The sequence below is a fragment of the Spea bombifrons genome, chromosome 3 (assembly GCF_027358695.1).
Source record: "Spea bombifrons isolate aSpeBom1 chromosome 3, aSpeBom1.2.pri, whole genome shotgun sequence".
NCBI lineage: Eukaryota > Metazoa > Chordata > Amphibia > Anura > Pelobatidae > Spea > Spea bombifrons.
In genome coordinates this window covers 122,172,876-122,310,748 of record NC_071089.1, presented here as the reverse complement: position 1 = coordinate 122,310,748, position 137,873 = coordinate 122,172,876, and the positions used below count along the sequence as shown (strand labels likewise).

The following is a 137,873-nucleotide window of genomic DNA, read 5'->3' as shown; positions in this document are numbered from 1 at the left end:
TGTTTACTGGTCTGGGTGGTGGCCGCTCTGTGTGTTTACTGGTCTGGGTGGTGGCCGCTCTGTGTGTTTACTGGTCTGGGTGGTGGCCGCTCTGTGTGTTTACTGGTCTGGGTGGTGGCCGCTCTGTGTGTTTACTGGTCTGGGTGGTGGCCGCTCTGTGTGTTTACTGGTCTGGGTGGTGGCCGCTCTGTGTGTTTACTGGTCTGGGTGTTGGCCGGTCTGGGTGTTTACTGGTCTGGGTGGTGGCCGCTCTGTGTGTTTACTGGTTTGGGTGGTGGCCGCTCTGTGTGTTTACTGGTCTGGGTGGTGGCCGCTCTGTGTGTTTACTGGTCTGGGTGGTGGGCGGTCTGTGTGTTTACTGGTCTGGGTGGTGCCAATCATTCATTAGGAACCCCCCGTGGATTGTCTTATATGGTGAAGATCTTTACAGTCTTGGAGGAAGCGATGGTGGACCCTGGCTTCTTCCAGATCACGGAGAGCATGTACTTCACTCCGCAGAACAGCTCTTCCCGGAACTTGGTGACCGTGAGGGAGTAAACACACATGTTACTGAACGAGCTCAGGACAATAAGCATGTTGCTGAGCATCCTGGCCATGTTGACCGGGTGGTAGAAATCGTAGCGGTTTACAGGGGGGTAGGTGAACCTCTCCAGCACTTTGACAAACATCTTGGGCAGCCAGTGGACCAGAAATGAAATGGAGATCATGGCAAGAAGGGTTACGGACTTCTTCCTCCGAGCCACTTCGGGGTCATTGGCCTCCTTCCCGGCAGAGCCCCCCTTCAGGCCCTGCCGGCGCTTGGTGGTAATATTGATGTGCCACACCGTCAGGCCGTTGGTCAGAACCAGCGACACCAACGGAAAGACGATCCACACCGTGGTCTGAATGTGGTCGTACGCCGATAAGAACGGGATGGTGCTCAGGTTTCGATGGAGGGAACAGATGTGGAAAATGGTTCCGTCGGGCTGAGTGGTACGAACCGGCACATACATCCAGAACGTTGGCATCGCCACCAGAAAGGCTCCCACGTAGATGCTAACAATGATCCATCGGGTGACCGAGGGCTTACAGTACCTCAGCTTCAGCTTCATGCAACAGACTATGACGTATCGGTCGAAGGTGAAAGCCACGGTCAGCCATATGAGGGCGTAGACGCTGGTGAAGTAGATCCAGTTACTGACGCCACAGGATGGTTCCGGCCACCACAGGGTGATGTCCACGTAGAAATAGAAGATGTCACGGAAGACGGTGACCACCAGAATGAGGAGGAAGTTGGCTGCAGCCAGGGAAACCAGGTAGTAAACGATGGACTTGGACATGTCCAGGTTTCCCTTCCAGAGGACGAGCATGGTGACGATACTGGCTGCCGGGAGACAGAAAAAGAAAAGTCGTTCAACGACCCGCCATCTGCTCCACTCACTCGTGGCCCCTACACCTCCCACCGCCAACAACGGGGACCTCGGCAGTCTCCTCAATGAAAATTACAATAAAAACTGCCTACTTTTAGAATAATCGTCCGTGTCGCTTTGCGTGTCGCGTGGAGGGGACGGGGTAAAGGATTTAGGGCATGGAGGGGACGGGGTAAAGGATTTAGGGCATGGAGGGGACGGGGTCATTTAATACATGTAGCTGTTTGAAGGTACGATGCGTCCCCAGGGGCCAAACAGAATAATCTTGTAATTTTGCGCATCATTAACCTTAGAAAAGGGTAATTGTTTATAATAGCCCCAAAGGCACTGCTGTGAGGAGATAACCTCCAAAGGAATTCTGCCTCTTATTGCCCCGGAGAATTCAGCCTTTCATAGAAACCCAGAACCTGCTAGGAGATCGGCCCCATCCGGCCCCCGTCTAGTCTCCCGTTTCTCCTGCTGTAAAGACTCAAACCTTAATCAATCGTTGGTCTCGTCTTAGATTCAGGAGCCGTATGTCTATCCCATGCATGTTTAATACCCTCACTGTATTACGCTCTAACACTTCTGCTGGGAAACTGTTCCACTTATCCACCACCTTCTCAGTAAAGTAAAACTCTCTTCCATTCCATCTCAGTCTCTGACGCTCTAGTGTTAGATTCCGGTCTCTTGTTGTAACTTTTCTCCTCCTTTGAAATAAATTCCCTCCTGTCATTTATTAAACCCCCTTTATGTAACCACGGTAACGCACAGTACAGGGGCTTAGGGCCCAGTAACGCACAGTATAGGGGCTTAGGGCTCAGTAACGCACAGTATAGGGGCTTAGGGCTCCTGGTAAAGCACAGTATAAGGGCTGAGGGCCCCGGTAACGCACAGTATAGAGGCTTAGGGCCCTGGTAACACACAGTATAGGGGCTGAGGGCCCTGGTATCGCCCAGTATAGGGGCTTAGAGCTTTATAAATGGGGGTATGATAATGAGCTTTATAGATGGGGGTATGATAATGAGCTTTATAGATAGGGGTATGATAATGAGCTTTATAGATGGGGGTATGATACTGAGCTTTATAGATGGGGGGTATGATAATGAGCTTTATAGATGGGGTATGATAATGAGCTTTATAGATGGGGGTATGATAATGAGCTTTATAGATGGGGGTATGATAATGAGCTTTATAGATGGGGGTATGATAATGAGCTTTATAGATGGGGGTATGATAATGAGCTTTATAGATGGGGTATGATAATGAGCTTTATAGATGGGGGTATGATAATGAGCTTTATAGATGGGGTATGATAATGAGCTTTATAGATGGGGGTATGATAATGAGCTTTATAGATGGGGTATGATAATGAGCTTTATAGATGGGGGTATGATAATGAGCTTTATAGATGGGGGTATGATAATGAGCTTTATAGATGGGGGTATGATAATGAGCTTTATAGATGGGTATGATAATGAGCTTTATAGATGGGGGTATGATAATGAGCTTTATAGATGGGGGTATGATAATGAGCTTTATAGATGGGGGTATGATAATGAGCTTTATAGATGGGGGTATGATACTGAGCTTTATAGATGGGGGTATGATAATGAGCTTTATAGATGGGGGTATGATAATGAGCTTTATAGATGGGGGTATGATAATGAGCTTTATAGATGGGGGTATGATACTGAGCTTTATAGATAGGGTATGATAATGAGCTTTATAGATGGGGGTATGATAATGAGCTTTATAGATGGGGGTATGATACTGAGCTTTATAGATGGGGGTATGATAATAAGCTTTATAGATGGGGGTATGATACTGAGCTTTATAGATGGGGGTATGATAATGAGCTTTATAGATGGGGTATGATAATGAGCTTTATAGATGGGGGTATGATACTGAGCTTTATAGATGGGGGGTATGATACTGAGCTTTATAGATGGGGTATGATACTGAGCTTTATAGATGGGGTATGATACTGAGCTTTATAGATGGGGGTATGATAATGAGCTTTATAGATGGGGGTATGATAATGAGCTTTATAGATGGGGTATGATAATGAGCTTTATAGATGGGGTATGATAATGAGCTTTATAGATGGGGGTATGATAATGAGCTTTATAAATGGGGTATGATATTGAGCTTTATAGATGGGGGTATGATAATGAGCTTTATAGATGGGGGTATGATAATGAGCTTTATAGATGGGGTATGATAATGAGCTTTATAGATGGGGGTATGATACTGAGCTTTATAGATGGGGGGTATGATAATGAGCTTTATAGATGGGGGGTATGATAATGAGCTTTATAGATGGGGGTATGATACTGAGCTTTATAGATGGGGGTATGATAATGAGCTTTATAGATGGGGGTATGATAATGAGCTTTATAGATAGGGGTATGATACTGGGCTTTATAGATGGGGGTATGATACTGAGCTTTATAGATGGGGGTATGATAATGAGCTTTATAGATAGGGGTATGATACTGGGCTTTATAGATGGGGGTATGATACTGGGCTTTATAGATGGGGTATGATAATGAGCTTTATAGATGGGGGTATGATAATGAGCTTTATAGATGGGGTATGATACTGAGCTTTATAGATGGGGTATGATATTGAGCTTTATAGATGGGGGTATGATAATGAGCTTTATAGATGGGGGTATGATAATGAGCTTTATAGATGGGGGTATGATACTGAGCTTTATAGATGGGGGTATGATACTGAGCTTTATAGATGGGGGTATGATACTGAGCTTTATAGATGGGGTATGATAATGAGCTTTATAGATGGGGGTATGATACTGAGCTTTATAGATGGGGGTATGATACTGAGCTTTATAGATGGGGTATGATACTGAGCTTTATAGATGGGGTATGATAATGAGCTTTATAGATGGGGTATGATAATGAGCTTTATAGATGGGGGTATGATAATGAGCTTTATAGATGGGGGTATGATACTGAGCTTTATAGATGGGGGTATGATAATGAGCTTTATAGATGGGGGTATGATACTGAGCTTTATAGATGGGGGTATGATACTGAGCTTTATAGATGGGGGTATGATACTGAGCTTTATAGATGGGGGTATGATACTGAGCTTTATAGATGGGGGTATGATACTGAGCTTTATAGATGGGGTATGATACTGAGCTTTATAGATGGGGTATGATAATGAGCTTTATAGATGGGGTATGATAATGAGCTTTATAGATGGGGGTATGATACTGAGCTTTATAGATGGGGGTATGATACTGGGCTTTATAGATGGGGTATGATAATGAGCTTTATAGATGGGGGTATGATAATGAGCTTTATAGATGGGGGGTATGATAATGAGCTTTATAGATGGGGTATGATACTGAGCTTTATAGATGGGGGTATGATAATGAGCTTTATAGATGGGGGGTATGATAATGAGCTTTATATATGGGGGTATGATAATGAGCTTTATAGATGGGGGTATGATACTGAGCTTTATAGATGGGGGTATGATACTGGGCTTTATAGATGGGGTATGATAATGAGCTTTATAGATGGGGGTATGATACTGAGCTTTATAGATGGGGGTATGATACTGAGCTTTATAGATGGGGTATGATACTGAGCTTTATAGATGGGGTATGATACTGAGCTTTATAGATGGGGGTATGATACTGAGCTTTATAGATGGGGGTATGATAATGAGCTTTATAGATGGGGGTATGATAATGAGCTTTATAGATGGGGGTATGATACTGAGCTTTATAGATGGGGGTATGATACTGAGCTTTATAGATGGGGGTATGATACTGAGCTTTATAGATGGGGGTATGATACTGAGCTTTATAGATGGGGGTATGATACTGAGCTTTATAGATGCGGGTATGATACTGAGCTTTATAGATGGGGGTATGATAATGAGCTTTATAGATGGGGGTATGATAGTGGGCTTTATAGATGGGGGTATGATACTGAGCTTTATAGATGGGGGTATGATAATGAGCTTTATAGATGGGGTATGATAATGAGCTTTATAGATGGGGGTATGATACTGGGCTTTATAGATGGGGGGTATGATAATGAGCTTTATAGATGGGGGTATGATAATGAGCTTTATAGATGGGGTATGATAATGAGCTTTATAGATGGGGTATGATACTGAGCTTTATAGATGGGGGTATGATAATGAGCTTTATAGATGGGGTATGATAATGAGCTTTATAGATGGGGGTATGATAATGAGCTTTATAGATGGGGGTATGATAATGAGCTTTATAGATGGGGGTATGATACTGAGCTTTATAGATGGGGGTATGATAATGAGCTTTATAAATGGGGTATGATAATGAGCTTTATAGATGGGGGTATGATAATGAGCTTTATAGATGGGGGTATGATACTGGGCTTTATAGATAGGGGTATGATACTGAGCTTTATAGATGGGGGTATGATACTGAGCTTTATAGATGGGGGTATGATACTGGGCTTTATAGATGGGGGTATGATAATGAGCTTTATAGATGGGGATATGATAATGAGCTTTATAGATGGGGGTATGATAATGAGCTTTATAGATGGGGGTATGATACTGAGCTTTATAGATAGGGGTATGATAATGAGCTTTATAGATGGGGTATGATAATGAGCTTTATAGATGGGGGTATGATAATGAGCTTTATAGATGGGGGTATGATAGTGAGCTTTATAGATGGGGGTATGATAGTGAGCTTTATAGATGGGGGTATGATAGTGGGCTTTATAGATGGGGGTATGATAATGAGCTTTATAGATGGGGTATGATACTGAGCTTTATAGATGGGGTATGATAATGAGCTTTATAGATGGGGTATGATAATGAGCTTTATAGATGGGGGTATGATAATGAGCTTTATAGATGGGGGTATGATACTGAGCTTTATAGATGGGGGTATGATACTGAGCTTTATAGATGGGGTATGATAATGAGCTTTATAGATGGGGTATGATAATGAGCTTTATAGATGGGGGTATGATAATGAGCTTTATAGATGGGGTATGATACTGAGCTTTATAGATGGGGTATGATACTGAGCTTTATAGATGGGGGTATGATACTGAGCTTTATAGATGGGGTATGATACTGAGCTTTATAGATAGGGGTATGATAATGAGCTTTATAGATGGGGGTATGATAATGAGCTTTATAGATGGGGGTATGATAATGAGCTTTATAGATGGGGTATGATAATGAGCTTTATAGATGGGGGGTATGATAATGAGCTTTATAGATGGGGGTATGATAATGAGCTTTATAGATGGGGGTATGATACTGAGCTTTATAGATGGGGTATGATAATGAGCTTTATAGATGGGGTATGATAATGAGCTTTATAGATGGGGGTATGATAATGAGCTTTATAGATGGGGGTATGATACTGAGCTTTATAGATGGGGGTATGATAATGAGCTTTATAGATGGGGGTATGATACTGAGCTTTATAGATGGGGGTATGATACTGAGCTTTATAGATGGGGTATGATAATGAGCTTTATAGATGGGGTATGATAATGAGCTTTATAGATGGGGGTATGATAATGAGCTTTATAGATGGGGTATGATACTGAGCTTTATAGATGGGGGTATGATACTGAGCTTTATAGATGGGGGTATGATACTGAGCTTTATAGATGGGGGTATGATACTGGGCTTTATAGATGGGGTATGATAATGAGCTTTATAGATGGGGGTATGATAATGAGCTTTATAGATGGGGGGTATGATAATGAGCTTTATAGATGGGGTATGATACTGAGCTTTATAGATGGGGGTATGATACTGAGCTTTATAGATGGGGGTATGATAATGAGCTTTATAGATGGGGTATGATACTGAGCTTTATAGATGGGGTATGATACTGAGCTTTATAGATGGGGGTATGATACTGAGCTTTATAGATGGGGGTATGATAATGAGCTTTATAGATGGGGGTATGATAATGAGCTTTATAGATGGGGGTATGATACTGAGCTTTATAGATGGGGGTATGATACTGAGCTTTATAGATGGGGGTATGATACTGAGCTTTATAGATGGGGGTATGATACTGAGCTTTATAGATGGGGGTATGATAATGAGCTTTATAGATGGGGTATGATAATGAGCTTTATAGATGGGGTATGATAATGAGCTTTATAGATGGGGGTATGATAATGAGCTTTATAGATGGGGGTATGATACTGAGCTTTATAGATGGGGGTATGATAATGAGCTTTATAGATGGGGGTATGATACTGAGCTTTATAGATAGGGGTATGATAATGAGCTTTATAGATGGGGGTATGATACTGAGCTTTATAGATGGGGGTATGATACTGAGCTTTATAGATGGGGGTATGATAATGAGCTTTATAGATGGGGTATGATAATGAGCTTTATAGATGGGGGTATGATACTGAGCTTTATAGATGGGGTATGATACTGAGCTTTATAGATGGGGGTATGATACTGAGCTTTATAGATGGGGTATGATAATGAGCTTTATAGATGGGGGTATGATACTGAGCTTTATAGATGGGGGTATGATACTGAGCTTTATAGATGGGGTATGATAATGAGCTTTATAGATAGGGGTATGATAATGAGCTTTATAGATGGGGGTATGATAATGAGCTTTATAGATGGGGGTATGATAATGAGCTTTATAGATGGGGGTATGATAATGAGCTTTATAGATGGGGGTATGATACTGGGCTTTATAGATAGGGGTATGATAATGAGCTTTATAGATGGGGTATGATAATGAGCTTTATAGATGGGGTATGATAATGAGCTTTATAGATGGGGGTATGATACTGAGCTTTATAGATGGGGGGTATGATACTGAGCTTTATAGATGGGGGTATGATACTGAGCTTTATAGATAGGGGTATGATAATGAGCTTTATAGATGGGGGTATGATACTGAGCTTTATAGATGGGGGTATGATAATGAGCTTTATAGATGGGGGTATGATAATTAGCTTTATAGATGGGGGGTATGATACTGAGCTTTATAGATGGGGGTATGATAATGAGCTTTATAGATGGGGGTATGATAATGAGCTTTATAGATGGGGTATGATAATGAGCTTTATAGATGGGGGTATGATACTGAGCTTTATAGATGGGGGTATGATAATGAGCTTTATAGATGGGGGTATGATAATGAGCTTTATAGATGAGGGTATGATACTAAGCTTTATAGATAGGGGTATGATACTGAGCTTTATAGATGGGGGTATGATAATGAGCTTTATAGATGGGGTATGATAATGAGCTTTATAGATGGGGGTATGATAATGAGCTTTATAGATGGGGTATGATAGTGGGCTTTATAGATGGGGGTATGATAATGAGCTTTATAGATGGGGTATGATAATGAGCTTTATAGATGGGGGTATGATAATGAGCTTTATAGATAGGGGTATGATAATGAGCTTTATAGATGGGGGTATGATACTGAGCTTTATAGATAGGGGTATGATAATGAGCTTTATAGATGGGGGTATGATACTGAGCTTTATAGATAGGGGTATGATAATGAGCTTTATAGATGGGGGTATGATACTGAGCTTTATAGATGGGGGGTATGATAATTAGCTTTATAGATGGGGGGTATGATAATGAGCTTTATAGATGGGGGTATGATACTGAGCTTTATAGATGGGGGTATGATACTGAGCTTTATAGATGGGGGTATGATAATGAGCTTTATAGATGGGGGTATGATAGTGGGCTTTATAGATGGGGGTATGATACTGAGCTTTATAGATGGGGGTATGATACTGAGCTTTATAGATGGGGGTATGATACTGAGCTTTATAGATGGGGGTATGATAATGAGCTTTATAGATGGGGTATGATAATGAGCTTTATAGATGGGGTATGATACTGAGCTTTATAGATGGGGGTATGATAATGAGCTTTATAGATGGGGGTATGATAATGAGCTTTATAGATGGGGTATGATAATGAGCTTTATAGATGGGGGGTATGATAATGAGCTTTATAGATGGGGGTATGATACTGAGCTTTATAGATGGGGTATGATAATGAGCTTTATAGATGGGGTATGATAATGAGCTTTATAGATGGGGTATGATAATGAGCTTTATAGATGGGGGTATGATACTGAGCTTTATAGATGGGGGTATGATACTGAGCTTTATAGATGGGGGTATGATAATGAGCTTTATAGATGGGGTATGATAATGAGCTTTATAGATGGGGGTATGATAATGAGCTTTATAGATGGGGGTATGATAATAAGCTTTATAGATGGGGTATGATAATGAGCTTTATAGATGGGGGTATGATAGTGAGCTTTATAGATGGGGGTATGATACTGAGCTTTATAGATGGGGTATGATAATGAGCTTTATAGATGGGGGTATGATACTGGGCTTTATAGATGGGGGTATGATAATGAGCTTTATAGATGGGGGTATGATAATGAGCTTTATAGATGGGGTATGATAATGAGCTTTATAGATGGGGGTATGATACTGAGCTTTATAGATGGGGGTATGATACTGGGCTTTATAGATGGGGGGTATGATAATGAGCTTTATAGATGGGGGTATGATAATGAGCTTTATAGATGGGGGTATGATACTGAGCTTTATAGATGGGGGTATGATAATGAGCTTTATAGATGGGGTATGATAATGAGCTTTATAGATGGGGGGTATGATACTGAGCTTTATAGATGGGGGTATGATACTGAGCTTTATAGATGGGGGTATGATAATGAGCTTTATAGATGGGGTATGATACTGAGCTTTATAGATGGGGGTATGATAATGAGCTTTATAGATAGGGGTATGATAATGAGCTTTATAGATGGGGGTATGATACTGAGCTTTATAGGTGGGGGTATGATACTGAGCTTTATAGATGGGGTATGATACTGGGCTTTATAGATGGGGGTATGATAATGAGCTTTATAGATGGGGTATGATACTGAGCTTTATAGATGGGGGTATGATAATGAGCTTTATAGATAGGGGTATGATAATGAGCTTTATAGATGGGGTATGATATTGAGCTTTATAGATGGGGTATGATAATGAGCTTTATAGATGGGGGTATGATAATGAGCTTTATAGATGGGGGCATGATAATGAGCTTTATAGATGGGGGTATGATAATGAGCTTTATAGATGGGGGTATGATAATGAACTTTATAGATGGGGTATGATACTGAGCTTTATAGATGGGGGTATGATAATGAGCTTTATAGATAGGGGTATGATACTGAGCTTTATAGATGGGGGTATGATAATGAGCTTTATAGATGGGGGTATGATAATGAGCTTTATAGATGGGGTATGATAATGAGCTTTATAGATGGGGTATGATACTGAGCTTTATAGATGGGGTATGATACTGAGCTTTATAGATGGGGGTATGATAATGAGCTTTATAGATGGGGTATGATAATGAGCTTTATAGATGGGGTATGATAATGAGCTTTATAGATGGGGGTATGATACTGAGCTTTATAGATGGGGGTATGATACTGGGCTTTATAGATGGGGGTATGATAATGAGCTTTATAGATGGGGGTATGATACTGAGCTTTATAGATGGGGTATGATAATGAGCTTTATAGATGGGGGTATGATACTGAGCTTTATAGATGGGGTATGATAATGAGCTTTATAGATGGGGTATGATAATGAGCTTTATAGATGGGGGTATGATAATGAGCTTTATAGATGGGGTATGATATTGAGCTTTATAGATGGGGGTATGATACTGAGCTTTATAGATGGGGGTATGATACTGGGCTTTATAGATGGGGTATGATAATGAGCTTTATAGATGGGGGTATGATACTGGGCTTTATAGATGGGGGTATGATACTGGGCTTTATAGATGGGGGTATGATAATGAGCTTTATAGATGGGGTATGATAATGAGCTTTATAGATGGGGGTATGATAATGAGCTTTATAGATGGGGGTATGATAATGAGCTTTATAGATGGGGGGTATGATACTGGGCTTTATAGATGGGGGTATGATAATGAGCTTTATAGATGGGGTATGATAATGAGCTTTATAGATGGGGGTATGATAATGAGCTTTATAGATGGGGGTATGATAATGAGCTTTATAGATGGGGGGTATGATACTGGGCTTTATAGATGGGGGTATGATAATGAGCTTTATAGATGGGGGTATGATAATGAGCTTTATAGATGGGGTATGATAATGAGCTTTATAGATGGGGGTATGATACTGAGCTTTATAGATGGGGGTATGATAATGAGCTTTATAGATGGGGGTATGATAGTGGGCTTTATAGATGGGGGTATGATAATGAGCTTTATAGATGGGGGTATGATAGTGGGCTTTATAGATGGGGGTATGATAATGAGCTTTATAGATGGGGGTATCGTACTGGGCTTTATAGATGGGGGTATGATGGGGATCTGCCTCCATGCGGAGGGGGCTGGTGTTATTACCCCAAACGCTTCCACAACCCAGGGGCCACAGAGACTCACCTGGAAGCCCAAACACAGACATGATTGGGTAGAAGAGGCGCTGCATAGTACGAATCCACGGCTCTTCCATCATCTTGTACAGAGTATTCTCTACAACACGTTGTCACACTGCACTCCGTCACACTACACTCCGTCACACTGCACTCCGTCACACTGCGCTCCGTCACACTACGCTCCGTCACACTGCGCCTTGTCACACTACACTCCGTCACACTGCACTCCGTCACACTGCGCTCCGTCACACTACGCTCCGTCACACTGCGCTTTGTCACACTGCGCTCTGTCACACTACACTGCGCTCCGTCACACTACACTCCGTCACACTGCGCTCTGTCACACTACACTGCGCTCCGTCACACTACACTCCGTCACACTGCGCTCTGTCACATTACACTGCGCTCCGTCACACTACACTCTGTCACACTGCGCTTTGTCACACTACACTCCGTCACACTGCGCTCTGTCACACTACTCGGCGCTCCGTCACAAGACTCTGCACTCTGTCACACTGCGCTCTGTCACACTGCGCTTTATCACACTACACTCCGTCACACTGCGATTTGTCACACTACTCGGCGCTCCGTCACACTACACTGCGCTCCCTCACAAGACGCTGTGCCCTATCACACTGCGCTCTGTCACACTGCGCTTTATCACACTACACTCCGTCACACTGCGCTTTGTCACACTACACAGCACTCCGTCACACTGCGCTCTGTCACAAGACACTGTGCTCCGTCACACTGTACTCCGTCACACTACACTGCGCTCCGTCATACTGTACTCCGCCACACTATGCTCTGTCACACTGAGCTCCGTCACAAGACACTGCGCTCTGTCACACTGCACCCCTGCTGTCTCCCCGTACGTAATACTGGAATAAATATGATCCCCGCGCTGCGTCCGCCTCTCATAGAATGAAGATGAACTTCTGCCTCCGTCTAACTTAACGTCATTTTTATTATGGGATTCTTCGCTCTCTCTATGCTTCCCGCACTGAATATAGTTTTGTCTGTCTCTTTAGTTAAGCCCTTGACTGGCGGACCCTGTATTTGACTGTTGGACCCTGTATTTGGCTGGTGGACCCCCTGTTTGGCTGGCGGACCCGCTGGTTGGCTGGTGGACCCCTGCTCGGCCGGCTCACGCTCTCCTAATGGCTGGGTCTCTCCACTGAAGCCGGTCTCGTGGTTTTGTCGATGTTCGGGGTGTCTCGTGGGAGACAGTTTATCCAAACAGCTCTGAGCTTTGGGGAGACTGAAATGTCTTCACAGGGAGCCCTGGAACGTCCCGCGGGGGTCGCTGGCAGGGATCGCACGTCATTCTCGCGCAGGTCTTTGCAGAGCTTGGGCCCCGGCGGTCAGCCAATCCTTTATTCTCACCAGGGAGGTCGAGACCAACTCCTCGTCTTCATGGATGTCACAGCGTTACCTAGATCTGAACTCGTTATATCCCCCACCCCAGAACCTGAATTCTCTATCATCCTCGACTCAAACCTCTCCTTCATCCCTCACACTCAGTCCCTCGCCGGATCCGGCCGCTTATCTCTCACTCGGGAAGCTAAAAAAGCCAGCTTCATCCCCTTATTACCCCCGCCTGGGCTATTGTAACTCTTCCGGTTGGTGTTGCTCTGTCTCTCCTCTGTCTCTATCCAAACTGCTGCCGCTTGGCTTATCTTCCTTACAAGCTGCTCTCCTTCTGCCTCCCCTCTCTATAAAGCCCCCACTGCCTCCCTAATACCCCCAGGGCAGTGTAATCAGGGGCAGTATCACGGGGGCTTTATCTGTTAGTAGAAGAATGTAAATGCAATTCTGAGGTTATTAGGGAGGCAGTGGGGGCTTTACAGAGCAGCCGGTGTCACGGTGAGACCAGCACAGCGCCCCCTGCTGATTAATGCCCCTAGCAGCTGCCTCGTCCCCCCCAGGTTCACTCACCGTGCTTTGAATTGATCTGACAGCAGCCCCCCAGGGGTCTCGTCACGAGGAGAGCTGCTGTGGCTAATACTTGTGTGACATGATTAGAGGAATCCGTGTCCGTTGGGGCCGGTCGTTAGCGATCCAGCAGCTGGATTGTTTAGGGAGCAGTCATTTTATAATATCACTGAGCCTCGTAATAGCTCCTGCGGGGCGGAATTACAGTTACACCAGCTGCAGACCTCACCTGCCCTCCAGGAGCATACATCGGATCCATATCTTGTGGAACGTGCCTCCCGTGGGGTACCCCTCAACAGGTCAGGGGGGTACGATATTTCCTTAATTCCATTTAGTGAAGATCCAGGGCTCGGGGGGGGGGTATTTGGGTTAAGAATCTGTTGCTGGGGTCCTTGGACCCACCAAGTTCACTTCTAAAACACTGTCGGGAAAAATATAACTGTCCCTGGAGAGAATTGCCAACTGCACCTTCTCTCTGGAGTCTTCTCAGCCGCTGGGGAGATGACAGGGTGGCGGGGCCCTTCCATCCAGGGTTGGGGACCTGAGCCAGCTGCCCAGCATTTCTGGGGACCTCAGGTGGCAACCCCAGTCTCATCCGCCTGTATGGGATACATGTCCCCCACTGCTGGTTTTGGAGGGCAGAGGGCAGCTGCACTCTGACCCAGAAAAAGATGTTCTATGGGGTTTACGGGACCCCCAGTGCTGGTAGATAGGGGCCTCTCTCCTGTTGCCAGTATTTTGGCTGGGGTGGTCTGAGCGGGCACTGCGGGAGCGTCATGGCCAGACTCAGAAACAAGGGGGAAGGGTGGGCAGAGACCAGTGGCACCACTACCACAGTCTCTGGGGCTGCCTGATTGGACCTTACAAGGTTACTGTGGTCCGGCTCGGGAGACAGGGAAGGCAGCAGGCAGAGCCCAGGGGCACCCTGATGGCAACTCTTCTGCTGGGTGGGCGCTTGTGGAGACCGCAGTCCCATCCACTACACCCAGAAAACTTTCCTTTCACTGGGAAGGAAAGCCCATTGCATGCCCTCCCGAACCAATTAATGAAATGCACAATCTCTGGATCCGGTTGTGGTGTTCAGTCACATACAGTAGCTCCGGTGTTGGATCTGGATTAGCTGCTCAGTATCCCTGTGACTCAGGGGTGGAGACCGCAGTCCCATCCACCTCTCCTGGATCAACATCCTCAGATGACCACTCCATAAAATCCATGGTCACTGGCATACTGTAGAACGCGGTCAAACAACTCTTCATATGCCTGCCACCAATGTCATGGAGCTCTATAGTCCGACCGACTACCTCTGCTGCCTTGTGCTCCTTTAGCCTGGTACAACACACTTTTCCCGGTTCCCCAGTCACTCGCCGAGACTCAGTGTCGGGTAAAAACCAAAACGAAGACTGATTTATTTCTCACACACGGGACTGGATTTCTCACACACATTGGGGTACAAACCGCCCCCTTAATCTGCTTCCCAGAGACAACAGGGATTAACAATAAAATAGGGGTCCCAACCGCCACTATCTATTACTGGTCCAAATCAGTTCCAGGGATGGCCGGGGTAAATGTCTGTAGTGGTGGAACTGGGGGGAAGTCTGCGGGACGACATAATAATGCACCATGGGGTGTGGGGGGGTCTGATATTAAACTAAAACAATGGCGGTCTCTCCCTGGTGGCAGATCCTGGCTGTCTGCTGGAGATAATCCCCCCAGCCAGTGATGAGATGATACTGCTGGGGGTAGCCACAGAAGTCTCTACAAACCCAGGGCCCATCGTCAATAGGGAGGAGGCTGGCTGTCAGGGCTCTCCAGTGACCCCAGTGATGGAGGGTCCCTCACACTTACATTCACACTCACTCTCTCACAAACTCTCTACTTTCTCCGTACCCCATCTCCTTTTTCGCAGCTCCGCTTCTTCTTTCGCCTCTTCTTGTTCTTCTTCATCTGCTTCTCCCCAGTATCAGCTTCATTGACTAGGTCTCCGGAGCGCTTCATCAGAGGGGTGGAGCCTCCACACACACCCTCTTCAAATGGCGGAAAGGGGGATGGGCCTGTCCCCTTGGATGGATCCGCCCTTTTGCAGTACTCCAAGAGGCCAGAATAATGCAGACGGGTTTGCGGAGCGAGGTGCAGAAACGCTGGCAATCCGCCGGCATTATTCAGGCTATCTTGAGGAAATAAGCAAAAGGGCGGAGCCTCTCAACCGTTCTGCCAATTGGGGAGGAGAGTGTGCGCTTGGCCCCATCCTGGTTAACGGATCTGATGCGGCGGACAAAGAAAGAAGACAGAGACGCGGAGCTGCAGGAAAGGAGACAGGGATACAAAGTGGCCGGTGAAGAGCATGAGTGAGAGCGTGAAAGAGCGATTGTGAGAGAATGAGTGAGTGCGAGAGAGAGCATGGGATCAGGAATATTCTTGTGTGCGTCAGGAAAGCGGGAGAAACAACCTAATTTCAAGGAGACCTGCAAACTTTGCCCTTACCTCCAAATACCCTCCTAACTGCCCTCATCTCCTAATACCCTTCTAACTGCCCTTATATCTCTGCCCTTTCCTCCAAATACCCTCCTAACTGCCCTCTTATCAAATCTTCTCCATTAGTAGAGCATAGTAATTATAATGGGTGATGTGTTGGGCGAGGGGCAGGGTCAGGCAAGGTGTCCGAGTTGTGAAGGTCCATAGAACATCATTATATCGCCCACCGTGAGCAAAGTTGGTGCCGACCCCTGGGGCAGTCAGGGTGGGTAATAACATGCCAGGGGCAGTACAGGGTGGGTGATTCCATGCCAGGGGCAGTACAGGGTAGGTAGTGGGTGATTCTGTGCCAGGGGCAGGACAACGTGGGTGGTAGGTGATTATTTCCCAAGGGCAGTACAGGGTGGGTTGAAAGCAGTGCCGGGGCAGTACAGGGTGGTGGATTCTGTGCCAGGGGCAGTACAGGGTGGGTGGTAGGTGATTCTGTGACAGGGGCAGTACAGGGTGGGTTGATAGCAGTGCCGGGGCAATACAGGGTGGGTGGTAGGCAGTGTTCCCTCTAAGCTGTGCGCTTGTGCGCGCGCACATAGCATTTTTAGCTGGCGTTATTGTGCTGTCACGTGTTTGTCAGTATGGGTTGTCATGGGAACCAGCCGTACCACTATTTTGGGCGGTGGAGGAGGCGCTCTGGCCCGCCGGTCTTGTCTCTGTGGTAAAATTGGGAGGCGCTCTGGCCCGCCGTACTCCTCTCTGTGGTGAGAGTGGAAGGCGCTCTGGCCGCACACTCGCTGGTGCTGCCGGAAGCGGCGGTGAATTTGTGCGGCATGGCGGAGAGTGCGCAGCCCGTAACGGAGGGAGCGGAGGCTCTCTGTATGATAGTGCTGGGCATGGCCGGCTCAGGGAAAACAACGTTTGTGCAGGTGTGTGTGTGTGTGTGTGTGCGCGCGCGCGCAGCATTTGGTCACGGTTTAGTTGGGTTTCCCTAATCTGCCCCAGCCGTCTGTGTGGTAAATAATATTACGAGCCCCGGCCGTGGGGCGGCTCGGAGTAACTGCTCGGTCCTCCTTATACCGGGCGCTCAGGTCACTGCAGTCTCTTTACGCCTCGCTTTGCCCGGTTTGGCACGGATTGGTATGCGCTGGTGCCCGGCGGCTTGGAGTAACTCCTTGGTTCCTTAATAATGTGAGCGCAGGTCACTGCAGTCTCTTTATGCCTCGGTTTGCCCGGTTTTGTGCCCGGCGGCTTGGAATAACTCCTCGGTTTCCTAATACCGTGAGCAGAGGTCACTGCAGTCTCTTTATGCCACAGTTTGCCCGGTTTGGTGCCCGGCGGCTCGGAATAACTCCTCGGTTCCCTAATACCGGGAGCAGAGGTCACTGCAGTCTCTTTACGCCTCGCTTTGTCCGGTTTGGTGCCCGGCGGCTCGGTTATTCAGCTCCGTTTCTCTTTTGCTCAGAGACTCACGGCTCATCTCCACGGGAAGAACTCCCCTCCTTACGTCATCAATCTGGACCCTGCGGTGCACGAGATCCCCTTTCCAGCCAATATAGGTACGTGCGTCCCCACCGCCTGAGCGCCAGTCCTGACGCCGAGAGCTCTGCCCCTCACCCCAGTCTGTCTTATTGCAGATATACGTGACACGGTCAACTACAAGGAAGTCATGAAGCAGTATCCTTATTACCTGCTGCCACGGGGAGCGGCGTTACGCTGACGAGAACACTCTGCGGCAGACGGTGTCAGGGCAGGCAGGCGGGCAGATGGTGAGTGAGGTCGGGAAAGGCAGGCGGGCAGACATTGTGAGGTCGGGACAGGTAGGCAGGCAGGTAGATGGTGAATGAGGTCGGGACAGGCAGGCAGGGAGACGGTGAATGAGGTCGGGACAGGCGGGCAGACAGTGTGAGGTCGGGACAGGCGGGCAGACAGTGTGAGGTCGGGACAGGCGGGCAGACAGTGTGAGGTCGGGACAGGCGGGCAGACAGTGTGAGGTCGGGACAGGCAGGCAGACTGTGAGTGAGGTCGGGACAGGCAGGCAGACGGTGAGTGAGGTTGGGACAGGCAGGCGAGCAGACAGTGTGAGGTCGGTAGGCAGGCAGGTAGATGGTGAATGAGGTCGGGACAGGCAGGCAGGGAGACGGTGAATGAGGTCGGGACAGATGGGCAGGGAGACAGTGAATGAGGTCGGGACAGGCAGGCGGGCAGACAGTGTGAGGTCGGGACAGGCAGGCAGACGGTGTGTGAGGTCGGGACAGGCAGGCAGACGGTGAGTGAGGTCTGGACAGACAGGCAGGCAGACGGTGAGTGAGGTCGTGACAGGCAGGCAGGGAGACGGTGAGTGAGGTCGGGGCAGGCAGGCAGGTAGACGATGAGTGAGGTCGGGGCAGTTTATTTACTTACTGGTTCTGCTGGTTTGGGTTACTGGTGCCCCGGAGGGGGGACTTGGTTTAGCGCACCGAGCGCTTGTTGAGCTGCTTCGGGTTTCCTGAACTGATCTGCCAGATACGGACTCGGACCCAACGGCGGCATCGTGACCTCTCTCAATCTGTTTGCCACCCGCTTTGATCAGGTGAGTGCTTGCTCTCTGTGGGGTATGTCCACTCGCCATGTTATCTGCCTCACCCTTATTGGCCGAGTCTGAATGAGCCCTCCTGCCCCCGTCTGATGCCCCCGGAGCCGGCAGTGCTCTTGGTACTCTCTGATTATATAATCCCCTGCCTTACTCCGCAGGTGGTGAGGTTTGTTGAGAAGAGACAGAAGGATTGCCGGTGAGTATCCTGACAGTCGGCGCGTGCGGTCGGTGACCGCTACCAGCCGGTTAAGTCGTATTTCTTCCATCCAGGTACGTTCTGATCGACACTCCCGGACAGATTGAAGTGTTCACTTGGTCTGCGTCCGGCACCATCATCACTGAAGCTCTGGTGAGTGGCTGGGTCTGAGTGCTGGTCTAAGCCGTGCCGCTTGCTGCCGGGGAGGAGTCCCGGCGCCGCTCGTCGGCTCGTTACGTGATTGTTGAACGTTCAGCCTCTGGTCGTTTAGCGGGACTGTCTCCAAACTCCGGGAGTCTAGTCGCCCGTATCTCCTGCTGTACAGACCTTAATCAGTCGTTGGTCTCGTCTTAGATTCAGGAGCCATATGTCTATCCCATGCACTGGAGTAGTCTCTACCACTTCTGCTGGGAGGCCGCTGCACTTATCTACCACTCTATATATTCAGGAGCTATATACCCATCCCATGCCTGTTTGCATTCTGTCACGCTGTGTGTCCGGGGCCCTTGTGCTCCGTTACCTCCCTGCTGCGGGGACGGCGTGGGTGATTTAACCGTTTGTTTGCTTAATACGACTATTCTCTCTTTCTACTCTTCAGGCCTCCTCGTTCCCCTCCGTGGTGGTTTATGTGATGGACACATCTAGAAGCACCAACCCAGTTACCTTCATGTCCAACATGCTGTATGCCTGCAGGTAAGTGACGCAGGCAAGCTGCTGCTTCGCTCCTTTTTCCGGAGATGGCGCGGCCGGCGTTGATGAGTCCTTCTAATGGACGGTGCATTGGGAGCGCGCACGTGACGGGGGCTGCTACCTGCCACAAAGCAGCTGCCGGGGGAGCAGACCAGCGTAGTCTCCTCCTCAAACCGATGGTGACTCAGCGTTCTGGGCATGCGCGGCCCTTTAGTGCCCCCTTTCACAGCGCAGCAGGTTACTAATCTTTGTTCTCTCATCCTTTCAGTATAATGTACAAAACCAAGCTGCCCTTCATCATCGTCATGAACAAGGTGAGCGATCTAAGAGCCCCCCCGTCTCTTGCCTCTCGCCTTAAGAGCCCCCCCCGTCTCTTGCCTCTCGCCTTAAGAGCCCCCCCCGTCTCTTGCCTCTCGCCTTAAGAGCCCCCCCGTCTCTTGCCTCTCGCCTTAAGAGCCCCCCCGTCTCTTGCCTCTCGCCTTAAGAGCCCCCCCGTCTCTTGCCTCTCTCCTTAAGAGCCCCCCGTCTCTTGCAGACAGACATCATCGATCACAGCTTTGCCGTGGAGTGGATGCAGGACTTTGAGAGCTTTCAGGACGCTCTGAATCAGGAGACGTCGTACGTCAGTAACTTGACTCGGTCCATGAGCCTCGTGCTGGACGAGTTCTACAACACTCTGCGGGTAATGTATCCCCATAGGCGCATGCGCAAACTCCCTGTCCTCCGTCTAGTGTCACGAGTCACCCGCGTACCAGCAGATCAGACCCTACGCAGGCGTTTACGTGTCTGTTCATGGCGCTGCCTCCCGTCGTTGGTGGCCAGACCGTTGTGAGCCCCTCTGTCTCCTGCAGGTGGTTGGGGTCTCCGCCGTCACTGGAGCCGGGATGGAGGAATTCTTTCAGAAGGTGGCGGAAGCAGCTGACGAGTACGAGAGGTAAAGGGGCAGTTTGCACGGTGGTTCTTGCCCCGTTGGCGGTGTAGAATGTGGCGTGAGGGTCCAGACGGCTCCCAGTGGGTGGCTTTTCGTCTCGTTCAGAGTGTAGATGTACTGATGGGGGGGGCTGGGGGTCTCGTTACGGCTCCCGTGTAAAATATTTAATAGGTGACGGGGCGTCTGGCGACTGCTACGGGGGGCTATCTCTGGGGATTTTGCCGATACTCACCTGCCCTCTCTGCTCCTCAGGGAATACCGGCCGGAATACGAGCGTCTGCAGCGGCTGGCGGTAAGCGTGTGCGCTGTGTGATCCTGCATCGTGTCACATGTAGCCGTGTACAGCATGTTGTTTGTCATGCCAAGCTGCGTGTTATTTTAGAACTGAGATCTTTCATACTCTGTAGGAGGAGGAGAAGAAACGCGAGCAGCAGGAGCAGCTTGACAGACTGCGCAGGGACATGGGATCGGTCGCTCTGGATTCCGGACAAATCCCAGGTAATGGTGGGGAGCGGGTCCGGTCGGTGCTGCCGGTGGGTGGGGAGCGGGTCCGGTCGGTGCTGCCGGTGGGTGGGGAGCGGGTCCGGTCGGTGCTGCCGGTGAGGCGGTTGGGCCCGGCCGGTACTGGCGTCTGTGACGTGGTTGAGGAGTGGTCGCTACGGGTGAGGAGTGGGCCCGGCCGGTGGTGGTAGGGACTGTGGCCGGATAGGGGTGGATTGAGGGCTCGGTGTTATAAAGCTGTCTCATGCTCTCCGGACGCGTTACGGACCCCTCACCTCTCGTTCTCTCCAGGGTCCGACGACGCAGCCGAGGGACCCTCTGACCTGATCCTCATGCGGGGGAACATGGATGACGACGAGGCGGAGGACAGCGATACGGATGACATCGATCATTCTGGTGAGGAGTGATTTGACTCGATGGGGTGTTTTAGGGAGGGGGGGTGCACAGTTTGGGGTATTTAATGATGATTTTCGTGTAAAACCGGTCCTGAATTTCTGAACTTGAGGAAGAAGCACCCTTATATAAGCCCTGTGTTACGGGCTGCTGGTGGCCCTCCGCTGATTTATTGGTGCTGGGGGGCCACGCGGTAGTGGCCGGATGGTGTAGTATAAAGTGTGTAATCACAGGAGAACCTTTTCTGATTGGTCGCCCTTTGTGAGATCCTAAAACAACCCTCTTGGTTGGGGCGGTGATGCTGGTCATGGATACAGGATGGCTGAGGATCCCCGGGATCCGTCCAATGACCGGTCTGAGTACAACCGTGTGTCTCGTTCACCAATCACCTACCACGTATTTGCCGATTGGTAACCTATTGTTTGCTTTGTGGCAGTGGCCGAGGCACAGCTGGAGGAACCAGCCTTCCAGAACTTTCTGCAGCAGGCCCAGAGCAAGTACCGGCAGCAGAGCGGCCAGTGAGGCAGGCGGAGGAGCCCGAGCAGGGGCCGGTGTGTGAGACATTGAGTGGCTGCGATCACGCGAGGGCCGTACCTGGCACTAATTATTACGGACCCCGCTAGAACCGGGCTGAGTGGCTACCGTGTGCCCGGTAGAGCGGGTGGTTTGGACGGCGGCTGCGCCGACATCCCCTCTCGTCTGTCCTTGTCGGCCCCGGGCCAGAGACTATGCTTCATGCTGCCCCTTCCTGTCGGCCCGGCAGCGTTGGCTCTACGGCTGTGACGTACCGGTAACGGAGGATTTCTCGCGGACCCCCGCAGCGCCTGGAAGAGGTCGTTTCTCACATCTTCCTCCAGCGGTGGGTTTCAGGATCTCCTGCCATCGGTGTGGAAGGAGTAATGAATGAGTTAATGGTGCCTTTGCTTCCTTTACTGGTGGTTTTGGAGATGCCCCCTCTATATCTGTACCCCCCCCCCCGCAGCATTTGGGGTTATCCCGGGTTAAACCCGGAGCAGGTCAAGGGAATAAATTCACTGGTTTCTAGCTTTTTGTGTTCTGTCTCTCGCCCCGCGGGCGTTGGGGTTGCTCTCCTGCGGCTCGCGCGATCGTTTAATACCCAGAGGTGAGTTCTCCTTTATAAAAGACAGGCACAAGTTTTTCCTCCCCGAGGGCCCCCTGGGTTTTAGCAGAGCCAGTCAGCAGGGGCAGCGTGTCTGGGAGGGACGGATGCCGTGATGTTTGAGACGGACTGAATGGAAGAGGAGAAGTTCGGTTTTGGAGAGATTGAGTTTCAGGAAATGCGGAGACATCCCGGTAGAGACGGGCGAGGGGGGCACAGCGCGGGCGAGGGGGGCACAGCGCGGGCGAGGGGGGCACAGCGCGGGCGAGGGATCTGGGTGCCCTCATCATACAGGTTGTATTGGAAGCCAAAGGATGAGATCAGTTTGCTAAGTGAGGAAGAATAAAGGGGTCCTAGAACTGAGCCCAGGGGTCCCGCCGACGGGGGGGGGTTGTTACTGGAGACGGTAAGATCAGAGACAGATCGGGAAGCATTTGAAGGAGGAGAGGGTGGTCTGCGGTGCCGAAAGCAGCACAAAGGTCCGGTGGGATTATCATGGAGCAGGGGCCCTGGGCCCGGTGGCGAGGAGGTCGTTAGTAACTCCAGCGAGGGGCGTCTCAGCGGAGCGGAGCGGGGAGTAAGGAGATGGAGTCAAGAGGACATAAGAGAGACGGGAGGGGCTTTTCGGGATAGGAGTGATGTAAGATGCGTGAAGGAGGATGAAAAGGATCCAGTAGAGAGGGAGAGGTTGGAGATATAAGCAAGTGTATTTGAGAGAAACCGGGTACGATGAGAACGGGCCAAGGCCGGACAGGAGGAGAGAAGAACCCCCTTTTACTGGAGAGAACCGACTTAATGTAGAGGAGGAAGCGTTCAGTGGATGGGGGGGGCAGCGGGAGACAGCGAGTGGAGGGAGCGCCTGGATTTTCCACGCCTCTTACACCGTAAGATCAGGGCGGCTGGCGCTCTCACCAGATGCCCCTCTGCCGGGCAGGTTCCCATGATGTGGCTTCTTGTTGCTGAGGCATTATGGGAAAGATTAGCCGTAAACGAGACCCCCCCCCCCGAGCCTACGCCGTAAACGAGACGGCCCCCCTCGACCCTGCCCCTCAGGGCATGCGCAGTAAACGAGACTCACTGAATCTGCCCCGGCTCAAGGTGTTTAATTCAAACGTGACAGACCCTGACAGCCCACGGGGGCCACCCTGAAATAATAGAGGGTCTCCAGATCCAGAACAGTAAGAGACGGCTGTGTGCAGAGACGGGGGCTGCAGAGACAGCGCTCATTTTCTCCATTGGTCCGAGGGGCCAGGTAAGCGCTCCGTGACACGAGGGGCCGGAGGGCCGGGAGCTCCGGCAGGCGTCAGACCGGTGCAGACCGCCGCGTGTCCCGGGCGGTGGGAACGCGGAGCGGCCCACAAACTGCATTATTGGCTCTTCACCTTCCTGCGCTGAGTGACCCACAGAAGGCCGGCGAGGGAGAGACTCACCGCGCCGAGAATCCCGCAGAACATGAGCAGCGGAAACTCACCCTGCGGGGGACGGCACGCGTTACAAACGAGAGAGTGTGAGAGAGAGAGACGCCCTGCGGGGGACGGCACGCGTTACAAACGAGAGAGAGTGAGAGAGAGACGCCCTGCGGGGGACGGCACGCGTTACAAACGAGAGAGGAGAGAGAGAGAGAGAGAGAGACACGCCCCGCCACCGAGAGAGAGAAAGACGCTGGCAGAAAGAGATGCCCGAGAGTGAGCCGCCCGCCACCAGCAGAGAGTGAGAAAGTTGCCTCCGAGAGAGAGACGCCCCGGCAGAGAGAGAGAGACGCCCCGGCAGAGAGAGAGAGACGCCCCGGCAGAGAGAGAGAGACGCCCCCGAGAGAGAGAGTGAGACGCCCAGAGAGAAAGACACCCCGCCACCTTCAGAGAGTGAGAGAGACGCCCCGCCAGACAATTGCCCTCACTCAGCCTTGAGTATCAGCCGTCGGGATGCACTCACCTCCCGCAGACACTTGTATCCGTGGAATCCCGGCGCACAGACGCACCGCGTGTAGCCGGGGCCGTCGGGAGCGCAGAGAGAGCTCTCCGGACACAGCAAAGCTGGAGAAGAGACGGACAGCGTCATCCCGCCGGCACAGACATTAACGGCCCTCAGCGCTGGCCCCGGGGGCCCCATCCCGGACACCTGCCCCATAAGGACCAACACAGAACTAAGGATTCCCATCACATGGGGGGCAGACAGAGGGCCCTGTTTTGTGACCCCTAGATTGCCAGCTCTGGGGGTTCTGCCGCTCACCGAAGGCCCCCGAGCCGTTACAGGCGCTCTTCTGGTCCTGGCAGACCCTGGAATCCACGCCGGCCGTCACCGTCTCCCACACGTCGTTCCCTCCCGGGCAGCTGAGGTTTAGCGGCAGCGCTCTGAGAGAGAGACGGGGTATTAACAAAAGGCTAGCCGGGGGCAAATGAAACAAGGGTTAAAGGGCAGCCGATACTCACATATAGCGCAGGTCTGCGAGACCCCGGAACAACTCCTGAGACAGATCCAGCAGGGGATTCTGGGAGATATCCCTGGGAGAGCGGGAAAGTCACAGGTTTACACGGCGGGGTAATACCGGCGGGTGGCGGGGGGTTGGGTTCACTGCTACCCCAGCCGGGTCGGAGGGTTGGGTTCACTGCCACCCCTGCCGGGGGGGGGGTCCCTGCTACCCCAGCTATTCCCCCCACAAGCCGAACTCACTTACATCACCACGATGGAGTCGGAGAGGTTGAGCGCAGGGTCCAGGTGGCCCAGGGAGCAGTTCCACAGGTCCAGACTGGAGAATAAGAGATAAAGGGTTAAATTGACTGACAGCCCCAAACGCCGCCCAGCATTCCTGGCCCCGCCCCACATACCCTATAATGACTTCGCTGTCACCCGCCTGGCTGACGCAGCATCTCCCCCGTATCCTCGCTCCCCGCTCCCCACAAAGACGCAGCACTTCGGACGAATTCCTCAGATCACCGGGGCAAGACGAGCAAATCTGGGGAGAAATAATCAGTGGGGTGTCTGACGCTACGTAATTATCCCACGCCAGATCCCCCCGCCCCCCCGTATCATTCACCGGATCCCACCTCCCCCCTAAATCATCCTCTCACACCGGATCCCACCTCCCCGTATCATCCTCTCACACCGGATCCCTCCTCCCCGTATCATCCTCTCACACCGGATCCCTCCCCCCCGTATCATCCTCTCACACCGGATCCCACCGCCCCGTATCATCCTCTCACACCGGATCCCTCCTCCCCGTATCATCCTCTCACACCGGATCCCTCCCCCCGTATCATCCTCTCACACCGGATCCCACCGCCCCGTATCATCCTCTCACACCGGATCCCTCCTCCTCGTATCATCCTCTCACACCGTATCCCACCGCCCCGTATCATCCTCTCACACCGGATTCCACCGCCCCGTATCATCCTCTCACACCGGATCCCACAGCCCCCGTATCATCCTCTCACACCGGATCCCACAGCCCCGTATCATCCTCTCACACCGGATCCCTCCTCCTCGTATCATCCTCTCACACCGGATCCCTCCTCCTCGTATCATCCTCTCACACCGTATCCCACCGCCCCGTATCATCCTCTCACACCGGATTCCACCGCCCCGTATCATCCTCTCACACCGGATCCCACAGCCCCGTATCATCCTCTCACACTGGATTCCACCGCCCCCCTATCATCCTCTCACACCGGATCCCTCCTCCCCGTATCATCCTCTCACACCGGATCCCACAGCCCCGTATCATCCTCTCACATCGGATCCCACAGCCCCGTATCATCCTCTCACACCGGATCCCTCCTCCCCGTATCATCCTCTCACACCGGATCCCTCCTCCTCGTATCATCCTCTCACACCGGATCCCTCCTCCCCGTATCATCCTCTCACACCGGATCCCTCCTCCTCGTATCATCCTCTCACACCGGATTCCACCGCCCCCTATCATCCTCTCACACCGGATCCCTCCTCCCCGTATCATCCTCTCACACCGGATCCCTCCTCCCCGTATCATCCTCTCACACCGGATCCCTCCTCCTCGTATCATCCTCTCACACCGGATCCCTCCTCCCCGTATCATCCTCTCACACCGGATCCCTCCTCCCCGTATCATCCTCTCACACCGGATCCCACAGCCCCGTATCATCCTCTCACATCGGATCCCACAGCCCCGTATCATCCTCTCACACCGGATCCCTCCTCCCCGTATCATCCTCTCACACCGGATCCCTCCTCCTCGTATCATCCTCTCACACCGGATCCCTCCTCCCCGTATCATCCTCTCACACCGGATCCCTCCTCCTCGTATCATCCTCTCACACCGGATTCCACCGCCCCCTATCATCCTCTCACACCGGATCCCTCCTCCTCGTATCATCCTCTCACACCGGATCCCTCCTCCCCGTATCATCCTCTCACACCGGATCCCTCCTCCTCGTATCATCCTCTCACACCGGATCCCACAGCCCCGTATCATCCTCTCACACCGGATCCCTCCTCCCCGTATCATCCTCTCACACCGGATCCCTCCTCCCCGTATCATCCTCTCACACCGGATCCCTCCTCCTCGTATCATCCTCTCACACCGGATCCCTCCTCCCCGTATCATCCTCTCACACCGGATCCCTCCTCCTCGTATCATCCTCTCACACCGGATCCCTCCTCCCCGTATCATCCTCTCACACCGGATCCCTCCTCCTCGTATCATCCTCTCACACCGGATCCCACCGCCCCCCTATCATCCTCTCACACCGGATTCCACCGCCCCCTATCATCCTCTCACACCGGATCCCACCGCCCCCCTATCATCCTCTCACTATCTATCCGTGTTAACCCGTTACAGCCCACCCGTAACACTATTACCTGCCCCTGGACCCACGCAGCCCCGAGGAAGACGCTCAGACACAGGGTCACTGACACAGCCGCCATCATTCCGCGCGCGTCATGTGACCTGAGATTATGTCACGTGATGTTTTGTCATGTGATCATCCAACCGAGGGCTTCCATGGCTCCGCCCCTTCGTGCCGGTGAATCCGGGCTCCGTTTGACGCTCGTGGCCGCGATCCCTGACTGTCCGGGGCGGGTGCCGTGAACCCGGTACCGGGAGGACTGGAGTGCAGCACGAGCATTAACCCCTTCCCCGCCGCATTGGGATTTGTGGCTTCAAATGATTCCACTGTAACAGCGCTACATAAAGGAGTGTCACGTGACTTTTATCATCAGTTCGCCGCCTCCTGAGCGGGGTAACAGATCGGGGTACAGGGGTAACTGGGGTCAGCTTTAGGGTATCTGGGTGCCCCCCAACAGCCGCGAATGGGGGGGGCACTTAACCCTTTAAGGGGCTGTTGGCGTCGCCCGTGTTCTCGGTTACTGACCCTGCACCGGTTATAGATTGTTCTTCAGAAACCGTTATTTTTAACGAACCCTCTAATTTACTGTAAAAAAAGTATGAAATATGCTGACAAATTGGAAAAAAAAAAAAAACACTTTTTCTCACTTTTATCTGAAAAATAATGTATTCCTCTACAGAAGCTGCTGAAAACCCTGCGAAATCCGTCCGAATATCTGCCCCGGGCCCAGAAATAGCCAAACTTTATGTGTTTTTCTGCACGTTGTGGGGCAATAATTGCAAGTCGCGCATTTCTATTTGAAAACCATTGTTTTTTCCAAATCTGGTCGTTCTGCCCCGTGTGCTATTTGGGACGCCTCTGATCTACCCCTCAAACCATATATTTATAAAAAAAATAGACACCCTGGGGTATTTGAAATGCTTTTATTTTAACCCTTTCCATGCCAGGATTTTTGGAAAGATACGTTACATTTTTTGATCACCTCATGGAGAGACCCTCTTGGAAACGCGGTTATTTTTTTAAAGGTTGCCGCCATCTTGAGAGAGGCAAAATCCGTTCTCGGTGTTACTAAATACCTCGACTTTGCCTTCAGTCAGGGGTTAAACCGCATGAGTTATGAGTCAGGGTGATCCCGGGGCAAACAAGATGCCAAAATTCTCTATTTCCCGGGGATTTAGTTCCAAAAACATAATTAACCCACAGTCTGAAAAACCGTCACTAATACCCGGCCAGGGGCCGCTCTCCGCCTGTCACTAATACCCGGCCAGGGGCCGCTCTCTGTCAGTAATACCCGGCCAGGGGCCGCTCTCTGTCAGTAATACCCGGCCAGGGGCCGCTCTCCGCCTGTCACTAATACCCGGCCAGGGGCCGCTCTCTGTCAGTAATACCCGGCCAGGGGCCGCTCTCCGCCTGTCACTAATACCCGGCCAGGGGCCGCTCTCTGTCAGTAATACCCGGCCAGGGGCCGCTCTCCGCCTGTCACTAATACCCGGCCAGGGGCCGCTCTCTGTCAGTAATACCCGGCCAGGGGCCGCTCTTTGTCAGTAATACCCGGCCAGGGGCCGGTCTCCGCCTGTCACTAATACCCGGCCAGGGGCCGCTCTCTGTCAGTAATACCCGGCCAGGGGCCGCTCTCCGCCTGTCACTAATACCCGGCCAGGGGCCGCTCTCCGCCTGTCAGTAATACCCGGCCAGGGGCCGCTCTCTGTCAGTAATACCCGGCCAGGGGCCGCTCTCTGTCGCTAATACCCGGCCAGGGGCCGCTCTCTGTCAGTAATACCCAGCCAGGGGCCGCTCTCTGTCAGTAATACCTGGCCAGGGGCCGCTCTCTGTCGCTAATACCCGGCCAGGGGCCGCTCTCTGTCAGTAATACCCGGCCAGGGGCCGCTCCCTGTCGCTAATACCCGGCCAGGGGCCGCTCTCTGTCAGTAATACCTGGCCAGGGGCCGCTCTCTGTCGCTAATACCCGGCCAGGGGCCGCTCTCTGTCAGTAATACCTGGCCAGGGGCCGCTCTCTGTCGCTAATACCCGGCCAGGGGCCGCTCTCTGTCAGTAATACCTGGCCAGGGGCCGCTCTCTGTCGCTAATACCCGGCCAGGGGCCGCTCTCTGTCAGTAATACCCGGCCAGGGGCCGCTCTCCGCCTGTCACTAATACCCGGCTGAGGTGGCCGGGGCCGCTCTCTGACTGTCAGTAATACCCGGCTGGGGAGGATGGAGCCGGGGCCGCTCTCTGGCTGTCAGTAATACCCGGCTGGGGAGGATGGAGCTGGGGCCGCTCTCTGTCAGTAATACCCGGCTGGGGAGGATGGAGCCGGGGCCGCTCTCTGACCGTCAGTAATACCCGGCTGGGGAGGATGGAGCCGGGGCCGCTCTCTGACCGTCAGTAATACCCGGCTGGGGAGGATGGAGCCGGGGCCGCTCTCTGTCAGTAATACCTGGCTGAGGGGGTTGGGGCCGCTCTCCAAGTTTCAGTAATACCCGGCTAAGGGCTCCTCCCAACTGTCAGTAATACCCGGCTGGGGAGGATGGAGCCGGGGCCGCTCTCTGTCAGTAATACCCGGCAGAGGGGGCTGGTGCCGCTCTCTGACCGTCAGTAATACCCGGCTGAGGGCCCCTCCCAACTGTCAGTAATACCCGGCTGAGGGGGCTGGGGCCGCTTTCCAAGTTTCAGTAATACCCGGCTGAGGGCTCCTCCCAACTGTCAGTAATACCCGGTTTGGAAAGATGGAGCCGGGGGTCTGTTTTACCACTGCCGGTAATAGACCAGTTGTTAGCATGGGGCCCAGGGGCCACTCTTCTAGTTGTCATTATTGGAGCCAGGTGCTGTGGGGTCTCTCACTCCTCAGGCGGTGCGTGTTCTCAGCCACTGTTTAATCTGTAATCACAGGGAGAGCGCTGTCAGAGAGACAGAATCAGGGCTAGCGGTCTCACAGTGATCTCTCACCCCCAGTAGTGGTCTCTCACCCTCGCTGGTAGGTTGTCACACCCCAGTGGTGAAGTCTCTCATTCACTCTCACTGGTATTTTGTCTCTCACCCTCGCTGGTAGGTTGTCTCACCGCCAGTGGGGGTCTCTCACCCTCACTATTATTTTGTCTCGCCCCCAGTGGTGGTCTCTCTCACTCGCCTCGCAGGTAGGTTGTCTCACCCCCAGTGGGAGTCTCACTCACTGGCCCTCACTGGTAGGTTGTCTCACCTCCAGTGGGGGTCTCTCGCTGGTAGGTTGTCTCACCTCCAGTGGGGGTCTCTCGCTGGTAGGTTGTGTCACCCCCAGTGGGGGTCTCTCGCTGGTAGGTTGTGTCACCCCCAGTGGGGGTCTCTCGCTGGTAGGTTGTGTCACCCCCAGTGGGGGTCTCTCGCTGGTAGGTTGTGTCACCCCCAGTGGGGGGGTCTTGCTGGTAGGTTGTGTCACCCCCAGTCGGGGGGTCTCGCTGGTAGGTTGTCTCACCCATGGTTATGTAGAGCAGTTGCTGAAGCTCTTGTTGGAGTCGGAGCTCCAGAACCTCCAGTAAGATGACTCTGCGCAGGTCCTGCCGGTGAACGCCCATCCTCTGCAGATTCTCGTCCGTCAGCCTCAGAAGAGCCCGTCCTGGGGGAACAGTTACGATGTTACCCCTCTCCCAGCACGTGGTCGCACCGCGTGTCTGCTTTTCAGTGTATACCAGGAACGTACCATTGATGCTGTGGGTGAAGGCTGCCTGGACCAATCCAACTCCATCCTGCAGGGGCCCCGTATGTAGCCAGCAGCACACGTCCTGCACCGTCCACTCGCACACGGGTTTGTCCCAAACTTCCTCGTCAAGCGAGGTCTGCGGGAAGGAAACGTCAAACATAACACCGCGTCCCACCGCGCTGAGCCCACCCGGGGGCCACAGTCCCACCCACTAGGGGCTGTGAAAAGGAAGACACAGAATGGCACGGATATGAAATGACCACTCTATGGGACAGAGTAACGGAACGCGGTAACGGGACAGAGTAACGGGACGCGGTAACGGGACAGAGTAAAGGGACGCGGTAACGGGACGCGGTAACGAGACAGAGTAACGGGACGCGGTAATGGGACAGAGTAACGGGACGCGGTAACGGGACAGAGTAAGGGACACGGTAACGAGACAGAGTAAGGGACGCGGTAACGGGACAGAGTAAGGGACACGGTAACGAGACAGAGTAACGGGACGCGGTAACGGGACAGAGTAAGGGACACGGTAACGAGACAGAGTAAGGGACGCGGTAACGGGACAGAGTAAGGGACGCGGTAACGAGACAGAGTAAAGGGACGCGGTAACGGGACAGAGTAAGGGACGCGGTAACGGGACAGAGTAAGGGACACGGTAACGAGACAGAGTAAAGGGACGCGGTAACGGGACAGAGTAAGGGACGCGGTAACGGGACAGAGTAACGGGACGCGGTAACGGGACAGAGTAACGGGACGCGGTAACGGGACAGAGTAACGGGACGCGGTAACGGGACAGAGTAACGGGACGCGGTAACGGGACAGAGTAACGGGACGCGGTAACGGGACAGAGTAACGGGACGCGGTAACGGGACAGAGTAAGGGACGCGGTAACGGGACAGAGTAACGGGACGCGGTAACGGGACAGAGTAAGGGACGCGGTAACGGGACAGAGTAACGGGACGCGGTAACGGGACAGAGTAACGGGACGCGGTAACGGGACAGAGTAAGGGACGCGGTAACGGGACAGAGTAACGGGACGCGGTAACGGGACAGAGTAACGGGACGCGGTAACGGGACAGAGTAAGGGACGCGGTAACGAGACAGAGTAACGGGACGCGGTAACGAGACAGAGTAACGGGACGCGGTAACGGGACAGAGTAAGGGACGCGGTAACGAGACAGAGTAAAGGGACGCGGTAACGGGACAGAGTAACGGGACGCGGTAACGGGACAGAGTAACGGGACGCGGTAACGGGACAGAGTAACGGGACGCGGTAACGGGACGCGGTAACGGGACAGAGTAACGGGACGCGGTAACGGGACGCGGTAACGGGACGCGGTAACGGGACACAGTAACGGGACACAGTAATAGGACGTGGTAGCGGAACACAGTAATGAGACATAGTAACGAGACTCGGTAAGGGGACAGGTTGCTGTACGTTGTAGCGGGGCACGGTAACGGGTCGTGGTAGCGGGACACGTAACGGGACGTGGTAACGAGACACGGTACTAAGGCAGGTTGCGGGCACCGATCACCCAGTGATACTCAGAGGACACGGAGTCGCTAATTACAGCGAGGGCTAAAAAGATGTGGCCTTCGCTCCTAACAGACACGGGCTGGAGAGGGTTAACATGTAGAATTCCGTTACCTTATGACCCTCAGCCATGGCCACGGACTGTATTACCCCGCGGCCGGCACGCTTCTGGCTCTTCTAATGGAGATGTGTCATGAAGCCCAGGACATCGGGGTCTGTACGGGGCCGGACTCCTCCACGGTCACCACGGAAATCCCTGCCGGTATCTGCCGGGAGCCGCCAGGGGCAGCAACAACCTGTAAAATACACTCAACGTGGGCAAAAAAACAGTGGAGCCCTCCCACCAGAGCCACGGAGACTCGGTGCGTTCAAACGTGAGAAGCATCAGCTACCACGAAAACATAACGCTTAGCGTGAGCCGAGACACGCGTGGCCTGGAGTGGCCCCAAGAGATAACGCTTAACGTGAACCGAGAAACGCGTGGCCTGGAGCGACCCCAAGAGGTAATGCTTGTCAGTCTCTGGGGTGACCACGTGCCCCATGCTAATTGCCGGAGGAGTGGCCCCATCCCCTGCCATGTCCCTGAATGAAGTAAAAGTATATTACTGCCCCCTGAGCGGCCCACGTGATGAAGGAACCTGCCCCTGCTTTGGTGGCAGAGGGGCTGACAACCCTCACACCTGCCACGCCAGCCACTGAGGTGGGCCCCACAAGCTTCCATGACAGTGAGAGGGGTCCTTTAAGCACACGCCCCAACATTTCAGGTGCTCAAAGTGGGATACAGTTAATGGGCAGGGCATGGTGGGGGCGGGGTTAGAGGCGGGGATTGGTGTAGTACTATAACCTTAGGGAGCTTACCTGAGAACAGCCCCTCTTCTGTGGCAGTGTCTACAGTAGAGGTAGGGCTATCCATGGGAGGGCTTAACTGGCTGGTGGGCAGGGCTAGCCCTGGATAATATAAGGGTTAGTCGGAGTGGGTGGGGAGTGGGCGTGGCTAAACATAGCCCTGTGCTGGAGAAACAGAAGAGTGACCCGGAGACTCCCTATCCAAGGGGGGGGGGGTTGGGGCACATGGGTGATTACGGTCTATGCTGCCGTATCCACGATCCCCACTGCCCACCGGACCAGGACACCGGGGAAATCAAGACTGCCCAACAGAAAATAGGGCAGTTAGAACACAGAACGCGCCCACAGATCGGCCCCATCCGGCCCCCGGCTAGTCGCCCGTTTCTCCTGCTGTAAAGACTCAAACCTTAATCAGTCGTTGGTCTCGTCTTAGATTCAGGAGCCGTATGTCTATCCCATGCATGTTTAATCCCCTCACTGTATTACCCTCTACCACTTCTGCTGGGAGGCGGCTCCACTTAGCTACCACCCTCTCTTTTGTTGTAACTTTTCACGTTGTCCTGTCCTTCGTTACATTCCTGTGGGGGTCTCTCATCCTCTCTTATCTCGCCTCCGACTCTCTCCTCTGCCCTGTCTCTTTCTTGAATCCCCTCTGTCTCGCCTCTCCCTGTCTTTCTTATCCCCTCTCTCTTCTCACCCCATCTCTCTCTTATATCTCTTTCTCTTATCCCCTCTCTCCTCTCCCCCGTCTCTCTTACCCTCTCTCCTCTCTTATCTGTTATTGAGACGCAGTCGCACTGCTCATACATGGTGAGGTCGCGTGGAAGGAGGACACCGAGCAGGAAAGAGGGAGCGAGGGATCCGGGTCCAAATTCCAGACCGTGTGGCCCTCTCTGTCTCTCACCTTATTATCCCGGGAGATGCTTTTTGCTCGTCTTGCGCTTTAGATTGTCAGCTCTTTGGGAAGCAGCCTGTCTCTCCCCTCCTGTCTGCGCCCGGCTGCCCACACCCTCTCTCCTGCCCACGCCCCGTGTCCCAGCTCCCTGTCTGTGCCTGTCTCCTCTCCCTCCTCCCCATGGCAGGGAATATCTTGCATTCCTGGGCTGTGTGGAGCAGACGTGCCGAGACTCCCTGCGCCTCGGGGACAGCCCAGGGGTATATTCCTGCCCTTTACTCCTATTGGGGCATTAACCAGGAGTCAGGATTTGGGGTGAGTTGGGGACTGCAGCATAAATTACAGAAAAAATGTGCAACCTTTCTTACCCAGAGAGCCTAGAACCCCATCTGTTTACCCAGAGAGCCTAGAACCCCATCTGTTTACCCAGAGAGCCTAGAATTCCATCTATTTACCATGAGAGCCTATAACCCCATGTATTTACCCAGAGAGCCTAGAACCCCATCTGTTTACCCAGAGAACCTAGAACCCCATCTATTTATCCAGAGTGCCTAGAACCCCATCTGTTTACCCAGAGAGCCTATAACCCCATGTATTTACCCAGAGAGCCTAGAACCCAATCTGTTTACCCAGAGAGCCTAGAACCCCATCTGTTTACCCAGAGTGCCTAGAACCCCATCTGTTTACCCAGAGTGCCTAGAACCCCATCTGTTTACCCAGAGTGCCTAGAACCCCATATATTTACCCAGAGTGCCTAGAACTCCATCTATTTACCCAGAGAGCCGAGAACCCCATCTGTCACGGTCAGGACTACTTGCCAAGCCGTGACGGTGTGGAGGGTCACTGGCCACTTTATTAGGTACACGTTGCTAGTACCGGGTCGGACCCCCTTTTGCCCCCAGAACTGCCTTCATTCCTCGTGGCAGATTTTCTACAAGGTGCCGGAAACGTTCCTCCGAGATTTTGGTCCGCATGGACGTGATGACATCACGCGGTCGCTGGGGTCATAAAGCGATGGACACGGTCGGCTGTCACAATGTTTAACCGATGCTCAATGGGTGCCCAGGGGCCCAAAGTGTGCCAAGAAAATGCCCCCCCCGCACCATTACACCCCCACCGGCCTGACCCGCTGACACGAGGCGGGACGGATGCCGGCTTTCATGTCGTTGACTCGGCCGCCTGAACGTCGCAGCCGGAATGGAGACTCCTCAGACCCGGCAGCGTTCTACGGTCCTCCGGTGGCCGGTTTTGGCGATTCTGTGGGAATCGTAGCCTCGGTTTCCGGTTCTCGGCTGACAGGATCGGCACCCGACGGGGTCTTCTGCTGCTGGAGGTCCGCCGTGCGTTCAGAGATCGGATTCTGCAGACCTTGGGTGTAACGAGGGGTTAATTGGGTTACTGTCGCCTTTCTATCATCTCGCACCAGTCTGCCCGTTCTCTCTGACCCCAACAAGGCATTCCCGTCACACTGCCGCCCGACACTTCTGCTGGGAGGCTGTTCCACTTATCCACCACCCCCTCAGTAAAGTAAAACTCCCTTCCGTTCCGTTTCAGCCTCTGATCCTCTAGCGTAAGATTCCGCTCTCGTTCCTCCCGCGAAATAAACTCCCCCGCTGCCCCGTTATGTGTTTAACCCCTTCACGGCCGGGGTTTTTAGTACGTGGGTTTCCTTAACTTTCCATTTTCTGTGTTTGTAAAAATTAGTAATCATTTTCAGGAAAAAACCCATAAAACCGCACAAAAATAGTAACGGAGAGTGTAAGAAATCTGTAGTAAAATATAATAAATACGCGTTATCTGGGGATCTCTGTGCACGGTCGGTGCCACCCCTGCTGGTCGGCGCGTCGGCATCCCCGGATTACAGAAATCCCCCGCAGAGGTCACATCCGTCCCCCACACAGTAATGCTTCTGGCGGAAGGGGTTTGGGGGGGTAATAACTTTTACATGTAACGGGGTGCCGGGGGTAATATGGATAGACGCCCCTTTAGGGGTCCCTCGTACAGACCCGGCTATTACAGACGGGTCTGTCCACTGGGGGCCGCTCTGAGCCCATGTAGCGTATGCTGGGCGGGCCCTATTATTCAGGGGGACCTATCAGATCACAGCGTTCGCCATAAACCCAACTGCCCTGGATACCTCAGCTTGGCGGCTGTCCGTGGCAAAGCCAGCATTATCCAATCAACTTCCTATCCAGACCGGAAACCCCCCCTTTACAAAATCTGCCTTAATAAATCAACTAAACGGGGAGGAATAATCCTGGGGACAGGAAGTCGATTCGACTGCTCCAGCTCAAACCCTACGGGTGCAGACCCCGCCCCATAACAAGCCCCGCCTCTGCCTGCAGAACGCAGTCTACCCTGCCGGCTCTTGGCCCCACCTCCGACAGTACCACGTGGCCTCTCTCCTGGTTCATAGCGCAGTCATTTTGGCCCCGCCCCCGGCGGTACCACGTGTTCCATCTCAGGTCCATGTCTCGGTAATTCAGGCCCCGCCCGCGGACCCGCCCCCGGCAGTACCACGTGTTCTCCTAGCAGGTTCGGCACACACATGGCGCCGCTCGCTGTACTCCAGCTGGAGGATGGAACCAAGTTCCCCGGCCGCCTGTTCGGGGCCCCGGTGCCCGTGTCTGGGGAAGTCGGTGAGATGGAGCGGGGGGACTGCGTGTGTGTTACTGGGGAAGGATGAGCGAGAGGAGAGTGTGATGGAAGGGTGAGTGAGGAGAGTGTGATGGAAGGGTGAGTGAGTGAGGAGAGTGTGATGGAAGGGTGGGTGAGTGAGGAGAGTGTGATGGAAGTGTGAGTGAGGAGAGTGTGATGGAAGGGTGAGTGAGTGAGGAGAGTGTGATGGAAGGGTGGGTGAGTGAGGAGAGTGTGATGGAAGGGTGAGTGAGGAGAGTGTGATGGAAGGGTGAGTGAGTGAGGAGAGTGTGATGGAAGGGTGAGTGAGTGAGGAGAGTGTGATGGAAGGGTGAGTGAGTGAGGAGAGTGTGATGGAAGGGTGAGTGAGTGAGGAGAGTGTGATGGAAGGGTGAGTGAATGAGGAGAGTGTGATGGAAGGGTAAGTGAATGAGGAGAGTGTGATGGAAGGGTAAGTGAATGAGGAGAGTGTGATGGAAGGGTAAGTGAATGAGGAGAGTGTGATGGAAGGGTGGGTGAGTGAGGAGAGTGTGATGGAAGGGTGGGTGAGTGAGGAGAGTGTGATGGAAGGGTGGGTGAGTGAGGAGAGTGTGATGGAAGGGTGGGTGAGTGAGGAGAGTGTGATGGAAGGGTGGGTGAGTGAGGAGAGTGTGATGGAAGGGTGGGTGAGTGAGGAGAGTGTGATGGAAGGGTGGGTGAGTGAGGAGAGTGTGATGGAAGGGTGAGTGAGTGAGGAGAGTGTGATGGAAGGGTGAGTGAGTGAGGAGAGTGTGATGGAAGGTTGAATGAGTGAGGAGAGTGATGGAAGGGTGAGTGAGTGAGGAGAGTGTGATGGAAGGGTGAGTGAGTGAGGAGAGCGTGATGGAAGGGTGAGTGAGGAGAGCGTGATGGAAGGGTGAGTGAGGAGCGTGTGCTGGAGGTGTGAGTGAGTGAGGAGGATGTGATGGAGGGGTGAGTGAGGGAGGGAGGAGAGTGTGATGGAAGGGTGAGTGAGGGAGGAGAGTGTGATGGAAGGGTGAGTGAGGGAGGGAGGAGAGTGTGATGGAAGGGTGAGTTTTGCTCCCCCCGGTCTGAGTGCTGCCTTGTTGCCCCCCTCCCCGGTCTGAGTGCCGCCTTGTTGCCCGCAGTGTTTCAGACGGGGATGGTCGGATACCCCGAGGCCCTGACTGACCCGTCGTACAGATCGCAGATCCTGGTTCTCACCTACCCGCTGATCGGCAACTACGGCGTCCCGCCGGACCGGCTCGACCGGTTTGGACTCAGCCAGGTAGGAAGCTGCTCTGTGGCGGGGGGGCTGGGAGTGGGGGCCCCTCTCTGTACCCCTCTCTGTACCCCTCTCTATACCCCCAAGTCCTGCCACCCCTCTAACCCCACGCCGTGCCCCGCACCCCTCGGCTGCCGTGCCCCGCACCCCTCGGCTGCCGTGCCCCGCACCCCTCGGCTGCCGTGCCCCGCACCCCTCGGCTGCCGTGCCCCGCACCCCTCGGCTGCTGTGCCCCGCGTGGCGCCCCGTTATCAGACGCCGGCCTTGGAATGTCTTCTCCTGATAAGAGCTGTGCTTTCCCAGGGCCGCCGACGTAAACAGGACGCCCCCCGCGTCTGCCAGTGTGCTCTGTGTGCCCCCTGCACCGCCCCCCCGGTGTATCCCCCGCGTCCCCTCGCCCGCGGCGTGACTCCCTGTGTTTTGGCAGTGGTTCGAGTCGGATCGGATCCACGCGTCGGCCCTCATCGTGGGCGAGCTGTCGGAGAGCCCCAGTCACTGGAGCTGCGAGAGGACCTTGGACCAATGGCTGAAGCAGCACAATATCCCCGGCCTGGAAGGTACGTGGCCCTGCGCGGCCCTCGGCGTGGGCGGGACGGACTCATGGCAGCCAACGGGGGCGCTCTAGAATGAATCGGTTTAGAGACCCGGCCGGGGGAGGGGGAACCGTGGCGGGCTAACGCTTCGGCTGGTGAGAACTCCCATGATGCGCGGCTGTGCTCGGCTGTGTGTCCTGGGAGTTGTAGTCCTTTCACTCCGTGGCAGACGTGACTCTCCTCTCCGTACCGCCAGGAGTGGACACCCGGGCCCTCACCAAGAAGATCCGAGAGAAAGGGACCCTGCTGGGGAAGCTGGTCCCGGAGGGCGTGGACGAGGGCCACATCCTGTATGACGACCCGGGCAAGAGGAACCTGGTGCGGGAGGTGTCGCTGAAGGTGGGTATCCCTTTCCGGTGGCCGGGTGGGGGGAGGTGGGGGGCCGGGGGTCACCGCCGGTGATTGTCGTTACGCTGTCTCCGTAGGCGCCGCGGGTCTTTAACGCCGGCGGCTCTCTGAAGATCGCGGCTCTGGACTGCGGCCTGAAGTATAACCAGATCCGGTGTCTGTGCCGGAGGGGGGCCGCGGTGACGGTGCTGCCGTGGGACTCCCCGCTGGACCCCGCCCAGTACGACGGCCTGTTCATCAGTAACGGCCCCGGGGACCCCGTCTTCTGCCAGGAGACCGTGGACAACCTCAAACGGTTCATGGCGGGGGAGAAGCCCAAGCCGGTGTTTGGCATCTGCCTCGGCCACCAGATCCTGTCCCTCGTCATCGGGGCAAAAACATACAAGATGAAGTAAGCGGCTTCCTTGGGGGGGGGGGGGGTTAGTCTAATGTTCCCTGTATCTGCTCCGTGTGTTGGGGGAGGGGGGTATTCCAGGAATAATGTTTGTCCCTTTTTAATGACTTTTCTACCCAGATACGGGAACCGGGGCCACAATCAGCCATGCGTCCACGAGGGCACCGGGCGCTGCTTCATCACCTCTCAGAACCATGGGTACGCCGTGGACCCCGGCACTCTGCCCCCTGACTGGGCAGCTTTATTCACCAACGCCAACGATCACTCTAACGAGGGCATCGTCCACCAGTCCAAGCCGTTCTTCAGGTGAGCTTCTGCGGGCCGGTTTGTTCCTGGCGGGGGGATGGGGGCCCCGAGGAGCGGGTCTGTGGTTGGCAGCTGAAGGGTTAACGCGTGTCCCCTGTTCAGTGTGCAGTTTCACCCGGAGCACCGCGCGGGGCCCACGGACCTCGTCGGCTTGTTCGACGTTTTCTTGGACACTGTGAGGGACGTAAAAGCCGGAGCTTCAGACGGCAAAACGGGTGAGTGACGAGCACCCCCCCCCGCCTGCCGGGGCGGAAAATCCCCCCCCCACACACACACACGTTCTTACATTTCTCCCCCCTTCCAGTGAAGGAGCGTCTGACGGATCTCCTCGCGTACAGAGACTCGCCCCGCGTTGGTGACCTGGAGGCCTCCCGGCCGCGCAAGGTGCTGATCCTCGGCTCCGGCGGCCTCTCCATCGGCCAGGCCGGGGAGTTCGATTACTCGGGGTCTCAGGTAAAGCTTTATGTGTAGGCCTTGGCCAATGGCTCCACGTCGCCCTGCAGCGGGAGAAGCCACCTCTGTCCCATATCTGTCGCCCTGCAGCGGGAGGAGCGACCTATGTGTCCCATATCTGTCGCCCTGCAGCAGGAGGAGCCACCTTCATACCCCATAGCTCCCTTCTGTCGCCCTGCAGTGGGAGGAGCCACCTTCATGCCCCATAGCTCCCTTCTGTCACCCTGCAGCGGGAGGGGCCACCTCTGTGTCCCACAGCCCCCTTCTGTCACCCTGCAGTGGGAGAGACTCCACACTGTTGCCCCAGTATGACATTTGCCCCTCTGTAATGTCCCCCCCTCTCTTGTTTTTAGGCCATTAAAGCTCTGAAGGAAGAGAACATACAGACTGTGCTGATTAACCCCAACATCGCCACGGTGCAGACCTCCAAGGGTCTGGCGGACAAGGTGTATTTTCTGCCGCTGACCCACGAATACGTCACCCAGGTGAGTCTCGGCTCCGGAGCCCCCGGGGGCCGGCGCAGAATCCCGGCGCATGGAGGTAACGGCTCGGTCTCCCGCGCCAGGTGATAAAGAACGAGCGCCCGGACGGGATCCTGCTGACTTTCGGGGGCCAGACGGCCCTGAACTGCGGGGTGGAGCTGACCAAGCGGGGCGTGCTGGAGAAGTACCACGTGCGGGTGCTGGGCACGCCGGTGGAGTCTATCGAGATGACGGAGGACAGAAAGGTCTTTGTGGAGAAGATGGAGGAAATCGGGGAGCACGTGGCCCCCAGCGAGGCTGCCTTCTCTCTGGAGCAGGTAAGCGGCGGGGCTCCGTGACGGGGTAAGTTCGGCCGGCGGGGGCATCTTCCGTAATCCTCCGTGTTCTGCAGGCTCAGGCGGCCGCCGACCGGATCGGGTACCCCGTCCTCGTGCGCTCCGCGTTCGCGCTGGGCGGCCTGGGCTCCGGATTCGCCAACACCAAGGAGGAGCTGACGGCGCTGGTGTCGCAGGCCTTCGCCCACACCACGCAGGTCCTGGTGGACAAGTCTCTGAAGGGCTGGAAGGAGATCGAGTACGAGGTGGTGCGGGACGCGTACAACAACTGCGTGACGGTGAGGAGCCACGGGGAGATCCTAACGGGTGGTCCGGCGCTCTCTGCCGTCTCTCGGCCCTAACGGTCTCCGCGTGGTCCTCGTTCCAGGTGTGTAACATGGAGAACATCGACCCCCTGGGGATCCACACCGGGGAGTCCATCGTGGTGGCCCCGAGCCAGACGCTGAACGACCGCGAGTATAACCTGCTGCGCGCCACGGCCATCAAAGTCATCCAGCACCTCGGCATCGTGGGAGAATGTAATATCCAGTACGCGCTGAACCCGGAGTCCGAGCAGGTGAGTGGCAGGGGCCGCTGGGCGGCACCTCGCATAGGGCCAGCGGGGGCCAGGTCACGGTCACGTGTGGTTTGAGTGTCCGTGGTACGGATGCATTTGTGGCATTAAACTTATTTTTTCCCCCCCTCTCCCAGTATTACATCATCGAAGTGAACGCCCGCCTCTCTCGCAGTTCGGCTCTGGCCAGTAAGGCCACCGGCTACCCCCTGGCATACGTAGCGGCCAAACTGGCGCTGGGAATCCCTCTGCCTGTTCTCAGGTACTGGCTGCATGGAGAACTACTTCCTAATCAGACAAGTGGCTGCGGCCGTAGTGGCCAGGAGAAGGGGGGGTCTTTAATAGAAGATGATAATTGGGCCAAGATAGAAAGCGTTAACGTACCTCGGAGGTCTCCTTTTCAGCTCTACGTTCTATAGAAAAATTTCTGGAAGCGGTGTTGGGGATCACCCCAGGTTGGGCTGGTGTGCCCCCCACAAACTCTCGTCTCCCCCTCCACAGGAACTCTGTCACCAACTCCACCACGGCCAACTTCGAGCCCAGCCTGGATTACTGCGTGGTGAAGGTTCCACGCTGGGACCTCAGCAAGTTCCTCCGGGTCAGCACCAAAATCGGGAGCTCCATGAAGAGCGTCGGTATGTGAACCGACCGGTCCGAGTTACGAACTTTCATTGTGGCCCCCCCTGGGAGACGCGCCCCCCCCCCGGGAGATACTTACCACCGCTTTGAACTCTTGCAGGGGAGGTGATGTCGGTCGGCAGAAGCTTTGAGGAGGCCTTTCAGAAAGCCCTGCGCATGGTGGACGAGAACTGCGTTGGCTTTGACCACACGATTAGGTCGGCGTCGGATGAGGTGAGTGTCCCCCCCCCCCCCCGTGGCTGCCGTATCGGGGTTGCCCCGTAGCGCAGGGACCTGATTGGCTGTCTTCTTGCGCAGGAGCTGGAGACTCCCACCGACAAGCGTATCTTTGTACTGGCGGCCGCTCTGCGCGCCGGTTACACCATCGACCGTTTGTACGAGCTGACCAAGATCGACCGCTGGTTCCTCCACAAGATGAAGAACATCACGGACCACCTGTCCACGCTGGAGATCTACCAGCAGGATGAGACCACCATGCCACGGGACGTCCTCCTCCGGGCCAAGCAGCTGGGCTTCTCGGACAAGCAGATTGCGCAGGCTGTGCAGAGGTGAGGAGCGTGATGTAGGGGGATGAGGACGCGGCGTGGCCAATGGGCGTAGAGATGCGCGTATGGTAACACGCGTGTAAACGGGACCCTTGCATTTCCTCCCCAGCACAGAGTTGGCGGTTAGGAAGATGCGGAAGGAGTGGGACATCCGGCCCGTGGTGAAGCAGATCGATACCGTGGCGGCCGAGTGGCCTGCGCAGACCAATTACCTGTACCTGACGTATAGCGGTACCGAGCACGACTTGGACTTCCAGGAAGCGCACGTCATGGTGATCGGCTCCGGCGTCTACCGCATCGGGAGCAGCGTGGAGTTTGATTGGTGCGCCGTTGGGTGCATCCAGGAGCTGCGCAAGGTGATAGGACTGGTATATGGCAGGGGCGGGGTTTATCTGTTGGGGCGGAGCTTTGTTGATAACCCTCCCTCCGCCCTCTGCAGATGGGCTTTAAGACGATCATGGTGAACTACAACCCCGAGACGGTCAGCACGGACTACGACATGTGTGACCGCCTGTACTTTGATGAGATCTCCTTTGAGGTGAGCCGACGGACCCCTCGGGTTAGGGTGGGCCATCTGTAAGGGGCAGAGAGTTTAGGGTGTAGAGAGAGTTGCCCCAGGCGGGGGCAGCGTCTGAATTCTTGCGGCGGGTGCCGATCTAGTTGCCCCTTGGCTCCATCAGGTGGTGATGGATATCTATGAGCTGGAAAACCCTGAGGGCATCATCCTGTCGATGGGCGGGCAGCTGCCAAACAACATCGCCATGTCCCTGCACCGCCAGCAGTGCCGCGTGCTGGGCACCTCCCCCGAGGCCATCGACTCCGCCGAGAACCGCTTCAAGTTCTCCCGCATGCTGGACACCATCGGGATCAGCCAACCGCAGTGGAAGGAGCTGTCCGACATGCAGGTACCGTGTCCCCCGCCACCGCTTCCCACCCCTCTGCGCTCGCCGGTTTTAACGTCAGTCTCTCCCCACAGTCCGCGGTCCAGTTCTGTAACAAGGTCGGATACCCCTGCGTGGTGCGTCCGTCCTACGTGCTGAGCGGCGCTGCTATGAACGTGGCTTACACAGACAGCGACCTGGAGACGTTTCTTAGCAACGCCGTGGCGGTCTCCAAGGAGCACCCCGTGGTTATCTCCAAATTCATCCAGGAAGCCAAGGCAAGTGCTGCGTTTCAGCAGGTTCTCTGCGGGTGATGCGTGTATCAGGCGTGTGCTGCGTGTTCTGTGGCCCTAACGATCGGCTTCCTTCTGGGACAGGAAATAGACGTGGATGCCGTGGCATGCGATGGAGTGGTGGTTGCCGTGGCCATATGTGAGCACGTGGAGAATGCCGGGGTGCACTCGGGAGATGCGACACTCGTCACCCCACCTCAGGACATCACACCTAAAACTCTGGAGAGGATTAAGGCCATCGTCCACGCCGTGGGACTGGAGCTTCAGGTCACTGGACCCTTCAACCTGCAGCTGATTGCCAAGGTATGGAGGTGGTGGGTGTCAGCCGGGGGTCCCGCGCGTGGGACAGTTTGTGTCCTCCTGTCTGTCACGTGTTATGCATGTATACTTGGCGCGTGACTTCCACGTGGTCCCCGCACATGTCTTTCCTCCTGTGGCATCTCTGAGATCTCTCTCTCCGCAGGATGACCAGCTGAAGGTGATTGAGTGCAACGTCAGAGTATCGCGTTCCTTTCCCTTTGTCTCCAAGACGCTGGGTGTGGATTTGGTGGCTCTGGCCACGCAAGTTATAATGGGAGAGGAGGTGGAACCGATCGGACTGATGACTGGCACTGGGATAGTTGGCGTCAAGGTGAGGGCATCATAAGACACGTGGTCCCCGTTGCCTTCCACTTCCTTTGCTGTCCTCTTCTCCTGTCCACCCCAGTCTCCTCTGTCCCGGGCCCCCCCTGATGGCCTCCACTTTCCTCCCGCGTCTGCAGGTCCCTCAGTTCTCCTTCTCTCGCCTGGCTGGGGCCGACGTGGTCCTTGGCGTGGAAATGACCAGCACGGGGGAAGTGGCCTGCTTCGGGGAGAACCGATATGAGGCTTATCTAAAGGCCATGCTGAGCACCGGCTTCAAAATACCCAAGAAGAACATTCTGCTGACCATCGGGAGCTACAAGGTGAGTGTGGCCCCTCCATATTGCATGTGGCCAGGAGGGAGCGCCATGTGGAATATTATGGGATGTGTCTCTGGGTGCCACTCATGGATGCTGTGGTTCTCTTTTGCAGAATAAGAGCGAGCTCCTGCCCACGGTGCGGGCCCTGGAGAGCTTGGGCTACACGCTGTGTGCCAGCTTGGGCACCGCTGACTTCTATACGGAGCATGGCGTCAAGGTACGTGGCGGCCTTCAGTTCCTGGAGCTGGTGATCGGCCCCTGTGGGCTCTCTGGTGGTAAAGTCCTTTTACACCCCCCCCCGCAGGTTAAAGCAATGGATTGGCCCTTCGAGGAGGTGGACAGCGATGGTCCTCTGAAGGAGAAGCAGGGGAGCATCATGGACCACCTTTCCGAGAACCACTTCGACCTCGTCATCAACCTGTCCATGAGAAACTCCGGTGGACGCAGACTCTCGTCCTTTGTTACGCGTGGATACCGCACGCGCCGGCTGGCCGTGGACTACTCGGTGCCCCTCATCATCGACATCAAGTGCACCAAGCTGTTCGTGGAGGTGAGTGGGACTTTATATCTCACAATCCGGCCTTCGCGAGGATGTCCGCCACGGAAGATCAGTGTGTCTGACCTACCATTCTATCCTGATTCCTGCCGTGGCTTCAGTCCACGTTGTGACCGTCGGATGCTCATGTTTTGCAGGCTCTGCGTCAGATCGGAGCAACGCCTCCTGTCAAGACTCACGTGGACTGTATGACGTCCCAAAAACTGATCCGTCTGCCAGGTGAGCGGGGGCAATGGGCCACGTGCACACGTGGCGTCTGCTGTGTCCTTAGTGCAGTCCTTTATAAGATACGGCCACCACGCAGGGCATGTTAGAGGTCGGTTCTAGACTCCCTTGCCTAAGATGAGCTGTTATTGCTATTAAAGGCTCTGTATGGCCCCCGCTGCGTCCCGTGTGGTGGCCCCCGCTGCGTCCCGTGTGGCCCCGCTGGTAGAAACAATGCTTTTTATTGGTGTTTATTACAATTCTCACCGTCTGTAAATATCCCCCCCCAAATCAGGATTGATTGATGTCCACGTGCACTTGCGTGAGCCTGGAGCCACTCATAAGGAAGACTTCTCCTCCGGCACGGCTGCGGCTCTGGCAGGTGGCGTGACCACGGTGTGTGTCATGCCAAACACCAACCCAGCCGTCACCGACGCCGGCTCCTTCGCGCTGGCACAGAAGGTAAGCGGCTTGAAGCCACGGATTAGTGAGGTGGGAACCGTGTTACTGACGTGAGTTTGGGTGGGATTTTCCACGTGAAATGTCCTGTAGTGGACTCGGGTGGGGCGGCATCTTTAATTCCGTGTCGCTGTTCAGCTGGCAGAGGCCGGGGCTCGCTGTGACTTTGCCCTCTTCCTGGGAGCCTCCTCTGAGAATGTGGGGTCCCTCGCCGCCGTGGCCAGCTCCGCCGCGGGCCTGAAGATGTATCTGAATGACACGTACTCCCAGCTGAAGATGGACAACGTCTCCGTCTGGATGGAGGTCAGTCGTGGCTACGTGGAGCCTTGTCACCCCGCCCCCACCCCGTCCAGCGCCGCAGGCCTTGTCACCCCGTCCGGCACCGCAGGCCTTGCCAACCCCTCCACCCCGGTCGGCGCCGCAGGCCTTGCCACGTGCCCCCCCCACCCCATCGGGCGCCGCAGGCCTTGCTGTTTCCGTACAACTGTTCTGTGGCCTTTCCCTGCAGCACTTTGAGAAGTGGCCCTCACACCTACCGATTGTGGCCCACGCCGAGAAACAAACCGTGGCTGCCATCCTGATGGTGGCCCAGCTGTACCAGCGGTCGGTGCACATCTGCCACGTGGCCAAGAAGGAGGAGGTAAGTCCAGCAAGGCGCGAAGCATGGGACGCGCGGTGTAGCTGGCGGCTGATTGGCAGCTGTAATGTTGGTATTAAGCCACGGAATCCGTGTCCCGCCAGATCCTAATTATCAAGGCCGCGAAGCAGAAGGGCATCCGCGTGACGTGTGAAGTGGCCCCTCACCACCTCTTCCTCTGCCTCGATGACCTCGAGCGCATCGGTGAAACGCGTGGCCAAGTGCGCCCCATGCTGGGCACACGGGAGGACATGGAAGCGTTATGGGAAAACCTGGATACTATAGACTGCTTTGCCACGGACCACGGTAGGTGTGATGGTGGGGTGAGTGAGGAGATGAGTGTCACGCTGAGCCCGTGGAACCTTCATTCCGTTAAAGGGACGTAGCTGAAGGTGCTTCGTGTTGCTGCTCTGCACACGCGTGTTATTGGCGTGGTCTGTGTGGGAGGCTGTAATTGGGTATTAGGCTGATGGTGTGGATTCCCGTGGCTCACGTTAACACGTCATTCTGCCTGCCCGCCACGCAGCCCCTCACTCCGTGGAGGAGAAGGATGGCCCCAATGCCCCACCGGGTTACCCCGGCCTGGAGACCATGCTGCCCCTGCTCCTCACTGCCGTCAGCGAGGGCCGCCTCACCGTCGATGACATCATCAAGCGTTTGTACGAGAATCCACGCAAGATCTTCTCGCTGCCGTTGCAAGAGAACACCTACATAGAAGTGAGTTCCCCGGGGCTTGTGGCCCTTACTTACCCCAGCCCCGTATTACTGCTGCCCCGTGACACGTTCTCCCCTCTGTCCGCAGGTCGACCTGGAGCACGAGTGGGTGATACCCCCCCACATGCAGTTCACAAAGTCCAAGTGGACGCCGTTCCACGGGATGAAGGTGAAGGGGGCCGTGCGGAGAGTGGTCCTGAGAGGGGAGGTGGCGTACATCGACGGCCAGGTAATACCCCGGGTCATAAGGGGCTGCGTGCCTGGGGCAGATGGGGGGGTCATCTCTGGGAGCCAAGTTTCCTTTATTGGATACGCTGGGGGCATTGTATGAAGTGGATGCTGTCGGGGGGCAGATAGTCTCCCGAGGGGTTTCCAGCGTTGGCGTGTGGAGTGGGAGCGGCGTGGGGAACCGTGCTCCTTGGTGTACAATTTCCTCGCGTTGACCCCTCTGCCCCCCCCGTTTGCAGGTCCTGGTTCCCGCCGGCTTTGGGCAGGATGTGAGGAAGTGGGCAGCACCCGCGGCTCCCCCCGTTGTTCCACCGCCCAGCAAAGAGGTTGTGAAGGTAAGTGGCCACGTGGGCTTCCTAGACCGGAGAGAGCCACACGCCGGAAGCGCACATGTCGCTTTGTAGCGGTTTAGTGTCGGTTGCCGTGGTAATTTTTTTTTTTGTCTTGTACCCTCAGACCCCGGAGCGCCATCGCCACGTCACCGTTCAAAGCGAGACCATTCGCACCCGGGCCCCCAGCCCACGCCGAGCCGGCCCAACCGTAGATGGTCGCTTCCATCTGCCCCCCAGAGTTCACCGTTCGTCTGACCCCGGCCTGCAGGGTGAGTGATGTTTTGTGGCCGTGCCACACGCTAAGGTGGGCTTTCCAGCGGGGGCTTCCATCTTCTGCTTAAACCCTGACCGTTATGTCCTGGTCCCCAGCGCCCTGGAAGTTTCCGGCGTGGCAGTATCGTGGGGCGGCTGCGAGGAACGGTAACGCACCCGGGCATCGCTCTAATCGGGGGTGGGGGGTCTCCTGGTTGTACTGCCATCGTGGTGGCCAGTGAGCCGGAGGTGTTACCCTCGCAGGTTGCCAGCCATTTGCCATCACGTGGCGGGCACCGGGGGACCAGTCGCTGCTGGGGTAGGATCTGCTGGAAAGACAAACAGGATTTGGCGGGGGCCGCGTGGTCTGCCAGCAGCAAATCTCCCCCCGGCAGTGAACTGGTTAATTGTTTTTCCGATCTCCCGGTTTGCTGCAGGAATCAGGTTTAACGGGGCATCTCGTGGCGTTTGATTGGCTGATCAGTGATTGGTCAGTTTAATGCACGTGGCAGGAGCGACTCCAGCGCAGAGCGCGTCACACACTCTATAGTATGGAGCATGTGGCCGCCGCTGGTGATGGGAGTGATGGGAACTGTGCAGTAGGTGGGATTCCCGGGACCCCCTTATGAGTGACCCAGTAATTCTGTAGTAAGAGATCTTTGGCCGTGTGGCTGACATATACCGCCACGCAGCTCCTGCCACCGCTCCGGCCATTAATTATGTTCTTTCCGTGGCGTTGTACGTTTGCCAAGCTTGGTCAGTGGGCAGGTGATGACGAATTAATTGCCCCAGTCAGTAAAGGGGTATGTAGCCACGGGACTGGGTGCGAAACCACGGGCTGCGTGCGCTCTCGTGACCCGATGGTGGTAACTAGTTGGGGTATTAGTGGCGTTGGGCACACATTTGCCCCCTCCTGTAAGTGGTCGTCCACCGAGCTTGGCAGACGTTCAGCCCCCGGGCCACGGTGTATCCGTGTGCGTGTTGGCGTGTGGCTTATCCGTGTCTCTGCGTGATGTCCGTCACTCACCGCTCTGCATGCTTTGTGTTTGTGGCAGCAGCTGAGGAGCAGAGAGAGAAGCTTCCCCGGAGATCCACGGAACCAGGTTATTCCCTTCTTACTCCGCTTCGTACCGCACTGTTCAGTGGAACGTGGCCCACGCGGCGCGCCCCCGGGAGGGGTCAGAGAGAGAGAGCCGGGGGGGGTGCTATTATATGACGTGGCTCGATAAAGAGTTTTCTGGCAGCCGCTCTGGGGTGGGGTGGGGTGAGGCATTGAGGATGTGCCGGTGATTGGGCGGTTGGTGGGATTGACTGTGGGGAGGGAGGGGTCTGCTGGTGGTTGGGGGGGGTTCGGTGTAGTGAGGCATTGAGGATGTGCCGGTGATTGGGCGGTTGGTGGGATTGACTGTGGGGAGGGAGGGGTCTGCTGGTGGTTGGGGGGGGTTCGGTGTAGTGAGGCATTGAGGATGTGCCGGTGAATGGGCGGTTGGTGGGATTGACTGTGGGGAGGGAGGGGTCTGCTGGTGGCTGGGGGGTTTCGGTGTAGTGAGGCATTGAGGATGTGCCGGTGAATGGGCGGTTGGTGGGATTGACTGTGGGGAGGGAGGGGTCTGCTGGTGGTTGGGGGGGTTCGGTGTAGTGAGGCATTGAGGATGTGCCGGTGAATGGGCGGTTGGTGGGATTGACTGTGGGGAGGGAGGGGTCTGCTGGTGGCTGGGGGGTTTCGGTGTAGTGAGGCATTGAGGATGTGCCGGTGAATGGGCGGTTGGTGGGATTGACTGTGGGGAGGGAGTGGTCTGGTTGGGGGGCTTTTCGGTGGATATATAGGGGGTCTGCCGTTTGGCACGGTTGGGGGATTTCCGGTGGGCATATTGAGTTGGATGTTTAACAGGGGCCGCTGTGGGGTATTAAGGGGCAGTTGTGGGGGGCAGATGTCATTCTTGCTGGTTTCTGGACTTGTGTATTTAATGCCATTTTGTCCATTTACATTTCAGAACAAGCTGGCCCCGATGGTTACCCCCACCCTCCCCCCATCCCCAGGATCCTGTCCCCACAGGCCATGTCCATGCAGGGCGCCCCCCATTTGCAGACCTCCCCTCTCCTTCACCCGCTGATTGGGCAGCACGTCCTGACGGTCCGACAGTTCAGCAAAGAGCAGGTGAGTCTGCTGATGCCAGGGGTATGGGGGGGGGCACCGGGGACTCGGTGAGGGTCATACGTGTGACGTGATGCCTTCTGTTTCAGATGTCCCACCTGTTTAACGTGGCTCACACGCTGCGCATGCTGGTGCAGAAGGAGAGAAGTCTGGACATTCTGAAGGTGAGTGGAGCTTCCCGTCGGTGATGTTGTTGCCTATGCCCCGGCACTGACGCAGGTTTTTTTTCTCCCCGCAGGGAAAGGTAATGGCCTCCATGTTTTTCGAGGCCAGCACCCGGACCAGCAGCTCCTTTGCAGCCGCCATGTATCGTCTGGGAGGCTCGGTGGTCTCCTTCTCAGATTCCACCTCCTCATCCCAGAAGGGAGAATGTCTGAGTGACTCGGTGCAGACCATGAGCTGCTACGCTGACGTGCTGGTGCTGAGGCACCCGGAGCCGGGCGCTGTGGAGGTAAAGTATGTGGCCGGCTCCCGGAACTCTTCGGCAGATGTTTTGTTGCCATCTCCCCCTTGCGGAGGATCAGGCAGCGGATTCCCGTCTTTACTGCACCTTCTGAATACAAAATCTCAAGAAGAGGTCCTTCTGTAGCCGGTGGCCTCCTTTCTGTAAAGCCGGTGGCGAGCCCCGGCAGGCAGGGGTGGCATCGGTTTTCTGAACGGGGCAGGGATTGGTGTCATGTGATGTTTTGGTGGGTATTCACGTGGTTAATGGCGTGCCACGTCTAATCCGGCTCCACGTTTCCCGTCAGCTTGCGGCCAAGCGTTGCCGGAAACCCGTGATTAATGCCGGAGATGGGGTAGGAGAGCATCCCACCCAGGCGCTGCTGGACATCTTCACCATCCGAGAGGAGCTGGGAACAGTCAATGGAATGACGGTGAGCGTCCTGCGCGGCGGCGCTCGGGGTATTAATCCACGATGGCTCCATCAGGGGGCAGCCACTCCTGGCATGAGTGGCAAGAGCTCTGGTGGCCTAGGGGTCGGTGGGGAAAAGGGCCAGGCGAGCTGCTTTGGGGTACAGAACCGGGGTGGCTACCTAGAGTTCAAAGGGGACTTGTGACGGGGGGGCAAAGTGTATGTGGGGGGGGATATCTCGTGGGGCCGGTAGCCTCTGATCTGCTTCGCCTCGATCTTCCTCGTCCAGATAACGATGGTTGGAGATTTAAAGCACGGCCGGACGGTCCACTCCCTCGCCTGCCTCCTCACTCAGTACCGCGTCAACCTGCGATACGTCACCCCGCGCAGCCTGCGCATGCCCTCAAACATCATCCACTTTGTGGCTTCTAAAGGAATTAAGCAGGTGAGGAGCCGTGTCAGCCTTGGGGTATGGGGGTCCTGGCCCCCCGTTGTGTGCTAACGCGTTTCTCCCCTTCAGGAAGAGTTTGACAGTATCGAGGAGGCCCTGCCGGACACGGACGTGCTGTACGTGACCCGGATCCAGAAGGAGAGGTTCGGGTCCACAGAGGAGTACGAAAATGTGAGTGTCCGCCTCGCTTACATCCCCCCCCCCTCGCTTACACCCCCCCTCCCCTCGTTCCGCCTGGCTTACATCCCCCCACCTCTTTCTGTTAATCTTAGTGCTTCGGACAGTTTATTCTCACCCCTCACATCATGACCCGGGCCAAAAAGAAGATGGTGGTGATGCACCCCATGCCACGTGTCAACGAAATCAGGTGAGGACGTGGGGAGAAGGATGTTAACACCGTGCACACAGAGGGAGAGGTGGCCTGGGGTGGGGAGGGTAAAAAATAGTGACGGGGAGAGGGGCTGAGGTAATGTCTTTCGGGGGGCATGTTTGTGGTTCGGCTGAGGGCTTTGCAGGGGGCAATTTGTAGGAATAAATGTGGCACGGAGGACATTGGGGGTAGGGGCAGTGAGTGAGGGTGCGAATGGCTGAGGCGGTGGAGAAAGGGTGTAAATGTGGGGTATTAACGAGGGTCTCTTTCTCTAGCCTGGAAGTGGATTCGGACCCCCGCGCGGCTTACTTCCGCCAGGCTGAGAACGGCATGTACGTGCGCATGGCTCTGCTGGCCACCGTGCTGGGCAAATACTGAGTTGTGGGATTTGGAGAGACGGCGGCGTCCCCTGAGCGGCGGACCGAAGGATTCCAGCTGCCGGATCTGAACCCATCGCCTGACCTAACCGAGGGCCCGGGGGGCCGCTGCCACATGGATGTTAAGCCCACTGTGACTGGACTCATTGCCGAGGCTGAAGTGTACACAGGGTTGGGGTAAATGGGGTGGGCTATGGGGTAGGTTGTACATACGTGCGGGAATGCTGGCTTTTTAGGTCACGTATGTTGCTTTTACCAGAATCCTATGCAATCTAACGCACGGTTTGTAGATCCCTGTCCTGCTGCTGGGTGCCCGCCTCGGGGTGAGGAACGGGGCGAGGGACGGGGCGAGGAAGCGCTGCTGGGGTTTATAATGTGAAGATTCCGGGATCTGAATGCTTTTCTAAATAAAGTGAAATGCTTTTCCCAATCTCACCGCTTTTTTTTTTTTTAATGTGAGGGCCCGAGATGGCGCTCGCCCTGCGTTACCGCCGTCCTAAACCAAAGCGAAGAAGGTGATCCAAACGGCGTGAGCCGCAGTGGAGCAGAGTCCCCGATCTTTACCTCCTGAGTCCACGCTCCCTGGAGGGAGATGCGGCTCCACTCTAGCTTCAGGAGACCCCATGCACTCAGCACTCCACTCGCTCTGAAGAGAGTGAGTGAGTAAATATCACGGACAATTTACAGGTGGGAATTAAAAATTGAGGGGGGATCAGAGGTGAATACAGAGTGCTTATCAACCCGTGCAAGGTGAGGAAAAAAGTGTGCCCCTCGCACACCCCTCACAGGGCCAAATGGGGGGGGCGTTATAACCTCCCGGGCTCTCTCACCCAATTCGCATCCTTAAGACCAGAGGGCCGAGCTTTCCCTCCATCACAGCCACTCACTCGGTGTAAGCCAAAAGGCCGAGAAGCTGTGCCTGTTTCTTTTTTTTTTTGGGGGGGGGGGGTGATTGTTGGTTGAATTAATGGTCGAATTCTCCTCAGAAAGAGTTTTCCTTTATGTCACCTCTTATCTACTTCTAATAGCATGCATCATTCTGATTGGTTACTTTTCAAGCAGGTTACGCCTTCTGAGCTGCATAATTAAGAATGGCCTAGACTTGACCCTTTGCACATATATATATATATATAGAATAACATAGAGTAGGCGTGTTGGCGGGAACTCGTCCATATATCATAGACTAGACATTCCCTGCTTTCTGGTGTCTTTGTCAGCAATATTTACGCTCACACAAGCATTTTCAGTGGCCCCTGAGCGGTGGGTGGGTGAGGTGGTCCCGGCGTCTGTCATCGTGTCCCTGACGCGTGGCTTTGAAGGGAAGTTCCCTGAGGGTGCAGGTGTCAGCATGGAGTGTGCGTTTATCCCCCCCCGGGACAGGTCTCGGGTTTAATGTATCAGGGAGCTGTTCCCGAGGATAATGCCTGAATTAAAGGACTTTAATGCCTTCGGGAGAAGCTGCTCTTCGCCTGGATGTTCAGGATCTCCTCCCATTGGCTGTGGGGAAAAGGCTCTCCCATCATTGGCTGATGCCTGTAGCCGGCCGGAATGTCTCAATTCTGTTGGACAATCGATCAACGAGCAGCGCGCTGCGAGACGTCCTCTGCTGCCGAAACTTCCCTGAAGATAACCCGTTCCACTTCCCTGTCAGCGGCCCACAATACTCATTAATGTATCGCCGTCATACTCCGCGGCGCTGTACAATGTGTGTTATTATTATTTATATATCGCCGTCATACTCCGCAGCGCTGTACAATGTGTTATTATTATTTATATATCACCGTCATACTCCGTAGCGCTGTACAATGTGTTATTATTATTATTTATATATCGCCGTCATACTCCGCAGCGCTGTACAATGTGTTATTATTATTATTTATATATCGCCGTCATACTCCGCAGCGCTGTACAATGTGTGTTATTATTATTTATATATCGCCGTCATACTCCGCAGCGCTGTACAATGTGTTATTATTATTTATATATCGCTGTCATACTCCGCAGCGCTGTACAATGTGTGTTATTATTATTTATATATCGCCGTCATACTCCGCAGCGCTGTACAATGTGTTATTATTATTATTTATATATCGCAGTCATACTCCGCAGCGCTGTACAATGTGTTATTATTATTATTTATATATCGCCGTCATACTCCGCAGCGCTGTACAATGTGTGTTATTATTATTTATATATCGCCATCATACTCCACAGCGCTGTACAATGTGTTATTATTATTTATATATCGCCATCATACTCCGCAGCGCTGTACAATGTGTTATTATTATTTATATATCGCCATCATACTCCGCAGCGCTGTACAATGTGTTATTATTATCATTTATATATCGCCGTCATACTCCGCAGCGGCGCTGTACAATGTGTGTTATTATTATTTATATATCGCCGTCATACTCCGCAGCGCTGTACAATGTGTGTTATTATTATTTATATATCGCCGTCATACTCCACAGCGCTGTACAATGTGTTATTATTATTTATATATCACCGTCATACTCCGCAGCGCTGTACAATGTGTTATTATCATTTATATATCGCCGTCATACTCCGCAGCGCTGTACAATGTGTGTTATTATTATTTATATATCGCCGTCATACTCCGCAGCGCTGTACAATGTGTTATTATTATTATTTATATATCGCCGTCATACTCCGCAGCGCTGTACAATGTGTGTTATTATTATTTATATATCGCCGTCATACTCCGCAGCGCTGTACAATGTGTGTTATTATTATTATTTATATATCGCCGTCATACTCCGCAGCGCTGTACAATGTGTTATTATTATTATTTATATATCGCCGTCATACTCCGCAGCGCTGTACAATGTGTGTTATTATTTATATATCGCCGTCATACTCCGCAGCGCTGTACAATGTGTGTTATTATTATTTATATATCGCCGTCATACTCCGCAGCGCTGTACAATGTGTGTTATTATTATTATTTATATATCGCCGTCATACTCCGCAGCGCTGTACAATGTGTGTTATTATTATTATTTATATATCGCCGTCATACTCCGCAGCGCTGTACAATGTGTTATTATTATTATTTATATATCGCCGTCATACTCCGCAGCGCTGTACAATGTGTGTTATTATTATTATTTATATATCGCCGTCATACTCCGCAGCGCTGTACAATGTGTTATTATTATTATTTATATATCGCCGTCATACTCCGCAGCGCTGTACAATGTGTTGTTATTATTTATATATCGCCGTCATACTCCGCAGCGCTGTACAATGTGTTATTATTATTTATATATCACCGTCATACTCCGCAGCGCTGTACAATGTGTTATTATTATTTATATATCGCCGTCATACTCCGCAGCGCTGTACAATGTGTTGTTATTATTTATATATCGCCGTCATACTCCGCAGCGCTGTACAATGTGTGTTATTATTATTTATATATCGCCGTCATACTCCGCAGCGCTGTACAATGTGTTATTATTATTTATATATCGCCGTCATACTCCGCAGCGCTGTACAATGTGTTATTATTATTTATATATCGCTGTCATACTCCGCAGCGCTGTACAATGTGTTATTATTATTTTTTATATATCGCCGTCATACTCCGCAGCGCTGTACAATGTGTGTTATTATTATTATTTATATATCGCTGTCATACTCCGCAGCGCTGTACAATGTGTTATTATTATTATTTATATATCGCCGTCATACTCCGCAGCGCTGTACAATGTGTTATTATTATTATTTATATATCGCCGTCATACTCCGCAGCGCTGTACAATGTGTTATTATTATTATTTATATATCGCCGTCATACTCCGCAGCGCTGTACAATGTGTTATAATTATTTATATATCGCCGTCATACTCCGCAGCGCTGTACAATGTGTTGTTATTATTTATATATCGCCGTCATACTCCGCAGCGCTGTACAATGTGTGTTATTATTATTTATATATCGCCGTCATACTCCGCAGCGCTGTACAATGTGTGTTATTATTATTATTTATATATCGCCGTCATACTCCGCAGCGCTGTACAATGTGTTATTATTATTTATATATCGCCGTCATACTCCGCAGCGCTATACAATGTGTGTTATTATTTATATATCGCCATCATACTCCGCAGCGCTGTACAATGTGTTATTATTATTATTTATATATCGCCGTCATACTCCGCAGCGCTGTACAATGTGTGTTGTTATTATTTATATATCGCCGTCATACTCCGCAGCGCAGTACAATGTGAAGCTTTATTTCGATGTAACGCGGTTGGTGGGACGGCGCCGTTTTGCGGACATTGAACTCGCAGGCTCTGCTCGGTTACGCACTTTATTTATTATCACAGTATATTTAAGTATCGCACTTTACACGCCGGCTGGAAACGCGTCGGGGGGGCTTCTGACGTGGATGGCGATCAGTGGCTGGACTGTCCTCCGCCGTGGTGCCCCCCGCCGTGGTGTCTGCAGAGCATAGGCTGCAAATAAACAGACCAATCAGTGGAGCGAAATGGAGTGCTCTGATCGGATAAAAGCAGGGAAGCCGTAGCCCTGAAGAACCTGCGCGGTCAGTTATGGCTTTATTCACTAAGCATTTCCCTGCCCGACCCGCTAATAATATACAGCGATACATGAGGTGAAAGCGGATGCCGCGATCCGTCTGTCCGCTGGAGCTCACAGGAACAGACAGACGGACCTCAATTCTCTGGTAAATCTTACATAATGTGTGTGGGGACTCGGCTCGATGTGATGTGCGCTGTATTCCGGGCTCAGGGCAAATCAGCACCGGGGGGTGGGGGGCGAGGGGCAGGAGAGACCGGTACTCACCAGGCAGAGCAGGCACATGATGAGGTAAGAGAGGATGAGTGACATCATCACGAGTAGAGCGACCCCCCAGCCAGGAACACCTGGGCAAAACAGAACATTCAAAGCTGAGTGCAGCCCCCGGGGAGAGAGAAATCCCGACTGTAGCCCCCCGTCTGGGGTATGTTACTAGTTACTTGCCCCTGTAAGTGTGACGTGAGTTTGTACCCGGCCCCCGGGGCAACTTTTTCCTGATGTTCTAAAACCCATGGAGATAAAAGGACTGCCGTCGGGATCCTGAGCTGCCGGCCGAGCAGAGGGTTCTATGTGTTCACGTGAAATGCTCATACGTGTGTACAGCGTGTAATTACTGTGTTCGCAGCTAGCGGCGGCTCTGTCATCCTCTCCTGGGGGTTAGATGGATCTAGATGGGGCGCATGTCCTGCTCTTGTGCTGTGTGCTGCTCTACAGCCTATGTTGGTGCTACGCGCTCCTTACGTACCTACGGTTGTGTTCGTCTGGGCATCTGAAACAGATCAGAGGGATGTCAGGACTCCGTATAAAACATAAAAGCGGAGAGCAAAAACCTCCCGCTCCCCACCTCTCCGATTATTTGCCCCACCTGCCCTTCTCACCGCCGCCTCTCTTTGCCATCCTCTTCCCTTGGACTCCCCTAATGGTTCTTCCTCCAATGCACTTTTTGCCACCCCTTCCTCCTCTGCCCTCTTTTTTAACCCCTTCCTAGTTCCCTGCCCCCCCTTGTTATAAAGCCCCCTTTCCTCGCCCTCCTGTCACCCTTTTGCCCTATTTGCCCCTCTCACCTGCCCCCTGCAGGCTCAGGATGAGGCAGGCTGCCAGCAGCCACGGTCCGGCTTTGCTCTTGCGTGCGGTCTCCATGCTGTTTCCGTGCCTGCGCAGGTATCCGTGTTCTGGAGCGGGCTGCGAGCGGCTGGTTTATATAGTGGGGTTACGGGGTGTTTGTGGCCCTTAGTCACGGCATTCGTGGCCTCTGACACCTTCCATAAAACCCTTTTATAGTTTATGAATCCGCTCAGGGCTGGGCTAATGGAGGCGCCTCTAACGAGCATTTACAATAATTAACAAAAATAAACTTGTGACGGAGCTCATAGTCAGAGCCATAAACTGCCCCGGCGTGATGTGACCCCAGCGGCGGGGGTGCGGGGAGCCGCAGCCGGACCCCTTCTGTGATCACCGGCCTGCCTCGTTAACCTCAAACGATGTTTCACACAATGAAGGGTTTATTCCCGTAGTTAGCGCCCCCGGCAGGGGCAGGGTACAGAGGAGGAAACCAACACGGGAACGGGCAGGGTACAGAGGAGGCACCAACACGGGAACGGGCAGGGTACAGAGGGGGCAGCAACATGGGAACGGGCAGGGTACAGAGGGGGCAGCAACATGGGAATGGGCAGGGTACAGAGGAGGAAACCAACACGGGAACGGGCAGGGTACAGAGAGGGCAGCAACACGGGAACGGGCAGGGTACTGATACAGGCCCGCGGCGGTTTATAGTGATACCGAGCGCGCTGATCGCAGCCCTGCGGCGGTTTATAGTGATACTGAGCGCGCTGATCGCAGCCCTGCGGCGGTTTATAGCGATACTGAGCACATCCTTTGAAGTTGCCGGCAGAAGACCAATGAAACCATCACAGGGTCTGAGTAGAAGGTGCGTCCTGTGACATCAAAGCCACGGAACGTGTCACCAACAGCTGTTACTGCCCCAAATAACCCCAACCGGAAACACCGGCTGTGGACCCAGGGCATGCGGCTCGGGGCAACTCCTAATCACCAGATGTCACGGACCAGACACGTACAATCCATGCACAGCAGCGGATACATGCTAAACCCCCCCACCTACCCCTATCACAGCACAGACGAGATGCCCCCTGTCACAGGGCCAGGTTAACGGGAGTTGCCCCGGACCTCCTGTCTCCGGGCAGCAACAGACATTTTCGTGGGACTCTGGGTCGGGGTGTCTGGGGGCAGTTTGCACAAAGTGTTTGGTTGGGTGAGGGTGTTTCGGGGTCTTTGTTGGGGATTGGTGTGTGGTTTAGCCGGGTCATGGAGCGTCTGTGTCCTGTTTCTGATCACATGACCCGGTGATATTTTATATTGTATTTTATTTTATAACCAGCCCAGGGACTGAATGTGGCTGCAGCTCCGGCCTTCAAAGAGACAATCAGGTAACCCGGCTGAGGCTCTTAATCAGCCAGCACAGCCCTGTCGGCCCCCGCACTACAGGGGGGATAACACAGGTGGGGGAACCATCGTATCACTTACCCCCGTACCAGATCCATTGACTGTGTACTCCCTGAGCTGATGGGGTTTGGGGTTCTGGGTGTGTTGAGAAGTCTGGTAAAGGAATGTTGATTGAATTGAGGTTATATATAAAGTTCTGTGTGTTTGTAAATAAAGTTCTTGTTTTACTGTGAATGGGGGTCTGACTGATCCGTGGATAGCAGGAGCTCCGTATGAGGGACTGACCGGTGATTCCTCAGCCCTCAAACACGGGGACCCAGACTTGGGTACGGTGACCCTGTAACATCCCCCACCTACCCCAATCACAGTACAGACAAGATGCCCCCCACCTACCCCAATCACAGTACAGACAAGATGCCCCCCACCTACCCCTATTACAGTACAGACAAGATGCCCCCACCTACCCTTATCACAGGACAGGCAGTGAGATGCCCCTCTACCCACCCCAGGTTTGAAGCCAGTCCAAAAGGCTGGTTTAAGTTGCGATAATGCAGGCTCCGGGCAGGGTGATGAGTGAAGGAGTGGGGTGTGTATGTGTTAGAGTGAGCGTGTATGCATTAGAGAGAGTTTAAGTGTTGTTAGTGAGTGTGTATGTGTCAGAGTGAGTGAGTGTGTTGGAGTGGGGTGTGTATGTGTTGTTAGAGTGAGAGTGTATGTGTTAGAGAGAGTTTATGTGTTGTTAGTGAGTGTGTATGTGTTAGAGTGACTGTATGTGTCAGAGTGAGTGAGTGTGTTGGAGTGAGTGCGTATGTGTTGTTAGAGTGAGCGTGTATGCATTAGCGAGAGTTTGTGTGTTGTTAGTGAGTGTGTATGTGTTAGAGTGACTGTGTATGTGTTAGAGAAAGTATGTGTTATGTGAGTGAATGTATATGTGTTGTTAGAGTGAGTGTATGTCTTTTGTTACAGTGAGTTAGTGTATATTTGTGTTATAGTGAGTTAGTGTATATTTGTGTTGTTAGAGTGAGTTAGTGTATAGTTGTGTTGTTAGAGTGAGTTAGTGTATAGTTGTGTTGTTAGAGTGAGTTAGTGTATATTTGTGTTGTTAGAGTGAGTTAGTGTATATTTGTGTTGTTAGAGTGAGTTAGTGTATATTTGTGTTGTTAGAGTGAGTTAGTGTATAGTTGTGTTGTTAGAGTGAGTTAGTGTATATTTGTGTTGTTAGAGGGAGTGAGTGTATAGTTGTGTTGTTAGAGTGAGTTAGTGTATAGTTGTGTTGTTAGAGTGAGTTAGTGTATATTTGTGTTGTTAGAGTGAGTTAGTGTATAGTTGTGTTGTTAGAGTGAGTTAGTGTATAGTTGTGTTGTTAGAGGGAGTTAGTGTATATTTGTGTTGTTAGTGAGTTAGTGTATAGTTGTGTTGTTAGAGTGAGTTAGTGTATAGTTGTGTTGTTAGAGTGAGTTAGTGTATAGTTGTGTTGTTAGAGAGAGTTAGTGTATATTTGTGTTGTTAAAGAGTGAGTTAGTGTATATTTGTGTTGTTAGAGTGAGTTAGTGTATAGTTGTGTTGTTAGAGTGAGTTAGTGTATATTTGTGTTGTTAGAGTGAGTTAGTGTATAGTTGTGTTGTTAGAGTGAGTTAGTGTATATTTGTGTTGTTAGAGTGAGTTAGTGTATATTTGTGTTGTTAGAGTGAGTTAGTGTATAGTTGTGTTGTTAGAGTGAGTTAGTGTATATTTGTGTTGTTAGAGTGAGTTAGTGTATATTTGTGTTGTTAAAGAGTGAGTTAGTGTATATTTGTGTTGTTAGAGTGAGTTAGTGTATAGTTGTGTTAGAGTGAGTTAGTGTATATTTGTGTTGTTAGAGTGAGTTAGTGTATAGTTGTGTTGTTAGAGTGAGTTAGTGTATAGTTGTGTTGTTAGAGTGAGTTAGTGTATAGTTGTGTTGTTAGAGTGAGTTAGTGTATATTTGTGTTGTTAGAGTGAGTTAGTGTATAGTTGTGTTGTTAGAGTGAGTTAGTGTATAGTTGTGTTGTTAGAGTGAGTTAGTGTATATTTGTGTTGTTAGAGTGAGTTAGTGTATAGTTGTGTTGTTAGAGTGAGTTAGTGTATATTTGTGTTGTTAGAGTGAGTTAGTGTATAGTTGTGTTGTTAGAGTGAGTTAGTGTATATTTGTGTTGTTAGAGTGAGTTAGTGTATATTTGTGTTATTATAGTGAGTTAGTGTATATTTGTGTTGTTAGAGTGAGTTAGTGTATAGTTGTGTTGTTAGAGTGAGTTAGTGTATAGTTGTGTTGTTAGAGAGAGTTAGTGTATAGTTGTGTTGTTAGAGTGAGTTAGTGTATAGTTGTGTTGTTAGAGTGAGTTAGTGTATAGTTGTGTTGTTAGAGTGAGTTAGTGTATAGTTGTGTTGTTAGAGTGAGTTAGTGTATATTTGTGTTGTTAGTGAGTTAGTGTATATTTGTGTTGTTAGAGTGAGTTAGTGTATAGTTGTGTTGTTAGAGTGAGTTAGTGTATATTTGTGTTGTTAGAGTGAGTTAGTGTATAGTTGTGTTGTTAGAGTGAGTTAGTGTATAGTTGTGTTGTTAGAGTGAGTTAGTGTATAGTTGTGTTGTTAGAGTGAGTTAGTGTATAGTTGTGTTGTTAGAGGGAGTTAGTGTATATTTGTGTTGTTAGAGGGAGTTAGTGTATATTTGTGTTGTTAGAGTGAGTTAGTGTATATTTGTGTTGTTAGAGTGAGTTAGTGTATATTTGTGTTATTATAGTGAGTTAGTGTATATTTGTGTTATTATAGTGAGTTAGTGTATATTTGTGTTATTATAGTGAGTTAGTGTATAGTTGTGTTGTTAGAGTGAGTTAGTGTATAGTTGTGTTGTTAGAGTGAGTTAGTGTATAGTTGTGTTGTTAGAGTGAGTTAGTGTATAGTTGTGTTGTTAGAGTGAGTTAGTGTATATTTGTGTTGTTAGAGTGAGTTAGTGTATAGTTGTGTTGTTAGAGTGAGTTAGTGTATATTTGTGTTGTTAGAGTGAGTTAGTGTATAGTTGTGTTGTTAGAGTGAGTTAGTGTATATTTGTGTTATTATAGTGAGTTAGTGTATATTTGTGTTGTTAGAGTGAGTTAGTGTATAGTTGTGTTGTTAGAGTGAGTTAGTGTATAGTTGTGTTGTTAGAGTGAGTTAGTGTATAGTTGTGTTGTTAGAGTGAGTTAGTGTATAGTTGTGTTGTTAGAGTGAGTTAGTGTATATTTGTGTTGTTAGAGTGAGTTAGTGTATATTTGTGTTGTTAGAGTGAGTTAGTGTATATTTGTGTTGTTAGAGTGAGTTAGTGTATAGTTGTGTTGTTAGAGTGAGTTAGTGTATATTTGTGTTGTTAGAGTGAGTTAGTGTATAGTTGTGTTGTTAGAGTGAGTTAGTGTATAGTTGTGTTGTTAGAGTGAGTTAGTGTATAGTTGTGTTGTTAGAGTGAGTTAGTGTATAGTTGTGTTGTTAGAGTGAGTTAGTGTATATTTGTGTTGTTAGAGTGAGTTAGTGTATAGTTGTGTTGTTAGAGTGAGTTAGTGTATAGTTGTGTTGTTAGAGTGAGTTAGTGTATAGTTGTGTTGTTAGAGTGAGTTAGTGTATAGTTGTGTTGTTAGAGTGAGTTAGTGTATAGTTGTGTTGTTAGAGTGAGTTAGTGTATAGTTGTGTTGTTAGAGTGAGTTAGTGTATAGTTGTGTTGTTAGAGTGAGTTAGTGTATATTTGTGTTGTTAGAGTGAGTTAGTGTATATTTGTGTTGTTAGAGTGAGTTAGTGTATATTTGTGTTATTATAGTGAGTTAGTGTATATTTGTGTTGTTAGAGTGAGTTAGTGTATAGTTGTGTTGTTAGAGTGAGTTAGTGTATAGTTGTGTTGTTAGAGTGAGTTAGTGTATAGTTGTGTTGTTAGAGTGAGTTAGTGTATAGTTGTGTTGTTAGAGTGAGTTAGTGTATAGTTGTGTTGTTAGAGTGAGTTAGTGTATAGTTGTGTTGTTAGAGTGAGTTAGTGTATAGTTGTGTTGTTAGAGTGAGTTAGTGTATAGTTGTGTTGTTAGAGTGAGTTAGTGTATAGTTGTGTTGTTAGAGTGAGTTAGTGTATAGTTGTGTTGTTAGAGTGAGTTAGTGTATATTTGTGTTGTTAGAGTGAGTTAGTGTATAGTTGTGTTGTTAGAGTGAGTTAGTGTATAGTTGTGTTGTTAGAGTGAGTTAGTGTATAGTTGTGTTGTTAGAGTGAGTTAGTGTATAGTTGTGTTGTTAGAGTGAGTTAGTGTATAGTTGTGTTGTTAGAGTGAGTTAGTGTATATTTGTGTTGTTAGAGTGAGTTAGTGTATATTTGTGTTGTTAGAGTGAGTTAGTGTATATTTGTGTTATTATAGTGAGTTAGTGTATATTTGTGTTGTTAGAGTGAGTTAGTGTATAGTTGTGTTGTTAGAGTGAGTTAGTGTATAGTTGTGTTGTTATAGTGAGTTAGTGTATATTTGTGTTGTTAGAGTGAGTTAGTGTATATTTGTGTTGTTAGAGGGAGTGAGTGTATAGTTGTGTTGTTAGAGTGAGTTAGTGTATAGTTGTGTTGTTAGAGTGAGTTAGTGTATATTTGTGTTGTTAGAGTGAGTTAGTGTATAGTTGTGTTGTTAGAGTGAGTTAGTGTATATTTGTGTTGTTAGAGTGAGTTAGTGTATAGTTGTGTTGTTAGAGTGAGTTAGTGTATAGTTGTGTTGTTATAGTGAGTTAGTGTATATTTGTGTTGTTAGAGTGAGTTAGTGTATATTTGTGTTGTTAGAGTGAGTTAGTGTATAGTTGTGTTGTTAGAGTGAGTTAGTGTATATTTGTGTTGTTAGAGTGAGTTAGTGTATAGTTGTGTTGTTAGAGTGAGTTAGTGTATAGTTGTGTTGTTAGAGTGAGTTAGTGTATAGTTGTGTTGTTAGAGTGAGTTAGTGTATAGTTGTGTTGTTAGAGTGAGTTAGTGTATAGTTGTGTTGTTAGAGTGAGTTAGTGTATATTTGTGTTGTTAGAGTGAGTTAGTGTATATTTGTGTTGTTAGAGTGAGTTAGTGTATAGTTGTGTTGTTAGAGTGAGTTAGTGTATATTTGTGTTGTTAGAGTGAGTTAGTGTATATTTGTGTTGTTAGAGTGAGTTAGTGTATATTTGTGTTGTTAGAGTGAGTTAGTGTATATTTGTGTTGTTAGTGAGTTAGTGTATATTTGTGTTGTTAGTGAGTTAGTGTATAGTTGTGTTGTTAGAGGGAGTTAGTGTATAGTTGTGTTGTTAGAGTGAGTTAGTGTATATTTGTGTTGTTAGAGTGAGTTAGTGTATATTTGTGTTGTTAGAGTGAGTTAGTGTATAGTTGTGTTGTTAGAGTGAGTTAGTGTATAGTTGTGTTGTTAGAGTGAGTTAGTGTATAGTTGTGTTGTTAGAGTGAGTTAGTGTATAGTTGTGTTGTTAGAGTGAGTTAGTGTATAGTTGTGTTGTTAGAGTGAGTTAGTGTATATTTGTGTTGTTAGAGTGAGTTAGTGTATAGTTGTGTTGTTAGAGTGAGTTAGTGTATATTTGTGTTGTTAGAGTGAGTTAGTGTATAGTTGTGTTGTTAGAGGGAGTTAGTGTATAGTTGTGTTGTTAGAGTGAGTTAGTGTATATTTGTGTTGTTAGAGTGAGTTAGTGTATATTTGTGTTGTTAGAGTGAGTTAGTGTATATTTGTGTTGTTAGAGTGAGTTAGTGTATATTTGTGTTGTTAGAGTGAGTTAGTGTATAGTTGTGTTGTTAGAGTGAGTTAGTGTATATTTGTGTTATTATAGTGAGTTAGTGTATAGTTGTGTTGTTAGAGTGAGTTAGTGTATATTTGTGTTGTTAGAGTGAGTTAGTGTATATTTGTGTTGTTAGAGTGAGTTAGTGTATAGTTGTGTTGTTAGAGTGAGTTAGTGTATATTTGTGTTGTTAGAGTGAGTTAGTGTATATTTGTGTTGTTAGAGTGAGTTAGTGTATAGTTGTGTTGTTAGAGTGAGTTAGTGTATAGTTGTGTTGTTAGAGTGAGTTAGTGTATAGTTGTGTTGTTAGAGTGAGTTAGTGTATAGTTGTGTTGTTAGAGTGAGTTAGTGTATAGTTGTGTTGTTAGAGTGAGTTAGTGTATAGTTGTGTTGTTAGAGTGAGTTAGTGTATATTTGTGTTGTTAGAGTGAGTTAGTGTATAGTTGTGTTGTTAGAGTGAGTTAGTGTATAGTTGTGTTGTTAGAGTGAGTTAGTGTATAGTTGTGTTGTTAGAGTGAGTTAGTGTATAGTTGTGTTGTTAGAGTGAGTTAGTGTATAGTTGTGTTGTTAGAGTGAGTTAGTGTATATTTGTGTTGTTAGAGTGAGTTAGTGTATAGTTGTGTTGTTAGAGTGAGTTAGTGTATAGTTGTGTTGTTAGAGTGAGTTAGTGTATAGTTGTGTTGTTAGAGGGAGTTAGTGTATAGTTGTGTTGTTAGAGTGAGTTAGTGTATATTTGTGTTGTTAGAGTGAGTTAGTGTATATTTGTGTTGTTAGAGTGAGTTAGTGTATATTTGTGTTGTTAGAGTGAGTTAGTGTATAGTTGTGTTGTTAGAGTGAGTTAGTGTATATTTGTGTTATTATAGTGAGTTAGTGTATATTTGTGTTATTATAGTGAGTTAGTGTATAGTTGTGTTGTTAGAGTGAGTTAGTGTATAGTTGTGTTGTTATAGTGAGTTAGTGTATAGTTGTGTTGTTAGAGTGAGTTAGTGTATAGTTGTGTTGTTAGAGTGAGTTAGTGTATATTTGTGTTGTTAGTGAGTTAGTGTATATTTGTGTTGTTAGAGTGAGTTAGTGTATATTTGTGTTGTTAGTGAGTTAGTGTATAGTTGTGTTGTTAGAGTGAGTTAGTGTATAGTTGTGTTGTTAGAGTGAGTTAGTGTATATTTGTGTTGTTAGAGTGAGTTAGTGTATATTTGTGTTGTTAGAGTGAGTTAGTGTATAGTTGTGTTGTTAGAGTGAGTTAGTGTATATTTGTGTTATTATAGTGAGTTAGTGTATATTTGTGTTGTTAGAGTGAGTTAGTGTATATTTGTGTTGTTAGAGTGAGTTAGTGTATATTTGTGTTGTTAGTGAGTTAGTGTATAGTTGTGTTGTTAGAGTGAGTTAGTGTATAGTTGTGTTGTTAGAGTGAGTTAGTGTATAGTTGTGTTGTTAGAGGGAGTTAGTGTATAGTTGTGTTGTTAGAGGGAGTTAGTGTATAGTTGTGTTGTTAGAGGGAGTTAGTGTATAGTTGTGTTGTTAGAGGGAGTTAGTGTATAGTTGTGTTGTTAGAGTGAGTGTATATCTTTCGTGTGAGTGAGTGTGTCGGTGTGTAATTCGGTTTAATTATCAGTCGGTTGTCCCCGACCATCACCCCGGGACAGAGCGCTCAGCTCAATGTCCCCGGCCTCAATGGTCCGTGTAACCGGAAGTGGTCTGCCGGCTCTTGCTTTCAGGAACTACATTACCCTGTATGCTTTGCGGGTTTACCAGGGAACTTCCGGTTTGTGCCTTGTGACTTTTCTGCCTCCGAGGTGAGTTTGAGTCGAAGGGAAGCTGCAGAGTTCGCTATGTGTATTCACTCACTCACTGAGTGCCCACTGCCTGTCGCCCAACCACCCACTCACTGAGTTCCCACTGCCTAACCACCTCCCACCCACTCACTGAGTGCCCACTGCCTGTCCAGCTCCCACCCACTCACTGAGTGCCCACTGCCTGTCCACCTCCCACCCAGTCAATGAGTGCCCACTGCCTGTCCACCACCCAGTCAATGAATGCCCACTGCCTGCCCCCCCCCCACTCACTCAGTGCTCACTGGCTGTCCCCCACACATTCTGTGCCCGTGGGGTGTACTCGCCCGGCACTGAGTGACATTCTCTGCCTGCGGAGTGTGCTCGCCCGGCACTGAGTGACATTCTCTGCCCGCGGGGTGTACTCGCCCGGCACTGAGTGACATTCTCTGCCTGCGGGGTGTGCTCGCCCGGCACTGAGTGACATTCTCTGCCCGCGGGATGTACTCGCCCGGCACTGAGTGACATTCTCTGCCCGCAGGGTGTACTCGCCCGGCACTGAGTGACATTCTCTGCCCTCGTGGTGTACTCGCCCGGCACTGAGTGACATTCTCTGCCTGCGGGGTGTACTCGCCCGGCACTGAGTGACATTCTCTGCCCTCGTGGTGTACTCGCCCGGCACTGAGTGACATTCTCTGCCTGCGGGGTGTACTCCCCCGGCACTGAGTGACATTCTCTGCCTGCGGGGTGTACTCCCCCTACACTGAGTGACATTCTCTGCCTGCGGGGTGTACTCCCCCTGCACTGAGTGACATTCTCTGCCTGCGGGGTGTACTCCCCCGGCACTGAGTGACATTCTCTGCCTGCGTGGGTGTACTCGCCCGGCACTGAGTGACATTCTCTGCCTGCGGGGTGTACTCGCCCGGCACTGAGTGACATTCTCTGCCTGCAGGGTGTACTCGCCCGGCACTGAGTGACATTCTCTGCCTGCGGGGTGTACTTGCCTGGCACTGAGTGACATTCTGTGCCCGCGCGGGGGGGGGTACTCGTTCAGCACGTGTGAGCCGCGGGTGTACTCTGTGACGTGTAATGAGAGCTCTCTCCTGGCGCAGGGGATGGCCGCACTGTGGAGGGGGTATCAGAAGCTGCTGGCGTTACATCCATGGAAAGTCCAGATTATAACAGCAGGTGATGTCAGCAGAGATTATTATTTTATTTATTAGTAGTATTATTATTTTATCATTAGTAGTATTTTATTTTGTTTTATTATTAGTAGTAGTATTTTATTGATTATTTTTATTAGTAATAATATTTTATTAGTAGTATTATTTTATTTTTTATTTATTATTAGTGATGTTTTATTAGTAGTAGTTTATTTTGTATTTATTATTTTTTTATTAGTAGTATTTTATTTTGTGTTTTATTATTAGTAGTAGGATTTTATTGATTATTATTAGTAATATTATTTTATTAGTAATAGTAGGATTTTATTATTATTAGTAATATTATTTTATTTATTTTGTATTATTAGTAATATTATTTTATTAGTAGTATTTTATTTTGTATTTTATTATTAGTAGTAGGATTTTATTTATTTTGTATTATTAGTAATATTATTTTATTAGTAATAGTAGGATTTTATTATTATTAGTAATATTATTTTATTTATTTTGTATTATTAGTAATATTATTTTATTAGTAGTATTTTATTTTGTATTTTATTATTAGTAGTAGGATTTTATTGATTATTATTATTAATATTATTTTATTATTAGTAGGATTTTGATTATTATTAGTAATATTATTTTATTAGTAGTATATTTTATTTTGTATTAGTGATATTATTTTATTAGTAGTATTATTTTATTTTGTATTTTATTAGTAGTAGTAGGGTTTTATTGATTATTATTAGTAATATGATTTTATTAGTAGTATATCATTTTATTTTGTATGTATTATTAGTAGTATCATTATTTTATTTTTAGTAGTATTATTAGTAGCAATATTTTATTTTTTGCTATTATTACTAGTATTATGGTATTTTATTTTTAGAACCCCTTAATAACACAGCAATTTTTTTTCTCTTTGTACCCCTGCCACGGGTTGTAACATTCTGGAATTTTCTTCTCTCTCGGTTACTGACCCCGCACCGTGATAGATTGTTTTTCAGAAACCATTATTAATTATACATGTATACATTACAACCCTGCTATACCAAGGCATACCATTGGGGGCGCTGTGTGTGTCAGTAATATAGAGATTACAGCCCCGCTATCCCAAGATATACCAATGGGGGCGCTGTGTGTCCGTAATATACACATTACGGCCCACTATCTCAAGACATACCAATGGAGGCGCTGTGTGTGTCAGTAATATACACATTACGGCCCACTATCTCAAGACATACCAATGGGGGCGCTGTGTGTCCGTAATACACACATTAGGGCCCACTATCTCAAGACATACCAATGGAGGCGCTGTGTGTGTCAGTAATATACACATTACGGCCCGCTATCCCAAGACATACCAATGGGGGCGCTGTGTGTCAGTAATACACACATTACGGCCCAGCTATCCCAAGACATACCAATGGGGGCGCTGTGTGTGAGTAACACACACATTACGGCCCCGCTATCCCAAGGCACACCATTGGGGGCGCTGTGTGTCCGTAATATACACATTACGGCCCGCTATCCCAAGGCACACCATTGGGGGTGCTCTGTGTCACTAATATACATATTACAGCCCGCTATCCCAAGACATACCAATGGGGGCGCTGTGTGTCAGTAATATACACATTACGGCCTGCTATCCCAAGACATACCAATGTTGGCGCTGTGTGTCCGTAATATACACATTACGGGCCGCTATCCCAAGACATACCACTGGGGGTGCTGTGTGTCAGTAATACACCCATTACAGCCTGCTATCCCAAGGCATACCCATTGGTATGTCTTGGGAAAGCAGAGGTGTAATGTGTGTATTACTGACACACAGCGCCCCCAGTGGTATGTCTTGGGATAGCGGGCTGTAATGTGTGTATTACTGACACACAGTGCCCCCAGTGGTATGTCTTGGGATAGCGGGCTGTAATGTGTATATTACTGACACACAGTGCCCCCAGTGGTATGTCTTGGGATAGAAGGGCCGTAATGTGTATATTACGGACACACAGCGCCCCCATTGATATGTTTTGGGGTAGCAGGCTGTAATGTGTATATTACTGACACACAGCGCCCCCAGTGGTATGTCTTGGGATAGCAGGCTGTAATGTGTGTATTACTGACACACAGCGCCCCCATTGGTATGTTTTGGGATAGCAGGCTGTAATGTGTGTATTACTGACACACAGCCCCCAGTGGTATGTTTTGGGATAGCAGGCTGTAATGTGTGTATTACTGACACACAGCGCCCCCATTGGTATGTCTTGGGAAAGCAGAGGTGTAATGTGTGTATTACTGACACACAGCGCCCCCAGTGGTATGTCTTGGGATAGCGGGCTGTAATGTGTGTATTACTGACACACAGTGCCCCCAGTGGTATGTCTTGGGATAGCAGGCTGTAATGTGTATATTACTGACACACAGTGCCCCCAGTGGTATGTCTTGGGATAGCAGGGCCGTAATGTGTATATTACGGACACACAGCGCCCCCATTGATATGTTTTGGGATAGCAGGCTGTAATGTGTATATTACTGACACACAGCGCCCCCAGTGGTATGTCTTGGGATAGCAGGCTGTAATGTGTGTATTACTGACACACAGCGCCCCCATTGGTATGTTTTGGGATAGCAGGCTGTAATGTGTGTATTACTGACACACAGCCCCCAGTGGTATGTTTTGGGATAGCAGGCTGTAATGTGTGTATTACTGACACACAGCGCCCCCATTGGTATGTCTTGGGAAAGCAGAGGTGTAATGTGTGTATTACTGACACACAGCGCCCCCAGTGGTATGTCTTGGGATAGCGGGCTGTAATGTGTGTATTACTGACACACAGTGCCCCCAGTGGTATGTCTTGGGATAGCAGGCTGTAATGTGTATATTACTGACACACAGTGCCCCCAGTGGTATGTCTTGGGATAGCAGGGCCGTAATGTGTATATTACGGACACACAGCGCCCCCATTGATATGTTTTGGGATAGCAGGCTGTAATATGTATATTACGGACACACAGCGCCCCCAGTGGTATGTCTTGGGATAGCGGGCTGTAATGTGTGTATTACTGACACACAGTGCCCCCAGTGGTATGTCTTGGGATAGCAGGCTGTAATGTGTATATTACTGACACACAGCGCCCCCAGTGGTATGTCTTGGGATAGCAGGCTGTAATGTGTATATTACTTACACACAGCACCCCCAGTGGTATGTCTTGGGATAGCAGGCTGTAATGTGTGTATTACTGACACACAGCGCCCCCATTGGTATGTTTTGGGATAGCAGGCTGTAATGTGTGTATTACTGACACACAGCCCCCAGTGGTATGTTTTGGGATAGCAGGCTGTAATGTGTGTATTACTGACACACAGCGCCCCCATTGGTATGTCTTGGGATAGTGGGGCTGTAATGTGTATATTACTGACACACAGCGCCCCCAGTGGTATGTCTTGGGATAGCAGGGCTTTAAGACATGTTACTGTGTGTAAGGGCAACACAGAGTCCCCCTTGTCATCACCGTATGTTCTCTCTCTCAGGGTCCCTTGTTGGGGTCGGTGATGTCATTTCCCAGCAGCTGTTGGAGAGGAGAGGTCTGAGAAACCACAACGTGGGCAGAACAGTTAGAATGATGGGAGTTGGATTCTGTTTAGTGGTAATGTATCTCTTCACCTATCACAGTAATTTTTGTCTGCTTTATTTCCTCCCTCTTGTTTATTGTTGCCCTGTCTTTGTGCCCCCCAGGGCCCCGTGATCGGGGGATGGTACAAGGTTTTAGATCGTCTAGTTCCGGGGAGCAGTAAGTCAGTGGCACTGAAGAAAATGCTTCTGGACCAGGTAATAAACCCTGAGAGAGGGGCAGACTCCACACCCTATAGCTCCCTTCTGGCTATGTTGCCCTGCAGTGGGAGGGGCATACTCCGTGTACCTGTATTATACTCAGTGCCGTACTCTCCGCAGGGTGCGTTTGCTCCGTGCTTTCTTGGTTGTTTCCTTTCTGTTGTTTCTGCTCTGAACGGACTCTCCACAGAGGAAATCTGGGGCAAATTAAAGAGGGTGAGTGGCCATAATTTGTGAATCTGCTATGGATACAGAGTGAGTAATGGAGGGTGACTGGGGTGGGGTTGGGGGACTAAAACAGATGGTGAAATGGCGGTGGGGTGGTATGGACTGGGTAATGAGGGTGTAGGGGGTAATACAGGCTGTGTAATTACAGGGACAGGTGAGGGGCCCCTGCTCAGATATTACAGGGACAGGTGAGTGGCCCCTGCTCAGATATTACAGGGACAGATGAGGGGCCCCTGCTCAGATATTACAGGGACAGGTGAGGGGCCCCTGCTCAGATATTACAGGGACAGGTGAGGGGCCCCTGCTCAGATATTACAGGGACAGGCGAGGGGCCTCTGCTCAGATATTACAGGGACAGGTGAGGGGCCCCTGCTCAGATATTACAGAGACAGGTGAGGGGCCCCTGCTCAGATATTACAGGGACAGGTGAGGGGCCCCTGCTCAGATATTACAGGGACAGGTGAGGGGCCCCTGCTCAGATATTACAGGGACAGGTGAGGGGCCCCTGCTCAGATATTACAGGGACAGGCGAGGGGCCCCTGCTCAGATATTACAGGGACAGGTGAGGGGCCCCTGCTCAGATATTACAGGGACAGGCGAGGGGCCCCTGCTCAGATATAACAGAGACAGGCGAGGGGCCCCTGCGCAGATATTACAGGGACAGGCGAGGGGCCTCTGCTCAGATATTACAGGAACAGGTGAGGGGCCCCTGCTCAGATATTACAGGAACAGGTGAGGGGCCCCTGCTCAGATATTACAGGGACAGGTGAGGGGCCCCTGCTCAGATATTACAGGAACAGGTGAGGGGCCCCTGCTCAGATATTACAGGGACAGGTGAGGAGCCCCTGCTCAGATATTACAGGGACAGGTGAGGGGCCCCTGCTCGCGTACCCCTGTGTTATGCAGTTATTGTTTGTTTTTCAGGATTATAAGGACGCTCTGATCACCAATTATTATGTGAGTTTCTGCAGTGAATTATTTCTGCCCCGTGCTCTGTGGTGTGTGATGTCATCAGGTTGGGGTCAAACGAGGACTTTCATAGACCGGACATCCCATTACTCTGCACTATAATGCGTGTGTTCCTCCTGTTACCCCGCCCAGTGCCCTTTATTCCCCTGTTACCCCGCCCAGTGCCCTTAATTCCCCTGTTACCCCGCCTAGTGCCCTTAATTCCCCTGTTACCCCGCACATGTGCCCTTAATCCCCCTGTTACTCCGCCCACGTGCCCTTATTCCTCTTTGTTACCCAGCCTACGTGCCCTTTATCCTCCTGTTACCCCGCCCACATGCCTTTTATCCTCCTGTTACCCCACCCACGTGCCCTTAATCCTCCTGTTACCCAACCACGTGCCGTTATTCCTCCTGTTACCCTGCCCACATGCCCTTAATCCTCCTGTTACCCCACTCACGTGCCCTTATTCCTCCTGTTACCCCACCCACGTACCCTTATTCCTCCTGTTACCCCATCTACGCCTCATTATACAGGTAATATGTTTATATGAACTGTAACTCACCACATTGCGGGCACTTGTTTTTGTCACAGATCTGGCCGGCGGTGCAGATAGCCAACTTCTACTTTATCCCGTTATACCACCGGTAGGTGGACTGTGTGATGTATTGTCTGCTCTCTCCTGCCGCGGTGTTTTGTGTAACCGTTTCTGGGTTTATTGCCTGCTCTCTCCTGCCGCGGTGTTTTGTGTAACCGTTTCTGGGTTTATTGCCTGCTCTCCCCCGCCGCGGTGTTATGTGTAACTGTTTCCGGGTTTATTGTCTGCTCTCCCCTGCCGTGGTGTTATGTGTAACCGTTTCCGGGTTTATTGTCTGCTCTCTCCTGCCGCGGTGTTATGTGTAACCGTTTCCGGGTTTATTGTCTGCTCTCTCCTGCCGCGGTGTTTTGTGTAACCGTTTCTGGGTTTATTGCCTGCTCTCCCCCGCCGCGGTGTTATGTGTAACTGTTTCCGGGTTTATTGTCTGCTCTCCCCTGCCGTGGTGTTATGTGTAACCGTTTCCGGGTTTATTGTCTGCTCTCTCCTGCCGCGGTGTTATGTGTAACCGTTTCTGGGTTTATTGCCTGCTCTCCCCCGCCGCGGTGTTATGTGTAACCGTTTCCGGGTTTATTGTCTGCTCTCCCCTGCCGCGGTGTTATGTGTAACCGTTTCTGGGTTTATTGTCTGCTCTCCCCTGCCGCGGTGTTTTGTGTAACCGTTTCCGGGTTTATTGTCTGCTCTCCCCTGCCGCGGTGTTATGTGTAACCGTTTCTGGGTTTATTGTCTGCTCTCTCCTGCCGCGGTGTTATGTGTAACCGTTTCTGGGTTTATTGTCTGCTCTCTCCTGCCGCGGTGTTATGTGTAACCGTTTCTGGGTTTATTGTCTGCTCTCTCCTGCCGCGGTGTTATGTGTAACCGTTTCCGGGTTTATTGTCTGCTCTCCCCTGCCGCGGTGTTATGTGTAACCGTTTCCGGGTTTATTGTCTGCTCTCCCCTGCCGCGGTGTTATGTGTAACCGTTTCTGGGTTTATTGTCTGCTCTCCCCTGCCGCGGTGTTATGTGTAACCGTTTCTGGGTTTATTGTCTGCTCTCCCCTGCCGCGGTGTTATGTGTAACCGTTTCCGGGTTTATTGTCTGCTCTCTCCTGCCGTGGTGTTATGTGTAACCATTTCTGGGTTTATTGTCTGCTCTCCCCTGCTGCGGTGTTATGTGTAACCGTTTCCGGGTTTATTGTCTGCTCTCCCCTGCCGCGGTGTTATGTGTAACCGTTTCCGGGGTTTATTGTCTGCTCTCCCCTGCCACGGTGTTATGTGTAACCGTTTCCGGGTTTATTGTCTGCTCTCCCCTGCTGTGGTGTTATGTGTAACCGTTTCCGGCTTTATTGTCTGCTCTCCCCTGCCGCGGTGTTATGTGTAACCGTTTCTGGGTTTATTGTCTGCTCTCCCCTGCCGCGGTGTTATGTGTAACCGTTTCCGGGTTTATTGTCTGCTCTCCCCTGCCGTGGTGTTTTGTGTAACCGTTTCTGGGTTTATTGTCTGCTCTCCCCTGCCGCGGTGTTATGTGTAACCGTTTCCGGGTTTATTGTCTGCTCTCCCCTGCCGTGGTGTTTTGTGTAACCGTTTCTGGGTTTATTGTCTGCTCTCCCCTGCCGCGGTGTTATGTGTAACCGTTTCTGGGTTTGTCTGCTCTCCCCTGCCGCGGTGTTTTGTGTAACTGTTTCCGGGTTTATTTTCTGCTCTCCCCTGCCGCGGTGTTATGTGTAACCGTTTCTGGGTTTATTGTCTGCTCTCTCCTGCCGCGGTGTTATGTGTAACCGTTTCCGGGTTTATTGTCTGCTCTCTCCTGCCGCGGTGTTATGTGTAACCGTTTCTGGGTTTATTGTCTGCTCTCTCCTGCCGCGGTGTTATGTGTAACCGTTTCTAGGTTTATTGTCTGCTCTCTCCTGCCGCGGTGTTATGTGTAACCGTTTCCGGGTTTATTGTCTGCTCTCCCCTGCCGCGGTGTTATGTGTAACTGTTTCTGGGTTTATTGTCTGCTCTCCCCTGCCGCGGTGTTATGTGTAACCATTTCTGGGTTTATTGTCTGCTCTCCCCTGCCGCGGTGTTATGTGTAACCGTTTCCGGGTTTATTGTCTGCTCTCTCCTGCCGCGGTGTTATGTGTAACCATTTCTGGGTTTATTGTCTGCTCTCCCCTGCCGCGGTGTTATGTGTAACCGTTTCCGGGTTTATTGTCTGCTCTCCCCTGCCGCGGTGTTATGTGTAACCGTTTCTGGGTTTATTGTCTGCTCTCCCCTGCCGCGGTGTTATGTGTAACCGTTTCTGGGTTTATTGTCTGCTCTCCCCTGCCGTGGTGTTATGTGTAACAGTTTCCGGGTTTATTTTCTGCTCTCCCCTGCCGCGGTGTTATGTGTAACCGTTTCCGGGTTTATTGTCTGCTCTCTCCTGCCGCGGTGTTATGTGTAACCGTTTCCGGGTTTATTGTCTGCTCTCCCCTGCCGCGGTGTTATGTGTAACCGTTTCCCGGTTTATTGTCTGCTCTCCCCTGCCGCGGTGTTATGTGTAACCGTTTCTGGGTTTATTGTCTGCTCTCCCCTGCTGCGGTGTTATGTGTAACCGTTTCTGGGTTTATTGTCTGCTCTCCCCTGCCGCGTTGTTATGTGTAACCGTTTCCGGGTTTATTGTCTGCTGTCCCCTGCCGCGGTGTTATGTGTAACCGTTTCTGGGTTTATTGTCTTCTCCCCTGCCGCGGTGTTATGTGTAACCGTTTCCCGGTTTATTGTCTGCTCTCCCCTGCCGCGGTGTTATGTGTAACCGTTTCTGGGTTTATTGTCTGCTCTCCCCTGCCGCGGTGTTATGTGTAACCGTTTCTAGGTTTATTGTCTGCTCTCCCCTGCCGCGGTGTTATGTGTAACCGTTTCAGGGTTTATTGTCTGCTCTCCCCTGCCGTGGTGTTATGTGTAACCGTTTCTAGGTTTATTGTCTGCTCTCCCCTGCCGCGGTGTTATGTGTAACCGTTTCCGGGTTTATTGTCTGCTCTCTCCTGCCGCGGTGTTATGTGTAACCGTTTCCGGGTTTATTGTCTGCTCTCCCCTGCCGCGGTGTTATGTGTAACCATTTCTGGGTTTATTGTCTGCTCTCCCCTGCCGCGGTGTTATGTGTAACCGTTTCAGGGTTTATTGTCTGCTCTCCCCTGCCGCGGTGTTATGTGTAACCGTTTCTGGGTTTATTGTCTGCTCTCCCCTGCCGCGGTGTTATGTGTAACCGTTTCTGGGTTTATTGTCTGCTCTCTCCTGCCGCGGTGTTATGTGTAACCGTTTCTGGGTTTATTGTCTGCTCTCTCCTGCCGCGGTGTTATGTGTAACCGTTTCCGGGATTTATTGTCTGCTCTCCCCTGCCACGGTGTTATGTGTAACCGTTTCTGGGTTTATTGTCTGCTCTCTCCTGCCGCGGTGTTATGTGTAACCGTTTCCGCGTTTATTGTCTGCTCTCCCCTGCTGTGGTGTTATGTGTAACCGTTTCCGGCTTTATTGTCTGCTCTCCCCTGCCGCGGTGTTATGTGTAACCGTTTCTGGGTTTATTGTCTGCCCTTCCCTGCCGCGGTGTTATGTGTAAGCGTTTCCGGGTTTATTGTCTGCTCTCCCCTGCCGCGGTGTTATGTGTAACCGTTTCTGGGTTTATTGTCTGCTCTCTCCTGCCGCGGTGTTATGTGTAACCGTTTCTGGGTTTATTGTCTGCTCTCCCCTGCCGCGGTGTTATGTGTAACCGTTTCTGGGTTTATTGTCTGCTCTCCCCTGCCGCGCTGTTATGTGTAACCGTTTCTGGGTTTATTGTCTGCTCTCTCCTGCCGCGGTGTTATGTGTAACCGTTTCTGGGTTTATTGTCTGCTCTCTCCTGCCGCGGTGTTATGTGTAACCGTTTCCGGGATTTATTGTCTGCTCTCCCCTGCCACGGTGTTATGTGTAACCGTTTCTGGGTTTATTGTCTGCTCTCTCCTGCCGCGGTGTTATGTGTAACCGTTTCCGCGTTTATTGTCTGCTCTCCCCTGCTGTGGTGTTATGTGTAACCGTTTCCGGCTTTATTGTCTGCTCTCCCCTGCCGCGGTGTTATGTGTAACCGTTTCTGGGTTTATTGTCTGCCCTTCCCTGCCGCGGTGTTATGTGTAAGCGTTTCCGGGTTTATTGTCTGCTCTCCCCTGCCGCGGTGTTATGTGTAACCGTTTCTGGGTTTATTGTCTGCTCTCTCCTGCCGCGGTGTTATGTGTAACCGTTTCTGGGTTTATTGTCTGCTCTCCCCTGCCGCGGTGTTATGTGTAACCGTTTCTGGGTTTATTGTCTGCTCTCCCCTGCCGCGGTGTTTTGTGTAACCGTTTCTGGGTTTATTGTCTGCTCTCCCCCGCTGTGGTGTTTTGTGTAACCGTTTCCGGGTTTATTGTCTGCTCTCCCCTGCCGCGGTGTTATGTGTAACCGTTTCTGGGTTTATTGTCTTCTCTCCTGCCGCGGTGTTATGTGTAACCGTTTCCGGGTTTATTGTCTGCTCTCCCCCGCTGTGGTGTTTTGTGTAACCGTTTCCGGGTTTATTGTCTGCTCTCCCCCGCTGCGGTGTTTTGTGTAACCGTTTCTGGGTTTCTGACGTCTTTTCTCGCTGTAGGTTGGCTGTCGTACAGTGTGTGGCAATTATCTGGAACTCGTATCTCTCTTGGAAAGCGAACAAGGCCTAGACCAGTGCGAAGCCTTCCGGAAATAGAAGAAGAAGAAATCCTTTGGTCCATAACGTGTTGGTTGAAGCCCAGTCTTTCTGATCTGGTCTCCTTCCGTGTGCAGATTTCTACCTCAGTGACCCGGGATTTGCCTGCGGCCGGGGCAGGAGTAGCGTCTTGTACTTTATATTCCGTCTGTTTTGCCCTCAAGGCTCTGCTGTGATCACAAAACGCTGTGAAATGTTTTTTTTATTTCAGGCTCTGCCGTCCCGAAGCCTCCTGACTCGTAGCCCCCGTTACTGGGTCCACAAATAAAATGGCTTCTCCACCAGTCCGTACACAATATGAATTCCCACGCCGTCTGACCTGAGCTGCTGATACTGAAAGCGACCCCCCAAATTAACACTATAAAGCGGGGAGTAAACTGGTGGCTGAGAGGGGCAAAGCAAGGAGCAAACTGAGGGGGACACGGGTGTAAAGGGGAGGAAGACTGGGGTAAAGGATGTAAAACATGAGGCAGGGTGAGGAGAATAAAGCATGGGGCAGGGTGAGGGGGTGAGGAGGGTAAAGCGGGGAGCAGACTCTGAGGGTTAGTAGTGTAAAGCATGAGGTAGACCGTGGGGTTGAGGGGGTAAAATATGGGGCAGACTAAGGGGGTAAAGTTGGAGCAGACTGGGGGGATGAGGATGTAAAGCGGGGCAGCAGTCTGATGGGTGAAGGGGTAAGTAGAGGGGCAGCAGTCTGATGGGTGAAGGGGATAAGTTCCTGGGCAGACTGGGGGTAAGTGGGGCAGCAGTCTGATGGGTGAAGGGGTAAGTAGAAGGGCAGCAGTCTGATGGGTGAAGGGGTAAGTAGAGGGGCAGCAGTCTGATGGGTGAAGGGGTAAGTAGAAGGGCAGCAGTCTGATGGGTGAAGGGGTAAGTAGAGGGGCAGCAGTCTGATGGGTGAAGGGGATAAGTTCCTGGGCAGACTGGGTGTAAGTGGGGCAGCAGTCTGATGGGTGAAGGGGTAAGTAGAGGGGCAGCAGTCTGATGGGTGAAGGGGTAAGTAGAGGGGCAGCAGTCTGATGGGTGAAGGGGATAAGTTCCTGGGCAGACTGGGGGTGAAGGGAGTAAGTGGGGCAGCAGTCTGATGGGTGAAGGGGTAAGTAGAGGGGCAGCAGTCTGATGGGTGAAGGGGTAAATTTAGGGGCAGACTGGTGTTTAGGGTATAATGAAGCTCAGGATGGAGGGGGCGAGCGAGACGTTCAGACTGTGCCGCCGGTTCTTGGCTCGCCGTCCCAGCACAAAGCGCTCAGGTGTTGCATAAACGAGCCGTAATTGTGAAATTAAAGCCACTTAAAAGGAGCTGAAGCGTCTGCCGGCCGTCGGGTGCTTAAGCTGCTGATTTCATTCACCGTCTTCTCCCGCAGATAATTCCGCGGCTGTCGTGTTCCCTCCGTCTGCCAGGAGACACGGAGTCAGCGAGCATGTTGGCACCGTCGCAGGGCATGCGCGGGAGCGCCCAGACCCAAACACCGTGATACCCCAGCTGCAGTTACCTCACTGAGTCAGAGAAAACCAAAGTAGCTTCATATATATAATACTTTATAGCGCCATCATATTCCGCAGCGTAGTGCATCACAACAAAAGGGAACCTCCTGCACACAGGAGCTGACAATCTACAATGTGTTGGTGGAGACGGTCGAAGGAACTTTAAGGGATGGAGGATAAGAAGTTCGGTTCTGGGGAGATCGAGTTTTAGGAATCCAATCAGAAACCCTGCCAGCGGATCGGCCCCACGTATTCTGCTGTAATGACTCAAACCTTAATCAGTCGTTGGTCTCGTCTTAGATTCAGGAGCCGTATGTCTATCCCATGCATGTTTAATGCCCTCACTGTATTACGCTCTACCACTTCTGCTGGGAGGCTGTTCCGCTTATCTACCACCCTCTCGATGAAGTTCAAACAGGCAAGGCAGTGACGTGCTTAAAGAGGAAAGGAGAAAGACAATCTCAGTGTCTTCTGTGTTCAGGACAGAAGGGGCCCTGGAACTGAGCCTTGGGGTACCCCGACTGAGTGCGGAGGGCAGAGAGAGAGAGGGGATGAGAACCAGGAGAGAACGAGTCACGGGGACTAAGAGTTTAAAGCTCGTGCTCCGTGGGATTAAAAGATGCAGCCAGTAGAGACTCTTGAGTTTAGCACTCAGTAAGTCATCGGTCACTTTAGTGCAATGAAGGCAAATGTTTTAGGGCCCAATTTTCTGCATAGAAACATAGAATATGTCGGCAGATAATAATTATTTGGCCCGTCCGCCTACCCAAGGAGAAAAACACATGAAAAGAGGGTCTATTCGCGAAGAGGATTGTATTAACCCCTTCAGGACCGACTTTTGCAAACTGCGTCTTCTCTTGAAGACCGCAGTTTTTTTTTTTTAAATATTCAAAGCGATCAGGTGCAAGGAATTGAGGGGGAGCGGCTGCTACGGATGGCTGGGGACACCCAGCGGTCAGTAGCAGCCGCCCCTCGCGATCCCAGTGTTCATAGCAACGCTGGATCGCGCATCATGGATGACATACCTGGTACGTCCCGGTCTGCCGGTGACCTTTGAGCAGGAAGTACCGGGTACGTCCCGGTCTTGAAGGGGTTAAATAACATTTGCACTGGAATGATATCAGTGTAAAACAAAAATAAATGGAGTCACCCACTCAATCGCTCTTTCATTCACACAATCATTAACTCCAGGGTCCAGAGTTTATACAGGAAGTGAGGAGGTGACTCGTTGGTCCACGGAGGGCTCTTTTTAGATAGGAGTATTAATTGGAACTTCCATTGGCTGTCTAGAGTTTGCCAGAGGAAGCATTTTAGTGACACACTACCACCCAATAATCGGAGGGGGTGTCTAAGGGGAGGAGCAAGGGCTGTTCCAGGAACTTGTCATGGGGGAGCTTGACCTTTAGTGGCCAAGGGAAGAATTAGCCCCTCAAATCCCCATTAGGGGCCATTTTGAGACCCCGGCGGGGGCCATTTACAAAGGAATGTCTGAGCTGCAGTGTTTGCTGGGTACATCGGGGAGAAAAGAGTCTGAGTAATCCAGCTATGATGTAATCTGTAGTTTTGGTCTGTAATCCCCACTTCATGTTACCCCTCTACCCATTTACTGCCCGTTCAGGTGGTGATTTGCCCTTTTCCGCCTCCATCGTCCTGTTAATCTTCACGATAGCCACTTGTTCCTGGGCTTTGTGGCGTGTTCACGTGGCGCGTTCACGTGGTGCTCATCCGTGTTCACGGTCACCTCTATGTGTCATTGACTCCTTTTAGATCTGTCTGAATGGAGACATCAGCCTTACTCTGACAAGAAACGTAATTACTGAAAACCACAAGGAAATGAGCCGGCTGCCGGTGACGGGTTCCGCGGCGCGGCCACTAATATGGAGAGACAAGTCATCCGTCCAGCATCAATCAGTGCATTAGGAGACGACACGGACAGAATGCGTGATACTGGAGTCACGCCACAGCCGGTGTCCGTGCAGTGACAGCGAGAGGTCCGCACACAGGCCCAGCATCGGGCTCCCCGTGCCCAGGTTGAGCAGATGCTTCCGGCTTCTCTTCCCAGTCCGTGGAGACGCATCAGACTCCCCGTTCCCTGTCCGTGGGGACGCGTCGACTCCCCGTTCCCAGTCCGTGGGGACGCGTCGACTCCCCGTTCCCAGGTTGAGGAGATGCATCGGCTCCCCGTTCCCAGGTCGAGGAGACGCGTCGGGCTCCCTGTTCCCAGGTTGAGGAGACACATCGGCTCCCCGTTCCCAGGTCGAGGAGACCCGTCGGCTCCCCGTTCCCAGGTTGAGGAGACGCGTCGGGCTCCCCGTTCCCAGGTCGAGGAGACGCGTTCGGCTCCCCGGTCCCAGGTCGAGGAGACTCGTCGGCTCCCCGTTCCCAGGTTGAGGAGACGCGTCGCGCTCCCTGTTCCCAGGTCGAGGAGACGCGTTCGGCTCCCCGGTCCCAGGTCGAGGAGACTCGTCGGCTCCCCGTTCCCAGGTTGAGGAGACGCGTCGCGCTCCCTGTTCCCAGGTCGAGGAGACGCGTTCGGCTCCCCGGTCCCAGGTCGAGGAGACACGTCGGCTCCCCGTTCCCAGGTTGAGGAGACGCGTCGGGCTCCCTGTTCCCAGGTCGAGGAGACGCGTTCGGCTCCCCGGTCCCAGGTCGAGGAGACACGTCGGCTCCCCGTTCCCAGGTTGAGGAGATGCATCGGCTCCCCGTTCCCAGGTCGAGGAGACGCGTTTGGCCGAAACGTTGCTTTTGTTTGCTCTCGCTTAATAAAGCATCCTAAAGATTGGATTTGGAGTGCTGGGATTCCTTTTCTTTGTTAGAGCTCCATCTAGGCACCCCGCGTGGGCTGACTGTGGACACTCACCTGGCACCGTGCGTGGGCTGACCATGAACCCCACTTTTCGTGGTTATTGTGTCCTCTCCGGCTGCTCGAAGGCCCTAAATCTGCCAGGACAGGACCTTTATGGCTGCCTGTAGAAACTCTGCCGGCAGGTGCTGTGTTTTCCGGTTGCGGGGGCTGATCTGGCACGTGAAGGGTTAGCGTGACGCTCGTGGCGCCTTCTCGCCGTCCTCATTTACGTGGCTGAACTTCCAGGAAACGATAAAACGTCCCACGGGATGTCAGCGGCTTCTAGACGGTGAAACGAAGAGTTTTAATTAGTGGTGATTATCAGCTGCCACGTGAATATCATTACATAACGACGGCCACGTGCCGTGTAACAGCTGTACAAGAGACCGACGAGGCTTAGGAGGCTCTGTAAAGGTGAAGAAGAGACCTGTGAGGTTTAGGGGGCTCTGTAAAGGTGAAAAAGAGACCTGTGAGGTTTGGGAGGGCTCTGTACAGGTGAAGGAGAGTACCTGTAACGGGCATGTGCAGTCCCAGCAAAATCACATCACCGGCAAGGGCCGGGGGCCAGGAGAATGCACATAGGTTTCTGCGGCCCGCGTTTTTATATTAAGCCGGAGGCCCCTTCCTGCGCTCTCAGCCCCTCTCGCCCCTTCATCGCCCTGTCCTGTCTGTAGTGAGTCCAGACGGAGGCTGAGACATCTTGGTGACACGGAGACCCTCTCGGCCCCTCACTGTGCGGAGCAGTCTTCTCGCGCTGTCTCATGGAGTCACCTCGCGGTGTAAACGTCTGTTCAAGAGCATTCGGGGTCAGGTGTTAACGAGTGTCAAGGCGCATACTGTCTCGCAGCGCGGCCACCAGTCCCTCAGCCGTGAACAAATTAAACCTCCTGACATCAGGCTTGGAGATAATTCCCAGGAAAGTTGGGGTCCGTGGGCATGAGGTCTATTACCCCCCCACACACAGGGGCATGAGGTCCACTGTCTCCTCCAGCAGGGGAATGAGGTTCTCTGTCTCTCCCCACAGTGGCATGAGGTGCTCTGTTCCCCCCCCCACCCCGCAGGGGCATGTGGTGCTCTGTCTCCCCCACAGAGGCATGGAGTCCACTGTCTCCCCCTGCAGGGGCATGAGGTCCACTGTCTCCCCCCCCCCACAGGGGCATGAGGTTCTCCATCTACCCCCACAGGGGCATGAGGTGCTCTGTCTCCCCCCCCCGCAGGGGCATGAGGTTCTCTGTTCCCCCCGCAGGGGCATGAGGTGCTCTGTCTCCCCCCCGCAGGGGCATGAGGTGCTCTGTCTCCCCCCCGCAGGGGCATGAGGTGCTCTGTCTCCCCCCCGCAGGGGCATGAGGTGCTCTGTCTCCCCCAAGGTTATCATGTTTGGCGCGTCTCATGTGTTAACGCATTGGGGGGGGGGATGCTCCGGCTCGCCAGGTCGGACCCCCAAATCCGGAGAGACAGAGCAGTTTGCACCCAACACGCGTCTGGAGCCACCAAATTACTGCTGCCACGAAAACAGCGACAACCGACTCCCCTCCATACCCACTATGTGTGGGGCAGTCACCATGGAAACCAAGGAAATCTTCTTGTAGATTGGAGCGATCTCACAGCAGCAGAGTATTCTTTCTACATGGCTGAGAGTGCTGGGAGTGAATGTTGTGTTAAAGATGCGAGAGTTCAGAAGAACGCGGGGTTAAAGGTCCAGCGTCTCTGGTAACGGAACACAGGTTTATGATTGGATGGAATTATTATTATTATTAAGGGAAACATCGATGCCATTAACCTTCGCTTGTCTGGGGCGTCACATCCCGACTATGAGGGAGAGAGCGGCGCGCGTCTGGAGAGCGCAACATAAACCTGATGCCCCCTCAGCAAATAAAAGCCCAGAAGACAAACACGCACCCTCTGAAGCCATTACTGGGACATGGCGTGTAATCACGCGCATTCTACTGAGATAACAGAGAGGCCATGAAATACCCTCACGGGTCATATTTACCCAGAACGCTCATACTGCGCAGACGCGCTGCCGGGGCCGGTCATCTCACCCCGGCGGACCTCGAAATACCCCGCTGGGGGGTCTCAATATATCTGGATATAGGAGCGGATGGGAGAGAGACGGGGGAGAGAAGAGAGAGAGGGAATGAGAGATGACACAGGAAGAGAAAAGAGACAGGAGAAGAGAGAGACATTTAAATACATAAAGGGTTAATAAAGGATGGGAGGGAATTTATTTTAAAGGAGCAGAAAAGTTACAACAAGAGACCGGAATCTAACACTAGAGTGTCAGAGACTGAGATGGAATGGAAGGAAATTTTACTTTACTGAGAGGGTGGTGGATAAGTAGAACAGCCTCCCAGCAGAGGTGGTAGAGGGTAATACACCGAGGGTATTAAACATACACGGGATAGGCATACGGCTCCTGGATCTAAGACGAGACCAACGACTTGTCTGAACCCCTGGAGCGCTCACTCAGCCTAACATTAAACTGCAGCCGCCGCACTCTTCCCCATTCTTCTAACATTAAACTGCAGCCACCACGCTCTTTCCCATTCTTCTGACATTAAACTGCAGCTGCCGCGCTCTCCCCTATTCTTCTAACATTAAACTGCAGCCATCGCGCTCTCCCCCATTCTACTAACATTAAACTGCACCCGCTGCGCTCTCCCCCATTCTACTAACATTAAACTGCAGCCGCCGCGCTCTCCCCCATTCTTCTAACATTAAACTGCAGCCGCCGCGCTCTCCCCCATTCTTCTAACATTAAACTGCAGCCATCGCGCTCTCCCCCATTCTACTAACATTAAACTGCACCCGCTGCGCTCTCCCCCATTCTTCTAACATTTAACTGCAGCCGCCGCGCTCTCCCCCATTCTTCTAACATTAAACTGCAGCTGCCGCGCTCTCCCCCATTCTTCTAACATTAAACTGCAGCCATCGCGCTCTCCCCCATTCTACTAACATTAAACTGCACCCGCTGCGCTCTCCCCCATTCTTCTAACATTAAACTGCAGCCGCCGCGCTCTCCCCCATTCTTCTAACATTAAACTGCAGCCGCCGCACTCTCCCCCATTCTTCTAACATTAAACTGCAGCCGCCGCACTCTCCCCCATTCTTCTAACATTAAACTGCAGCCGCCGCACTCTCCCCCATTCCTCTAACATTAAACTGCAGCTGCCGCGCTCTCCCCCATTCTTCTAACATTAAACTGCAGCCGCCGCGCTCTCCCCCATTCTCCTAACATTAAACTGCAGCCGCCGCACTCTCCCCCATTCTTCTAACATTAAACTGCAGCCGCCGCGCTCTCCCCCATTCTTCTAACATTAAACTGCAGCCGCCGCGCTCTCCCCCATTCTTCTAACATTAAACTGCAGCCGCCGCGGTCTCCCCCATTCTTCTAACATTAAACTGCAGCCGCTGTGCTCTCCCCATTCTTCTAACATTAAACTGCAGCTGCCACTCTCTCCCCCATTCTTCTAACATTAAACTGCAGCCGCCGCGCTCTCCACCATTCTTCTAACATTAAACTGCAGCCGCCGCGCTCCCCCCATTCTTCTAACATTAAACTGCAGCCACCGCACTCTCCCCCATTCTTCTAACATTAAACTGCAGCCGCCGCGCTCTCCCCCATTCTCCTAACATTAAACTGCAGCCGCTGCGCTCTCCCCATTCTTCTAACATTAAACTGCAGCCGCCGCACTCTCCCCCATTCTTCTAGCATTAAACTGCAGCCGCCGCGCTCTCCCCCATTCTTCTAACATTAAACTGCAACCGCCACGCTCTCCCCCATTCTTCTAATATTAAACTGCAGCCGCCGCGCTCTCCCCCATTCCTCTAACATTAAACTGCAGCCGCCGCGCTCTCCCCCATTCTTCTAAAATTAAACTGCAGCCACCGCGCTCTCCCCCATTCTTCTAACATTAAACTGCAGCCGACGCGCTCTCCCCATTCCTCTAACATTAAACTGCAGCCACCGTGCTCTCCCCCATTCTTCTAACATTAAACTGCAGCCGCCGCGCTCTCCCCCATTCTTCTATCATTAAACTGCAGCCGCCGCGCTCTCCCCCATTCTTCTAACATTAAACTGCAGCCGCCGTGCTCTCCCTCATTCTTCTAACATTAAACTGCAAATTAATATCTCCTGTTAATTTATGCTGCCCCTTCCCATTTAGCAATACCCCCGGTGTATTAATACCCTGACGGCAGCGCTGGGGCATCTGTCTGCGCTCCTTGGCCGCTTTTCCTGTACATTGGCAGAGTCACTGCTTCATTCATTGTATATATTAGGGAGGTGGAGGGGGGGGAGAGGCTCAGGGTCCGAGCAGTAAGTGAGATTATCCTCCCGAGACATGTCACCTCCACCTAAACTCAGTGCCGGTGATCACCTCTAATGAGAGGGGACAGAGACTTCATCAGCCCCTTCAACCCCAAGTTCTTCTGCCCCTTGAGGTGACAAACACATACACTGACATCATCTCCTCCCAGTCCTTGGCTTCTATCTCTGACGCCCTCCTCGCTCAGTCACCCTCGTCGCTGACGTCATTTGAAGTTTTCTGGGTGTATTTAAACCTCGGATAGACAGCCGACCATCGCCAGTCGCAGGGAGACCCTCCACTGAGGGAGAACCAAGGAGACCCCTCCATCTACAGTGGGAACCACCATCCACAGAACCAACGAGACCCTCCAGCCACAAACCCAACGAGACCCCCCAGCCACAGAACCAACGACACCCTCCATCCGCATAACCGAGACCCTCCAGCTGCAGAACCGAGACCCTCCAGCCGCAGAACCAACGACAGCCTCCAGCTGCAGAACCAAGGAGACTTTCTTTCTGCAGAACTGAAACCCTCCATTTGAGGACCCTCCATCCTCAGGACATCCCAAAGCTATTCTACCTGCTCCAGGTTGGACTCCAGCTCCAGGTAATGGGGTGGAGTGGGGTGCGGTTGTGACAGGGCCAAGTTGATTGGAGTTGCCCCCGACCTCCTGGTGGAGTGCGGTGCAGTGGGGTAGAGTGCAGCGGGGTGACATGTGGTGCAGTGGGGTCCGGTAGGTCGTAAGAGGGGGGTCTTCTACTCATTTTCAGGTATTTGGGGTAAGATCAGTAAAAAGTTTGGCAAAAAAACCAAGAGTGGCCGAGTCTGTCCTGAGTGGATCCGCGGGATCCCTCCACACCTTTATTACATCATCTTCGCCTTTTTTTCTCATTATGACCTAAAAGCCGTTTAACCCCTGCTATCCCATTCACATTAACCCCTTCCCTGGTGCAGGCTGATAAATTTGGCACTATATTGAGGGGGTCATAGCTGGGGTAATACGGACATACGGAGAGGACTATTACCCCAATCATTAAAATTTACCCCACACAGGGGGTCCAAAAGAGCTGAATTCCCTGATTTTATATGAATGATAAACAAGTTAACCCTCTTCCTGCTGGACAGATAAGAGTGCTGCATTATAACCCTTTCGTTGCCAGGGAGCACTGCTGGCCCCTGTCCCGGCTCTGTATGTCACTGGGGTTTGGCAGGTGGCAGTTATCCCGAGTCACGTGCCCCCGGGGGCAGCTTTCCAAAACATACATTTACAAAATTAAGGGAATAATGAATGCCCAAAGATTGAGAATTTAACCCCTTCCCAGCGCTCAGTAAAACCACTGCTTCCTGATGCGTGGTTTTAATTCTGTGGGGGGAAGGGGCTCAATCACTGTGTCAGGGAATGTAGGGCTGGGGGTCCCGGGAAGCCAGTGGGCAAATACTGTACCCAGTATAAAGCTGCCACTTCGTACCCAGTATAACTATGGCTTTACCCACTAGTAAGCTAGTGTTACACAGCATAAAACCGCCGCTCCGTAACCAGTATAAATATGGCATTATTCAGTATAAAGCTGGCGTTACCCAGTATAAAGCTGGCACTCTGTACCCAGTATAAAGCTGGCACTCCATATCCAGTGGGATAAAATGGGAGTGTGGATCTACTTTACTGAGATGGTGGTAGATAAGTGGAACAGCCTCCCAGCAGAAGTGGTAGAGGGTAATACAGTGAGGGTATTAAACATGCATGGGATAGGCATACAGCTCCTGAATCTAAGATGAGACCAATGACTGATTAAGGTCTTTACAGCAGGAGAAACGGGCGACTAGACGGGGGCCGATGAGAGTCTAGATTTCTTGCTGGTGAGCCTGTGAGTCACCCCCCCCCCCACATTGTGTCTTCATTCACTCACCGCACCTACCTGCTGTATTCCTGTACCGTGTGTTTTCCCCCATGTTCGTTCCATGTTCTCCTCTCACCCAACTGCTCATTCCTCTTTCCAGGTCGTCGAGAACCTTATAACATGAAGACGGCCCCCCTGCTGCTACTTACCTGCTACTTACTCCTGTCAGCCCCGGCTGGCGCCCGACCGTTAGACAGGGGCATCTTTGAGGTTCCTCGTCTCAGCCTGAGCGGGGTGTTGAGTGAGGACAGCGCCCAGGCTCTGCTCTACTTCCTGAAGGAGAAGTTCCAGCAGGAGGCGGAAGGCGATCCTCAGGTCCAGCTGAGGCTGAGTAAGGGTTCCCCCTCATCAGATCGTCAGGTCCCCCCTCAGGAGCTCGGTCCTGTCCTCAGCTTCTTGGGGACTCTGTTCCAGGAGACCAGTCCCAACGAGTCACCCAAGAGCCTCCTGGAGATGTTCTCCGACCGACTGAAGAGAGAGGACCCCCCGATCTCCATTGACCTCACTTTCCACATTCTCAGGCACATGATAGAGATCGCCAAAACCCAGAACCAAAACAAGCAGGCGGAACAGAACCGCATCATCTTCGACTCGGTGGGGAAGTGACAGCTCCAGGAGCAGACATTGCTCCTCGGTCCCAAGCAGCCTCGCTCTCCCTACCAGCAATGGTGGGAACGACCCCTATGCAACCAAGACTTAGCACAGGATGGCATCGGCTGGGGTCGGACGCACCTCATAGACTCGCAGAGACAGGAGGGAGGGTCTGAGCTGTGGGGTATCTCCTGGTGTATCTGTCCCAAATTACATCGCTCTAATCACGCAAGACTCCTGCTGTTATTTGCGCCCCTCGGGGGTCTCGTCTTTTTCCGTAATGGTGGCTTATTGGCAGGAGTTCTAGGAGAACACCGGTCCGTTATGATGTAAGGACTGCTTCCTTTTAGTAGAAGAGAATGGAGGATCTGTCCGGACCCTCCTTAGTTCCAACATGACCTTTCTAGAGTCGCAGAGACCACCCGGGCTACGTGCCACAGCCAGGAAGCTGCTCTCAGGGACCCCTTTCCCCGTCCTGTGCAGTTTTCCATTCTCATACCTGTTTCAGCACCCGGAGCTGGGTCCGATCCATAACCACTGCCCTCCATTACATCAAACCCTCCTATCCAGCGCTCTGGATCCAGCAGAACCTGCGATCTCTCGGATCTCCAATTAAACAATGTCCAAAGTAACCATGCTCCGGTGATACACTGTATCGCTATGAGGGAATCCCGGCACGGATTAACCGAGGACCCCCGCAGTAAAATGACCCCCCAAACGTTCTAGAATTGAAAAGGAATCAGCTGGCCCTGGGCAAACTGTCTCCAGCTTTACCCCGGTGTAAATAAAGCCTCGTAGACCTTGCCTGGTTTGGTGTGTTTTATTCCTGTCGGGTCACAGAACGGGATAATCCTGCACAAAGCATGCATCCTGCGCCTGGCACCGCTTCCTGCACACTATGCCATGTTACCCGTGCCTGGTACCACATCCTGCACACTATGCCACGCATTACCCACACCCCGCGGCTGGCTCCACTTCCTGCACACTATGCCACGCATTACCCACACCGCGTGCCTGGCACAGGATACTGCACATTATGCCGCACGTCACCCACACCCCGCGCCTGGCATCGCTTCCTGCACACTATGGCGCGTGTTTCCCACACCCCACGCCTGGCATCACTTCACTATGCCATGTAACCCGTGCCTGGTACCACATCCTGCACACTATGCCACGCATTACCCACACCCCACGCCTGGCACCACTTCCTGCACATTATGTCGCATGCTACCCAAACCCATGCCTGGCACCGCTTCCTGCACATTAATCCGTGTTACCCACACCCCACGCCTGGCACCACATCCTGCACACTATGCCACGCATTACCCACACCCCGCGCCTGGCTCCACTTCCTGCACATTATGTCGCATGCTACCCAAACCCATGCCTGGCACCGCTTCCTGCAGATTAATCCGTGTTACCCACACCACATCCTGCACACTGTGTCACGTGTTACCCATACCCCACGCCTGGCACTACATCCTGCACACTGTGCCATGCGTTACCCATACCCCACATCCTGCACACTGTGCCACGCGTTACCCAAACCCGTGCCTGGCACCGCTTCCTGCAGATTAATCCGTGTTACCCACACCCCGCACCACATCCTGCACACTGTGCCACGTGTTACCCATACCCCACTCCTAGCACTACATCCTGCACACTGTGCCATGCGTTACACATACCCCACATCCTTCACACTGTGCCACGCGTTACCCATACCCCACTCCTGGCACCACATCCTGCACACTGTGCCATGCGTTATCCACACCCCGTGCCTGGCACCACTTACTGCACATTATTCCGCGTGTTACCCACACCCCACGCCTGGCACCACATCCTGCACACTATGCCACGCGATACCCATACCCCATGCCAGGCACCGCTTTCTGCACATAATTCTGACACCTGCCAGATGATCCTTCTTTCTCCCCATGGTCACCGGGAACATGAAACGTTAACCATCAGGCAGGACTGGTATCAAAGGCAGCAAGAAACATAGCTCTTTGGGAACCTCGGCGGCGCTGTAGTATACAGAAGCAGAGCAATACAGAGCTTTACCACCCTGACAAGGGCAGCACCAACCCTTACCCCAATGTTTTTGTATTTAATATTTATTAATACAAACAGTTTAGATAAAACAGGTTGATGTCTGTTTTAGCAGAAATACATCAGTAACATTATTCAGATAGTCGATAAGCAGTACTGCGACGCAGCCATGGGCGTAGAAACCCCTAAAAATCTGGGGGGGCAGCATTTTCCCCCATCAGATCCCCACTTTCTCCCCATCTCTCACACTATCTACCCCTTCTCACACAATCTACCCCCTCTCCCCCTTTCTTACAATCTACCCCCTCCCTACCCTCCCTTCTCACACTATCTACCCCCTCCCTACCCTCCCTTCTCACACTATCAATCACTATCAATCACACTCCTATCATACCCAGGCAGCCAGTACATGCTGGTACAGGGTGGCTGTAAGTGATGTGTAGACCCCATATTGCTGGCAGCATCAATACACAAGGGGGGCAGCTAGCTAGGTTTCAGCATGTACTGGCTGACTTGGCATGATAGGAGTGTGATTGCTAACAGCAATCACAGGCCCATCATGCCTAGGTTCCAGCACTTATACATCCATGCTATCACACACATACTCATTCATTCATATACTCATTCATTCACAGATTCATTCCCTCAATCATGCATACTGATTCAAACACCCTCCCACCCCCTTACCTGCACTGCAGCTCCTCGATGCCACTCACAGATTTCAGCAGGGGGCGCGGCCTCCCTCTGCGTTCTCTGGTACTGCACAGAGGAAGCAGGGTGTGATGTCACGTGAACTCTGCTGGGTTCCGCTTCCTCTGTGCAGTACAGAAGACCCTCCCACAGGTAAGTAGCAGGGCTCTTGTTGTAGCAGGGCTCGAGGTGCGGACCGCGTAAGATCGGTTGCCTGGCTGCTGATCTTACGCGGGCCACATTTGCGGCGTTTCTATTGGGGGGGGGTTCCTACGGCCCTGGGGGGGATTTCTTCATTATCGGTCCCCCCCGCATGAGTTACTGGGGGGGGATCTGTCCCCCCCGGTTCCTACGCCCACGGACGCAGCGCAGGGCAATACACGTTACAGTACGACTTCAGTTTACGGAAAGCTCAGTAATATGCAGAAGAAGCAGTGTACAATTACAATTCCAGACATGGCACATGTGGTTAGCACATTGGGGGCCAAGGAGAATGGGGCTAGTCTCCAGCCTCTAGACTGTCCTTGAGAGAGCGTCGTGCCCTGGTCCCCAGCATGCTACATGTGCTTTCCTCTATGTCTGGACGCTGAGGAATGACTGCTGAGCTACCTTGTCCCTCTGATTGCTGCATGGTGGAACGGGCTTCCTTTCTTTAGTGTGAGATAGCGGACGAGGTAACGTGTATGATGGTTCCACTCTTTCTGGGGCTAGGCCCGCCGTGTAGTAAGTCTTTTTACTGTTCTGCCCTCACGATGTGTTGCTAGTACAAGGTTTGGCAGACGGCGAACAACTTCTCAATAAAAACCCAGGAAGTGAGGGTGTTGTTTGGACTCTTACTGAGACTTTTTAATATTTGATTTCTCTTTTCATCTTTTTTACTTTTGTAAAACTGCAAAATATACAGAATTAGGGACATTTATTAGAACATTGTTTGTACACAAACTACAATGCATACAAGTGACGGGCATACATGACTATTCAATCATCAACTGACAGAAAACAAAGGCCTAGCTAGCCAGGCTCATATCACCTCACACACATGAAAATAATTTACACCACCACGAAACAGAACTTAGATCAGTGAAAGTACCGGTATATACCAATGTATTTACACCAATGCCTTACAGACTTATATTTCCAAGGCCTGTGTGTAAGAAAGCGCTCATAACCGTTACTTCTCCTCAGACCTGCTCACATTGGAATAACCTGGAACAGGAAGCTGACAGAAACATGGCCAAAGTTCACCACCACAACTTTATATATACTAAGCACAAACATATATACAGATATCAGAATACCCCTTGGGAGGGGTAACGGACAACAAAATCCTTATCCGAGGGTTGCTATTGGGCTACCACCTTAAAAGATACATTGGGCAATTTACAGCCAGCCCGGTCTTGCTGGCCCTGCGTGTCCCCAGCTGGAACCAGTACATGTCCTCGCTGGTTGGGATTACCCTGGTAGTGCTGTTCCCATTGAAGAGCCTCCAACCAGAGATGCCGACGGATGCGATCCCTCCGCAGCAGCTCATCCTCTGCCGATACAGGTGAGAAATTGCCCGTATACCCTGAGACTGGGGCCAAAAACCTTGAAAATCATCCCATTTGCCCCGAGACCCGGAGACTGGGGTAAAGACCCTGACGGTTCCCATCTATAGGGAATACATATTACTGACTGCGGTTTGGGGTCTCAAGAACAGGTCGGTCTGTCTGTGTCCCTACACTGCCTTAACCTCTCCCCACTGGCGGCTGCGCCCTGTATCCACGCATTCATGCAAGGGAAGCGCCACGTGCCCATCCCCCGGCCAGCTGCTGCAATGCGCTGGTATGGGGATAAACAGATTAGCGGGTGACGCGCAGAGAGAGCGGATATAATGTACAGGCAGCAGCACGTGGCGTGACACAGATTTATAGTGCTTTATAATGCAAAATATCCTGCTGCGGCCCCCCGGGGCAAATAGAACGGATCCGAAGGGCAGAATGATAAATCTACTACCGCCACAAGTGATCCCAGTTATTTATGGAACACGGGGTGACCACGTCAGCCATGTTTTCCTCGACACGTGTAATTTATACATATTTCTGACCGGCCCTGATAAAGAGCTGCCCTGCAGTATGTGGGATGTATAGACTTATAGAAAGGAACCCATTAGTCAGTTATACATCCCCCATACTGCAGGGCAGCTCTTTAGCCGGGCCAATCAGCAATATGCCTGTCTGTGTTGCCCCTCCCACTGTAGGGTGAGACAGACAGGAGGGAGTTATGGGCTATGGAGTCGGCCCCTCCTACCGCAGGGCGATGCAGACAGGAGGGAGTTATGGGACATGGAGTCAGCCCCTCCCACTGCAGGACGATGCACTCAGGAGGGAAATATGGGACACGGAGTCGGCCCCGCCCACTGCAGGGAGACAGACAGGAGGGAGACATGTTTGATGTGATTATTTATTGTGCATAATATTAATGACAGGTCTCAGCGGGGGGGTAATGAGTCGTTTGGGGCGTTGCGCTCTCTGGAGGGGCGAGCAGGTGAGGGTCTCTGCCGGCCGCTGGTGGGACACGTGGCCTCCGGGCTTCAGTGAACTAAGAAGAACAGAAATAATGTGATGAAATATATATAAAGTCACCCCGGCGCCCCCCCCTGGGCCCCCAGGATACACTCACCATGTTGAGGCATCTTCTGTCTGGACCCCACGTCTTGGAGAGAGAAAAAAATGTCGTAAACAGAGTGACCTCATACCCCCCCATGGCTGCCTTACTGCCCGTACCGGCCCCCAGGGGTGCTGTCTGCCCTGCATGTGTTTGCCTCCCGGCTCCCTCTTCCAGCCCCCGACCCCTCCTGTTTGCTTCCTGTTTTTGGCATTAACCCCCCAATTTCTGACTTGTGATCCATCAGTTCCTGAGTCTCCTTTGGTGTCACGTGTCACACTCCACACGCATGCTCTGAGCACCCTCCCTCACACTCACCCCCCCCCATTACTCTTCCATATGTCTCTCCCTGCCTTCTCTGTGGCCCTTCTTTCTCTCTGGGCCTTTACTCCGTGGCCCCGAGCTCTGTGGGTAAGATGTCTTTCGGGTTCTCACCGTCTGCAGGTTCTGGTCTCTCTTCTTCCAGAACCGTTTCACCTTCCTCTGTTTCCAGTGAATCCTCCTCTTCTTCGCCGGGTGCACCTATAACACAGAGCAGCCACCATCAGGGGCAGAACAGGCCATGTTACCCAACAGGGGGGCATCTATCACACAGAGCGGCCACCATCAGGGGCAGAACAGGCCATGTTACCCAACAGGGGGGCATCTATCGCACAGAGCGGCCACCATCAGGGGCAGAACAGGCCATGTTACCCAACAGGGGGGCATCTATCACACAGAGCGGCCACCATCAGGGGCAGAAGGACTTGTGCTAAAAATTTTGCCCCATGGGGTGGCAATAACTTAGGTACACTGCCATCCTTTTCCTGCTCACCACCTACACTGGAGGAGACATTTCCGTGACCCTCAGCTGAGGGCCATCCTGAGAATGAAATTGGCTGTGAGGGGAGTGACATCACTAGCCACTATGATGACCTCATTCTACACAAACTGCTCCTGTCTGTCACCTGTGTGGAAGTCGATCGTCCTCAGCATCTCCGACACGTGATCCACGTTGACACTGAAGTGGTCCATGTTCTCATAGCCGGGTTCTGGCCGATCTATGGTGGACACTTTGGACATATCGGTGATCCTGCAGACACGAGAAGCAGACATATACCAGAGCGCAGAACACATTAGGAGAGATTGTTATTGATGTTCGTCCTTACCCCTTATTCTGCCAAGACTATGGGGCATATACTAGGTATGTTAACCCCTTCAATGGAGGTCAGTAAGAAAAAATACCCCAGGGAGGGGCAGTACATATCCCCTATCTGGGTTGAGTAAGAAATAATACCCCAGGGAGGGGCAGTACATGTCCACTATCTGGGTTCAGTAAGACATAATACCCCAGGGAGGGGCAGTACATATCCCCTATTTGGGTTGAGTAAGAAATAATACCCCAGGGAGGGGCAGTACATATCCCCTATCTGGGTTGAGTAAGAAATAATACCCCAGGGAGGGGCAGTACATATCCCCTATCTGGGTTGAGTAAGAAATAATACCCCAGGGAGGGGCAGTACATATCCCCTATCTGGGTTGAGTAAGAAATAATACCCCAGGGGGGGCAGTACATATACACTATCTGGGTTCAGTAAGACATAAAACCCCAGGGAGGGGAGTTCAGTAAGAAGTAATACTCACTTTTTTATCAGCTCCTTGGCGTGCTGAGAGAGGGAAAAAAACATTTTGAGCACATCAGAGCCACGCCCCCGCTCCATACCTCACAGAATGATGTCAGAGCAACACCCCCATTTTATGCAAGAGATAATGATGTCAGAGCCCCACCCCCACTTAATACATCAAAGAATGAAGTCAGAAACCCCCCCTTTATACATGAGAGTATGGTGTCAGAGCCACGCCCCCACTTTACACATGACAGTATGATGTCAGAGCCGCCCCCGTAGTCCTACACAGATGGTGATGCGTGTTAATGCTGTGGCACCTGCAGGAAGACGGCCATCTGAGGCTCCTCCATGGACTGGATGGAGGTTTCCACCAGTTTTGAGGTGACCTCCAGGTGGTCCCCGTGTTTGCGGATCTGACCACGAACGCTCTGCAGCTTCTCCTCCTGCTGCCGTGCGATGCTCTGCAGGAGCTCCTTCTTCCTCTCCTCCAGGATGTTGTACAGAGAGTCAAACTTCTGGCTCAGGAGCTGCTTCTGTCTGCGGCTGTTATCCTGCCACGAAGAGAGAACACGTGAGAACACGGGACAGGAGACACGGGACACGCCAGACACAGGACAGAAGACACGGGGCTCACGGGACAGGAGACACGGGACACACCAGACACAGGAAAGAAGTCACGGGACAGGAGACACGGGACAGAACACACGGGACAGAAGACACGGGACACGGGGAAACACAGAACATGCCGACACGGGGGATACGGTAACCTCCGCTCACCTCTATGCTCTTGCAGATCTCCTCCATCTGGGTGATAATCGCCTGAATCCGGTCATTTCCGGCAACAAGCATCGCAATCCCATCACTGAGATCACTCTGCAGAGACACAGCACCGAGCTCACTACAGGCAGGAACCCCTGGGCATCACCCTCTGACACAGCACCAAGCTCACTACAGGTAGGAACCCCTGGGCAACACCCCCTGATACAGCACTGAGATCCCTACAGACAGGAACCCCTGGGCATCACCCCCTGACACAGCACCAAGCTCACTACAGGCAGGAACCCTTGGGCATCACCCACTGACACAGCACCAAGCTCACTACAGGCAGGAATCCTACCACAGAGCTGAGCTCACTATAGGCAGGGTTCCTTGAGACCCAGCATCCCCCGGAGGTACCTTCTGCCTCTTGTAGATGCTGGACAGAGGGGCCACCTCGCAGTCCTTGTGGGCCCCGAACACTTTGCACATGGAGCAGGTCGGGGTCTCACAGCTCAGGCAGTAGATGTTGATCTTCTCGTCCTCGTGCTCCTCGCACATCAGGTGCTGCTCAGATTTGGTGTTCAGGGGCCTGGAAGAGACGGAACGTAAAAGGCCACGTCCACAATGGGGCCAACACATGGATCTCAGGAGCCTCACGTTCACTGAATACCCCCGGATATAGAAGGCAGCAGGTACTGAAAGACCCCCCCGACCCCAGGGATCTATAAAGTGGGATCACCAGCTCTTTGTGTCCTCATGGAGATCCAGTCTATAGAACTGATTACAATACTCTACGAGGAGATCGCCCAGGGATCTATAAAGTGGGATCACTAGCTCTCTGTGCCTCCTGGAGATCCAGTCTATAGAACTGATCACAATACTCTACGAGGAGATCGCCCAGGGATCTATAATGTGACATGTAACCTCCACCCTAGCCTTGCGGCTATTGACGAGCAGCAGAGATCTCCTCACCTGGACGACTCCTGCTTGTAAATGTCTATAATATTTTCCACCAGGAGGTTCCTCTGAAGCCCGTAAACGCCATGCCGGTCCAGGACCACCTCATGGCGGCATGATGGACAACGGAAGCGTCCCCCCGACGACACAGTGCTGGAGCCACGAGACTGCCACAGGGGGTTGGAGGCCTGGAGAGCAGAAGATCAGTGACTGGTGCGGTGGGTGGTGTGATAGTCAGTGTGTGGTGTCGGTGGGTGGTGTGATAGTCACCTAGTGTGTGGTGTGATAGTCAGTGTGTGGTGTCGGTGGGTGGTGTGATAGTCACTGTGTGGTGTGATAGTCAGTGTGTGGTGTCGGCGGGTGGTGTGATAGTCACCTAGTGTGTGGTGTCGGTGGGTGGTGTGATAGTCAGTGTGGGGTGTCGGTGGGCGGTGTGATAGTCAGTGTGTGGTGTCGGTGTAATAATCAGTGGGTGGTGCGGTGGGTGGTGTGACAGTCACCTAGTGTGTGGTGTTGGTGGGTGGTGTAATAGTCAGTGTGTGGTGTCGGTGGGCAGTGTGATAGTCAGTGTGGGGTGTCGGTGTAATAGTCAGTGTGGGGTGTCAGTGGTCGGTGTAATAGTCAGTGTGTGGTGTCGGTGGGCGGTGTGATAGTCAGTGTGGGGTGTCGGTGGGTGGTGTGATAGTCAGTGTGGTGTGTTGGTGGGTGGTGTGATAGTCAGTGGGTGGTGTCGGTGGGTGGTGTGATAGTCAGTGTGTGGTGTCGGTGGGCGGTGTAATAGTCAGTGGGTGGTGTCGGTGGGTGGTGTGATAGTCAGTGTGTGGTGGGCGTTGTGATAGTCAGTGTGTGGTGTCAGTGGGCAGTGTGATAGTCAGTGGGTTGTGTTGGTGGGCGGTGTGATTGTCAGTGTGGGGTGTCGGTGGGTGGTGTGATAGTCAGTGTGAGGTGTCGGTGGGTGGTGTAATAGTCAGTGTGTGGTGTCGGTGGTCGGTGTAATACTCAGTGTGTGGTGTCGGTGGGCGGTGTAATAGTCTGTGTGTGGTGTCGGTGGGTGGTGTAATAGTCAGTGTGTGGTGGGCGTTGTGATAGTCAGTGTGGGGTGTCGGTGGGTGGTGTGATAGTCAGTGTGTGGTGTCGGTGGGCGGTGTAATAGTCAGTGGGTGGTGTCGGTGGGTGGTGTAATAGTCAGTGTGTGGTGGGCGTTGTGATAGTCAGTGTGTAGTGTCGGTGGGCGGTGTGATAGTCAGTGTGTGGTGTCGGTGGGCGGTGTAATAGTCTGTGTGTGGTGTCGGTGGGCGGTGTAATAGTCAGTGTGGGGTGTCGGTGTAATAGTCAGTGTGTGGTGTCGGTGGGCGGTGTAATAGTCAGTGTGGGGTGTCGGTGGTCGGTGTAATAGCCAGTGTGTGGTGTCAGTGGGCGGTGTAATAGTCTGTGTGTGGTGTCGGTGGGCGGTGTAATAGTCAGTGGGTGGTGTCGGTGGGCGGTGTGATTGTCAGTGTGGGGTGTCAGTGGGCAGTGTGATGGTCAGTGTAGGGTGTCGGTGGGTGGTGTAATAGTCAGTGGGTGGTGTCGGTGGGCGGTGTGATTGTCAGTGTGCAGAGTTGGGCGGTGTCAGTGGGTGGTGTTGGTGGGCGGTGTGATTGTCAGTGTGGGGTGTCAGTGGGCGGTGTGATGGTCAGTGTAGGGTGTCGGTGGGTGTTGTAAGAGTTAGTGTGTGGTGTCAGTGGGCGGTGTGATTGTCAGTGTGCGGTGTTGGGTGGTGTCGGTGGGCGGTGTGATAGTCGGTGTGTGGTGTCGTTGGGCGGTGTGATAGTCAGTGTGTGGTGTCGGTGGGCGGTGTGATAGTCAGTGTGTGGTGTCGGTGGGCGGTGTGATAGTCACCTAGTGTGTGGGGTCGGTGGGTGGTGTAATAGTCAGTGTGTGGTGGGCGTTGTGATAGTCAGTGTGGGGTGTCGGTGGGCGGTGTAATAGTCAGTGTGTGGTGGGCGGTGTAATAGTCAGTGTGTGGTGTCGGTGGGCGGTGTAATAGTCAGTGGGTGGTGTCGGTGGGTGGTGTGATAGTCAGTGTGTGGTGGGCGGTGTAATAGTCAGTGTGTGGTGTCGGTGGGCGGTGTAATAGTCAGTGGGTGGTGTCGGTGGGTGGTGTGATAGTCAGTGTGTGGTGGGCGTTGTGATAGTCAGTGTGTGGTGTCGGTGGGTGGTGTGATAGTCAGTGTGTGGTGTCGGTGGGCGGTGTAATAGTCAGTGGGTGGTGTTGGTGGGCGGTGTGATAGTCAGTGTGTGGTGGGCGGTGTGATAGTCAGTGTGTGGTGTCGGTGGGCGGTGTAATAGTCAGTGTGTGGTGGGCAGGGTAATAGTCAGTGTGTGGTGTCGGTGGGCGGTGTAATAGTCAGTGTGTGGTGGGCGGTGTGATAGTCAGTGTGTGGTGGGCGGTGTGATAGTCAGTGTGTGGTGTCGGTGGGCGGTGTAATAGTCAGTGTGTGGTGGGCGGTGTAATAGTCAGTGTGTGGTGTCGGTGGGTGGTGTGATAGTCAGTGTGTGGTGGGCAGTGTAATAGTCAGTGGGTGGTGTTGGTGGGCGGTGTGATAGTCAGTGTGTGGTGTCGGTGGGCGGTGTAATAGTCAGTGGGTGGTGTTGGTGGGTGGTGTGATAGTCAGTGTGTGGTGGGCGTTGTGATAGTCACTGTGTGGTGTCGGTGGGCGGTGTAATAGTCAGTGTGTGGTGGGCGTTGTGATAGTCAGTGTGTGGTGGGCGGTGTAATAGTCAGTGTGTGGTGTCGGTGGGCGGTGTAATAGTCAGTGGGTGGTGTCGGTGGGTGGTGTGATAGTCAGTGTGTGGTGGGCGTTGTAATAGTCAGTGGGTGGTATCGGTGGGTGGTGTCGGTGGGTGGTGTAATAGTCAGTGGGTGGTGTCGGTGGGTGGTGTGATAGTCAGTGTGTGGTGGGCGGTGTAATAGTCAGTGTGTGGTGTCGGTGGGCGGTGTAATAGTCAGTGTGTGGTGTCGGTGGGCGGTGTAATAGTCAGTGTGTGGTGTCGGTGGGCGGTGTAATAGTCAGTGTGTGGTGTCGGTGGGTGGTGTGATAGTCAGTGTGTGGTGGGCGTTGTGATAGTCAGTGTGTGGTGTCGGTGGGCGGTGTAATAGTCAGTGTGTGGTGTCGGTGGGCGTTGTGATAGTCAGTGTGTGGTGTCGGTGGGCGGTGTAATAGTCAGTGGGTGGTGTCGGTGGGCGGTGTAATAGTCAGTGGGTGGTGTCGGTGGGCGGTGTGATAGCCAGTACCTGGAAGATGTCGTTGGCACACTTGCGGCACAGGTTGTGTTGGCACGGCAGGATCACCACGGGTTTGGTGAACATCTCCAGGCAGATGGGGCAAATCAGCTGCTTCTCCAGGTTGTCCATGGTCTGCGTGTCGCCCGCCAGAGACTTGAAGCCCACGGCAAAATTCATCACCTCTGAGTGTTGGCGGGGTGGCCACTCGCTCTTCTAGACTCCGCTACACTTACTGTTCTAGATGCCACTCACACTCAGTGTCATTCACTGTGTTAGACCCCACTCACACCCAGTGTCACTCACTGTTCTAGACCCCGCTCACAGTCAGCGTCACTCAGTGTTCTGGACCCCGCTCACGGTCAGTGTCGCTCAGTGTTCTGGACCCCGCTCACACCCAGTGTCACTCACTGTTCTAGACCCCGCTCACAGTCAGTGTCACTCAGTGTTCTGGACCCCGCTCACGGTCAGTGTCGCTCACTGTTCTGGGCCCTGCTCACACTCAGCTGGGTACGCGCTCCCTGCTCTCCGCACCGCTCTCTCACTCAGTACACGGAGCTCTCTGGACACGGACAGCCTCTGACGCCTGTCTATGTTTGGAACTTCATATCACATCCTCCGGGAGAGGGTCCCATTAACCCGTTAGGTGCTGGAGAGCTTCCGTTACTCGCCCCGGCGGGTATTATTACCCCAGCCTGTGCTCTGCAGAGTGTTAACGTGTTGGGGGGGCTGAAGGAATTCCCCCGTGTATTTTTAGCTGTTGGATAAGGATTGGGGGGCAGCAGCTGTCACACAGCAGGTGACGCTGACTCACAATGACACACAAATAACAAAGACACAACTACGCCACGCCGAGAGCACTGGTGGGATGCGCCGCCGGCTACCGAAAACCCCATATTTACCCCGGAACGGCCTCAGAATGATCGGTGTCAGCTCAGCTGTTTTATTAGTATAGTCCGGTAATTCATATATGCAGTGGCACACATCTTTACACGCATACACGCTTACACTCCCTCTCAAACACACACATTTACACACGCATACACACACTTACACACACTCATCGAACACACGCATACAAACGCTTACACATACAACCTCTCAAACACACACACTCCCTCTCAAACACACGCATACACACACTCCCTCTCAAACACACGCATACACACACTCATCGAACACACGCATACAAACGCTTACACATACAACCTCTCAAACACACACACTTCATCTCAAACACACGCTTACACATACAACCTCTCACACACGCATACACACACTCCCTCTCAAACACACGCATACACACGCTTACACATACAACCTCTCACACACGCATACACACACTCCCTCTCAAACACACGCATACACACGCTTACACATACAACCTCTCACACACGCATACACACACTCCCTCTCAAACACACGCATACACACGCTTACACATACAACCTCTCACACACGCATACACACACTCCCTCTCAAACACACGCATACACACGCTTACACATACAACCTCTCACACACGCATACACACACTACCTCTCAAACACACGCATACACACACTCCCTCTCACACACACGCATACACACGCTTACACATACAACCTCTCAAACACACACGCATACACACACTCCCTCTCAAACACACGCATACACACGCTTACACATACAACCTCTCACACACGCATACACACGCTTACACATACAACCTCTCACACATGCATACACATGCTTACACATACAACCTCTCACACACACAAACACACTCCCTCTCAAACACACGCATACACACACTCCCTCTTACACACATACAACCTCTCAAACACACACGCATACACACACTCCCTCTCAAACACACGCATACACACGCTTACACATACAACCTCTCAAACACACACGCATACACACACTCCCTCTTACACACATACAACCTCTCAAACACACACGCATACACACACTCCCTCTCAAACACACGCATACACACGCTTACACATACAACCTCTCAAACACACACGCATACACACACTCCCTCTCAAACACACGCATACACACGCTTACACATACAACCTCTCACACACGCATACACACGCTTACACATACAACCTCTCAAATGCCTATGTACACTTACACAAACATCCTTACACTCTAACATACATTCAAAAGTTGTTCACAGAGGACCAGGTCAGACCGGCCCTGGGGCAGAACGGACGGAACCCCGCGGCACCGGCAAACCGATCAATTACATCTCATGTTTACAGGTAAACCGGTGAGTAAAGACTCAAACCTTAACCAGTCGTTGGTCTCGTCTTAGACCCTCATATTACCCACTACCACCTCTGCTGGGAGACTGTTCCCCTGATCCCCTACCCTCTCAGTAAAGTAAAACTCCCTTCCATCCCATCTCAGTCTCTGACGCTCTAGTGTTAGATTCCGCTATTGTTATAATTTTTCTCCTCCTTCGAAATAAATTCCCTCCCGTCCTTTATTAACCCCTTTATGTATTTATGAGTGATGGGAGTTAGTGTCACTGCGGGTGCAGCGCTGCCTCTGTCTGCATATAACCGGCACTGAGTGATGGGAGTTAGTGTCAGTGCGGGGGGTCGTGGTCTTTGTGTATTAACCGGCACTGAGTGATGGGAGTTAGTGTCAGTCCGGGGGGGAGCGGTCTGTCTGTATTTAACCGGCACTGAGTGATGGGAGTTAGTGTCAGTGCGGGGGGAGCGGTCTATCTGTATATAACCGGCACTGAGTGATGGGAGTTAGTGTCAGTGTGGGGGGAGCGTGGTCTCTGTCTGTATATTTACCGGCACTGAGTGATGAGAGTTAGTGTCAGTCCGGGGGGCGCGGTCTGTCTGTATATAACCGGCACTGAGTGATGGGAGTTAGTGTCCTTGCTTGGCTTCCTCTTTATCAGCAGGTTCCGGTGCGGCGGGGTCTCATCAGTCTGCTCGGCCGTGTTAGACGTCCAGCGCCGAGCGCACTACGGACGAAGGAGCAGCGGCCGTCCGTCTGCCATCTCTTACAGGGCGTCATGTAATGTATATTAAAGCCGCCCTGTGCCCTGTATAACGCACTCCCTATACATTATTCAGGTTCAGCCCGTCTCACTGGCGGAACGTGCCGCTGTTGGTCGCATTGTGGACAGTAAGGGGTTAAAGCGTCTAAGACTCATTCCAGACTAAACGCGTCGGCGTATCCAAAATACCGGCTGCCACCGACACGCGCACAGTCCCTTCACCCGCCACACGCGTATGCAGTCCCTTCACCCGGCGCACGCACACGCAGTCCCTTCACCCGGCGCACGCAAAAACCTTCACCCGGCGCACGCACACGCAGTCCCTTCACCCGGCGCACGCAAAAACCTTCACCCGGCGCATGCACACGCAGTCCCTTCACCCGGGGCCGGTGTGCGGCCTGCCGCAGAAACACAAACCGGGAGCGGCTGGGTAAAGACGTCCTTTTATTGGCTCCTTTAACCAGGAGCGTTCATCGTAACGAATAAAAACGGCCACGACCCCCCCCAGCTTGGCACTACTTGCTGGTGAGGAAATGAGAAGTTTGGCAGAAGCTGTCTCTCCCCGGCGGCAGCTCCAGACTCCACCGTGCCAGGGGCCCACGGCTGCGAACATGCGGTGCGTGGACAGTGTGCCACGGCCCGGAACCAGAGAAATACCCCAACATATAACAAGGGGCCGGCGTGGACTCCGGCCCCGAAGCTCCCGGCTGTGAAGTCGGTAACACCCGGTCCTCATGTATCTATGAAAGGACTGTAACAGGGCTTAGGGGCCACTCGCTGTCCGTGGCATAATAACCCGGCTAAGGGGCCACTCGCTGTCCGTGGCATAATACCCCGGCTAAGGGGCCACTCGCTGTCCGTGGCATAATACCCCGGCTAAGGGGCCACTCGCTGTCCGTGGCATAATAACCCGGCTAAGGGGCCACTCGCTGTCCGTGGCATAATAACCCGGCTAAGGGGCCACTCGCTGTCCGTGGCATAATAACCCGGCTAAGGGGCCACTCGCTGTCCGTGGCATAATAACCCGGCTAAGGGGCCACTCGCTGTCCGTGGCATGATCAGGCTAAAGGGCCACTCGCTGTCCGTGGCATAATAACCCGGCTAAGGGGCCACTCACTGTCCATGGCATAATAACCCGGCTAAGGGGCCACTCGCTGTCCGTGGCATAGCGTGGCACTCATGGACCCAAATCACATTCTAAGCGTAACAGAGATCGCAATGCAATGGAGGGGGTTAAAGGGCAGGTGCCACGAGGAAGCATCACACGCGTGACACACACGTAGCCCACGCGGTGCCGTTACATGTCTTTTTTGACTCGACACAAATCAGCAGAGCTGCAGGGGCAGGCGGGACTCTAGAAGAGGGCAATTGTGCTGCTTCCGGGGCAGATTCATTACAGACCGACTTCTAAGCAGAAAGGATCAGGCGGGAATCGGTGGCGCCGGCGGCTCCTTCCAGCTCCGCGGAATGTGGCACATGCGTCCTTATGCATCGGCGTTACCCGCAGCTCCGTTAGCCCCTGTGCCGCTGTCACCTTGGTGGGGCGTGAACGCCGGGGACCCGGCCGCGACATATCACACCCAGCACACCCCAAATATTCTGTACATATCTGCCACGGAGGGGGCAGTGGGGGACCACGGGGGGGCAGTTATGTTCCTAGGTGGGGTGCGGCTCGCAGGGATCCGAGTCTGTAAGCTGCGTCACTGAGAGAAAGTGGAAGATCAGAGAGCCCCCCGGGCACAGCTCACGGCCTCCGTTCCGGATCATAAAGGGGGGCAAACACAGTCAGTACGCGGCGAGCAACGTGGCAGCGGCAGCAGAGCCCTCCCGTCCATGCAGAATCCAGTCCACGATCCACGGTGAGTGAGCGAGCGCTCGCTGCCGGAGCGGGGCAGGAGGGCGGTGAATGCGGGGCAGGAACGGACAGAAAGCTTGGGGTATTAAACCCTCTCCTACTAAGTTCCAGCCATTAACCGCGAGAACAGTAATTACAAGCATAGAGCGGGACCCCTGGGGCCAGCACTGGGAATGTTTATTGGCAGAGATGGGCGATGGGCATCGGCTGTCAGACTCTCTCCTGGGCAAAAAATCAGGGACCACGAGAGAAGCTCCCCATCCGGCAGATGTGCGGCCAATCACCGGAGCTGGCACCTGCGCAAACGGGATAAAAACGGGTTCTAGATCACGGGCACAAACTCCGCCCACAAAGAGTTCTCCCTCCCACCGCTGCAACCCCCCCCGCCAACACCCCGCCACAAGCATGCCCGGCCCATCACCGCCCCCTCCCCCCCCGACGGGCTCATCTCACCCACAACCCATCCGCCCGGCTCAGGGCAGAGACTCACCCACTGAGAGGTTTCATTCACCGGATCCTGGCGCACCAACGCCGTTAGGAATTCTGCCGCGGAGGCTCGGGGTGAACGGGGGGTCCGGGGGACGGCTGCACGTGGATAACGTCATCACCTGTCGGGAACACAGAACACGTCACGGCACGCGTGGTGCACCACTAGGACCGTTCCGAGTGGTCAGAGAGCTCCTCACCATCCTCTGCCCTGATCTGAGCCTCCAGGTCCTCGGGATTGACGCATTTATACGACTCGTCCTCCTCGGGGGGCTTACAGCGGCCGCAGCAGAACCCGCAGCAACAGCAGCAGCAACAGCAGGTGACCAGAGAGCAGCAGATCACCAGCGCCTGCAACAAAACAGAGCGTCAGCCCCGCGGCCCCCAACGAGAACCCCCCCAGAGGCGAGCCGACTATCCCGCGGCCCCAGGCAGTATGGAGCGTCACCGTCGCCCCCCGCTTCGTACTTTGAACCAGCACTTGGACATCAGGAAGTAGTACTTGACGCTCTCCTCTCCGAACTGCTCGGCCACGTAGAGCCCCATGGAGCCGTACTGGTCGTAGATCCTGCGCTTGTTGTCGTCGGTGAGAGTAGAGTTGGCGTTATTGATCTCCTTGAACTTTTCGGCAGCTTCTGGATTGTCGGGGTTCTTGTCCGGGTGATAGCGCAGGGCTAACTTTCTGAGGGGGTAAAAATAAATGAAACAACGTGGTTTTGTCTGGGGAGGGAGAGAGAGGGGGGAGAGAGAGGGGGGAGAGAGAGGGGGGAGAGAGAGGGGGGAGAGAGAGGGGGGAGAGAGAGGGGGGGAGAGAGAGGGGGGGAGAGAGAGGGGGGGAGAGAGAGAGAGGGGGGGAGAGAGAGAGAGAGAGGGGGGGGAGAGAGAGAGAGAGAGGGGGGGAGAGAGAGAGGGGGGGGAGAGAGAGGGGGGGAGAGAGAGAGGGGGGGGAGAGAGAGAGGGGGGGAGAGAGAGAGAGGGGGGGGAGAGAGAGAGGGGGGGGGAGAGAGGGGGGGGAGAGAGAGAGAGGGGGGGAGAGAGAGAGAGAGGGGGGGAGAGAGAGAGAGAGAGGGGGGGAGAGAGAGAGAGAGAGGGGGGGAGAGAGAGAGAGGGGGGGAGAGAGAGGAGGGGGGGGAGAGAGAGGGGGGGGGGAGAGAGGGGGGGGGGAGAGAGAGAGAGGGGGGAGAGAGAGAGAGGGGGGGAGAGAGAGAGGGGAGAGAGAGAGAGAGGGGGGGAGAGAGAGATAGAGAGGGGGGGAGAGAGAGATAGAGAGGGGGGGAGAGAGAGAGAGGGGGGGGAGAGAGAGAGAGGGGGGGAGAGAGAGAGAGGGGGGGAGAGAGAGAGAGAGGGGGGGAGAGAGAGAGAGGGGGGGAGAGAGAGAGGGGGGAGAGAGAGAGAGGGGAGAGAGAGAGGGGGGGAGAGAGAGAGGGGGGGAGAGAGAGAGGGAGGGGAGAGACAGAGAGAGCTCCCTGCCACAGCTGCCCCCTCTACTGGCAGAGCTGTATGGTGACAGCGCTGGGGGCGCAGTAGTACCTGTACGCCTTCTTAATGTCGTCCTGCGAGGCCCCCTTCTCCAGACCCAGCACCTGGTACAGAGAGAGCCCCGTACGAGACATCTTCCTCTGAGGTCTGCCCGGCTCTGCCATCGTGCTCTGCTAAAGAGAGGGCACATGAACACGCGGCGTGACACCACACCCCAGCTGGCCACACCCACCAGCCTAACCCCACCGCCCACCCAGCTGGCCGCACCCACCAGCCTAACCCCACCGCCCACCCAGCTGGCCGCACCCACCAGCCTAAAACCCACCACCCACCCAGCTGGCCGCACCCACTGCCCACCCAGCTGGCCACACCCACCAGCCTAACCCCACAGCCAATGTTCCATCTAATTTTTCTTAGTTGGCGTGCGCAGAAAATTTCTCTTGTGCAAAAACTTTCACAGAGCAAAAATTTTGTGCGCAGAATACCCGCGCCGTATAAAGTTTCACAAATTTTTTTTCTTGGGGGGGGAGACTGTTGTGCGCACAATTTTTGGACGTGTGCGCTCTCTTAAAAAGCTATGTGCGCGCGCAGCTTAGAGGGAACACTGCTCACAGCCCACCCAGCTGGCCGCACCTACCACCCTAACCCCACTGCGCACACCCACCCCCCAGCGGGTCACACATGCCACCCCCGCCTGCTCTGCCTCCGTGTGGAGTTATAATGTCACCTCCAGGTCAGAGACCAGCCCCGCGCTATCAGCGACCTCTGCCCCGCACATTCCTTACACCAGCCACCGCCTGACATCTGCCGCCCCGCCAACAGCAGCCGTGCACACAGCAAATACCCGGGGGGGGGGTATGGGATTATGGCAGGGGTCAGTAAAGCTCCAGAATCCACACCAGAACCATCCTCTACCTCCTCAGCCCGCAGGCGGAATCCTGCATTTGCCCCTTAATTCGCAGCTGTAAATTCCTTGTCGGCACAGGGTCAGCGTAATAAACAGAGCGATAATCCGGCCTCAGAGATAAAGCCCCGAGTAAGAGGTTTACCTCCTGCCGACGTGCACAGCCAGGTGCAGCCAACCCGACACCGCTACACGAGCACACACACAGCTACACGAGCGTACACACACACACACACACACACAGCTACACGAGCGTACACACACAGCTACACGAGCGTACACACACACAGCTACACGAGCACACACACACAGCTACACGAGCGTACACACACACAGCTACACGAGCGTACACCCACACAGCTACACGAGCGTACACCCACACAGCTACACGAGCGTACACCCACACAGCTACACGAGCGTACACACACAGCTACACGAGCGTACACACACAGCTACACGAGCGTACACACACACACAGCTACACGAGCGTACACACACACACACACAGCTACACGAGCGTACACACACACACACAGCTACACGAGCGTACATACACACAGCTACACGAGCGTACACACACACACACACACAGCTACACGAGCGTACACACAGCTACACGAGCGTACACACAGCTACACGAGCGTACACACACACAGCTACACGAGCGTACACACACACACACACAGCTACACGAGCGTACACACACACACACAGCTACACGAGCGTACACACACACACACAGCTACACGAGCGTACACACACACACAGCTACACGAGCGTACACACACACACAGCTACACGAGCGTACACACACACACAGCTACACGAGCGTACACACACACACAGCTACACGAGCGTACACACACACACACACAGCTACACGAGCACACACACACAGCTACACGAGCACACACACACACAGCTACACGAGCGTACACACACAGCTACACGAGCGTACACACACACAGCTACACGAGCGTACACACACACACACAGCTACACGAGCGTACACACATACACAGCTACACGAGCACGCACACACCGCTACACGAGCACGCACACACCGCTACACGAGCACACATACACCGCTACAGACGCGCGCACACACACACCGCTACACGCACGCACGCACGCACAGGGGGGTCCCCCGGCCGCTCTGTGTCACCAACAGAAACGCGTTAAGCAGTTTCCTCCTATACCGACTCACTCCCACCCAACACCACAGACGGTCCTCACGCATGCCTGTCACTCACCTGAGCGCTGCCTTCACTCCTACCACAGGTACCCGGAAGTGCACTTACTCACAGCCCCGCCCACATACGAATAAACCGCTAATGCGGATTCTCGCCCTTCTCTAACCGGAAGTTCAGGAATTCACGCCCCCAACCGGCTGCTGAAGCCATTGAGTGGAGGAAGCTGCCAAGCGGCCATTTTTCATTTGGGCAAAAAGAGAGCCTTAAAATGAAGTGTACGGAAATATTTTCTATGAACCATTCTAAGGGAACCTGGAGCCTTCCCTGTGAGCGGGTTACCGGAGTATGCAGATCATTAGGGGTTAACAAAATTCCTGTGTGACATCCTCCGCAGCCAGAACCCGAACTGCTTGGAGGGAGAAATGGCGCATGCGCAAGGTGGACCCATTCTCATGTAACGGCGGGCAGTTAGGACTCATGCGCATGTGTTTCAGCCAATGACTCTCTGAAAAATTTGTAACAGGCCCTTTAAGGGCCATCGCTGGGCATGCCGGGAGTAGTAGTTCCCCACTAGCGCGGTGCATGCCGGGGTTGGTTGCTGTCAGCGGGCGCGGTGCTTGCCGCGGTTGGTTGCTGTCAGCCGGCGCGATGCATGCCGGGGTTGGTTACTGTCAGGTGGTGAGGTGCATGTCGCGGTGCCTGCTGGGAATTGTAGTTAGGCAGTCCCCTCCTCTCATGTCTGGCAGGAATTCGTGGACTCGCTTTCCCGGCAGGCAGTGCGGATGAGAGATGTCAGGCCTCGATATGGATAGGGGAGCAGATAGAGAGCCTGGGACCGGGAATCCGGTTAGAGATCGGGGAGACAAGGATGGGGACTCGGGGAGGTCCCGCTCCCACAGGTCAGAGCCGCAATTACGTCAACACAAAATGGATGATGTCATACTTTTTGCTGTTAGTTTTTAATTGGACCTTAGATTTTGGGGGCGTATGGGGCAAATAGGGAGGGGTGATTGAGGTTAATTTGCGGGGCTTGGCTGTCAGGATGGGGATTGGAGGTATTTAGGAGGGGTTGGGGTATCAGGGTGGGGATTAGAGGAATTTGGGGAGGGACTGGGGTAACAGGGAGGGGAGTGGAGGTATTTGAGGAGGGGTTTGGGTATCAGGGAGTGGAGATATTTGGGGAGGGATTGGGGTATCAGGGTGGAGATTGGAGGTATTTGGGGAGGGGCTGGGGTATCGGAGGGGAGTGGAGGTATTTGCGGAGGGGTTTGGGGTATCAGGGTGAGGATTGAGGAGGGGCTGGGGATCAGGACGGGGATTGGAGGTATTTGCGGAGGAGATGGGGTATCAGGGTGGGGATTGGCGGTATTTGCGGAGGGACTGGGGTATCGGGATGGGGATTGGAGGTATTTGCGGAGGGACTGGGGTATCGGGATGGGGATTGGAGGTATTTGCGGAGGGTCTGGGGTATCAGGATGGGGATTGGAGGTATTTGCGGAGGGGTTTGGATATCAGAGTGGGGATTGGAGATATTTGAGGAGGGATTGGGGTATCAGGGAAGAGATTGGAGGTATTTGGGGAGGGGCTGGGGTATCAGGGTGGGGATTAGAGGTACTTGCGGAGGGGCTTGGGTATCTGGGTCCGGATCGGAGACATTTGCGGAGGGACTGGAGTATCAGGGTGGGGAGGGTTCTCTGGAACCCCCCATGGAGGTCTCTGTAGACCCCCCCCATGGAGGTCTCTGTAGACCCCCCCATGGAGGTCTCTGTAGACCCCCCCCCATGGAGGTCTCTGTAGATCCCCCCATGGAGGTCTCTGTAGATCCCCCCATGGAGGTCTCTGTAGATCCCCCCCCCATGGAGGTCTCTGTAGACCCCCCCCATGGAGGTCTGTGTGGATCCCCCCGCCATGGAGGTCTCTGTGGATTCCCCCCCCATGGAGGTCTCTGTGGATTCCTCCCCCAATGGAGATCTCTGTGGATTCCCCCCCCATGGAGGTCTCTGTGGATTCCCCCCCCATGGAGGTCTCTGTGGATCCCCCTCCCCATGGAGGTCTCTGTGGATTCCCCCCCCATGGAGGTCTCTGTGGATTCCCCCCCCATGGAGGTCTCTGTGGATTCCCCCCCCCATGGAGGTCTCTGTGGATTCCCCCCCCCATGGAGGTCTCTGTGGATTCCCCCCCCCATGGAGGTCTCTGTGGATTCCCCCCCCATGGAGGTCTCTGTGGATCCCCCCCCCCCCATGGAGGTCTCTGTGGATCCCCCCCCCATGGAGGTCTCTGTGGATCCCCCCCCCATGGAGGTCTCTGTGGATTCCCCCCCCATGGAGGTCTCTGTGGATTCCCCCCCCATGGAGGTCTCTGTGGATTCCCCCCCATGGAGGTCTCTGTGGATTCCCCCCCCCCAATGGAGGTCTCTGTGGATTCCCCCCCCCATGGAGGTCTCTGTGGATCCCCCCCCCCATGGAGGTCTCTGTGGATCCCCCCCCCCATGGAGGTCTCTGTGGATCCCCCCCCCATGGAGGTCTCTGTGGATTCCCCCCCCATGGAGGTCTCTGTGGATTCTGATTCCAGCGGAGGTCTCTTCCACCCCATGGAGGGCTTGGTGTAACTTCGTGGCCCCGGTGCTCAGGGCCAGGGGTTCCCCTCCTATTTATACTTGGCAGCTGCCGCCGCCTGTTGCCTATTTTTGGCCGTCCGTGGAGTTGTGTTTGTGCTGAGCTGGGTCTGTGTCCCATATGGAAGCCGAGCCCGGCAGATCCTGAACGAGCTGACGGCTCCCGGGCCCCTGCGTTTTGTACAAGGAATGAACCCCCCAGGGGCCGAGTGTTATTTCGGGGCCGTCATTTCGGGCTGTTCGAGCCTCCAGCCGTCCTACAGGTACCTGTCTGTCCGAGCGTGAAGTGTAGGGGCCACAGCAGGAGTACTGCAAGGAGAACCGCACTCCGAGTGTAAGGGCCACAGCAGGAGTACTGCAAGGAGTACCTCGCTCCGAGTGGAAGGGGCCACAGCAGGAGTGCGGCTGTTGGGTATAGCAGGGGTGTGTGGAGGGGTATAGTACAAGGTCGGGCATCTGTTCTTTGGGTGGGGTATAGGACAGGGTCGGAGGTCTGTTCTGTGGGTAGGGGTGTTTGGGTGCGGTATAGGACAGGGTCGGGGGTCTGTTCTCTGGGTAGGCTATAGAAGGGGTGTGGGGGGTATAGGACAGGGTCAGGGGTCTGTTCTGTGGGTAGGGTATAAAAGGGGTGTGGGGGAGGGGGTATAGGACAAGGTTAGGGGTCTGTTCTGTAGGTAGGGGTGTTTGGGGGGTATAGGACAGGGTCGGAGGTCTGTTCTGTGGGTAGGGTATAGAAGGGGTGTGGGGGGGTATAGGACAGGGTCGGGGGTCTCTTCTGTGGGTACGGTATGGAAGGGGTGTGGGGGAGGGGTATAGGACAGGGTCGGGGGTCTGTTCTGTGGGTGGGTTATAGAAGGGGTGTGGGGGAGGGGTATAGGACAGGGTCGGGGGTCTGTTCTGTGGGTAGGGTATAGAAGGGGTGTGGGGGAGGGGTATAGGACAGGGTGGGGGTCTGTTTTGTGGGTGGGTTATAGAAGGGGTGAGGGGGAGGGGTATAGGACAGGGTCGTGGGGGTCTATATTCTGTGTTTTCGTTCACCCATCTGGTTGGTCTCCAGTGACAGTGGGGAAGACTCCCTGGACACCCTGCTCACCCGTTTGCCTCTCACGCCGTCTCTGTCTCCGCGGAAACGCACGACCAGCCAGAGCAAGACCGAGCCGCCGTTACTACGGACCAGCAAGAGGACCATTTACACAGCCGGCCGGCCGCCATGGTACAACGAGTCTGGGACCCCCTTCAAGGAGGCGTTTGTGATCGGTGAGGCTCTGGTGTCCGGCGCATTGTACACTCGTTCACTGTGTGTGTCACACGCCATCTTTAACCCTCTGCGTTCCTCCCTCAGGTCTGTGCGGTGGGAGCGCGTCGGGTAAAACCACGGTAGCCAATAAGATCATCGAGGCCCTGGATGTCCCGTGGGTTGTCCTCCTGTCCATGGATTGTTTCTATAAGGTGGGTCTCAACCTTTTTGGCCTCTTGGATTCGGTAAATGTCCTCGCCTGATAGTACAGGCTCCTCCCACTCATCATCTGACCCCGCCCCTAATAATGCTCATGCCCCTCCCCCGTTGCCCCTTACCCGCGCCCTCTGCCTGGGCCATATAATGTGAGTGCTGGTGGCCCCCCCAGGTCCTCAGTAAGGAGCAGCAGGAGTTGGCCGCGAGGAATGAGTATAACTTTGATCACCCCGACGCGTTTGACTTTGATCTGCTGGTGAACGTCCTGCGCAAGCTGAAGAAGGGCAAGAGCGTGAAGGTGCCGGTGTACGACTTTACCACCCACAGTCGCAGGAAGGAGTGGGTAAGTGTACTGTCCGTGCGGGAACGGGATGGGATGCGTGTTACGTGTGTCACATGGCTTAACGTGTCCCCCTCATGCACAGAAAACGGTGTACGGCGCCAACGTGGTCATATTCGAAGGAATTCTGGCTTTTGCCAACAAAGAGCTCCTGAAGGTAAAGGCTGCCCCTTGCTGCTCAGTTGTAACCCCCCCATAGCCTGTCTGTCCCCCCCCATAGCCTGTCTGTCCCCCCCCCATAGCCTGTCTGTCCCCCCCCATAGCCTGTCTGTCTCCCCCCCATAGCCTGTCTGCCCCCCCCATAGCCTGTCTGTCCCCCCCCTATAGCCTGTCTGTCCCCCCCCTATAGCCTGTCTGTCCACCCCCATAGCCTGTCTGTCCACCCCCATAGCCTGTCTGTCCACCCCCATAGCCTGTCTGTCCCCCCCCATAGCCTGTCGCCCCCCCCGTAGCCGGTCTGTCCCCCCCCCCCCGTAGCCTGTCTGTCTCCCCCCCCCGTAGCCTGTCTGTCCCCCCCCCCCCCGTAGCCTGTCTGTCTCCCCCCCCCCATAGCCTGTCTGTCTCCCCCCCATAGCCTGTCTGTCTCCCCCCGCCGTAGCCTGTCTGTCGCCCCCCCCCGTAGCCGGTCTGTCTCCCCCCTCCCCCCGTAGCCTGTCTGTCTCCCCCCCCGTACCCCGTAGCCTGTCTGTCTCCCCCCCCGTACCCCGTAGCCTGTCTGTCTCCCCCCCCGTAGCCTGTCTGTCTCCCCCCCCGTAGCCTGTCTGTCTCCCCCCCCCGTAGCCTGTCTGTCTCCCCCCCCGTAGCCTGTCTGTCTCCCCCCCCGTAGCCTGTCTGTCCCCCCCCGTAGCCTGTCTGTCTCAACCCCGCCCCCCCCCCCCCGAGTCATTCTGACGTCCCCTGTCCCGTCTCCTCTGCAGCTCCTGGATATGAAGGTGTTTGTTGATACCGACTCTGACATCAGGTTGGTGCGCAGGCTGAAGCGTGACATCACCGAACGAGGACGTGACATCGTGGGTGTTATCAAACAATACAATAAGTTTGTGAAGCCGGCGTTCGAGCAGTACATAGAGCCCACGGTGCAGCTGGCGGACATCGTGGTGCCCAGAGGTGCGTGCCTGCCGATTGGTGGGCTGTGGCCTGCCGATCGGTGGGGTATTTAAAGGGACACCTTAATGCTTACGATATCTGAGATGCCCCTTTCGCTCTTCTGAGGAATCTGCCCTGTGCATTTGCCCCCCCCCCGTATGTTGCTGTGTAAGGTCTCATTAGCATAGATTCAGTTTATATGATAATGTTAATTACCCCTCCCTTTGGCTCTTTGCCCCACTGGCTTGCCCCGTTTGACGTGAAGTTATACATCAGTACTGAGTATCCGTCGCTTTGCCTTCTAGGAGGAGAGAACTTTGTGGCTTTGGATCTAATAGTTCAGCACGTACATAGCCAGCTGGAGAAGGTAAGGGGTTAATGCCCAGGGTCAGGGTTAATCTCTGGGGCAGGTACACAGTTAGGTGCAGTTCCCCAGGGGCGAGTCCATTGTCAAGGACAGATCTACAGGTGTGCATGCCAGCTCAGGGGCAGCAGGGATGTCAGGGGCAAGTCCCCAAGGGGGTGGGTTCAGGGGCAGGGGGCAAGCCCCCAAGGGGGTGGGTTCAGGGCCAGGGGGCAAGTCCCCAGAGGGGTGGGTTCAGGGGCAGGGGGAAGTCCCCAGGGGGTGGGTTCAGGGGCAGGGGGCAAGTCCCCAGGGGGGTGGGTTCAGGGGCAGGTGACCTGAGCCGTGGGGCTGTCAGGGAATAACGCATTACTTCCCAGTCAGCTTGAAGGGTTTCGTTTAGTCAATTGGGTTCCAGTGTTTGCCCCTGTGGTGGGTAGTTCTCCGTAGCGTGGGGCAGATGTTTTGGGGCCTGTTCCTGGGGTATTTGCATGGTTCTGTCAGTAATATATATTTTCCCCTTATTTCCCATTTCTCTGTATTTCATCCTGCCCCCGCCTGCCGTCACCCCCATATACCCCTCTCTGCCCCCACCACTCCTGCATGTGCTCTTACTTGCCCCTCCTGATATCTAATCATTTGACCTGTGACGCTGTGGCCCCGCCTGCCGTGTCCTTTAACCCTTCGTTGACCTTTGTGTCGGTGTCAGCGGGAGATCACGGTGAGGTAGGCTTTTGTTTCATGTAATTATGGGGAGGGGGCGTGACTGAAGTGCGTGATCTGCCAGGACACGCGTGACACATGCAGGCTGCATCACGTGTACATACCTCGGGCATATGCCAGTCTACAGATAATACCCGCAGAGGGTTTACATACGTGTGCTTTACATATGTCTCTACATATCAAGCTCGTCTGGGTCCTCCCGCTCACCCTGCGCCGTGGCCCACTCACCCTGCGCCGTGGCCCACTCACCCTGCGCCGCCGGACAACCGTGCCCCACTCACCCTCTGTACCTCTGAAAGCTCCTTACATTAGATTAACTGCCCCTTATCTCTGTCTGCCTTCCAATAGTCTCTGAAACTCCCATTATCTCTCTCTGTATCTCTCTCTCTCTCTCTCCCCCCTCTCCCCGGGTTCTCTCTCTCTCTCCCCCCTCTCCCGGGGTTCTCTCTCTCTCCCCTCTCCCGGGGTTCTCTCTCTCCCCCCTCTCCCCGGGTTCTCTCTCTCTCCCCCCTCTCCCCGGGTTCTCTCTCTCTCCCCCCTCTCCCCGGGTTCTCTCTCTCTCCCCACTCTCCCGGGGTTCTCTCTCTGTATCTGCCCTTTTGTTTATCACACCGTCTCATTTAGTTCTCTCTTTTATACTCTGTTTGTGGCGCCCTCTCTCTGCCATCATTGTCATTCCACAGAGGATGCAGCGCTGGAACATGTGAGAGCCTCGGCCAGCCTGCTCGCTGCATGCCTTCTGCGTACTGACCCCGGCATGTGCCTGCGAGTGCATTCTGCGCATGCAGGCGCTGTGTGCAGGAGCACCGAGGGATCTTTTATGTGTGCGGGGCGCCTGGGCTTCCGTGGGTGTGTGTGCGCGGGGCGCCTCTGGGTGTGTGTGCGCGGGGCGCCTCTGAGTGTGTGAGTGTGTGCGCGGGGCGCCTCTGGGTGTGTGTGTGTGCGCGGGGCGCCTCTGGGGGTGTGTGTGTGCGCGGGGCGCCTCTGGGGGTGTGTGTGTGTGTGCGGGGCGCCTCTGGGCGGATGTGCCCCTTGCGTGTGTTCATCGGGCTGATGATGCATCTGCCGTGTGTTCTGAGTGGTTACAGGGCATTTACTAATCACATGACACGTTGTGGGTGCTGTTAGCGTGGCGTGCTTTGCTAAGTGTTCACCGTTACACACTTTTCTCTGCACCGTCTGCTTTTATTCTGTTCATATCTATTTTTTTATTACATAACAATTTGACACACCCACTGCAGGGTGACAGACAGAAGGGAGCTATGGGGTCTGCCCCTCCCAGTGCGGGGCAACATAGAAGGGATCTATGGGACATTCTGCCCCTCCCACTGTAGGGCGACACAAACAAGAGGGAGCTATGGGACACAAAGTCTGCTCCTCCCACCTCAGGGTGACAGACAGACGGGAGCTATGGGACACAAAGTCTGCTCCTCCCATTGCAGGATGACACAGACGGAAGGGAGTTATGGGACAAGTAGTGGGTGATCGACCCTGTAGGGCGACAGACAGATGGGAGCTATGGGACAGACTGCCCCTCCCACTGCAGGGCGACACAGAGTCCATATGTTGTGATTGCACAGTTTGTTCGCTAACACGCGTGTTAATGGCAGGCAGTGCAGATGCCGGATATGCGAGTAAATGCTTATTTTGTGATCCTGCTGCATGTGGAGTGTGTTTGGGGGAATGTTATTTGCCCCTGCCCCCCTTCTCCTGACTACCCCCCTTCTCCTGACTACCCCCTCTTTTTTCACAGGGCAGCCTTGGCCTCAGCCCACCAAGGACAGCCGCTCCCAGACACTCTGAGTGTTCTGCCTGCGACCCCCCAGGTCCGAGGAATGCACACCATTATCAGGTGCGGACCCTGTGCCCGGATGCCCCCTCAGTGTGCTGTGGTGAGGTTGTTGGGTAACAAACCCTGTTCTTCCTTTCCAGGAACAAGGACACAAATCGCGATGAATTTATCTTTTACTCCAAGCGTCTCATGCGTCTCCTGATAGAGCATGCGCTCTCCTTCCTGCCTCTCAGCGTAAGTGGGCGCCTTAGTACCGGCAGCCAATCGCCTTGATGTTTGGCCAGCAAACATGCTAGTGTGGGGCATTGGTATAGCTAGCATACTTAAGTACACTTCCTGCATTCAGTAGCGGCAGGCAGGGGGAGGAGTTACATGAAACAGAAGTCTAATATTCTAACGCCAATAACTAAAGAGTGCCTGCGCTGATCAGCACGCACCAAAATGCACTGGGACCCGCGTCACATGCACTCTAACACGCATCTAAAACATTAGGGTATGCGTTTAACACGCGTGTGAAGATATTACAGGTCACTGTCCATGACGGAAGCCCGGGGAGTCCAATGTGATTATTTCTTTCCTTCCTCTGTCAGCCGGTGACTGTAGAGACACCTCAGGGAACGTTATACCAGGGGAAGAAATTCCACCGGCAGAGGGTAAGATGGGAGAGGCAACTGTGAAGGTTGGGGGTGGATATAATGCAATAATGTAGGGGGTAACTATAAGTACAGTATAATAAACTGGGTGGTAAATATAATAGACTGGGGGGGATATAGTGCAGTATTTGTGTGTGGGGTAAATATAATAGGCTGGGGGTAGATATAGTGCAGTATTTCTGTGTGTGGGGTAAATATAATAGGCTGGGGGTAGATATAGTGCAGTATTTCAGTGTGGGGGGTAAATATAATAGGCTGGGGGGGATATAGTGCAGTATTTGTGTGTGTGGGGTAAATATAATAGGCTGGGGGGTATAGTGCAGTATTTCTGTGGGGGGTAAATATAATAGGCTGGGGGCTAGATATAGTGCAGTATTCCTGTGGGGGGTAAATATAATAGGCTGGGGGGTAGATATAGTGCAGTATTTCTGTGTGTGGGGTAAATATAATAGGCTGGGGGGTAGATATAGTGCAGTATTCCTGTGGGGGGTAAATATAATAGGCTGGGGGGTAGATATAGTGCAGTATTTCTGTGGGGGGTAAATATAATAGGTGGGGAGTAGATATAGTGTGGGGTAAATATAATAGGCTGGGGGTAGATATAGTGCAGTATTCCTGTGGGGGGTAAATATAATAGGCTGGGGGGTAGATATAGTGCAGTATTTCTGTGTGTGGGGTAAATATAATAGGCTGGGGGTAGATATAGTGCAGTATTTCTGTGTGTGGGGTAAATATAATAGGCTGGGGGTAGATATAGTGTATAGTGTAGTGTAGATATATTTGTGTGGGGTAAATATAATAGGCTGGGGGTAGATATAATAGGCTGGGGGTAGATATAGTGCAATATTCCTGTGGGGGGTAAATATAATAGGCTGGGGGTAGATATAGTGCAGTATTTCAGTGTGGGGGTAAATATAATAGGCTGGGGGGTATAGTGCAGTATTCCTGTGGGGGGTAAATATAATAGGCTGGGGGGATATAGTGCAGTATTTGTGTGTGGGGTAAATATAATAGGCTGGGGGTAGATATAGTGCAGTATTTGTGTGGGGGGTAAATATAATAGGCTGGGGGGATATAGTGCAGTATTTGTGTGTGGGGTAAATATAATAGGCTGGGGGTAGATATAGTGCAGTATTTCAGTGTGGGGGTAAATATAATAGGCTGGGGGTAGATATAGTGCAGTATTTCAGTGTGGGGGTAAATATAATAGGCTGGGGGGATATAGTGCAGTATTTCAGTGTGGGGTAAATATAATAGGCTGGGGGTAGATATAGTGCAGTATTTCAGTGTGGGGGTAAATATAATAGGCTGGGGGGATATAGTGCAGTATTTCAGTGTGGGGGTAAATATAATAGGCTGGGGGTAGATATAGTGCAGTATTTGTGTGTGAGGTAAATATAATAGGCTGGGGGTAGATATAGTGCAGTATTTCAGTGTGGGGGTAAATATAATAGGCTGGGGGTAGATATAGTGCAGTATTTGTGTGGGGGGTAAATATAATAGGCTGGGGGGATATAGTGCAGTATTTGTATGTGAGGTAAATATAATAGGCTGGGGTAGATATAGTGCAGTATTTCAGTGTGGGGGTAAATATAATAGGCTGGGGGGGATATAGTGCGGTATTTGTGTGTGAGGTAAATATAATAGGCTGGGGGGATATAGTGCAGTGTTTCAGTGTGGGGTAAATATAATAGGCTGGGGGGGATATAGTGCGGTATTTGTGTGTGAGGTAAATATAATAGGCTGGGGGGGATATAGTGCGGTATTTGTGTGTGAGGTAAATATAATAGGCTGGGGGGGATATAGTGCGGTATTTGTGTGTGGGGTAAATATAATAGGCTGGGGGGGTATAGTGCAGTATTTCTGTGGGGGGTAGATATAATAGGCTGGGGGTAGATATAGTGCAGTATTTCAGTGTGGGGTAAATATAATAGGCTGGGGGGGATATAGTGCGGTATTTGTGTGTGGGGTAAATATAATAGGCTGGGGGGGGATATAGTGCGGTATTTGTGTGTGGGGTAAATATAATAGGCTGGGGGGTATAGTGCAGTATTTCTGTGGAGGGTAGATATAATAGGCTGGGGGGGATATAGCGCAGTATTTCTGGGGAGGGGGGTAGATATAAGTCCGGTATAATACTGCCCTTCTGGAAGTGGAGCTGTTGGCTTGGGGGGAGTAGAGATGGTGGGGTATTGGAGGCAGGGGGAAGGAGAGGCCATATGCTATAGGGGCAGATATAGGCGGCGTATTACAGACTGGGGCGTATGTGACACGTGGCGTTGCCCTCTCTCCGTAGATCACGGGGGTCTCTATCCTGCGAGCGGGAGAGACCATGGAGCAGGCCCTCACCGCCGTGTGTAAGGACATCCGCCTCGGGAAGATCCTCATACAGACCAATCACAACACGGGGGAGCCGGAGGTGAGCGCCGGGCGGGGGAGGGGTCTCCCTTTATTTCTGCCCAGTTTTATTAGTCCCTGAAATAAACACAGGGAATGCTGGGGCTGCATGTGTGGCCCGATCCCGGGGGCCACGCCAGATATCTGACCGTGAACCATGTCTCCCTCCAGCTGCATTACCTGCGCCTACCGAAGGAGATCAGCGAGGACTACGTTATTCTGATGGACAGCACCGTGTCCACCGGAGCGGCCGCCATGATGGCGATTCGGGTTCTGCTGGTGAGTGACGTGGCTGGGAGCATTTTCCACATATGTGCGTGAAGCGTGTTACCTCACCAGTGTTTGTGGCATAAGCTCTCTGCCACATGTAGAAAACGTTTTATTGCCCCGGGTCCTGGAGCTGTCCCGGCAGGTGGTGGGATTGGTTCCTGCGCGGCGTGGTGACACGGCGTGGGGTATGACGACGCTGTCTGTTCCCACGCAGGACCACGACGTTCAGGAGGATAAGATCTTCCTGCTGTCGCTGCTGATGGCGGAGATGGGCGTACATTCGGTGGCCTACGCGTTTCCACGGGTACGCATCATCACCACGGCCGTGGACAAGCGGGTCAACCAGGAATTTCACATCATCCCTGGGATCGGTGAGGAGCCATCAAACCCACTCACTGTGTGATTGGACAGTCACACCCCCTCCCCATACGTATGCCGTTGTGTGACTGGACGGCCAGAACCCCCCATATGTATGTTACTGTGTGATTGGATGTTCAGACCCCCCTCTCCATATGTATGTCACTGTGTGATTGGACAGTCACACTCCCCTCCCTATATGTATGTCACTATGTGATTGGACGCTCAGACCCCCCCTCCCCATATGTACGTCACCATGTTATTGGACGGTCGGACACTCTGCCCATCTGTATGTCACCGTGTGATTGGTTGGTCAGACACTACACATCTGTACGTCACCAGGTGATTGGACGTGCTGTAATTGCGAGGAGAGGATTTCTTTACCGTCTCTTTCTAATTGTCTCCCCTGCAGGTAATTTTGGGGACCGGTTTTTTGGCACCGATGCCCCCTCTGACTGGTATGAGAATGGCGACTGCTGTATGGATTGCTGACTTCCTGTCATGTGACGATGTCCCTCCGGCCAGTATTTATTCTCTCCCGCCCTTTACTGGCGTGAAGGGGTTAATTCTTGCGTCTATTTATTGCCCGGCTGGCGTTTCATTCCCTTGAGGTTGGGGCAGGGTGATGCAGGATGTTTGGGGTAAATTATTGGGCTGCAGAAGAGTCCGGGGGAATCTACGTTCTCTGCGCGGCGCCCGGATCTCAGATCGCTAATCACCGGGTTTCCATTTTTCTGTAAAAAAAAAAAAAATAAAGTGTTTTTAAATCTAAACATGATCATGATAAATCACTCCTGGGGTTAGTGGCCCCCTGCACACCGCGCAGTAACATAGACACACACGTTAACACAATATACTAAGATACGCACTCCACTGCCATACAGTGACACACGCTTTCTTACACCTTATACTTACACATACATACATACACACATCCATTCTACCACCATGCATGTATACATACACGTACACATAAATACACACATCCATTCAACCACCATGCATGTACATACACGTACACATACATACACACATCCATTCTACCACCATGCATGTATACGTACGCATTCTCACACCATACACGTATACATACATGCACCATACATACACACACATCTATTATACCGCCATACACGTATACATACACATTCTAACACCATACACGTATGCATACATACACACACATCCATTCTGCCACCATACACTTATACATACATACATGCATACATACACACACACTTCCATTCTACCACCATACACGTATACATACATACATACATACATACACACACTTCCATTCTACCACCATACACGTATACATACATTCTGACATACGTACACATTCTAGCACCATACATTTACACATAGATGTATACACACACTCTATCATACACATACATACCCACAATAATACCACATACTTCCACAAACACACACATATATATGTACGCACATACACTCTAACACCACTTACACATATGCACATTTATAAACACACCCACTGGAACACCATACACTTATGCATACACACACTACAACTTGATAAACCTACGCATACGTACATGTACCCACTCTGACACATTACCCGTATGTACACGTACCCACTCTAACACATTACGCATACGTACACGTACCCACTCTGACACATTACCCGTATGTACACGTACCCACTCTAACACATTACGCTTACGTACACGTACCCACTCTAACACATTACGCGTACGTACACGTACCCACTCTAACACATTACCCATACTTACAGGTACCCACTCTAACACATTACGCGTACGTACACGTACCCACTCTAACACATTACGCATACGTACACGTACCCACTCTAACGCCATACACTTATACAAAATGTCCTTTTACGTACCTAAAACTACCAAACATACTCACCTGCGCCTGATCCTCTGCCACTCTCTCACCTCTGCCCTTGCAACCTGGAAGCCACTACAGGAATTGTGTTACACGCAATGTGCCCTAAACTCCCGGCTGTCCTCCTTGGCAGCTCCTTGTCCTAGGATTAGAATATCCTAGGGCTGGACAGGGACTGGCACCTACTGGTTTTGGGATTGACACCTACTGGTACTGGATTAGCATCCACAGGGACTGACACCTCCTGGTACTCAGATTGGCACCCCTAGTACCGGGACTGGCACCTCACGCTTTGGGACTGGCACTTCCTGGTAATGTGATCGGCAGGTTATGGGACTGGAGCATCATTCAGCTAACTCAGCACAGTGGGGTCCTGTCCCATACCAGGGGATTACCCCCCAAAATACCCTGCTCCCCCAGTAATACACAGTAATTACCCCCAAATATAGCACTGGTAATGCTTATCATATACTGTCCAATAAAGGGGTAATTCCCACTCTTCTCACCCATAAAGGGAGATTTCTCTCTTCTATCAAAGGATAATCCCCCCTTCTTTCTTCTATAGAGGGGTTATTCCTCTTCCTCTCTTTTATAAAAGGAAAATTCCCACTCCCCTTTTCTATAAAGAGATCGTTCAACTTCTCCCTCCTCTCACCTATAAAGGGATAATTCCCCCTCCTCTCACCTATAAAGGGATAATTCCCCCTCCTCTCTCCAATAAAGGGATAATTCCCCCTCCTCTCTCTTATAAAGGGACAATTCTCCCTCCTCTCTTCTATAAAGGGATTAATCCCCCTCCTCTCTCCTATAAAGGGGCAATCCCCCCTCCTCTCTCCTTTAAAGGGACAATTCCCCCTCCTCTCTCCTATAAAGGGACAATTCCCCCTCCTCTCTCCTGTAAAGGGGCAATTCCCCCTCCTCTCTCCTATAAAGGGATAATTCCCCCTCCTCTCACCTATAAAGGGGCAATTCCCCCATCTCTCTCCTATAAAGGGATAATTCTCCCTCCTCTCTCTTATAAAGGGACAATTCCCCCTCCTCTCTCCTATAAAGGGACAATTCCCCCTCCTCTCACCTATAAAGGCATTATCCCCCCTCCTCTCTCCTATAAAGGGACAATTCCCCCTCCTCTCTCCTTTAAAGGGACAATTCCCCCTCCTCTCTCCTTTAAAGGGACAATTCCCCCTCCTCTCTCCTTTAAAGGGATAATCCCCACTCCTCTCACCTACCTTGGCACCTACTAGTACTGGGACTGGAACCTCCAAGTACCGAAACCTTCTCATACTGGGACTAGCACTGGGAGTGGGGGCCCCTGATACTGGGACTGGCAGCAACTGGTATTGGGGCCCCTGATGCTGGGACTGGCAGTAACTGGTATTGGGGCCCCTGATACTGGGACTGGCAGCAACTGGTATTGGGGCCCCTGATACTGGGACTGGCAGTAACTGGTATTGGGGCCCCTGATGCTGGGACTGGCAGTAACTGGTATTGGGGCCACTGATACTGGGACTGGCAGTAACTGGTATTGGGGCCCCTGATACTGGGACTGGCAGTAACTGGTATTTGGGCCCCTGGGACTGGCAGTAACTGGTATTGGGGCCCCTGGGACTGGCAGTAACTGGTATTTGGGCCCCTGGGACTGGCGGTAACTGGTATTGGGGCCCCTGATACTGGGACTGACAGTAACTGGTATTTGGGCCCCTGGGACTGGCAGTAACTGGTATTGGGGCCCCTGATACTGGGACTGGCAGTAACTGGTATTTGGGCCCCTGGGACTGACAGTAACTGGTATTGGGGCCCCTGATACTGAGACTGGCAGTAACTGGTATTGGGGCCCCTGGGACTGGCAGTAACTGGTATTGGGATCCCCTGGGACTGGCAGTAACTGGTATTTGGGCCCCTGTGACTGGCAGTAACTGGTATTGGGATCCCCTGATACTGGGACTGGCAGTAACTGGTATTGGGGCCCCTGATACTGAGACTGGCAGTAACTGGTATTGGGGCCCCTGGGACTGGCAGTAACTGGTATTGGGGCCCCTGATACTGGGACTGGTCACAGAGCTGAATACGAAATAACGGGAAAAGGATAAAAAGAGCAGAAACTTACAGGAGCGTGACGGGATCCACGGAGTCTGCAGAGTCCTCGCGGTCCGTCCGTGGAAAGAACCCCACTCGCTTACACTGGAGACAGCGCCGAGCAGCCCGTGGGGTCCGGACACAGCGCCGAGCAGCCCGTGGGGTCCGGACACAGCGCCGAGCAGCCCGTGGGGTCCGGACACAGCGCCGAGCAGCCCGTGGGGTCCGGACACAGCGCCGAGCAGCCCGTGGGGTCAGGACACAGCGCCGAGCAGCCCGTGGGGTCCGGACACAGCGCCGAGCAGCCAGTGGGGCCCGGATACAGCGCCGTGCAGCCCGTGGGGTCCGGACACAGCGCCGAGTGGGTGCTCTTTCTTCTTCTGCCCGCACCGGGGACAGACCGACCTTCAGAAGGGATATTACCCCGCTCTATTACCCCCGCCCGTAATACTCATCATAATTCCCCACTCCCATCACCTATAGAGCGATAACCCTCATTCTCATCACCTATAGAGAGATAACACCCACTCCCATCACCTATAGAGAGATAATCCCCACTCCCATCACCTATAGAGCGATAACCCTCATTCTCATCACCTATAGAGAGATAACACCCACTCCCATCACCTATAGAGAGATAACACCCACTCCCATCATTTATAGAGAGATAACCCTCATTCTCATCACCTATAGAGAGATAACACCCACTCCCATCTCCTATAGAGAGATAACCCTCATTCTCATCACCTATAGAGCGATAACCCTCATTCTCATCACCTATAGAGAGATAACACCCACTCCCATCTCCTATAGAGAGATAACCCTCATTCTCATCACCTATAGAGCGATAACCCTCATTCTCATCACCTATAGAGAGATAACACCCACTCCCATCTCCTATAGAGAGATAATCCCCACTCCCATCACCTATAGAGAGATAACACCCACTCTCATCACCCATAGAGAGATAACACCCACTCCCATCATTTATGGAGAGATAACACCCACTCCCATCATTTATAGAGAGATAACCCTCATTCTCATCACCTATAGAGAGATAACACCCACTCCCATCACCTATAGAGAGATAATCCCCACTCCCATCACCTATAGAGAGATAACACCCACTCTCATCACCCATAGAGAGATAACACCCACTCCCATCATTTATGGAGAGATAACACCCACTCCCATCATTTATAGAGAGATAACCCTCATTCTCATCACCTATAGAGAGATAACACCCACTCCCATCACCTATAGAGAGATAACACCCACTCCCATCACCTATAGAGCGATAACCCTCATTCTCATCACCTATAGAGAGATAACACCCACTCCCATCACCTATAGAGAGATAATCCCCACTCCCATCATTTATAGAGAGATAACCCTCATTCTCATCACCTATAGAGAGATAACACCCACTCCCATCACCTATAGAGAGATAATCCCCACTCCCATCATTTATAGAGAGATAACCCTCATTCTCATCACCTATAGAGAGATAACACCCACTCCCATCACCTATAGAGAGATAATCCCCACTCCCATCACCTATAGAGCGATAACCCTCATTCTCATCACCTATAGAGAGATAACACCCACTCCCATCTCCTATAGAGAGATAACACCCACTCTCATCACCTATAGAGAGATAACACCCACTCCCATCACCTATAGAGCGATAACCCTCATTCTCATCACCTATAGAGAGATAACACCCACTCCCATCTCCTGTAGAGAGATAACACCCACTCCCATCACCTATAGAGAGATAGTCCCCACTCCCATCACCTATAGAGAGATAATCCCCGCTCCCATCATCTATAGAGAGATAACACCCACTCTCATCACTCATAGAGAGATAACTCCCACTCTCATCACTCATAGAGAGATAGTCCCTACTCCCATCACCTATAGAGAGATAACTCCCAATCCCATCACCTATATAGAGATAATCCCACTCCCATCGCCTGTAAAGAGATAACTCCCACTCCCATCACCTATAGAGAGATAACCCCCACTCCCATCACCTACGGAGAGATAACACCCACTCCCATCACCTATAGAGAGATAACTCCCAATCCCATCACCTATAGAGAGATAACTCCCACTCCCATCACCTATAGAGAGATAACACCCACTCCCATCACCTATAGAGAGATAACTCCCACTCCCATCACCTATGGAGAGATAACACCCACTCCCATCACCTATAGAGAGATAATCCCCACTCCCATCACCTATAGAGAGATAACACCCACTCCCATCATCTATAGAGAGATAACACCCACTCCCATCATCTATAGAGAGATAATCCCCACTCCCATCACCTATAGAGAGATAACACCCACTCCCATCACCTATAGAGAGATAACACCCACTCCCATCATCTATAGAGAGATAACACCCACTCCCATCACCTATAGAGAGATAATCCCCACTCCCATCATCTATAGAGAGATAACACCCACTCCCATCATCTATAGAGAGATAATCCCCACTCCCATCACCTATAGAGAGATAACACCCACTCCCATCACCTATAGAGAGATAACACCCACTCTCATCATTTATAGAGAGATAACACCCACTCCCATCACCTATAGAGAGATAACCCTCATTCTCATCACCTATAGAGAGATAACACCCACTCCCATCACCTATAGAGAGATAACACCCACTCCCATCACCTATAGAGAGATAACACCCACTCCCATCACCTATAGAGAGATAACTCCCAATCCCATCACCTATAGAGAGATAATCCCCACTCCCATCACCTATAGAGAGATAACACCCACTCCCATCACCTATAGAGAGATAACACCCACTCCCATCACCTATAGAGAGATAATTCTCCGCCCGTGTCGTGGGGGGACGGACCTTGGTAAATCCTGCGTGGAGTGGAGATCCGCAGCTAGTGTCCGGAGCAGAGGGGTAAATGGATCTGTGACCCACCCCAGGCAACCCATTAACCCCTTATAACCCGGCGAGGGGATGGAGTCCGGAGAGACCCGGCGGTTGGTGGAGGAGGAGCGCGGCGGCAGGCAGCTCAGGATCAAGAGGTAGGGGGGACGCTGGGGCAAATGGGGCATCAACATCCTACATACCCCACAGATACCCTACACACCGCACATCTAATACAACCCTCACATACCCCGGCCAGGGCATCCTGCATCTTATATATACCCCGACCAGGGCATCCTGCATCTAATATATACCCCGACCAGGGCATCCTGCATCTAATATACCCCAGCAAGGGCATCCTGCATCTAATATACCCCAGCAAGGGCATCCTGCATCTTATATACCCCAGCAAGGGCATCCTGCGTCTAATATACCCCAGCAAGGGCATCCTGCATCTAATATACCCCAGCGAGGGGATCCTGCATTGTATATACCCCGACCAGGGAATCCTGCATCTTATATACCCCAGCAAGGGAATCCTGCATCTTATATACCCCGACCAGGGAATCCTGCATCTAATATACCCCAGCAAGGGCATCCTGCATCTAATATACCCCGACCAGGGAATCCTGCATCTAATATACCCCAGCAAGGGCATCATGCATTGTATATACCCCAGAAAGGACATCCTGTATCTTATATACCCCAGCTAGGGCATCATATATTTTACATAGCCCGACCAGGGCATTCTGCATTTTATATACCCCATCCAGGGCATCCTACATTTTATATACCCCAGCCAGAGCATCATGCATTTTATATACCCCAGCAAGGGCATCATGCATTATATATACCCAATCCAGGGCATCCTGCATCTTATATACCCCAGCAAGGGCATCCTGCATCTAATATACCCCAGCAAGGGCATCCTGCATCTAATATACCCCAGCAAGGGCATCATGCATTATATATACACCCCAGAAAGGACATCCTGTATCTTATATACCCCAGCGAGGGGATCCTGCATTGTATATACCCCGACCAGGGAATCCTGCATCTTATATACCCCAGCAAGGGCATCATATATTTTATATAGCCCGACCAGGGCATTCTGCATTTTATATACCCCAGGAAGGGCATCATGCATCTTATATACCCCATCCAGGGCATCCTACATTTTATATACCCCAGCCAGAGCATCATGCATCTTATATACCCCAGCAAGGGCATCATGCATTTTATATACCCCAGCCAGAGCATCATGCATTATATATACCCCAGCAAGGGCATCATGCATCTTATATACCCCAGCCAGAGCATCATGCATTTTATATACCCCAGCCAGAGCATCATGCATCTTATATACCCCAGCCAGAGCATCATGCATCTTATATACCCCAGCCAGAGCATCATGCATCTTATATACCCCAGCCGTGGTACCTTTGATCTTATTTGCTTCCACTCCACATTTTGGACACTCTGCAGTTTATACACCATCACATACCCCAACCAGGGCATCTTGCACCTTATCCACCCAACACACCCCACTGAATGCAGCTTGCATGTTATTTACCCCACACAGCCCACTGAATGCACCTTGCATGTTATTTACCCCTCACGCCCCACTGGGTGCACTCTGCCACGTATATGCCCCACAAACTTCCTGCAGTATACCCCATACCTTATAAAGCCCATGCTGGTTCCTGTCCCACACAATATGCCCCTATACCCAATCTGTGCCACCCAATCTGTCTGTGATTTCTCGTGTCTCTGTCTGTCTGCGACTTCTCTTGTCTCTCTCTGCCTGTGATTTCTCTGTCTGTGATTTCTCTCTGCCTGTGATTTCTCTCTGATTTCTCTCTGCCTGTTATTTCTCTGTCTGTGATTTCTCTGTGATTTCTCGTGTCTCTGTCTGTGATTTCTCTGTCTGTGATTTCTCTCTGATTTCTCGTGTCTCTGTCTGTCTGTGATTTCTCTCTCTGTGATTTCTCGTGTCTCTGTCTGTCTGTGATTTCTCTGTCTGTGATTTCTCGTGTCTCTGTCTGTCTGTGATTTCTCTCTCTGTGATTTCTCGTGTCTCTGTCTGTCTGTGATTTCTCTGTCTGAGATTTCTCGTGTCTCTGTCTGTCTGTGATTTCTCTGTCTGTGATTTCTTGTGTCTCTGTCTCTGATTTCTCTGTCTGTGATTTCTCGTGTCTCTGTCTGTCTGTGATTTCTCTGTCTGTGATTTCTTGTGTCTCTGTCTGTGATTTCTCTGTCTGCGATTTCTCTGTGTCTCTGTCTGTCTGTGATTTCTCTGTTTGTGATCTCTCTCTGTCTGTCTGTGATTTCTCATGTCTCTGTTTGAGATTTCTTTCTCTGTCTGTGATTTCTCGTGTCTCTGTCTGTCTGTGATTTCTCTGTGTCTCTGTCTGTCTGTGATTTCTCTGTCTCTCTCTGTCTGTGATCTCGCTCTCTCTGTCTGTCTGTGATTTCTCTGTCTGTGATTTATTGTGTATCTGTCTGTGATTTCTCTGTCTCTGTTTGTGATTTCTCTGTCTGTGATTTCTCTGTCTGTATGTGATTTATTGTGTCTCTGTCTGGGATCTCTATCTGTGATTTCTTTTGTCTCTGTGATTTCTCTGTCTCTGTCTGTCTGTGATTTCTCTGTCTGTGATTTCTCGTGTCTCTGTCTGTCTGTGATTTCTCTGTCCGTGATTTCTCTCTCTGTGATTTCTCGTGTCTCTGTCTGTCTGTGATTTCTCTGTCTGTGATTTCTTGTGTCTCTGTCTGTGATTTCTCTGTCTGTGATTTCTCTGTGTCTCTGTCTGTCTGTGATTTCTCTGTCTGTGATCTCTCTCTGTCTGTCTGTGATTTCTCATGTCTCTGTCTGAGATTTCTTTCTCTGTCTGTGATTTCTCGTGTCTCTGTCTGTCTGTGATTTCTCTGTGTCTCTGTCTGTCTGTGATTTCTCTGTCTCTCTCTGTCTGTGATCTCTCTCTCTCTGTCTGTCTGTGATTTCTCTGTCTGTGATTTATTGTGTCTCTGTCTGTGATTTCTCTGTCTCTGTTTGTGATTTCTCTGTCTGTCTGTGATTTCTCTGTCTGTATGTGATTTATTGTGTCTCTCTCTGTCTGTGATCTCTCTCTGTGATTTCTTGTGTCTCTTTCTGTGATTTCTCTGTCTCTATCTGTTTGTAATTTCTCTGCCTGTCTGTGATTTCTCTGTCTCTATCTGTTTGTGATTTCTCTGTCTGTCTGTGATTTCTCTGTTTGTGATTTCTCTGTCTGTCTGTGATTTCTCTGTCTGTGATTTCTCTGTCTCTGTCTGTGATTTCTCTGTTTCTGTCTGTGATTTCTCTGTCTCTGACTGTCTGTGATTTCTCTGTCTCTATCTGTTTGTGATTTCTCTGTCTGTGATTTCTCTGTCTCTATCTGTTTGTGATTTCTCTGTCTGTCTGTGATTTCTCTGTCTGTCTGTGATTTCTCGTGTCTCTGTCTGTCTGTGATCTCTCTCTGTCTGTCTGTGATTTCTCTGTCTGTCTGTGATTTTGGTGGCAGAGTCGCACTATTCTGCATTTGCTCTGCACCTCTGGCAGGGCTAATATTTTGCCCCTTGGAAAGGTTTCTCTGGACATCCACAATCACTGCTTTAAAGTTTGCCCATTTGTTGCTTTGTTGGGGTTGTTTCTTGTTTTCGGGGTAATTATCAGACGTCTGTGCAGTAAATATTTTGTCCGTGGTACATCCTGCTGTCGTTCAAGGACACTAGAGGCATGCGTGGTAGCGTTTTCCCCAGCGCTGGCTTTACCTTCTGACCAAGAAAAGCGCCTGTTTTTTTATATGCAGCATCAAAATGTACGAAATAAAGTATATTGTGGGTGAAACTGTCGTTTTATGGACAATAAATGGCCAGGTACAGAGGAAGCTCCCACCAAGCCACGGCCACTGCACACCCGTGACTCTCTGGGCCTTCGCACGCAGGAGCCGTAGCCTCGTTGCAGGGCTGTGTTGTTTATTTGGGTCGGGTGTTGTTACAGTTACAGAGTCAGATGATTGTGGTGATATCTGTGGTCAGTCTGCAGATACTGGTTGGAGGATGAAGATAACAATGTCTGAGGCCACGCGGGCAGTGAGGAGTTAATCACATGATCCGGCAGATTTCTCTCTTTAATACTTTTATGAGTATCTGGATCCTAGCGAGCCACGGGTTTCGGACTCAGGATGATGGTCCTCTCATAGCCTCACGGTGTATATATAGTGATGGAGTATGTATATTAGTATCCATGTGAGCTGAATGTCTATGTATAAGTTTATGTGAGCATGAATGTGTATGTATAAGTGTGTGAGCATGAATGTGTATGTATAAATTTATGTGAGCATGAATGTCTATGTATAAGTTTATGTGAGCATGAATGTGTATGTATAAGTGTGTGAGCATGAATGTGTATGTATAAATTTATGTGAGCATGAATGTCTATGTATAAGTTTATGTGAGCATGAATGTGTATGTATAAGTGTGTGAGCATGAATGTGTATGTATAAATTTATGTGAGCATGAATGTGTATGTATAAATTTATGTGAGCATGAATGTGTATGTATAAGTGTGTGAGCATGAATGTGTATGTATAAGTGTGTGAGCATGAATGTGTATGTATAAGTGTGTGAGCATGAATGTGTATGTATAAGTGTGTGAGCATGAATGTGTATGTATAAATTTATGTGAGCATGAATGTGTATGTATAAATTTATGTGAGCATGAATGTGTATGTATAAGTGTGTGAGCATGAATGTGTATGTATAAGTGTGTGAGCATGAATGTGTATGTATAAGTGTGTGAGCATGAATGTCTATGTATAAGTGTGTGTGAGCATGAATGTGTATGTGAAAGTGTTTGTATGTACTATGCTTGCGTGTTAGCATAGATGGAGTGTGTTTGAGCACAAGTGTATAAGTGCTTGTGTTAGCATGGATGTGTATATGTTTCTGTGTGAGCATGAATGTGTTTAAATACGAGGTGTGAGAGGGAGTGTGTATTCTAAAGAGTGTGTACGTGTGTGTTAGTGAGTGTGTGTAAAAGTAAGCATGTTTATGTGTGTTAGCAGACAAGCTGTTTGGGGGCAAAGATGGCAAAGGCAGAGTTTTTGCGGGTTAGAATGGCACTGATAAGCTGCTTGGGGGCAAATGTGGCACTGTGAGACATGTTGCTTAATGAAGATGGGGAGCCCAGGGGAAATGTTCTCACCGGGGTCCTGTGTTTTCTAGTTAGGGCCCGGAGAGGGTCTCTTCCCGGGCTCGTGGCGGTAGGTTACCTGAAAGGCGCGGAAAGAACGCTGGGTTCTTATTGATTTTATCCGCACGCGGCCCGTGGAGGGCGTTATTAGGACTCACGTTTCACTCTTTTGCCGATTCGTGTCTCCATCAAGTTTCCTGAAGCTTTTAAAGAACTTTCTAGAATGAAACCCAATAACTTCAAGAAGATCTAAAAAGCTTCGGGGACCAAGTTGGTTCGAAATGCAGAATTTCCGAGAAAGGCTGTGAGTTTATGTGCCTTTAACCCCATCAGAGCCAGTCCTGTATTATATTATAATCACACTAATCACACTAATTTTTGCCAGAAAAGGGCAGTTTAAGGGTTAAACCCCTGGTCAATCACCGCTGCCGGTGACTAATCCCCCCCCTCCCCTCCAGCCAGTTATCCCCCACCCCCTCAGTCGGTGACTAATCCCCTAATCTCGTCGTTCTCTTCACCTGAGAGGGACCTAAAACCCCAGAGCCCCCCACGTGGTAAATGGAAAGAAGGGCACTTTTGCTTTAGGGGTGTGGTTAGAAGATAAATAATGGCTTTTAATTACCCCATTTATTAAGCCGTCTCCTGCTGTTTCCATGCACATTATGGGGGCTTTTGGACCCCGGTGAAAGGACCCTCGTGGGTGACATGGAGCTCTGAATTATCTCTGGATTTTGCCGCAATGTTTAGTGTGAGATAAACAATCATTTGCTGGGCAGCCGGCCATGAAATGGCTGAGCATGGAGGAGATATCAGGAGTCACCGTGGGGGATGGGAGAGAAGACTGGGGGGGGGGTTAAGGTGATCGGGGGGGTTGGGGGGGTTTGAGGAGAGACGCAGGCGATGATGATGGCGATTATGATGATGGTAATGATGGCGCTTATGATGATAGTGATGATGATGATGACGGTCATGATGATGATGATGATGTTTAAGCGTTTGTGGTCGTTGTTGTCACTCCGGAATCTCACAGTTACTGATACTAGTGGCTGCTGGTGCTCCCCGCCAGGATAACTACTCCTTTAATGGTTTTCCATACATCCAGGATTAAGCAGTTGTTCATGTGCAGAAGTTTGAACCTCAGAGGCATCTGTAAGAAAAAGCCCCCCAGCCACACCTCTGACCCAACACCCCTAAAAGAAATGTGTCCCTTTTTGCCAATTGTCGGGCGTGCGAGCCACGCAAGGAGGGATTAACCTGTCTTTACTGGAGAGAATGTTCCGTGATTAGGAGGATCTGCCCCCGCTGCTCTCATACTCTGTGCTTGGTCTTTCTTTTTCCAGTCTTTTCAAAGGCACCAAGGACCTGTTCCCAGATTTTAATTTCCAGAATGGCGGCTCGGACGTGTCCATCGAGCTGGAGAGACAGGTTTCCCAGCACTGCCATGGGGCGGCCATCTCATCTGCGGACACCCAGCAGAAGCTACAGGCCCAGAGGAAGCTGTACGTCGCCTGCGCAGTCTGTTTTATTTTCATGATCGGGGAAGTTGTAGGTAATGATATCCATCACAGGTCCATCAAACCCACCAAAAGCACCATCTCCGTATCTGACCCGATCCCCTGATACCTCTCTGCCCCTAGGAGGGTATCTGGCTCACAGCCTGGCCATCATGACGGACGCTGCCCATCTTCTAACGGACCTGGGCAGTATGTGCGTCAGCATCTTCTCCCTGTGGATCTCAACCCGACCACCGACTAAAAGAATGACGTTTGGGTGGCACCGCTCAGGTAGGTTCTAAAACCAAAAGTCACCCTGTTTTAGAGTCACTCAGCACTGCGCAGGTTCCCCACCCCGTGACCACTCAAGGTCTGATACCGAGCCGCTCATGGGAGTCTCTACACAGAAACCCTTATATCCTTCAACTGCAACCCTTAATGAGGCAAAGTCCTGTCCATATTCATCCAAAACACTATTACTTATCTCATAGAGAGAGCACAGAAATGGAAAGACCTCGCTGCAGTGTGTGGGGCAATTTGTGGCACTCTTCCAGTCACCCACTCCTGTCCTTTCAATCATTTCAGAGATTCTTGGCGCTCTGGCCTCGGTTCTTTCCATCTGGATCGTGACCGGGGTACTGGTCTATCTGGCCACGGCTCGGATTATCAACAATGACTATGACATTGACGGCCACGTCATGCTTATCACGTCTGGATGTGCTGTTGGTGTCAACATCATGTGAGTATCAGGGCAGCCACACAACGAAGCGGGATCACAAGGTCTCTGTGTCCTCCTGGAGATCTGCTCTATAATGGAGAACTGTAGGACTCTCTTTAGGTTATTTTTTTTTACATCCAGCAATAAAGCCCATTCTGCCCCCAACCCATCTCCCATTTCTGCCTCCAACCCATCTCCCGTTCCTGCCAACAATCCATCTCCCGTTCCTGCCCCCAACCCATCTCCCGTTCCTGCCCCCAACCCATCTCCCGTTCCTTCCCCCAACCCATCTCCCGTTCCTGCCCACAATCCATCTCCCGTTCCTGCCCCCAACCCATCTCCCGTTCCTGCCCCCAACCCATCTCCCGTTCCTTCCCCCAACCCATCTCCTGTTCCTGCATCCAACCCATCTCCTATTCCTGCCCCCAACCCATCTCCCGTTCCTGCCCACAATCCATCTCCCGTTCCTGCCCCCAACCCATCTCCTGTTCCTGCATCCAACCCATCTCCCATTCCTACCCCCAACCCATCTCCCATTCCTGCCCACAATCCATCTCCCGTTCCTGCCCCTAACTCGTGTCCCACTCCTACCCCCCAAACCTGCCCTTCCTTCCCAAACACACGTTATGTGAGGACAACATGAACCCCATCCAGTGACGCTGGGTCCCCTGCCCTGTGTTGTAGCATGGCCTACATTCTCCACCAATCCACCACATTCCATGGACACAGCCACGGGTCTGGTTATGAGAAGATTGGAGACAGCCCGGCCAGTGGCCTCCATCTGCATCTT

At 52.1% G+C, this 137,873-nt stretch overlaps 11 protein-coding genes and 1 long non-coding RNA gene across 17 annotated transcripts in view; 6 read left to right on the top strand and 6 right to left on the bottom strand.

Moving 5' to 3' along the window:
• Positions 1–407: 407 nt before the first annotated feature.
• On the bottom strand, positions 408–11,988 carry LOC128482777 (probable G-protein coupled receptor 139). The gene is made up of 2 exons (XM_053458672.1): positions 11,916–11,988; positions 408–1,363 (listed from the first exon to the last, which is right to left on the bottom strand). Exons 1-2 carry the CDS (start codon positions 11,986–11,988, stop codon positions 408–410), a joined length of 1,029 nt encoding a protein of 342 aa, XP_053314647.1.
• Positions 11,989–17,087: 5,099 nt separating this feature from the next.
• Positions 17,088–22,552, top strand: GPN1 (GPN-loop GTPase 1). The gene is made up of 14 exons (XM_053459338.1): positions 17,088–17,235; positions 17,772–17,865; positions 17,944–17,983; positions 18,812–18,878; positions 19,040–19,077; positions 19,152–19,230; positions 19,676–19,770; positions 20,036–20,081; positions 20,303–20,449; positions 20,619–20,701; positions 20,951–20,990; positions 21,106–21,196; positions 21,491–21,595; positions 22,029–22,552. The coding sequence occupies exons 1-14, from the start codon at positions 17,140–17,142 to the stop codon at positions 22,112–22,114; spliced, it is 1,107 nt and encodes a 368-aa protein (XP_053315313.1). The 5' UTR covers positions 17,088–17,139; the 3' UTR covers positions 22,115–22,552.
• A 1,246-nt stretch (positions 22,553–23,798) lies between these two features.
• On the bottom strand, positions 23,799–27,667 carry ATRAID (all-trans retinoic acid induced differentiation factor). 2 transcript variants are annotated; one of them, XM_053459712.1, is made up of 7 exons: positions 27,546–27,666; positions 25,538–25,665; positions 25,387–25,458; positions 25,142–25,213; positions 24,942–25,063; positions 24,645–24,745; positions 23,799–24,184 (listed from the first exon to the last, which is right to left on the bottom strand). In XM_053459712.1, the coding sequence occupies exons 1-7, from the start codon at positions 27,612–27,614 to the stop codon at positions 24,080–24,082; spliced, it is 669 nt and encodes a 222-aa protein (XP_053315687.1). In that variant the 5' UTR covers positions 27,615–27,666; the 3' UTR covers positions 23,799–24,079. The 2 variants fall into 2 exon arrangements, with proteins under 2 accessions (XP_053315687.1, XP_053315688.1); XM_053459713.1 differs by lacking the exon at positions 25,142–25,213 and having other exon boundaries at positions 24,942–25,093; positions 27,546–27,667.
• A 2,651-nt stretch (positions 27,668–30,318) lies between these two features.
• On the bottom strand, positions 30,319–32,996 carry LOC128484722 (sterile alpha motif domain-containing protein 12-like). Its single transcript, XM_053461231.1, has 4 exons — positions 32,856–32,996; positions 31,205–31,340; positions 30,980–31,120; positions 30,319–30,408 (listed from the first exon to the last, which is right to left on the bottom strand). Exons 1-4 carry the CDS (start codon positions 32,871–32,873, stop codon positions 30,404–30,406), a joined length of 300 nt encoding a protein of 99 aa, XP_053317206.1. The 5' UTR covers positions 32,874–32,996; the 3' UTR covers positions 30,319–30,403.
• A 4,009-nt stretch (positions 32,997–37,005) lies between these two features.
• CAD (carbamoyl-phosphate synthetase 2, aspartate transcarbamylase, and dihydroorotase) lies at positions 37,006–53,164 on the top strand. Of its 2 annotated transcripts, XM_053459906.1 has the most exons (43): positions 37,006–37,121; positions 38,247–38,386; positions 38,811–38,940; positions 39,173–39,315; positions 39,402–39,715; positions 39,839–40,024; positions 40,127–40,239; positions 40,329–40,477; positions 40,831–40,962; positions 41,043–41,276; positions 41,351–41,572; positions 41,662–41,850; positions 41,985–42,109; positions 42,349–42,482; positions 42,587–42,699; positions 42,784–43,034; positions 43,141–43,387; positions 43,471–43,569; positions 43,712–43,936; positions 44,008–44,190; positions 44,290–44,508; positions 44,669–44,836; positions 44,967–45,149; positions 45,259–45,363; positions 45,451–45,696; positions 45,840–45,921; positions 46,202–46,368; positions 46,504–46,668; positions 46,874–47,005; positions 47,107–47,308; positions 47,529–47,719; positions 47,805–47,945; positions 48,184–48,279; positions 48,401–48,545; positions 49,587–49,631; positions 50,523–50,686; positions 50,773–50,847; positions 50,922–51,134; positions 51,433–51,558; positions 51,826–51,981; positions 52,057–52,158; positions 52,260–52,354; positions 52,633–53,164. In XM_053459906.1, the coding sequence occupies exons 1-43, from the start codon at positions 37,031–37,033 to the stop codon at positions 52,733–52,735; spliced, it is 6,741 nt and encodes a 2,246-aa protein (XP_053315881.1). In that variant the 5' UTR covers positions 37,006–37,030; the 3' UTR covers positions 52,736–53,164. The 2 variants fall into 2 exon arrangements, with proteins under 2 accessions (XP_053315881.1, XP_053315882.1); XM_053459907.1 differs by lacking the exon at positions 49,587–49,631.
• A 14,099-nt stretch (positions 53,165–67,263) lies between these two features.
• MPV17 (mitochondrial inner membrane protein MPV17) lies at positions 67,264–79,014 on the top strand. The gene is made up of 8 exons (XM_053459318.1): positions 67,264–67,301; positions 68,390–68,465; positions 71,973–72,088; positions 72,178–72,270; positions 72,394–72,489; positions 73,426–73,458; positions 74,044–74,096; positions 78,635–79,014. The coding sequence occupies exons 2-8, from the start codon at positions 68,393–68,395 to the stop codon at positions 78,702–78,704; spliced, it is 534 nt and encodes a 177-aa protein (XP_053315293.1). The 5' UTR covers positions 67,264–67,301; positions 68,390–68,392; the 3' UTR covers positions 78,705–79,014.
• A 10,355-nt stretch (positions 79,015–89,369) lies between these two features.
• Positions 89,370–90,338, top strand: UCN (urocortin). Its single transcript, XM_053460753.1, has one exon. The coding sequence runs from the start codon at positions 89,389–89,391 to the stop codon at positions 89,872–89,874; it is 486 nt and encodes a 161-aa protein (XP_053316728.1). The 5' UTR covers positions 89,370–89,388; the 3' UTR covers positions 89,875–90,338.
• A 4,688-nt stretch (positions 90,339–95,026) lies between these two features.
• TRIM54 (tripartite motif containing 54) lies at positions 95,027–102,031 on the bottom strand. The gene is made up of 10 exons (XM_053459440.1): positions 101,845–102,031; positions 98,583–98,755; positions 98,028–98,199; positions 97,629–97,724; positions 97,169–97,402; positions 96,868–96,890; positions 96,192–96,316; positions 95,680–95,766; positions 95,260–95,292; positions 95,027–95,178 (listed from the first exon to the last, which is right to left on the bottom strand). Exons 1-10 carry the CDS (start codon positions 102,010–102,012, stop codon positions 95,171–95,173), a joined length of 1,119 nt encoding a protein of 372 aa, XP_053315415.1. The 5' UTR covers positions 102,013–102,031; the 3' UTR covers positions 95,027–95,170.
• A 4,577-nt stretch (positions 102,032–106,608) lies between these two features.
• Positions 106,609–111,185, bottom strand: DNAJC5G (DnaJ heat shock protein family (Hsp40) member C5 gamma). Of its 2 annotated transcripts, none has more exons than XM_053459870.1 (6): positions 110,826–111,185; positions 108,720–108,838; positions 107,658–107,871; positions 107,390–107,540; positions 107,194–107,311; positions 106,609–106,999 (listed from the first exon to the last, which is right to left on the bottom strand). In XM_053459870.1, exons 2-5 carry the CDS (start codon positions 108,830–108,832, stop codon positions 107,238–107,240), a joined length of 552 nt encoding a protein of 183 aa, XP_053315845.1. In that variant the 5' UTR covers positions 108,833–108,838; positions 110,826–111,185; the 3' UTR covers positions 106,609–106,999; positions 107,194–107,237. The 2 variants fall into 2 exon arrangements, with proteins under 2 accessions (XP_053315845.1, XP_053315844.1); XM_053459869.1 differs by having other exon boundaries at positions 107,215–107,311; positions 110,826–111,184.
• A 343-nt stretch (positions 111,186–111,528) lies between these two features.
• Positions 111,529–123,560, top strand: LOC128484772 (uridine-cytidine kinase-like 1). Of its 3 annotated transcripts, none has more exons than XM_053461309.1 (15): positions 111,529–111,664; positions 114,437–114,636; positions 114,722–114,828; positions 115,005–115,175; positions 115,258–115,329; positions 116,090–116,279; positions 116,564–116,625; positions 118,008–118,027; positions 119,078–119,176; positions 119,257–119,350; positions 119,707–119,769; positions 122,066–122,188; positions 122,338–122,445; positions 122,651–122,807; positions 123,206–123,560. In XM_053461309.1, the coding sequence occupies exons 1-15, from the start codon at positions 111,555–111,557 to the stop codon at positions 123,283–123,285; spliced, it is 1,656 nt and encodes a 551-aa protein (XP_053317284.1). In that variant the 5' UTR covers positions 111,529–111,554; the 3' UTR covers positions 123,286–123,560. The 3 variants fall into 3 exon arrangements, with proteins under 3 accessions (XP_053317284.1, XP_053317285.1, XP_053317287.1); XM_053461310.1 differs by lacking the exon at positions 118,008–118,027 and adding an exon at positions 117,311–117,327; XM_053461312.1 differs by lacking the exon at positions 111,529–111,664 and adding an exon at positions 113,392–113,642.
• Positions 117,344–118,013, bottom strand: LOC128484783 (uncharacterized). Its single transcript, XR_008351195.1, has 2 exons — positions 117,892–118,013; positions 117,344–117,711 (listed from the first exon to the last, which is right to left on the bottom strand). It is a non-coding gene; the product is annotated as an uncharacterized LOC128484783 (long non-coding RNA).
• Positions 123,561–129,745: 6,185 nt separating the features above from the next.
• The window catches only part of SLC30A3 (solute carrier family 30 member 3), a 9,584-nt gene continuing 1,456 nt past the window's right edge, over positions 129,746–137,873 (top strand). Inside the window, exons 1-5 of the mRNA XM_053461314.1 lie at positions 129,746–129,818; positions 136,213–136,421; positions 136,510–136,656; positions 136,951–137,104; positions 137,768–137,873. The exon at positions 137,768–137,873 is cut by the window's right edge and continues 108 nt beyond it. Coding sequence (XP_053317289.1) covers positions 129,751–129,818; positions 136,213–136,421; positions 136,510–136,656; positions 136,951–137,104; positions 137,768–137,873 — 684 coding nt within the window. The 5' untranslated portion in view covers positions 129,746–129,750. The remainder of the gene's footprint in view (positions 129,819–136,212; positions 136,422–136,509; positions 136,657–136,950; positions 137,105–137,767) is intronic.

Coding starts and splice junctions, on each gene's coding strand:
- MPV17 (XM_053459318.1), top strand. CDS start 68,393: ATGGCCGCACTGTGGAGGGGGTATCAGAAGCTGCTGGCGTTACATCCA. Junction 68,466..71,972: donor AGTCCAGATTATAACAGCAG/GTGATGTCAGCA, acceptor TCTCTCTCTCAG/GGTCCCTTGTTGGGGTCGGT. Junction 72,490..73,425: donor TCTGGGGCAAATTAAAGAGG/GTGAGTGGCCAT, acceptor TTTGTTTTTCAG/GATTATAAGGACGCTCTGAT.
- CAD (XM_053459906.1), top strand. CDS start 37,031: ATGGCGCCGCTCGCTGTACTCCAGCTGGAGGATGGAACCAAGTTCCCC. Junction 39,716..39,838: donor GCAAAAACATACAAGATGAA/GTAAGCGGCTTC, acceptor TTTTCTACCCAG/ATACGGGAACCGGGGCCACA. Junction 46,669..46,873: donor ACGTCTCCGTCTGGATGGAG/GTCAGTCGTGGC, acceptor CTTTCCCTGCAG/CACTTTGAGAAGTGGCCCTC.
- LOC128484772 (XM_053461309.1), top strand. CDS start 111,555: ATGTCAGGCCTCGATATGGATAGGGGAGCAGATAGAGAGCCTGGGACC. Junction 116,626..118,007: donor TACATAGCCAGCTGGAGAAG/GTAAGGGGTTAA, acceptor GTCATTCCACAG/AGGATGCAGCGCTGGAACAT. Junction 122,808..123,205: donor TCACATCATCCCTGGGATCG/GTGAGGAGCCAT, acceptor TCTCCCCTGCAG/GTAATTTTGGGGACCGGTTT.
- GPN1 (XM_053459338.1), top strand. CDS start 17,140: ATGGCGGAGAGTGCGCAGCCCGTAACGGAGGGAGCGGAGGCTCTCTGT. Junction 19,771..20,035: donor AACATGCTGTATGCCTGCAG/GTAAGTGACGCA, acceptor TCATCCTTTCAG/TATAATGTACAAAACCAAGC. Junction 21,596..22,028: donor GGATGACATCGATCATTCTG/GTGAGGAGTGAT, acceptor GCTTTGTGGCAG/TGGCCGAGGCACAGCTGGAG.
- UCN (XM_053460753.1), top strand. CDS start 89,389: ATGAAGACGGCCCCCCTGCTGCTACTTACCTGCTACTTACTCCTGTCA.
- LOC128482777 (XM_053458672.1), bottom strand. CDS start 11,988: ATGATGGAAGAGCCGTGGATTCGTACTATGCAGCGCCTCTTCTACCCA. Junction 1,364..11,915: donor GTCTGTGTTTGGGCTTCCAG/GTGAGTCTCTGT, acceptor GTCTCCCGGCAG/CCAGTATCGTCACCATGCTC.
- LOC128484722 (XM_053461231.1), bottom strand. Junction 31,121..31,204: donor CTTCACCCACAGCATCAATG/GTACGTTCCTGG, acceptor CTGTTCCCCCAG/GACGGGCTCTTCTGAGGCTG.
- TRIM54 (XM_053459440.1), bottom strand. CDS start 102,012: ATGAATTTTGCCGTGGGCTTCAAGTCTCTGGCGGGCGACACGCAGACC. Junction 98,756..101,844: donor GTGCCAACGACATCTTCCAG/GTACTGGCTATC, acceptor TCTGCTCTCCAG/GCCTCCAACCCCCTGTGGCA. Junction 97,403..97,628: donor AGATCTGCAAGAGCATAGAG/GTGAGCGGAGGT, acceptor TCTTCGTGGCAG/GATAACAGCCGCAGACAGAA.
- DNAJC5G (XM_053459870.1), bottom strand. CDS start 108,832: ATGGCAGAGCCGGGCAGACCTCAGAGGAAGATGTCTCGTACGGGGCTC. Junction 107,541..107,657: donor TGTCCAAGTGCTGGTTCAAA/GTACGAAGCGGG, acceptor GTTTTGTTGCAG/GCGCTGGTGATCTGCTGCTC. Junction 107,312..107,389: donor TCAGATCAGGGCAGAGGATG/GTGAGGAGCTCT, acceptor TGTTCCCGACAG/GTGATGACGTTATCCACGTG.
- ATRAID (XM_053459712.1), bottom strand. CDS start 27,614: ATGATGGCGGCTGTGTCAGTGACCCTGTGTCTGAGCGTCTTCCTCGGG. Junction 25,459..25,537: donor GACAGCGAAGTCATTATAGG/GTATGTGGGGCG, acceptor CTTATTCTCCAG/TCTGGACCTGTGGAACTGCT. Junction 25,214..25,386: donor TCCGACTCCATCGTGGTGAT/GTAAGTGAGTTC, acceptor CCGCTCTCCCAG/GGATATCTCCCAGAATCCCC.